Genomic DNA, 144179 nt, shown 5'->3' with positions numbered 1-144179 from the left:
GAGGACATCCTTCAGATCACAGGAGTACCTGCTCTGGGAGAAATTAAAGGCTTTCACACACCACCCATCTTTGAGAAACTGCCGGGTCACAATGCAAATTGTTTTCCTGCTGTTCCAAATGGCATCATTAATATTTTTGATATGTTCTTTGCCAGGCATGAAATCTCTTTATTCAAAACACAAGGTAAATCTGTTGTTATCAAAATACTGTGAGTCCAGGTGCTTTAGGAAAGAATTCTGGACGCATTCAAAGTCGTTTTTGCTGTAGCACAGATATGCATCATATTTGTATTCATTTTTATCTACTGCTCGTAGTTGGTTGTCTCTCAGTCTTTTTGTAGTGGTTTTATACCAGAGGAAACAAATCCCCCGGGTGCGAATAAAAATTGTGATTGCCACCAGAAATACGAGAAGAATGACCAAGAAGAAGATGAAGAGTGAGAATCTGAGTGTCTGCTGGAGTTCATCTTCATCACAGCCATCGTACGTCATATATGGCAGGAGTATCCCTTCAAAGGCAGGGGGTACACACCGTACCTGTCAGACTGGGAGCCAGCCAGGGTTACATTTGTTTCATTTAGCCACAGTAGCAGGCTCTTTAAAGCACAGTCACAGACATAATTATTATGTGTTATATCCAAAACACTCAAAGTCATAAAAACTTCAGGCTCAGGGGAAAACACCTGGTTTCCAGATAAGTTTAGGTTCGTTAGGCTTTGTGGGAAAAGCCTGGGAGAAAGATGAGACAGCAGGTTGGAAGCCAGGTAAAGTCTTTTAAGAGATGGTAGACCTCTAAAAGTCTCCTATGGAAGAGCACTGAGGTAGTTGTTATTCAGATGTAGAACTTGAAGTTTGGGCAATGCCCCAAACACATCCAAACATAAATCTCTCTCCCACACCAGCTATAACATATTTTCACCAAGATCCATATATACTAACTGATTGCTTTCTATAAGATTAGCACTCTTCACACAGTAAGAGAACCAGTTCTGTTTTAAGAAGATTTACTGCAGATCTGGAATTTGGAAAAGAACATACAGGTCACCTAGTTTTGCCAGCCAATTTCTTTCTAATTCGAGGTGTGTTGCAATTATTGCTCTGTTACCTACAGATATTAGCTTATTGTCACCTAAAAAGGCAGAAGTCAGATGTGGAAAGGAAGGGAGTCTTTTAATGGCATTGTCTCAGAGATAAATTATTTTCAGATTTACTAAATGCCTGAATGATTTGTCACCAATCATCCCAATACAATTTTGCTGTAAATCAATATACGTTACACTACATAGACCCGCAAAAGTATAATTGCACAACTCACCCCAAAGGTTACTTGAGAGATTGAGAATTTTTAGGTTGCCCAAGCAAAAAAATGCTTACCTTTGAATTTGATTTATCTTGTTTTTGAAAAAGTTCAGTGATTCCAGATTGCCAAGACTTTGAAAGATTAAAGAATTGAGAAAATGCAACCCTGTGAAATATCAAAGAACCTTAGTTTACTTCTTCCTAGTCCTGCAAAAGTAGAATCACCTGGATTTTTTAAATTATCAAAGGTGAATCCTGAACAAATTATAGGACTGCTAAATATTAAAGAACTTATTTGAGTGCCTTCAATGGTTGTACAGAGATACTGGACTCTGTGCTTCAGCCATTGTTACTAAAGTCTAGTGAGCTAAATGTGGTATTTTTGAAAGGATTGGGGCACTTGGCCCAGGCCACATCTGCTGTCTGGTACAAACGATTAAAACTGAGATTAAAAAATAAAGAGTGTTTTCCTTGGAAGCTGGTAAGATTGGTTTGACAAAAGTTGGATATCTTGTTGAATTTCAGGTTCACACTTTTCAAGGCTGTTAGATTATAAAATAAGGGGTAGTGATGAAGTTTTGTGATTTCATTCGTTGAAAGATGTAATTCTTCCAATAATCTCAAATCTTGAAAGTAACAATCTTCCAGGATGGAATCGCCAAGGGAATTGTGAAACAGATGGAGAACAGTCAGGTTTGATAAGCCCATAAAAGCATCAAGATGCAGTTGAAGAATCTTATTGTCTCCCAAGTTTAAGATACAAAGGTTTGGCAGGTTCCAGAATGCTCTTTTTCCTAGGGTAACGGGATGGACCAACTGGGTTCCGATTTCCAACAGCCACAAGTGCTCCAGCAGTGGGAACAAAATCACTTTTCTGATATAGTTGTTAGTCAGGAAAAGCTTCACTGTATCCTTTGGCACAGGTGGAACATCAGTGAGGCCACAGAAAAAGCATATGGAGACTTGGGCTTCTGAGTAGCACCTTCTAGATGCACACACACCTGGTGACAGCCCAAAGAAGAGGAGGAGCTGATGGTACAACATCATGAACCTACATGAAAAAAGTGACAACAGCAAGAATTAGTTCAGCAGTTGGCTGTCTTTGCAGTGAGTAGTTTCAGAGCACACTTTTAACAGCTGTAGAATGGAGGACTAATGTCACTCTAAAAATGACTTGTGATTTGGGATTTATCCTTTCTCTGAAATCTAACAAGCATCACCTGATGGTCTGTTTGGCCAGAACATGCATCCCCAAAAAATGTGAGGACCTCCTAAAACCTAAAAAGTAACTCTCCTTTATGCTCCTGTCCCAGGGTGATATTATGATCTTTGTATCCCCAGTCAGGTGTTCTGTTTATGCTGGATGCTGTATTCTGTGCCTTCAAAACTGGCTCTGACAGTGAAGGCAAGGAGAAGAAGAAGAAGCAAGGAGCTTCATTATCAGCTTCACTCTCCCCCACAGTCTGCTGGAACACAGAACTCCACTGTTGTTGTCTGGGCATGGACAGGGCAGAACACCACGCTCCTTTTGCTTTTTAGTTAGTTCAGCTAGCTGAGGCAGTCTGAGTTTTCCCTGGACTGCTTTTCTTTCCTTTTCTTGGAACCATTTGAACATGCTCCAGAGTGGGGCCTGGGGAGCACCGAGAGCTTGCAGTCTGTGGCCTATGGGGGCCTACTCTGGGCAGCAGCCTTTGCCAGTGCCGGAGGGATTGATGACAGAGCGAGCACCCACAGGAGAGACTTTCTGAATTTGTCGTCTCTACAGAGCGGGGAATGAGTTTTGTCATCTGGTATTGTTCATTTCTTGTGCTGAGGAGTGCCTTGCCTGTTAAATAAACAGGTTCTTTCCACTTCCCTCAGAGGAATCCTTCCCAAACTGGGGGAGGAGCCACATGGGTTGGCTTTCTGGAGGGGCCTGCTTTGGATGTTTCCTACTTCTTGGAGAAAGTGCAGAACAAAATATCATTGTCTGATGCCCTAGTATCTTTCATATTTTCCTCACTCGTGGCAAAAATTATAATTATCTTTCCCAGAGGCTGGTGATATTCACTGACTGCGAAGGACTACTTGTATTTGGTGCTTGGTGAAATTTCTCAGAAAAAAACCCCACAAAGACCTTCAGAGAGCATCCTTTTTCTTTTAATTTAACAGAAAGCCTACTGACAAGGAGTTTGTAACATTTCTTTAAGTTCATACAAAAGATCTTGAAAGATATATTGCAAAACAGGAAGCCTTTGTTCTTAGACTGGTCAGATAAAGGCCGACTGCTATTGGGAAAATTTGTATTCCTGATGTTATCTGATTAGATAAAATCTACTAACTGAAACAAAAATAAAGCTCCAAGCTTTTGACTGGGCTTTAGGCCATCACAATATATGCTTTTGTGCTCATAAAAAGTTGTGCAGTGTAGACATACTTTTTGTCATGGTCCCCTTCTAACCAATTAAGATCTAAAATAGAAACTGTTTCAACTATTTCATTCATCAGATGATTGATTGATGAATGCGCCCCATCCCATCCCTTCAATTTGTCCCTAAAGTTGCCAGGACGCTTAAATCAAATATAGCAGATTTCCTCTTAAAATGAGGAAGCATCTTACAAGGTAATTGTGCACTGTGACAGTTCCTATCATTGATGGAGAAAAGCATAAGGCAGTAAGGCATTTAATGGCCTGACAGAGCAGAAGGACCACAAAAGCCAGTACTGGTTTGGGTGTAATGATCTACTTTGTTTGTATTTATTTGTTTGTTTTGATATCCCATCAGATTATATGATGAGATACAAACACACAAAGACAAGTGTGATTCCACTAATTATAGTGTAACAGCTATTTCCAGGAGAGCAGTGCCCAAAAGGACAGGAAAATAAACTTGAAAACAGAGACTAAAACAAGCTTGGGCTGCTCTGTGGAGGACAAGAGTAAATGGAATATGCTGAGAGAGAGTCCTAGCCCCAGACCTCTGCTTTTGGCCCTAGCTCAGCTGTTTTTAGCCTCTAGCACAGTTTTGAGTGTGTCCCTGGTGAGCTGGGTCTGCCTGCTCATGTCCCTGCCCAGCAGCCAGCTGGGTTGTTTGTCCCAGTATGGCCCAAGCACTGAGCACTGGTCCATGAGCCAGCCCTGGGGAGCCCAGCTCTGCCCTGTGTGTCACAGGACAGCATGAAGGCAGAAAGAGCCTCAGCTGGGCCTCAAAGAGGACCAACAGCCAGTCTTCCAGCTCCTAAGGAAATACAGCTTTAGTGAGGACAATGAAGATTCGTTTGAAGGTTTGGGGGCTTTTTGTTTGGTGGGGTTTATTTTGTTTTTCCAAATGTTTTGCTACTGTTGTTTGCCAGCAGTGACACTCATTCCAGGCTGCACAAACCACCTGTGGGCAGTCACAGTCACCACTGAGGGATTCTTATCTCACATCTTGAGCCCATGTTTTCCTTATTCTTTGAAACCTGTCATGTGAGAACTGCCTTGTCTACCCCAGAAGCCACCCTGGGGGAAAAAGAGTCTCCTTCCTGTTAGTTTCCCCTCACTCTTTGCTGTAACTTTGGACTGTGTTTTTCAGAAACTGGATGTAGCCCAGAGACACAATGTTCTTTTTTTGCGCTTGCAGGATAATTAGAAGCAGCCAGGATTTAAGCTCTCACCTGGAAAAGATCAAAGTGATAATAGGAAAGGAGTCTTAGGAATGACAAAGACAAACAGAGCTCTGTACAGTCCTTTTTAAAGGTCTCACCTTTTTATAAGTCTCATCAGTGCTGTCATGCCTGTGAAACAGTTTTCAGGCATAAAACAGTGGTAATGGTTTGGTAGCCTGAAGTCAGCAAAAACGAGTAATGGTGATCAGCCACAGGGGGAATGGCATGGTTACCACTCCTGCACTCCTGGGACCAAATCTGGGCACATTATTTATTAGAGATCTATTAAAAAAGTATGGAAACAGATTCCTGAATATGTGGAGCCAAATGGAACAAATTATAAAAGAGATGTTTGCTTTTTCAAGTTTTTTTTTTTGTACATGCACTTTAAAAAAGCAATCAAAAGATAACAAGTTGCAAATGTCCAGTGACAAAAGGACCATAAATATAATACAAAGAGAGATAAAATCTGCCCAGCTTTCAGGTGAAAATAGAAACTGCTCCAGACTTTCCTGGAATGGAGACGTTTGAATTTATTGGAAATAGGATTTAGATCTGAATGAATTTGAATTTGCTCTTGGTGGTGGGGGAGAAAAATGTGAAAATTTCACTCACTAGTATGGCTGACAAAACTCTGGACTGTCAAATCTGTGATGCAATGAAGACCTACCAAGTAAAGAAGGTAGAAAAGGAGCTGGTGGCCTTCCTTAAACCATTCCTGTGGGAGGCTCTTGGTGAGAAACCTGTTCCATCAATTCCCAGCATGGCAGGAGCCATGGCAGGGGCATCCTAGGGCTCACCTGCATATACATCTAGATCAATTGCTTATCCACTGATTATCTTTACACTAGATAGTCCCAACCCAACCAGGAAGAACAGCTGTCACACAAGCTGAGCTGATGAAAGACGTATAGAGTGGAAGCTGGTGACTGAGTGACATACTCCATGCAGTGCATCTAGAAGAACATGCACCTGATTTCTGAATCCATAAAGACCTGCAGTCAGACACCAAGGGACTGCCAAAACAGAAGTCCCCATGCAGGTTGTATTTTAAATTGTCTTCCTACCCAGCTCTTTCCAGAGAGAAAGCCAGCTATGCCTTTATTTAGCACATTATTCTGTCAAGTAAAACAGCTACGGTGAGCTCTGTTTTCTTCGCAATGCAACACCAAACCTTTTTCTTGCACTCATACCCACTATTTGGTTATTTTGGATAGGAGGCACTCTCCTCTTCCGTTATAGCTCTTTCAACTGAGTGAATAATGTTCAAGATTCTCTAAATCATGTTTCAGCCTAATGAGGGGTTGGGGGGATGCTTCGTATGGGACGAAGGGAGGGAAGGGAGAAGATATGTTCTGGGCTGCTTCTGTGTTCTCATTATGCATGTGTTCAATCCAGAAACCATCCTTAGAGAACACTGTGGAGGTCCTTCTAGCCCTGTCCTCTAGATCCTGTCTTTCACCACCTTACTCATCTTCCGAAAGTTCTTGCATAATGACAGCTTCACAAGGAAGCTAGAGACAGCCAAAATTAGCCTATTGCCAGTTAAGAGGAAAACACATCTTATTCATCCTTGGGCAGAGATTTCATGGACTGAACTCTCCCATGACCGGTGTGAGTACTCCCAGTCATGGAATTAAAGCAGCTCACTGCTCCAGTTTACAATGCTGTTGTGCTTTATGCTAGGTCAGAGCTAGAAGCCTGCCTACCTGACAACACCTATGCCACATGTTAGCCAGGTTAGATGATGGCCAGTCAGCCCTGCCAGACTGGGGCACTGCTAGGTGTCTACAAAAGCAAAACACTTTGTGCTCAAGTTCTCAAGTAATGAAATCCAGGGTGGAACCGCTGAAATCCCACAAGCTGGACTCTTCAAAGGCCAGGTGCAGATGCAGTTTTGTCTTATCAAGTCCCACCTCCAACACCTTTGTGCCTCTTAGGGACTCTGTACTCTGCAGATCTACTTTTCCCCCACTAAAAAAAAAAAAAAAAAAAAAAAAAAAAGAATGTATGAGTACTAAGTTACACAGTGCTCTGAAAAATTCGAAGTGAAACCCTGCTGCCAAAACATTCTCCTAGGGCTGGAAAACCTTATTTCTTGACGGCTTAAAGGGACAGTGGAAAGAGGGGCAGTCGAAGGTGGGAAGAGAGGGTGAAGACTGACCCTTGGAGTGCCCTGGGCTGTGACGGACCCGTGTAGGTCTGTCGCTCTCTCCTGCAGCCTGATCCTGGGTCCCAACGCCACCACCAGCGCTCCAGGGCGGAACAGCCTTGCACGGAAACTCGGCTGGGGAGAACCTCCCTGGTCCCCGCCTTGTTCCCTATTCCCTGCGTTACTCCTGCATACACACTGGGCGCCTGGAGCGGGAGAGCGTGCTCCACCTGCCGGGAATGGCTGCGGTGCATGTCCGGCAGGAGAAACACCACCCCAGGGGGAGCAGGAAGAAGTGACGTGGCTGAGCTGCTCACTCACGGAAGGTGAGAGTAAGCAAACAACAGAGCCAGGGAGCGGGGCGGGGGGCGCAGAGGTTAGGACTTTAGGACTAGAGGGAAGTGGTGACTGGTGATGATGTGAATATGGAACGGAAAAAACAAAAAGGGTAGAATCATCAGGGAAGAAGCATTGGAAGGTAAATTCCCCAGCAGAATGGAAACCCTCCCTGGCATTCCAAGATCGGCTGCTGGATACAGAACTCTAGGGCTCCAATAAAAGCAGGAAGGTGTTATGAGTAGAAAATTTGCCAATTTTTTTGAAAGGTTGCAGAGTTCACAGGTTGGGCTAGTTGCTGCCAGGGTGGAGTTCTAACTGTTGTTGAAATCACCTGTCGTTTTCGTTAACTACCTGTTGTTGATGGTTGAGGAATTCCCCTTTTGTCAGTGGCACCCTGCTGCTTCCTGGAGGATGGCACCCGGATGGTGAAGAGGAGGGACATTGGGGTTGGCATGTAAATGACATTGGGGCGGGCATGCAGATGAAGAAACCTCTCACCAAACCTAGCAAAACCCCCTAAAAACAATGAGCCAACACAAATTGACGGATTGAAGTGATGTCTAGATGTGAGGAACAGAATCCAGTGTCCGCTAATTTTTTTACGCCTCACCCTAACCTAAAAGATGTTGGCTGGACAGAGGGCCTCGAATGTCAAAATGAAAACGCGGGAATCTCCTGATGCTCTCTTGAGGACAGAAGCCCCAGCTTTGCCAGCAGACCAGCGGGCAAAGCTGCACTTTTCTTCCTCCTCCCTGCCACTCCTGGAAGCTGCAGCGGTGTGAGCGCGACCTGTCGGTTCTTCCCACCTGAGCTCATTTTTTAACGAAGGCATTAAAAAGGAGAAAGATCTCCTGCCCTATTTATTTCAGAAGGGAAATGTTGGAGCACCTCCAGAGGAGGTTCACAAAGATTCTTAGAGGGCTGGAGCATCTCTCCTATAAAGACAGGCTGAGACAGGTGGAGTTGTTCAGTCTGGAGAAGAAAAGGCTTCAAGGAGACCTCAGAGTGCCTTCCAGTACTTAAAGGGTGCCCACAAGAGGGCAGGAGAAGGACTTTTAACAAAGGTTGTAGTGATAGAACACAGGTGAACTGACAGAATTTAGATTAGGCTTGAATTAGAGGTTGGGAAGAAATTCTTCGCTGTGAAGGTGGTGAGACATTGCAACAGGTTTCCCAGAGAATTTGTGGATACCCCTTCAAGGCCAGGCTGGATGGGGCTTTGAGCATCTTGGTCTTGTGGAAGGTGTCCACGCCCATGGCAGGACTGGATGATCTTTATGGTCCCTTCCAACCCAAACTATTCCATGATTCCATGGGAGAGAGTCAGGCCTGGGAAAACCAGGCCGAAGGGTGCAGCCAGAGCACAGGAAGCTGTAGATTTTCATGTTTCTCTTTGCTAATTTATGACCGGAGATAGCTCAGGGATGCCACTTGCTCGGTTTCTCGGCTGTTTCAAAGACCTGGAAAGGCCCAGAGTGGCCTTGGACAGCCCGGCGCTTCAAAGGACGAGGAGAGACTTCTGATCTTGTTTCGGTCTCGGTGTTTATTAATTGTTTATCTAAAAGATTTTCTTTCAGCCCGACAGAGGTCTGCACAGCAAGTCAGCCATGAGCACACTGCGAGCCCCCGGGGCAGTCACTTATCTTTATACCCGAAGTTACGTGTACAATATTTATAATTTTTCCCCAACACCTTCTACTCTTATTAACCGGTGCACTTCTAGTAAAGACCAATCCCAAAGTGCCACCATCACCACAGAAGATGGAGGCCAAGAAGAAGAAGAAGAAGGACAGGACACACCCCAATTCCTCCATCTTACTTCTTTAGACCCCCCTGTACAGAAATCCTAAACCCTGTGTTCTACACCTTAATTAACTTATCCCTTCACCATTCACCCAGTAAAATCCTCCCAGTCCTCATACAGGTGTCATCTCCTGTGTAGGATCAAAGTCCAGCCACCAGATACTTCTGGCAACATTCCAGGACTCCCGAGACCCCCAAGGGTGGTCTCAGTCACTCTGCACCTTCATCCTGAGGTGCTGAGATCCCACAGGAAGCAGCTTTTATGGACTTTGCTGCATTTTAATCTTTAGGAGATTATCAGACTGACTCATCTCAGTCTAAGAAATGTGAACATTTGTGTTTGCTAGCTGCTTGGTGCTTGAGCTGTTCCTTCTGGTCTTTTTTCAGGTGGAAAGAGCCAGCACATCTCTGTCTCTTACTTCCAGTACAGCTGACTCTCTGATGTGCACTTAATCTGACCCCAGATAACTGTAAGCAGGTGATCCTCCACTCACATGAGTATTCTATTTCTAATGATTCTATTCTACATTCCATTTCCTACATTACCTTATACTAAGTGGAATACTAAAGAAGTTAGGATTGAATGATAGATCAATAACTGAAGTGATTTATTTGCCGGTTACTGTAATTCTTAGAGAGCAATTCATGAAGGAAAAGGGGAGGTAAAAGAGAGGACAGGGTAACGTTTATTTTAAAAAAATTATAGTAATTTAGGTTTTCATGTTACATTTAGATAAAATTTCTGGAAATTGATGCTATTTGAAAAAGCGACCACCTCTGAGTTAACTCTTGAGCTCACTTTTGCATAGCCATATCCACAGGAGAGAGCAGGGGATTCAGTAACATTGCATGGGAGAAATGGGAGCCTAAAGCACTGGATCTACAATACCCAAATATCTTGTTAACCAAAGCAATATCTTGTTAATAATCTTGTTAACCAAATAAATGTCTTGTTAACCAAAGCATCGCCTAATCTGGACAGCTGGAAATGCAGAACTGATGGCCATGTTTTATTATTAAATAAAAGGAGTCTTGACTCTCTTGAGGTTGCCTAAGTCTCAGCCTGTTTTGGAATTAAATGCCTAAGGCAGCTCTTGCTCGCAAGTCACACTAAGTTGTGGACCTTTCTCCTATCCAGATCGCTCCTTCTGGAGCCCTCCTCTTTGTGAACTCTGCTTCTGTCCCTGATGTCCCCTGGTCTCCCACCAGACAATAAGAATATCAAGACAGGAAATTCCTACTCTTTCCTGCTTAAGATGTTCTGCTTTTTATGGAATCAGCTGGGCCAGAGATGACACCAAAGTGCCTATTTTCATACTAATCTGTGTTATGTACCTTTAATTACTTATAACTATGTCAGTCCTATATTAAGTACTTATAAGTGATTGCATAGCATAAAACCTAGGCCTCCAAGGACATTGCAACTACAAAAGGCATGCAAAGGGCAGCACTTCATATAATCTCACTACATTGGATTACAACCACTTAATTCAGAATTTGCTTTTATTTCTTTAAACTGAATTTCACTTCATTATAAGATTACTCCAGTCAGTTTGTTTCACTTTGTTCTCTGACTTGGAAATTTTATTTCCTTTCATATAAAGAAATGCTTCATTTCATGAAAGGAAATGAAATCTTACAACTCCAATGAGGATCCATTCAGCAACATTTGGCCCATCTCCCTGCACTTGAAATCTTGAAATCAAAGAAGAACGTGTAGCAAACACTTGGGAAAGGAGATAGGGTGAAATAAAATGCAATTGAAAAAAAAATAATTCAGAAATGGAATGACTAAAACCAAATGGATTGCAGTGAAATGAGGTACAGTGAAAAGGACCAAAATTTAGCAGAATTATACTTACTGAAATCAGGAAATGAAATCAAACAAAAAGACAAGAGATGAAGTTAATGTAGTAAAATGCTTTAAAAAAAGGAAAATTTTGCAGCAAAGTGAAAACAATAAAAGCCAATAGGATTATATGAGCGATAAACAATGGCCAAAAGTGTGCTTCTGCCTTCTAAAATAGTGAAAATGGTAGGTCTCCCAGATCAAAGCTGCCAATACCTAAATTTCAGGCTGCCACTGAAGCACCAAACACCACCTCTGAGCTGATCCTGAGACACTGGGGGAATGGGTTTTTTCCCCATGGAAAATGGCCATGGTTCACATCCAGTCACGCTGATCGACAGTGGAGTGCTGCCTCCAAAATTCACAAATGACACAGTATTTCTCCCAGAACAAAGCTGCCACCAGCTAGGACTCTGGCTGTCCTTGGAGCCCCAAATGCCACCTTTGAGCTTACCCCAAGACACTGGGGGCTGAGTATTGTTTTCTTCTGAAAAGGGACTGGTTCTCGTCCAGGTATTGAAAATCCAGTGAGATGGACCAAATCTTGCCAAATTAATCCTCATTCAATCTCAAGTATTCATTTCCTCTCATTAAATGAAGAATTTCTTTCAATTAAATTAATAAAATCTTGACTTCAGAAAAGAAAGTGTAACTCTGTTCAAAGGAGATATGGTATTACACGATGCAGTTGAAAGAAAAATAAAATTTGTAAATGGAATAACTACAGCCTAATGCATTGGGATGAAAGTACCTATAGTGAAAATTACCAAAATGTTTTAAAATTATACTTTATGTAATCCCAGAATCACAGAATGAAGTCAAACAAAGAGACGGGAGAAAAAATGAGAAAAAATTGATGAAATTACATTCTAAAAAAAAAAAAAAAAAAAAAAAAAAAAAAAAGATAAAATTGTAAATCAAAGTGAAAACAATACAATTGAATAGGATGACATCAAGACATCAAATGTAGGTAAATACCAAACCTCAATTCTTGCCAGATTTATCCTGATTGAACTCAAAAGATTTTGTGATTTTGTTTACTTTCATGAAATGAAATGTTTCCTTCCATGAAATTAAGAATTTCATTTCATGAATGGAAGTGAAATTTTGAAATCAGAGAAGAAAGTGTAACACTCTGGAATGAGGATATGATAAAATACAAAAATTACATATTTCAATATAATTTAAATTTAATGCAATATAATCAAAATAATCCATGATGGTGGCTATGTCATAGCTTTCCTGCTGAACCATGGCTTCCAGTTCCTCCTGGTTTTTGCCCATGCTGAGTGCATTAGTGTACATACACTTTAAGTGGGCTGCTGATTTCACCTCTGACTCTGGCTTACCCTACTTGGTCTTGTTTCTGGAGAGCCTTGCATCCCCTTCCCCCTTCAAACCTGGTTTAAAGTCCTCTCAATCAGCCCCCACATGGGCTAGAATCTTTTTGCTCTTGTTAGTTAGATGGAGCCCAACTAGCTACAGCAGGCCAGGTGTCATAAATGTTGCCCCATGATCAAAGAACGCAAAGTTCTGCCCATGGCACCAGCCTTTAAGTACTTGTTGGTAATATGTTCCCTTCTGTTCCTTTTATCATTTGTCCCTACTACTGAAAAGACTGAGCAGAACCTGTGCTCCTGTCCCATCGACCAATCAACCCAGAGCCTTGAAGACAATTTTAATTTCCTTCTTTTCAATCTCATCACTGTCAGCCTGGAATATCAGCAGTGGATGATAATCAGAGGGCTGGTCTCTTGATAGCCTACAGCTAGGCCCCAGGGAGGCAGCAGACTTCCCTGTGGGATGGGTTTGGTCAACATTCAGGGCCCTCTGTTCCCCTCAGAAGGGAGTCACCCACTATGACTGCCCTTTTCATTTTAATGCCAGAGGTGCTGATCCATCTGACAGACAAAGTGTAATTGGGAGGCTCTTTGGGCAGGTTATTTTTTTTGATGGCACCTGGCTGACCCTCTGGATCCAAGGCCTCCTAACTACTCTGAAGTGGCACCTGGGTAGGTGATGGGGGTCAGAGGAATTTTTATTAACTCTCCAAGTAGGGACTAATTTCCCCTCCCTTTCATCTACCAGGTATCCTCCTCTGCCTGGTGGTGAGAGACAAGGGAGTCCTCAAAACCACCACAGCCAAAGAGACAGCGTCACCCCTGGGATCGGCACTGGGTGAACCTGGATTCCGATCATTATCGCATCAAAACCCGTCCCGTCCTCCCCCCCCATTCATAGTCCTATATCCATAGCTTCCATCTTGAGACCATGTGGTCGGTCCATAATAATTATTCTTGCTGCTGGCACTCTTCCTCCTTCCAAGTTTGCCTACCACTTATGACAGGTATCATCTTTTTCAGATTACTTTGCTCCCTCCTCAGGGTCTCATACAAAGGAGCCTCTAGTAAGTTACTTTTTGTTTGGGGGAGAGTGAAGAAGACTGGCCGGATCATGCCCAAAGTGCATGATCCATTCCACCTTGGAGGAAACTCACTGTATGCTTTCTTTCCACAGATCCAATAAATTCCATCTGGAGCTTTCCATCTAATGTTCGTTTTCCCTGGCTCTTCCCAGTATTCTCTCAGACCCTCCAAGGTTTGGTAAGGGCTGCCTCCAAGACTTTTGACCCAGTAAAGTCCTATTTGTTTGTTCCATTCACAATTTGTTTTGCTTTTCCTGCTCGAGTACCCCGTAGAAGGTTCCAGCTGCGAGATTTTGCCCTTATTGTTCGAATTTACTGTCACGGTAGTTTATACATGGAGTGTATCCCACCATTTCAGTATTCTTCACGGAATACATTCTCAGACCATGCCGCATACCTCGTCTTAAAGGCGCCCCATCGTGAGACCTTGATGGCATCTGAGCTGCACAGTACTTTGATTGACTTTCGACACTCCACATTCAGAACCTCCGCTTTAGATCTAAGATTTCCACGCACCCCGTTCTGAAAAATGGGAAACCACTCCTGCGAGTCTAATTCAATGATTCCTAAATTTGTGGCTAGGGTTAGAATATGGTCAGTCAGTTCAAGCTCCTCTTCCAGACACTGGGTGCACAATCCCTTTGGCCTCTGCCCCATTCTGCAATGTATAACAAAAGTTCCCTTACAATATTCACACTTAAAGTGTACAAATGGGTAGCATACACAATCAGACAGTATTACAACCTATCTGTTAACTGTTGGTCATTTATGAGGATGCTGGAGTTTGATTTTCAAGTCACCTGGGGAAGAAGTGACCTTCCACTCGGCTGCTTCTTCCTGGTATTTGACTTTCTTCACCCTGGAGGGGTGTGTCCAACCTTTCTCCGCAGTCCGAATGGCCATGTCTGTTGTCAGAAGGACAAGAAAGGGGCCTTCCCAGTGAGGGGAGAGGGGTACATCTTTCCACACTTCGCAAGTGCTCTGTCACCTGGTTGGAATTTGATGGATAGCAAATTCCAGAGGGGCACTCTTAGATATTCTCCCTTCTTTGCTCTGTTCCTGCAAATTTCTGTTTATCGCTACCAAATATGGTTGAATCTGGCTGTCCTCCAATCTGGGGTGTCCCACCGGCATCCCATGCTTATATGGCATCCCATATAGCATCTCAAAGGGTGGGAGCCCCGTCTCTGAATGAGGCATCGTCCTGATATTAAGCAAGGCCAGAGGTAGGCATTTCAGCCAGGACATCCGAGTTTCTAAAATTATTTTAGACAACTGCCCTTTCAAGGTCTGATTCATCCTTTCAACCTGTCCTGAGCTCTGGGGAGGTCATGTAGTGTGGTATTCCCACCGAATGCCTAGCGCCTTTGCCATCTGCTTAATGATTTTCAAAGTAAAATGAGTTCTTTGATCTGAATCAATGTAATTCACCACCCCATTTTGGGGCACAATTTCTTCCAGCAATTTCCTGGACACTGTCTGAGCTGTTGCCCTTGGACTGGGGAAAGCTTCCACCCAGTGGGTCAATTTGTCTACAATGACAAGCACAAATTTGAACCTTCCCACCTTGGGCAATTTCAGTGAAATTGACTTGAATTCTTTCAAATGGTCGGTATGCAATAGGGCAAATCCCCAGGATTGCCTGTCTTGCCTTAGTTTTGTTAACTTTCTGGCAGATCAGGCATCCTTGTACCTCTTGTTTGGCCAATTCGTAAATTCTTCTGCACCTGAAAAATTTCAAAAATTGTTCAGCTAGGGCCTGGGCCCCCCAGTGTGTTCGCTGGTGCAGCTTTCTCAAAGTCCTCCTGGTAAAACCTTTAGAGACTAGTTCTCTCCCATACGGTAGTTTCCCCTTACCTTCCTCCAGTTTTCCTCCAATCTTCTCATAACTTTCAATCTTCTTTGAGGAGGGTCGTCTGAGACCTCAATCCCTTTGATCTCCGGGGTACTTACCATCATCAGTGCTGTGGTCTTGCCCTCTTGGCAGACCAGGAGGGCAAGACCACAGACATGTTTCCCCAGGTTTGGAAGTGCATCCCTGCCTGGCGTCCCTTCACATGGACAACTGAAATTTCTTCTGGCTCCCTTATTGCTTCCAAAATTTGCTGGATCAATTCCCTGTGCATCAGTCCCCATCCCTGTGTGTTGATCAACCCCCTTTCTTCCCAGATTTTCCCAAAAGTTGAACCACCCAAAGGCATACCTAGAGTCTGTAAAAATTGTTCCCTTCTTTCCCTTAAATCCTTTCAAGGCTCTCAGGACTGCATACAGTTTGCAAGCCTGTGCTGACCAACCCACGTTCAGGGGACCTGCTTCTATCACTTTTCCTGTTTGCCCGTCCACGACTTCATATCCTGACATTCTTTTTCCATCAATCACCCTGCTTGAACCATCTACAAACCATTTTTCCCCTTCATCTAATTCCTCTTCTTCCAAATCCTCCCTAATCCTTGTCTGCAATTCAGCCACTTCCACACAATCGTGAACGAGTTCCTCCGAAGCTTCCCCGAACAAGAACTGCGCTGAATTTTGCAAGGTTGTTGTCCGCAATTCCAAATCCTGTGAATGAATCAAAATGGCTTAATACTTCAGCAATCTAGAATATGTGAGCCTCTTATCTGCTTTCTGTTGTAGTATGCCCCGCACATGGCGTAGTGCAAATACTACCAAAGGTGCTCCAAAGGTTACTTTCTTAGCTTCCTCCACCAACAATGCTACAGTGACAATCGCTTGCAAGCATGTGGGCCAGCCCCTGCTGACCGGGTCCAAAAGCCTAGACAAGTAACCCACTGGTTTCCTGACCCCTGCCTAGTCCTGTGTCATCACACCATGTGCCATGTGATTGCTCACATCCACGAACAACTGGAATGGCTCTCTCACATCAGGAAGGCTCAGCACTGGTGCCACCATGAGTGCTCTGTTGACTCTCCTGAATTTGCCCTCGTCTTTTTCTGTCCATTTGATCCTGTCTGTGGTGAGTTTCTCATACAAAAATTTCACCTTCTCACTGTATCCTTCAATCCACTGCCGGCAATATCCCAACAGCCCCAAAAGTTGCCTAACCTCTCTTTTTGTCCGTGGGGGTGGTAAGGCAATAATCCCTGCCACCCTTTCCAGATCCAACTTCTTTTTCCCTCTGGTTAACCAATGTCCTGAGTACCTGACCTCGGGATCTGTGAATTGCAACTTTGACTTCGACACCTTCAATCCTTTTTCCCCTAGAAAGTTCAAAGTTCAATGGTACTTGTCCTCACAACCTCCTCCCTTGGACCTGCAATGAACAAATCTTTTATATATTGTAGCAATTTTGTTCCCTCAGTTGGTACAAAGTGATTCAGCACCTGTTGGAATGCTTGCCCGAAAAGGTTTGGGGAATCAACGAAGCCCTGAGGCAATGATGTCCATCTGAGCTGCTGCTTTCTGTTCGTCTCTGGGTCTTCCCACTGAAACGCAAAGTAATCCCTGCTGTCCTCCGCTAAAGGACAGGTCCAAAAAGCATCCTTCAAATCAATCACACTGTACCACATGTCCTTGGGAGAGATGGTATTCAGCAGGGTGTAAGGATTTGAGACTGTGGGGAACTGTGTCTTAGTTCTTTGATTCACAGCCCTTAAATCTTCCACTAGCCTGTAGCTACCGTCCCTCTTTTTCACTTCCAAAATTAGGGTGTTGTGCCGGGACATGCACGGTTCCAATGTTCCTTACTTTATTAATTCATCAATCACTGGTTTCAGTCCCTTCTTCCCTTCCATGTTTGACCCAAATGGGGTCTCCTGGCCTTTCAATTTCAACGTGGATTGGCACTATGTCCACTGTTCCGGCCTCCCCTTGGACATACCAAACCTTTGGATCAATTTTCTCCTTATCCTGGGTGGTGAGTTGATACAACTGGGAATTCTCCACTGCTAAACTGATTTCCAAAGCCACCATCAAGTCCCGTCCCAGCAAGTTAAAGTCTGCATCTTTTATTAATAACATATTTCCTGTACACTTTTTATTTTCTGTCTCTATTTCGACATCCTTTATGATTGGAACCTTGAAAGGTTCCCCTTTTGCCCCAATTACCATCATTGTATCATCGCTCAGAGAGCACCCTTGTGGTAATTGTTGCACCATGGTTCCTTATGCCCCGGAATCTACTAAAAACCAAATTTCCTGTCTGTGGGTCCCACTCTTAATTTTGTGAAAGGCTCTCTTGGTGTTCCAGACCCCAATCTGAAAAGTCCCTGACACCCCTAATCCTCCTGAAACATCACTTGATCCTTGACCTTGTTGGGACAATTCCTTTGGATGTACCTCTTTTGCTTGCAGTAGTAGCACTCGATATCCTTTTTCTGGTTGTTCAAGACTTTTCCTTGGGAAGGATTTAGCTTCTTTGCCAGCGCTGTTTTCGCCAAGTCTCTGACCTGTTCCTGTTTCTGGGCTTCCCTCACTGCAGCCACCAGTATCTTTGCTTGAATCTTCTGCTTTTCTTCATCTCTCCTCATGCAGACCTTCTGGGCTTCCCGGAGCAAATCCTGCAGTTCCCTGTCCTGCCATCCATCTATCTTTTCTAACTTTTTCCTTATGTCTTCCCATGATTTTGCCACAAACTGAGTTTTCAGCAAAACTGCTCCAACCAGAGAATTGTGGTCCATCCCAGAATACTTCCATAGGCTCTTTCAGAGGAGCCTTTCCAGCCATTCCATGGGGGTTTCATCCTTTCCCTAACATTCCCTGAGTACCTTACTCATTCTGCCCCTTCAGCACTGCCTCCCTGATACCTTGGATTATCATGTTTCCCAAATTTATAATTTTCTGCCTCTCTTTCTGGGCGCTCCAAGATGGCTTTTGGCCACCTCTGGTCTCCCCTCTCCCCCTGGGGATTCCTGTTCTCCCAATCCCTGATCTCAGCTTGTCTGATAATTTCTCTCTCCTCATTGTTGAACAGCGCCCTCAGGATCGCATTGAGACCCTCATAAGTGTAGGTGCTGGTTCCTAGAAATTAATCTAGTCTTTCCGCCACCCGCAAAGGATTGTCCATCAATTTCCCCATTACTTTCTTGAAAGCCCTCACATCTCTGGTGTTGATCGGCGCATGTACGAGGCCATTAATTCCTGGAGCCGTCGTAAGGCACTTCCCGTAAAGGAAAGATACTGGGCTTTTTCTCCTCATCATCACTGTCTCCAGTGGATGCCCTCCTCGTTCCCCACCTCGTTCGATGGGCCAGGGGAGAGCTAACTTTCTTGGGGAAAATTACCTGTTTTTCTTTGGTCTTGGGGAGGGTTGGTGGCTGGGACTGCTTGCACGGGAGCAGGGGTGCCATTGCAAGCCCACGTGGGAGAGAAGGCGCTGCAACCAGCTCTGGTGGGAGTGGAGCCACCGAAATCTGTTCCTGCAGGATCGATGCCTCGGGAGGCAACGTGGGTGCCAGTTGTACCTGGGTTGGTGCGGGCTGGGGTGGAGGGACAAGGTAGGGAGGTGGAAGGTTGTCCAGTGGTTCCCACTCCTTGACCCGGTTTGCCATGTGTCTGAGAGCTTGGATTGGGTATATACCTGTACAAGCATATCTCCACATCTCAGCATATTCAATTTCCTCAAAATCCTGTGGGTGGCGATCGAGTACGTGGTCATACAGGGACTCACACGTCCATGTTTCGAACGTGCCGAACACTGGCCAAACCACATATTTTGTGATCTCCTTCCCTCCACACCTTTCCATGCAAAACTGTATCATCTTTTCCTTAGATTTTCCCATTCTCCTGGGGCTGTCATCCCAATGTTCTAACATCCATCCCAATGGGCTCTCCCTCGGGATTTCAGGCAGAACCTTTCCGGGACCTTGGGGAGACTTCTCTTGGGGCTTATTGTGGAACCTACCTTTTCCCAACCCCATTTTTTCAAAAAACCCGCTTGCGAATTTTCTCACCTTGTCTCCTTTGGTTGGAACGCTCGATGGGAGTCCGAGTCTCTGTACGATGTTGATTTCCTAAGTTTGCGAAATGCCGTCAGTCTTACTCAGCCACACGGAGAACCATTCCATGGGTCTTTCAACTGGTTTCAAGTTTTCTTACCTGTTTCTCCAGATCAGAAGGTAGACTGGCTCCCAAAATATTCCGGGAATGTCTTTTCCCCTTCCTGACCCAACCGCGATTGATTCCCCAAACTACCTACAAGTCCCGAGTTCCATGTGTTTTAAGAAAAAGCACTCACTTCTCCTTTGACCGACCACGTCCCTTGCGGGAGAGTAGAAATGCGATTGTGGGGTCCACACTTGCTTCGTAACAGAATCACGTCTCACACACATGCTTGATCACACCCCACTCAACCACGCAATACTTACGGTTCCTTTCCCGTGTGGATTCTTCGTGCACGTTGATTTCCGAGTGGGAAAAGCACCTTGGTCTTGAGGATCCGTCTTTGGATCATACTGAGTTTCTGAGAGGTGGGCCTATTTTTATCCCTCTTTGGCTGTGGTTCTGGTTTAGGTTCAGTGTTTTGATTGGTTTCGCAAACTCCCGATCATATCAGATCGCTGAAATCAGTGGGGCACCTCCTGACTGGGAAGGAGTCACCAAACCCCAAATTCAAATAATGTTGCGATGTCACCAGAATTGTTATAAATGATCAATTGAAAGCCAAATTATCAAAAATGCGAAAAGATTTATTTATCTTTTTGCGCAACCAAAATACGGTCCTCAAAACCACCACAGCCAAAGAGACAACGTCAAGCCTGGGATCGGTGCTGGGTGAACCTGGATCCTACCTCTATCACATCGAATACCCCTCTTTTCACGCAAGCTGCCTCTAGTGAAGAGGTTTTATACAGTTTATTGTGCCTGAAAGAGTCCCAATTTCTTTTGTAACTCTTCACATTCATAGTTGTTTCTTTCACTGTGCAGAGCTGGACAAAGGCCGTCTCCTGGTTGATAGCCAGTGTTGATTGAGTTTGGGGAAGTCATGTATTCACATGTATGATCCTGGCGTCCCTGGCTATCTTGATTGATGTTACCTGCAGGACGATGATCACTCTTAGGCGGTTTCAGATGACTCGAGATACCGGTGATCATTGTGCTGTGAGTGTCCATTCTTACGCAAAAGTGTCGATCATTATCTAGCTGTGCCTGGGAATCTCAGAATCTGAATAGACATCCGCTCTCAGGCTGTGTGTGGTCAGAGACATGTTCAGATTTCACAATCTTTATAAAATACATTCTTTGATAGCATGAATTATTTCTAACATATATTACAATTGGCATTGAAATTGCTTCTTGCAGAGCCTGTGCACTTTGATAGAAGAATCATGGAAGGCTTTTGGCCTATGCAGTCATGTCCTCAATGAACAACTCGAGTGATATAAATGAACTCAGGCCTGAATTACATCCCCAAAGTTTTAAAAACAATTTAGTGTGTCTGCTGCATAAGCAGAATTGACCAAATTCAGACACTTAAGAAAAGTGCTGGAAAGCCATGGCAACAGCATTTAATATGACCAGACCGAGCCTAACTTGTGACGTTCTAGTGCTCCGAGCCACCTATGAAGACAATGCCTTTTTTTTTCTTTCCAGCAAGGCCCGCAGCAGTAGCAGTGGGTCTTACGACCCAGCGGCAGGGAGCAGGGAAGTGGCTCCGGTCCCGGTGGGGGGCCCAAGTCACCCAAACACAGCTGGCAGGGCAGGGTGTTTTTTCTCACTGCCCGCCCCAACTATGCTGCCGGTGTCTCAGCCAACTCCTCCAGCATTATGCCCTTCCACCTCTCCCCCACCTCGCCTAAATGGGAGGAAGGATTGCAGGAGTGGCCGAACGCCTCCTCCTCCTCCCCTCACTCTCTCCTGGTCCACGTTGACAAATATGAAGGAGAGGTTTTTCCAGGAATATGAAATTCCATTGTGAATTCAGGATTCTTGGCACCACCCATGTCTCCCAGGACAAGCAGGTGATCTGTGCTCCTCGCTGTGCCTCTCTCCCCCACCATACAAGTGATTGTTGCCCAGCTCCCTGATTCGCAGTCCACCCCCATTCCCCCCAGGCATGAGACCAGTGGCAGCATTCTCAGAGACCGCCCCTCCCGCCCCGCAGATGCGAGTGGGAGGGGTGAGGCGTCCCGAGCCCTGGTGGGAACCCCACGGAGTAAGGGCAACCCCTGTCCAAAAGAGAGTTGGTAGATATGTGTGGGTATAAAATATTGTAGAAGTTATGCTTTCTAACCACTCCAGCCAGGAGCAGAGTTCTATTCAAATTGTTACTAATTCCGGGCAGCGTCGAGATAATATCAGACCTGTTAATGTTCGAATTGGACCATCCTGGACAATCAGTGATGATTTCCTTGGCACCTGCACCTGGGAGATAACATTGGGGCCTTCCTGGCCCATGATTAATTGCAGTGTCCCAAGAATTTCACAAGACTCAGACCCGTTCTGATTGCATCTATGGTACTCAGAAACCGATACCAACTTATTACACGTGAAAACAAACACTGCCTGGATGCTCAGACACTTGTCTGAAAACTGGGACCCATCTTTGTCTATTTCAACATATGTATAAAATAGCTTTGAATTCAAAGAAGTGAATAGAAAGATGTGGTCATCTGTGCCTCAGGCAGAATAAACTGTATATAAGCAGGACGCTGGAAACACTTGGTGTGAACCTTTGGGGGAATGCTGCCACTCTGTTGGCCAAACCTATGGTTTCACCCAGTGCCTATTCCCGGGACCTGACACTGTCCTGAATGTGGTGATTGCTCGAAATCCTATTTTTTTTTGTAATTGACCCAATAAATCATTGATACATTTTTATAAATTTGGCTATCGATTTGATCATTTATAACAAAATGGTAAAGGGCAAGGAGACCTTCTGCTTTTGGATGCCTTTATTGAGTGATCAGCTGTGGGTGAGGGCCAGAGAAGTCACACACACCGCTGCTGCTCCCTTTGGCGATGCAGAGGAGGAGATAGTTTTGCTTCACAGCAGAACTGGAGCCTACACCCTTATGGGCGTGCCTAGGAAGACAGTTTTGGGCTCGTCGTCTAGGGTCCTCATTCTGACCCAGTTCTAGTTATGTCACGGTAAACCTTGTAAAACCTTGCTGATGGAGTAGGAGAACGTTTTGCTAGTAGGAGTCATTGCTTAGTTCCTCAAATCTTCAACTGGCTCGTTGTTTTTAGGGTCTTTCATTGGATTTTCTTGACTGTCTCTTAGTTTGCATATTTTCCTGGGGAGGTTACCTGATGCCATGTTGGGGAGCAGAGGAGGCAGTACCCGACAGATGCAACAAAGTTACTGGTAGGGTAAGGGGATTGACAGTGGGGGTAACTTAAAGGTTCACAATTAAGTTGTTAAAATTTCAGATTAACATTAACGGTGGGGGTGACTTAAAGCTTTCACATTTAACAACAATTTAAATAACACTATTAACTCGTTACAGTTTCAGATTAACACTAACAACTCTAATTGTATTAACTTGTGAACTTGTTCATAATAATGTTGTTCTCCATAAAATCACTGAGTTTCAAAGTTCTCAGCCTGGCGGCACCAGCGGTCAATTGTCGAGTGGTGCCTCTGCTGCAGAAGAGGCTGGTGTCTCCTTTCGCCGTCCAAGCCCTCGCCTCAGGGAAGCACGGCTCGAGACAGTCCAAAGAAGGCAGAGGGGAGACTGGCTGGTTGCAGGCTGCGAAGCAGGTTGCAAAGTGGAGGACGGAGCCTCTGAAGGCGGTGGGGGGCAGAGCAAAGCAACTGCAAGAGCAGGTTGTGAAGCGGAGGTTGCAGCGTCCACCAGCACGGCGGCAGCAGACGCCGCAGATTGCAGGGGTTCTTCCCCGGTGGTGTGGTGCACTGCCAGTCTCTGCGAAGTGTGTGGCGGCGGGGGGGGGGGGGGTGGCTGGCTCCCGGCGCTGCCATGGCCGGAGGCCCAGCCGCGGACTGCAGCTGGAGAGGTAGGAGGGTCGATCAGCGCGACGGCCACAGGGGCGCGAGAAAGTGCTGCCGCAGTTTCTTTTGGTCCTGGCGGGGGTGGCGCTGGCAGCATCTCTGCCGCTACGAAACGGGTCGCGGAGCCGGCGGTGGCAGTCGGCTTGGGGCTGGTCGAAACAAAGAAACACCGGCTGCTCCATCTGGAGCGGGGGTGGGTGTTGACAGGCGGCCTGCAGCGGGGGCAAAGCCCGCCAGTGCCTGCCGGGCAGGGAATGCCGGAAATGCCAGTGAGTGCAACTGCACTCCAGTGCCACCGCCCTCGGTGCGGGGAGAGTTGGAGCCGGCGGAAAGGGAGCAGGACGTTCCGCCGCAGCCAATCGGGACATGGTTCCCGGAGCCATCGCAGGCAAAAAACATGTTGGCTTTGTCACTTTCCTGTTCCCCGGTGTCTGCGCTGAAGGGGTTTAGAAATGTGTCTCTAGGGAATGACCGGTGCGGATGCGGGGGCATCCCCTGCGGTGACGGCAGTTAGCAAACAATCACCAAGGGGTTCCCAAGTGTCTGAATCGAATGCAGCGCCCAAATCTGCTGTGAACCCATGATCTCTGGCCCAGGCCAGCAGATCGCAGAGGGCTTCCTCAGAGACAGTGAGTCTCACGCTGTCTCTGAGGAAGAGATAATCGTTTGTTCATCTCTGGAAAGTTGGTTCCCCACTTTTAAGGAAAACCCATCCCTCAGCAGGCATCCACTTCAAGAGACAGTCTGCTGTGCCGGAAAAAGCCGTCCCCCACTCAGTTTTCGGCCTCCTGGGGCCAATGGCCGTGGTCCCAACGGGATCAGTCCTCTCAGGAAGACACGGGGCAGATCACAGTTATCTCTCTAGGATGACAGAAGGTGTCCAATCTGTTTTGCAGGGAACGCTGAAGGTCAGCCTGAGTTCCTCTGATGGAGAGATCCAGACGGTCTCCAGTTTGTGTCAGACACGTGGCTTAGGTCAGTAACAGTCACTCCAATCTGTCTGTACCCTCAGAGGGGTCAGCAATGCCAGGCTGATGTTCAGATACACTTCAGAGAAGTCATCAAAAAATCAAGGCAGAGTGTTCACCCCCACAGAGGGGTCACCAATTATCGTGTGAACTCCCCTGGGTGCACCCAACATTGGAGGTCACCGATTCTCATGTGACCCCACAAAGGGGTGATCAATGCAATGCATTTGGGGTCACCAATTATAACCAAAGGGGTATCAGGGACAGCCACAGGTGATACAGAGACTCCATCATCAGAAGGCATGAAAAGACACTTTATTATTAGAAATCTACAGTTCTTATAGAAACAATGGTGGACCTAAGACCTGATTGGCCTTTAGGAATCTTCTCTCACACTATTGGTGACCTATGAATAGCACACCCTGAAGAACCATATCTATAAACAATGGTTACAGAAAGAGAGATAATAATTGTTTGAATTCTTTTCCTCTGAGTTTCCCACAGCTTCTACACACCTTCCCAGGATTTTCCTGGGAGAACCATCCTCTGTTCAGAGGATATGTAATTACTACAATACTTATGCTCAAAAATATAACTTGTTTTCTTTTTGGTCCTGTGTTGTAGGGTGTTCTGTTAGTTTATTTAATTACTCCCCTATTTTCTGTATCACTCCCCCATTTTCTGTAATGGTTCTGCCCTCACCAGTTCTTCCCGCCATGGTATTGTCTGTCATTTGGTTACCTTGGTTACTCCCGCCACAGTTTATGTCAATCCTCTCTGTTATATAATTTCCCCTCCCCTGTGTTTCCTTATATGTGAATTTGTTCTTCTCCCTGGGCCCAGTCAATCACTCCCCACTCCTCCCAAGCTTCCAATCTTCTCCTACCTGGGAGTTATGATTAGCTGTGGCTCTGGAGCCCTTCCCTTATAATGTAACTATTGGTTTCTCCCCAGGGCCTATTATGTTAAGTCCACTCCCCTACCTACCCCTATTGCTCCTTTGTAAACCCCTCCCTGAGATTCCTCCTCCCCTTTATAACCCTGTTGCACCCTTTGTTCAAGGTCACTCTCTGGCAGACATGTTAGATTCAACACCTGGGTGTCTGTCACTCCCGTATTCTACAATAAATCTGACAAGTCCCCAGTGAGTGTCCGGACTCTTTACTCTCGTCGGCCAGCAGCGATTCCGTCCGCTGTGAGCACAGCCCGAAGCCTTCTGACGCTGAGGGGTGCTCACACATTTGCAGTTGGGTGTTGGCCGCCCTTCTGCCAGCCGGACACCTGACTTTAAGGCCACACCTCGCTGCAGTCCTGTTTCTCCCTTTTATAACTGAATAGAAGATACTGGATATTTTAAGTTCTGAATGTTTTCAGGGTTACCCTTGTCTATAAATAATAGGAAAAGACAGTAAGCCTGTAGTAAATCTCTTTTCTATTGAGTCTACCACCACAGCACCTCTTTTTATGTCATGACATTAAGAACCAGCATCATGATTTAACCATGCTTACCCCCAGTTCACAGGCAACAAACATCTGTCTGATGTAGACTTTTCACTTACAACCCTATTGTTGCAGGTGGGAAGCATCTCAGGTTTTGTAGATCCTGTCACCTTGGGCCTCCAACTGTTTGCCCATATACCTTAAAGGCTGACGTATTTTGTACTGACATTACTAAAACAAGGTCTGAAATGCTGTGAGAGTTTAGGTGCCAGTTAAGCCAGTCTCAGTTTGTGTAAACTTCAGAAGTGGCTGAAGCAGCAGGTAAGCAGGATTGTTATCTTTTCATGGCTATAGTTTTTAAGAACTTTTTTGTTTAATACACAATGTACATTTCAGCATGGAAGAAATGTATCTGCTGCTGCTTGTTGTACAGTCACCTGCTGCTAACAAATGGTCATGAATTTACACAAGTGTTTCTTTGCAAAAGTTCTTACTAAGTTATAGTTGAAAATCCAACCTGGAACTTTTTCTTGGTTGGTGTATTGGCTGATTTGCCACTGAACAATGATTGTACACCATTATTATGACTGTAGACTTGCTTCTGGATTGAATCCTTTTGATCCAGTTTTTAAAAACCTCCAGGCTTCATGTGTGTAAATCACAGGACTCTATAATAAAGATGCCAAAATATTTGGCTACTGTGGTTGTTCTCTCTCTTAGAAAAGAAACAGGCAAGTTGCTTGTTAATGCAGCTGTACTTTCTGTAGCACTGTGCTGACACCTTTCAGTGCCTTCTAGCTCACAAAAAGTAATTCAATTCCAAATGATGCAGATAAGCATGTCCTGCATGTTATATTTTGATGAAAAAAGGCACACCGATACAGTCCTCTCATGCCGTTCTGTCACTTGAAAGAAATGATGGAAACAAAGCCAAAAGTTGTCTTTCTGCAAAGGTGCCTCTGTTAAGCACAGACATGTTTCTTGCTTCTCCCTTGTCTTATGCAAGTCACATACACACAGTGAGCTAGACACCTAGCAGGCACCAGAAGGGATTAGGATGGAAGCGGTAAAGATTTCCTCTCCAATATGCCCAGGAAAAAACCAAAAATTAGGAACAATTGCTTACAGGATTTTACTGTCTCCTAGATTTATCAGCTTCTTGAAATTAAGCACAGAGAGACCTAATTTTAAGCATGTTACTAATTTCAAGAAAATACCATACTTCATTTATAAAAGATCAGTAAATGCTGTAACAGGTTTTACAGTTATCTCACATTTTGATAAAGACTGCAACAGGTTAATGGCTGTTTATTGCCAGGGTTTATCACCAGCTACTGATGTGCTCATAACATTTCCAGTGTATCCCATCCCATTTTAAACATGTTAATAAAATACATGAATAGCATGCAATCTTTATAAAGCCCCCTTAAAATGCAGCCAGGATATAGTCTTTATTATATTGAAATAAGACCTAAACAGGTGCTCTCTCTTGTATTTAATGGGGTAGATTTTAATACAGGGGGGAAAAAAGTGCTTTCAGCTAAAACCAGCCCCTTGTGTGTGCTGGTTGTGCAAATGACATTTGCTAGTTGTAATGTACTCAGCCTATGAAATTCTAATAGCCACAGAAGGTTATCTATGGCGAGTGACTAATACCTTTTAAATTAAGGCCTGTAATTGCATTCCAGTGATTAATGCATTATATTACCCATTTTTTTACATGTAGGACACTTAAAAATGTGTGTCTTACTGTACCTCTGAGCTCACCTGTAATGTACAATAGGCAGGTGAAATACACGAGCATTTCCCCCAGCCTCCTTCTACACCAGGCTTCCACCCACACAAGATCAACGCTGTAATAACATCATTATTTCTAGAGATGCACATTCTCAGATCTTGCATAGGTAATGTCATGAAGTTCCTTTACCTTATGAGTCCCAGTTAAAATTATCATAATAAATGCCAAGAATTATTTGATTTTTTCCCATATGGATTTCACAACTAACATTGGAAAAATCTATTATCTCTTTAATAAATCTCTGACTTAAAAAAAAAGGGACAGGGAAAAAACCAGTATTTTGGGAATAAGTAAAGTGTTCTAGAAAGATTTTTATCAAAGCAGTGAATTCAACAGTTTGTCCATATAATGGAGAGAATAAGAAAAGATTAAATTCTACATGTACAAACCTAATTATTCTTGCTTTATGTACATAAAAGACTCTTAAGATGAACTGCAAATTAATTTTTTCCTGGGCTAGGTAGCATTGATTTTGATCGCAGTCTCCTTCTGTGAGTTTTTTTTCTTAGTGAGACTAAAGACTTTGGAGAGGCAGGTTTTTGCATTTATCTGCCTTTAAGAGCCTTGGCTACCATTGACTTCAGTTACAAAAATGACTGTGTTAATTTCAGCAAAGAAGAGAAAAGCAAATGCAGTAAAGGCTAACTGAGCAAAGCTTGATCAATTGAATAAAGTGCTCTGTTCATCTCAACATAAGGATAATTCAATGTATTACATTTTAGCTTGAAAATGATGATATTTTTATTCTAGCACACACTGAAACCAAAGTTTCTCTGTTGAAATTAGCATGGTCAGGTCTTGTCAAAAAGAAACCCTCAGAGTATCAGTGCAGGATGACCCCCAGACAGAGAATAACATGCAGTGACTCCATGATTCAGAAGGCTAAACAATTGCTTGATTAAGCTATATTATATTACACCATAGTATACTACTACTATACTATACCAAAGAAAAACCCATGACCCTTTCAGACTGTCACAATAGAGCTTTTTCCTAATTGGTCAATCAATCCAAACAACCATCACCAGAGTCCAATTAACAAATCCCTTTCAGTAAACAATCTCCATAACACATTCCACATGTGCCAAACAACAGGAGCAGCAAATAGAGATAAGAATTGTTTTCTCTTCTCTCTCTAAGCTTTCGCACTGCCTTCCTCAGGAAAAATCCTGGGAGAGAGAATTATTTCTCTCTCTCCGTTCAAAGAATATGTGAATACCACATCAGAGCTGTGCTTACCCTGCTTTAGATTCTTAAACCCAAGTAGAAATATGGGAAAGGATAGTGATGGAGGAACTGGTTCAGCTCGCTCTGTTTCTCTCCTGGATCTGAGTAGATTGTAGGAGAAAAATGTACTTCTACAGTTTATTATGGATAAAATACAGCCCTGATTTGGCTGACCTCCACAGCTGTACAGGATAAATCCTTGTTTTGGGTCCTACTGTCAGGCCAGCCAGCCAGGGCAGCAGCAGCAGCAGCAGCAGTTGCCCCTCAAGGCCATTAGAAGTAGAAGGAGACTTGTTCGGGCAATATCCACCAGCCAGCTGTTCCCTGTATCCTGCAAAAAAAGGGCTGACTGGAGCTGAAATCTGGTTTTACTCTAACCTAAATACCTTTCAAACACTGGGGCTGTAGCAAAATGACCTGTGACGGCTTTCATGTTATTCAGTGGTCTTGCCTTGGGATGTGAGTGTACACGTGAAGTATGTGTGCAAGCTCAGGTTCTGCCATGGAAGCATACAGTGCACGTGGGGTTGAGAAAGACAGGACAGAGCCTCAAGAAATGAGTTTCTGCAGTGTTAACAGAAAGAAGAGATGAAGGTAAAACAAAATCCCCTGGTAACACCAGAAGAAATGTCCCATGAAACTGAAAACTGTACATGCTGACAATATGCCAGGGTTGTGCATGCAGCTGGGATTTAAAAGTCAGCACCTCCACAACAGCCTTGTATACTTGTGGCTCCTGTGGCACTCGAGATGTGTCAGTCAATAACAGCATACTCAGCCAGGATGGCTGGATTGGTCCATGCTGGCTACTTCTCCAAATGTAGAAATGACACATGAATTGTGACATATCATGTTTTGCCACTCAAAAACACAGTGGATGAGGAGAGCGTTAAACAGGCACATCACTTCTTGCAGTCCCAGAATGTTATTCTTTTAAAGATCTCCAGAGTGGTTTAGTAGCAGAGCATATGACATCCTAGAGAAAAAATCCTTAACTTTTTTTTTTTCACATGGAAAGATTCCTGCAGGCATTAAAAAAAGAACCTGAAGTCTCAGTACTAGAATACTTAATACCAAGAAGCAGGTAGAAGTAATCTTCTGTTCTAGAGGGAGGACTGCTGGGTGACCACATGAACTCCCAAGCTGGGTGGCAGCCTTTCTGCTGCTGCTGTCTCTGGCTCCTACATCCAGGGCAGGAGGGGCCCCAGAGTGGTGCAGGCAAACAGAACCCACCCACCAGAGAGCTGTGCCGGAGGCCATGCTTCCCAATGGCCACCATAGCCCTCTCTGGAGAGATGCCTTTCCACTCCAGCTCCTGCCCCACAGCAGGGAATCACACTGATGGGGTGAATACAGAATAGAATAATAAAGAATTTGTTCTGCAGTTCCTTCCACCTCGCCTAGTGCTCAGTTTAGCCAAATTCAGCACTAAGTGGTGCTTTGCACTCCTGATCTTATGCCAGCCAGGAGTAACTGGAGAAAATGCTTGGAGCGGCATGCCACATCACTTGTGGCTTCATCCACACTTGAAAGTCCAACCTTTCAGGCATGAAATGTGTTTCATTTTTGTATGGCCTTTTCCTGTATTTTTTTTCTGCCTGTTTTGATGTTTCTGCTCATTTTGTGCTATCAGCACAAGCCCTAAAACACTGCTCTTATCTACACCTGTTCCTGCCATGAAATGTCACTGCCTAAAGAAAAGACAGATGCTGCAGATGCCAAGAAGAAGCTCCTCTGACTCACTGCCAAGCAACCTTTACCTCACAAATCCTATTTTCCTGAAAAGACCATGCTTGCTATTTTCAGTAATGCCACCCATTGCTGATACTGTTTTCTTTTTACATTTGAGAGAATTTGGTGCCTGGTCACCTTTGTTTCTGGCTTTTGTGGCCAGTGCACCAGTACTGATTGAGCTGAAATAGTCTTCAGCAGTGAACAGCTGTTGTTTTTAAGAGAGCAGAATCAATTCTCTATGATCATGCCAAGGGGTAAAGCTCAAGTAGAACATTTGCCACTTATCACAAATTTGTGCTTTTGAGGGTTTCTTGCATTTCCTACCTTTTTATATAGAAACAAGTGTGTTTTGCATGTGCACATGCAAGTCTATCTACATCTGGAATTAAAAATGTATCACAACCTGCTTGGCAGTAGTTTCCTTGCAAGTTTTCAACATATACTTATGGCTCTCCACAATCATTCTTCATTTCTTTTTCTGTGGCTCTTCTAATCAAAGCCTCAGTTCACTTTCCTTTTGAGGTCCAACCTCTCTTCACCCTGTAAAAGAGAAAAATACTCATCAAATGTCAAAGGTCCTTGAACTGTTGTATTGGTATAATCCTGATGATTGCATAGGACTCTTTCTAACCAGCGGCCTGGGATTTGTGCCTTTCTCATTCAGTAAACAAATCTTTTCCACAGCGCTTAAATATGTAATTGCAGGGCAGAGGCTATTGCTTCCTAGGAAAAGCGCTTATGAACACATCTTGCACTAAGTGTGGAGGTTTCAGTGTAATCATGGGCTAATATTTCTCTGGTTTACAGGCTGTATTTCTTCCCAGGGTCCAAATTATGAACATGAGATTTGGCTTCCCTATTGTGAATTTTCCATTCAAGTGCATGACTAATCTGGAGAGAAAAATTAATGCCTGAGGACAACATAACAACCAGGCTACTCCTAAGCTTGATTTTTTTTTTTAAATAATTTGTTTAGTTTTTAATGGTACTCACTTTGGAGCTGATGGGAATTGAAAATATTCACTGCCTCACAGAGCCAGACCTGACAGACATCCTGACAGAAAGATCTGACAGTGCTGAATACTGCTAAGGCAAAAACCTAAGAGGACTTGCAACCATTTCTAATTGGGCCAGCCTTGAGCAGTGCTGTGTCCATCTTTGGAGTCACCAGGAACTAGGTCTGCTAAACACGGAAGAAGCTTCAAGCTTCAAATTCTCACAGAAGCCACTCCAGTAGTCCCACCAGCTACCAAAACCAGGAAATGCCAAACCAATACACTCCATTCCATTCCATTCCATTCCATTCCATTCCATTCCATTCCATTCCATTCCATTCCATTCCATTCCATTCCATTCCATTCTTTCCAATTTGCCAGCAGAGTAAGGAGCTCCATATCCCTTCTCGTCCTGTCTGCTGAGAACTTAAATTTGCAAGGCAAATAAGAGTGACCTCATATATAGGAGGGAAAGTGTCCTGCTGGGTCCTGCTCTGCAGGTAAGCAACTTGTTTTGCTTCCCAGCATGACTGGGGTGGCAGAATGAAACTGGAACTACAGTATTACCAAAAAAAGCTGAGTGAATAGAAGGATAAGCAGCGGAGAAATGAAGGCAAACACAGTAAAATGGAAAAAGTGAATCCAAACCAAATCCAAGGCCCTCATTGTAAGCAGAACCAGTCTGATGGCAGAAATGCAGAGGTGAAAGAAAAGAGATACTGAAGCCCACAAAGCTTGGAAGTTTGTGCTTGCCTCTTGACTTTCTTTTGAACCGGTTGTATTAAACAAACAGCTCCCTCTGTTCTTACTGGAGAACATGGGGAATGTATCCATGTCTCCTTGATCTAATTAAAATTTAGATGTTGTCCTGGTCTAGGGCAAATTTGGGAGAAAACCTCCAAAGGGGGCCCCTCCAGAAAGCAAACCCACACGGCCCCTCCCTGCAACTGGTTTGGGAAGGATTCCTCAGAGAGAAGTGGAAAGAACCTGTTTATTTAATAGGCACAGCAACACCCAGCACACAAAATGAACAGTACCAGATGACACCACACTTTCACCGCTCTGAAAAAGATGACAAATTCAGAAAGTCTCTCTTGGGGGGTGGTCACTCTGTTATCAGTCCCTCTGGTGCTGGGGTAGCTGCTGCAGCCAAAAGGGGCAAACTCTTGGTGTTTCCCAGGTCCCAGTCCGGAGCAGGTTCAAGTAGGTCCAAAAAAAGAGAAAGGAGAATTAGTCCAGGGAAAAATTTGGACTGCTTAGCTAAACTATCTAATGAGCAGAAGCAAAAAGCAAGAGCAAAGCAGAAGCAAAGCAGAAGCAAGAGCAAGAGTAAAGAGAAAAAGCCAAGCAAAAAGCAAAAGCGGCACTATGTCCTGCCCTGTCTCTGTGTCCTGCCAGCTGTGGGGGGGGAAGGGGGGCGGCTGATAGCAAAACCAAAACAAAACATTCACTCTTCAGAGTCAGACATGAAGGCACAGAACATAATATCCAGCATAAACAGAACACACGAGCATCAAGGGGATACAAGCATCATAACGTCACCCTAGGACATTCCACCCCTTATCCCCATATTGTCAACATACTACCACACATCATGCATTTTATTCACATAAAACTTCCATCTGTTCCCTCAAAAATTACAAGCAATGCCTATCATGCCTTCATCACATCCCTACACCAGACCACTGAATCCAGGCCCCACACTACAGAGCTGCAGGATTCCCCACTTTCACTTTACTCACTCAAAACTCCATCTTTTACTTGCTCAGACCTTCTACACTTAGACATTTCCTTCTATCTCATGTCTGTATGGTTTAATGTACAGACAATGGCAGTAACATCCAATGAACAGTGATATTTGCATATCATTCTCACCCCACAATCAGATCTCCCTGAGGTACACACTGTGTCATTCCATCTCTTTGCATTATCCACCATGCACAACCTGGTCCCTGAGCAAAGCCAACCCCACGAATGGATTTGTCTGTACTTGAGGCAGAATTGATCCACACGGTCTTCACTAATAAACCTCTAATATGTACCACTGGGACTTTATCTCCATCTATTATATTCAGGGACTCAGACTGTCAGGACCAGCTTGGTTGGTGGAACCTCAGGTGTTAACTAATCAGGTGTCCTTTGCTAAATGTTGCTCCCAATTTTTGAAAGATCCCCCATACCCAAAGCTTTCAGCTAGAGTATTAGTAGTCCATTGTACCTCTCTACTTTGCCTGCAGCTGGTACATGGTAGGGGACATGGTACACCCACTCAATGACATGTTCACTAGCCCAGGTGTTGATAAGGCTGTTCTTGAAATGAGTCCCATTGTTTGACTCAATCCTCTCAGGGGTATCATGCCTCCAAAGGACCTTTTTTTCAAGACCCAGGATGGTGTTCCGGGCAGTAGCATGAGACACAGGGTACGTTTCCAACCATCCAGTGGTGGCTTCCACCATGGTCAGCACGTAGTGCTTGCCCTGGCCTGTCTGGGGCAGTGTGATGTAGTCAATCTGCCAGGCCTCCCCATACTTGTACTTGGACCACCGCCCACCATATCATAGGGGCTTCACTCGCTTGGCCTGCTTGATGGCAGGACACGTCTCACAGTCCTGGATGACCTGAGAAATACTGTCCATGGTGAGATCCGCCCCTCGGTCTCGTGCCCACTTATAGACGGCATCCCTACCCTGATGGCCTGAGGCATCATGGGCCCATTGAGCTAGAAATAACTTTCCCTTGTTACCAATCTAGGTCTATGTTGGACTACTATCTCTGCAGCCTGGTCTGTGTGCTCATTGTTTTGGTGATCCTCATTAGCTCTACTCTTGGGTACATGGGCATCTACATGGCGAACTTTCACAGGTAGCCTCCCTACCCTGGTAGCAATGTCTTTCCACTCATCAGCAGCCCAAATTGGTTTTCCTCTATGCTGCCAGTTAGCCACTTTCCACCTCTCCAGCGATCTCCACAGAGCGTTGCCTGCCATCCACGAATCAGTATAAAGGTAGAGCTTTGGCCACTTCTCTCTCTCAGCAGTGTCCAGCGCCAATTGAACAGCTTTGAGTTCTGCAAGTTGGCTTGATCCACCTTCTCCTTCAGTGGCCTCTGCGACCTGTCGTGTGGGGCTCCATAGAGCTGCTTTCCACTTCCAGTTCATCCCTACCATGCGACAGGAACTGTCAGTGAAAAGAGCGTAGCGTGTTTTCTCTGGTGGCTGTTGGTTATATGGAGGAGCCTCTTCAGCACGTGTCACTGGTTCCTGTTCTTCATCTGTGACACCAAAATTCTCACCTTCACACCAATTTGTAATTACCTCAAAAATCCCAGGGCGATTCAGTTTACCTATACGGGCACGCTGAGTGATGACAGCAATCCACTTGCTCCATGTAGTACTAGTGGCATGGTGAGTGGAAGGAACCTTGCCTTTGAACATCCACCCCAGCACTGGTAGTTGGGGTGCCAGGAGGAGTTGTGCTTCTGTACCAATCACCTGTGAGGTGGCTTGGACTCCTTCACAGGCAGCCAAGACTTCTTTCTCTGTTGGAGTATAGACAGCTTCAGAGCCTCTGTAGCTTCGACTCCAAAATCCTAGTGATCGATATTACAGCGTCCTGAGTGGGTCGCTGGAGGTGAGAGAGAGACGAGAATCTTGTTTCTTGATCAGAAGGCTGGATTTATTGATATATGATATATAATACATTATGACTATACTAAATAGAATAAAGAGAGAAGTTTGCAGATGCTTGCTAAGCTAAGAATAGAAAGAAAGAGTCTATAACAAAGTTGTGTCCAGGGACTCTGTCCCCAGCTTGTTCCTGTGATTGGCCCTTAATTATAAACATGGGAACATGAACCAATGACAGGTCAAAATAGGTGCATCCTATTGCATTCCACAGCAGCTGATAACAATTGTTTACATTCTCTTTCTGAGGCCCTTGCTTCCCAGAAAATGCAGAAATCTGAAAGAAAGGATTTCTGTGAAAAAATGTCTGCGACAGATCGGCCTCGAGTATCCCCAGGCACCTTCTGCCAAAGGCTCCAGCTGCAGAGTAGAGCATGTTCTTCACATCTGATCCCGTCCTGACCAGGCCAAGGGCTACTGCATGAGCGATCTCCTGCTTGATCTGGGCAAAGGCTTGTTGCTGCTCAGGTCCCCAGTGGAAATTGTTCTTCTTGTGGGTGACCAGGTAAAGAGGGCTCACGATCTGACTGTACTTAGGAATGTGCATTCTCCAAAAGCCTTTGGCACCTAGGAAAGCTTGTGTCTCCTTATTGGCTGGTGGAGACATACCTGTGATCTTGCTGATGACATCTGTAGGAATCTGCCGCTGTCTATCTTGCCACTTTACTCCTAGGAACTGAATCTCATGAGCTGGTCACTTTACTTTGCTCTTTTTAATGGTGAAACCAGCTCCCAGGAGGATTTGGATGATTTTCTTTCCTTTCTCAAACACTTCCATGGCTGTGTTCCCCCACACAATGATGTCATCAATATACTGTAGGTGCTCTGGAGCCTCACCCTTTTCTAGGGCAGTCTGGATCAGTCCATGGCAGATGATAGGACTGTGCTTCGACCCCTAGGGCCGTCGGTTCCAGGCATACTGCACTCCCCTCCACCTGAAAGCAAACTGAGGCCTGCATTCTGCTGCCAGAGGAATGGAGAAAAATGCATTGGCAATATCAGTAGTGGCATACCACTTCGCTACCTTGGACTCAAGCTTGTACTGGAGCTCTAATATGTCTGGCACAGCAGCACTCAGTGGTGGAGTCACTTCATTAAATGCATGGTAGTGAATCTCCACAGTCCATCTCCATTCTCCTTCAGATTTATGCACAGGCCAAATGGTGCTGTTGAAGGGGGAGTGAGTCTTGCTGACCACTGCTTGGCTCTCCACCTCTTGGATTATCTTATGGATGGGAATCTCAGCATCTCAAGGGGTTCTATTCTGTGGACGATGCACTGTGGAAGTGGCAATTGGTACCTGCTGCACTTCTCCCTTCAGAAGTCGTACTGTAGATGGATTCTCGGACAGTCCAGGCAAGGTGTTCAATTGCTGGATGCCCTCTGTCACTACAGCAGCTATTCCAAATGCCCATCTGAGTCCCTTTGGGTCTTTGAAATATCCACTTCGGAGGAAGTCTATGCCCAAAATGTATGGGCCTCTGGGCCAGTCACAATAGGACGTTTCTTCCACTCATTTCCAGTCAGGCTCACATCAGCTTCCACCAAAGTGAAATCCTGTGATCCCCCTGTCACACCAGCAATAGAAACAGATTCCATCCCCAGGTGTCTCGATGGGATTAATGTTCATTGCGCACCAGTGTCAACCAAAGCTTTGTATTCTTGTGGTTGAGATGTGCCAGGCCAACGAATCCACATGGTCCAGAAAACACAATTTTCCCTGACCTCTACCTGGCTAGAGGCAGGGCCCCTCTAAGCCTGGTTATCCTTCTTTCCTTGGACATGTGTCTTGGAGGTTCCTTCAAGGGGATCGGACATGTCATCATCATCATCATCATCATCATCATCATCATCATCATCATACCTGGTAGTTTGGCTGTGGGCAACTCAAGCTGCTTTCCTTTCGATGCAACTTCCTCTCTGAGCCCTGTCTTCCTTCAAATCATGCACCCATTGTGCCAGAGCAGCAGTAGATTTTCCATCCCATCTCCTCATGTTTTCTCCACAATCACGCAGGAAGAACCACAGCTCAGCTTGTGGGGTGTATCTTCTCTTGCCATCTGGGGAACGTCTGCCTTGGATACCAGAACCTCTGATCCGTACTGCCGAGATTTGGAAAAGGTGATTCTCCTCTATCTTGTCCTCTAACTTCTGCAGACATGTTTCCACTGCTGCGATTCTGGCATGTGTTGGGCCATGCACAGTATCTGCATATGCTCGGAGCTTCTTTGCCATATCAAGCACAGTCTCATCCCTCTCATCCTGCTCCATTATGGCCAAAGCAGAAGCATATTCATGTGGCCCAAGTCGTACGAGTTTTTGGCACATCACAGATGTGCATGGTACCAAGTCTGGATTCCTAGCTGTTACGTTATCTGAGAAGATAATCTCTGCCACTGCCATTTCTCTCAGGCATTGGATCCCTTGCTCTATGGTCTTCCACTGTGTTTGCTGCATATAAAGATCATCTGCACACAGGTGTCTTTGTGCAACACTTTCCAAGACCCGTATCCAGAGGCTGTGTGAATTAGCCTCCCTCATAATTCCCTGGTTGATGACAGGATCATGTGGCAGGGATCCTCAATGCCTCGCTTCAGTGCCATCCAGAATTATAGCCTCACCTGCTGCATCCCAGAGACAGACTAACCAACTAATTATGGATACATCAGGTCTTCAAGTGTAATCCTTCCTTAGGCCATGAAGGTCCTTTGGGGAAAAGGACTCAGTATTGGCTTCTGATCTTGCACCTGCTGAGACAGAGTAAAGATCCATTCTGAATTAAGTGAAGTGTCTAAGAAAGGTGAAAAGTCTGTGAGGCCAAAGCTGAAGGAAAAACTCGCATGCTGAGACAGCAAGGAAACAGAGAAAGAAAAACAGAAGAGACCACAAGGTCGATTTGTCCCCGACTTAGAAATTCCTTTGATAAAGAAGAACTGGTGCTAAATGTCACGCGGAATGAATATGTATGAACTTATTGTGAAACTGTATGCATATGCATTTGGGAGGGGGATAAAAGAAGACCCGAGGTCTTCAGAGGCACGCATGCCTTGTTGGGGGACTTGTGTCCAGCGCACGTCGTAAATAAACATACCGGGCTTTACAACTTTTATAAAGTTGTGAGGTTTCTTTTCTCCACAAAACATTATGGCGAGCCAGCCAGGAGTTCTCTGTCCCCGCAGGGGCAGGGGGGATAGACGGACCTCCAAGGCGCGCCCTAGGATTTTTTCCTGGTGGGGCTCCGCTCATCTCAACTTGCCACCTGCGAGGACAGACAATGACCTGCTGGCCTGCGGAGGAAGATACGGTATGTACTGAGGGGCCCCCGGGGGAGGGAAAGGAGAGCAAGGGAGTAAACCACCCAGAGACGTCTGGGTTCAGCTGATAGAGCAGCTGTATTAGAGATGGGGTTCATCGTTCTGATAGAGCAGACCGCAAGCGGTTCTGGGGGTGAGCTGGGTGAACCCGTGTATGTGTGTTGGGGGTTCATAGTTCTGATAGAGCAGAACCGCTAGAGGCTCTAGGGGTGAGCCGGGTGAACCCGTGTATGTGTGTTGGAGGTTCATAGTTCTGATAGAGCAGAACCGCTAGAGGCTCTGGGGGTGAGCCGGGTGAACTCGTGCATGTGTGTTGGGGGTTCATAGTTCTGATAGAGCAGAACCGCTAGTGGCTCTGGGGGTGAGCCGGGTGAACCCGTGTATGTGTGTTGGGGGTTCATAGTTCTGATAGAGCAGAACCGCTAGAGGCTCTAGGGGTGAGCCGGGTGAACCCGTGTATGTGTGGGTTAGGGGTTCATAGTTCTGATAGAGCAGAACTGTTGAGCCCGTGTGTGCTTTGTTTGTGTGTGTGTGATGTCCGGACACTGTGTTGCTGTATGGTTAATGTGTGCATTGTGTGGTCGGTGCACTGTGTTTCTAATCGTGCAAGTGTATAAGTGTATGGTGTATAAAAGGAATAAATCTACAGTGCGAGGGGGTCAGTACTACCCGTGTTTGAAGCAGCTGAGTGAGGCCTGAGGCGCCGGCTGCAGCAGGCTGCGGGGGCAGGGACAGAAGTGCCCCACAGAGAAGCGAGTGGAAGAATGTCAGTGATGGTATTTATCGTGTTAAAATGTAGTGATTTGTGTAGATCTGGTACATTTTAACCGTGAGTATGAGTATGAGCTCAGAGAGTTCCTTTGCCTTGGATGTTTGATTTTGATTGTGTCCAAGAAAATTGATGTGAGTAAATGCTGAATTATGGTATGCTATGTTGTGTTGAGAAAAGCGAGCACTTTGAGAGATATGCCCTTTCCCAGTGGTTTTGTGTGGTGATTTTCTTCCACTGCATTGTGGTAATTTGATTCTCAGATTGTATAGTAGTGTTTTTAGAGATTTTAAGATTTTGTTGCGACAAGAGTGGCATTTTACATAGGAGAACTATAGTACGATGATTTATGCTTAATTACGATAGAGTTAAAGGAATTCCAAGAATTCCCCCCCTCGCAGCAATTCAAGCCTTGGCTCTAGCGAATTTGAGATAAAGGGGGGGGGTGCGGGTGCGAGTGTTTGTGTCTGAGGGCATATCAGAGTTTCAGCTGTGACTAGCACAGCCTTTTTGCAAAGCAGTAAAACAAGTGTAAGTAGACACAGGGCTTAATTAGATTGTGCAAGAAGAGAACTAGAAAAGACTGATATTTTGTTTGATCAGAATATAATGTCTATATCACGTTTTTGATTAGCATGCTGTGTGAGGTGACAGTGGCTGTCCCCTGGGCACAGGGACAGCTCTGGCTGCCCCGTCTCCCCAGGGAACACGGGAATGGCCTGTGAGACAAAGCTGGATGTGCAGTTATTATTGCAGTGCGGTGTTTATGAGAAACACTGGTTTTGCTGTTCTAATAAGTGTCAGGGCACATGTAAATTAGAGGTTTCTGGTCAAGCGGATTCAGAACCTAAGGTCTTAGAACTTGTATGTGGGAACCACATCTGATACCTGCCACCTGGAGCTGTGTGTATAGGAGGAAAGTTGAGAAACTACTGTGAAGGTCTGTAAAAAGGTTTGAGTGGAAGCGAGATAGGGCAAGGAGAAATAAATAATGAGAACTGACCAGAGCAAAGAGGTTCCTAAATTAGCCCCTTTTGGGAGGGGCTCACTGGGAGAAGGCTGCCAGTAGGAGCAGCTCAGAAAATAAAAAGATTTATAATACTTCATTGCTGTTAGTACTGTTTTAAAATAGGAGGATAAATGGGATAGAGTTTTGTATGCTGAAATGTCTTTGTGTTTTAAGAAATCACCCAGATTTCTTGAAAAGGGAAAACAAGGCAAAGAGAAAGCAAATCAAACATGTTGTTCAGCATGCAGCATAAGATAGCAACGTATGAAATCAGGCAAGGATTATCGTGCTGAAATGCAAAGCAATCACGGTTCACAAAATGAGTACATATGATTTGCTAAAGGCTCCTCCCAAGGTAAGGGAGGAAGGGTAAAGATGACCTCCCCAAAAGGGAAGAATTTTTGTTGACACAAGGGCCATATATTCAGTTTTAAATAAAACTTTAGTACCTGTGGAGAATGTTTATGTTGCAGTGTGGGGAACAACTGAACAACTGGCCAGTCTGAGAAGGCATCCTTGTGCAAACCTTTAAAGTAATATGTGTACTATGTGTACCTAAAAGCTTTTGTACAATTTGCTCAATTTGCTAAACATTCTCAAATGAGAAAGGTTACTCTGGAAGCAAATGATATAAAGATGTTAGGCTTAACATTAACAGACGCTGAAATTAAGAAAGACATTAGTAAGGAGATATTAGAATAAGTAAACAAGTGTTTTCAAGGGTATGGGCCTCTGCTGTACCAGGGAGAGTGAAAGGTGCTCCCCCATGAGCATCAAGTTTAAGGAAAGAACACAACTAGTGAGAACTGAGTAGTACCCTCAAAAGGAAAATAAGGAAGGAATCAGCCCAATAACTGATAGTACTGGATTAAGGGCTGTCAATAAGATAACACAGAATTTATACCCTGTGGTAGCAAATCCATGTACCTTACTGACTTGTTTAACACCTGAGCTAACCTGGTTCACTGTTTTAGGCCTAAGAGATGCCTTCTTTTGCCTCCCTATCCACGAAGCCAGCCAGGAAATTTTTGCATTCAAACTCAAGCTCACATAGTCCATGTGCCTGAAGGCTTCAAGATTCCCCACTCCGATTGGAGAACAGCTTGCAAAGACCCAGAGTCCCAGGAAGCTCCACAAGAGGAAAGGAGGCTGTTGTAGTACGTGGACGATCTTCTAGTAGCCACTCGGATGAGGGAAGCGAGAGAAGCCTGGACGGTAAGCCTTTTGAATTTCCTAGGACTCCAAGGACGCAGAGTCTCAAAGAAAAGGCACAGGTAGTGAAACAGAAGGTAATCTACCTGGGGTAAGAAGTGAGTGCGGAGCAGCAGACTTTAAAGCAAAGAAGCCGTATGCCAAACCCTGAAACCCCAGACAATGAAAGAACTCTGAACCCTCTAAAGCATGGTAGGGTAGTGCCAGCTGTAGGTTTATAATTATGGACTGCTCGCCAGACCCCTCTATGCTCTTATTGCCAATGGAAACAGAGATCTCCAGTGGACACAAGACACCACATGGGCCTTTCGCCAGCTAGAGAGAGTGCCCTCATGTCAGCTCCAGCTTTGAAACTTCCAGATGTAAGTAAACCATTCTTTCTATTTTTCCCATGCAAGGAATTGCCCAGGGAATATTGGCTCAGGACTTGGACCCTTACTGAAGGGCAGTTGCTTACTTCTCTAAGCAACTAGATGCAACAGCCAAAGGATGGCCAGGTTGCCTCAGAGCTGTAGCAGCAGTCGTGCTGAATATTCAAGAGGCATGCAAGTTTACCCTGGGACAAAAATGACTGTGCTAGTGTCCCACACAGTGTCCGCAGAACTGGAAGTAAAGGGTGGCCACTGGCTCTCACCACAGAGGTTTCTGAAATGCCAGGCCATCATGGTAGAGCAAGACGATGTAGAGATCGTGGTGACTAATATTGTCAACTCAGCTTCTTTTCTCAGTGGACACCAGAGTTGCCTAGAGACCACCGAAGCTACCTACTCCCGCCGCTCAGACTTAAGGGACGCTCCTCCGGACGATGCAGAGACCTGGTTCACTGACAGGAAAGCGACATTGCAAAGTTCACGGTGACTACCCGCAGAGAGGTAATCGAGTCTGGACCCTTACCAACAGGTACCTCTGCGCAGAAGGCTGAGATAATTGCCCTGACCCGTGCCCTGGAAAGGGCAAAAGGGAGGAGAATAACCATCTACACAGACCCAAGGAATGCATTTGGAGTCATACATGCACATGGAGCCATCTGGAAAGAGAGGGGACTGCTGACCTCACAGGGAAAGAAGAGACAATCCAGCTGCTGGAAGCAGTTCAGCTACCTGAAAAGGCATATTAAGGCACACTAGAGAGTGAGCTTAAAATTGGAGGAAAGAAATGAGCTGGCGGATGGAGAGGCAAAGAAAGCAGGAAAGGGTGAGGTACAGATTTTCCTCGAAGGTAAGCCATAATACAATAATACTAACCAAAAGAGACGTACAACTGCAAGGGGTGGGCTACCATTGAAAGAGAGCTAGTAATCCCTTCCCATTTTCGTGGTTACTAGTGAAGGAAGGGCACTAGAAAACACACTAGGGTCTAACTACTTAGAAGCCTTTTATAGAGTGTGGCTCCTTTTTCAAAATGACCAAGGCTGCGAGTGATACAGAGTGCATTACACAAATCTGATTGAAACAATCGTTGTATCGTTGTCAGGAATTTATATGCCACTATCACTCAGGTAAGCCGACAATGTGATCCTTGCCTCCATACTAACCCCAAAATACGCCCCCGGCCAAAACTCGGTCAGACTGGGAGAGGCCATGGGCCTGTACAGCAGTGGCAAATTAACTTTTCAGAACTCCCAAGGAAAGGGGGGTATCAGTATTTACTGGTATTGGTAGATACATTTTCAGGGTGGCCAGAAACATTCCCCACCAGAACTGTCAAAGCTCAAGAGGTGACCAGATTATTTTTATAAGGAATAATACCACGCTTCAGAGTTCCAGCCACGATATCCTCAGATAAAGAATCACATTTCATTTCCAAAATAGTGCAACAGATTAGTAGCCATCTGGGCATAGATCAGGAACTTCACACCCCATACCACCCCCAATCAAGTGGCCAGGTGGAGAGAATGAATCATTTGATTAAGCAGCAAATCATAAGACTGGGGCAAGAAGTTAATCTACCCTAGCCCAAGCTCTTCCACTAGCACTATTGCAAATTCAAACTAAACCTTGAGCTAAAGGAATGCTGAGTCCTTTTGTAATGCCTTATAGAAGACCATATAGAATACAAAGGGAATGTCCAGAATGTCCACCTACATGGTGGCATTAAGCAAACAGCTCAGAGTAATTGAGAAACATGTGGCTGGAACTCGGAGCAGGGAGTTAGATAGCCTGGGGATGATGTATATGTTAAGTCTCTTACAGAGAAGACTTCGGAACCACAGTGGGAGAGACCACTGCGAGTACTTCTCACCACCTTCACTGCAATCAAAATCAAGGAGCAGAATGCCTGGATCCATCACTCTTGGGTGAAGAAGGCCCAGAAACCCCTTAAGGAGTGACGCCAGGAAACAATGAACTGAGATTAAAACTTACTTGGGCAAAATGAGTATATTGCAGTCGGGAGTAGCTCATATTTTAGTTTGTAGAATTGTATTGTGTGTAATCATAACTGAAGTTACAGAACTCGAGAGTACCTCTGTTCAAAGTAATGCTAAATGGCCTTGGTCCCTGGCATTTAATCAGTATACTGGATCCATAGGAAAACCTTCTGAGATAAAAGATTTAAACATATCTACTGTAGTAATCCACGAGAATCAGGTATGTAAGGAGCAAGAATGGCAAGAACAGGAACTGTGGACTCTTCAAGGAATCAGAGGAGAAGAAATCAAAGTAGGGTGCCAGGTCATCAATAGGGTAGCTTATGAGAGACCAGATGTAATTAGTGTCTGAACCTCCCTTGGTGTATATGAACACCAGGAAGTCTGTGATAACCTAAGTGAATCAGACTGTTGGTGTAATTTCACCTTGATACAGCCTGTAGAAGTGACCTGCCTTTGAGCTCGAATTACTATCAGACTTTCATTTGAATTTAAAGTGGACACTGCACTTTTTACCACAGCAGGGCCTTATGCACCCCATACTAGTTCAGACTCTACCCAAACTCCAAACTTGAACCTAACGTAGTAAATAATGTGACTGAACAACAGCTCCTTAAGTCATTTTCCAAGCCGGTTGGCTGAACACTCAAGCAATGACTGGTAAAGGGTGCTGAACTGCAGGTGGTAAATTAACCCAAGCAAGGAAGATGAGTTTCTTTATTTATATGTTGAAGTGAGGGGAGAACGACCAATCCTTTGATGCATCGAACTCGATTTATTGATCGATCAGCCATCTTAAATAATAGTGTTAACGAACTTCATGCATATTCCAAAATCCAGGTTTATGATAGGCTAACAGAAAAAACTCTAACCACACCTTTTGTTTTACTATACCGTTGATTGTTTACACAAAATAAAACCAGTGTTCCCACTGTGATATGAACAGTTCCCAAAACTTCCACATCTGTTCTCAGGGTGCCATCTTTTCCCAGAGAGGGTGTTACACTTGTTATGGGAAGACTGCCTGAGAACCTTATTGTTTATACAATGATGCCTGAAAGAGTCTAATTGTTTATAGAAGTCAGGCTGGGAAACTTCTTCACAGCTACCTGCTACTTTTCTCTCAATTGCATGGCTTCATGGCCTTTTTCTTTAAGCCATGCTTGAACTAAACTCCCGACATTTCCCCCGCTTTTTTCTTTTTGAGAAAGGAGGTTAGTTTGCTAGGTTTTCTCTATCATCCTATTAACCGTCTTTTGAATACAGCTACAAAAACAAGGTAATATACATAAAAGCAATAAGAGTACACCTAATATCCCTATAGCATATATTACAAGGTTTCTTAGCCATGGTCCCAATCCTAGGCTTTTAAGCCATTCATCAATTCCCAGTCCTTCTTCTTCCTTAAGGCTGTTAACCCCTAGTCGTAGCTTTTTAACTTAGCATGAATAGATACAGAATGATCAGATAAGTTCATGCAACACATCACTTCAAACTCTTCACACCCATGGCCTTGTGCTAATAGTAAGAAATCTACGGCAGTTCTATTTTGCAGAACAGCGTGATGAACACTCTGTACATCTGCAGTTAACATATCTAATATCTGTGAAGTTTTATTCAATTCACCCTTAGCCCAAAACCCTATTTGTTTTGCTAGAGTCAATGCTTTGCTTGCAGCACCCCATGGTAGGAAAGCTGAAACCATCACTTGCTTAAATTTACTCCAGAACCATGGATCTCCTATTTGACTACAGTCTAAATTATGTAAGCTACGCTTTTGCCTGCTTATCTTATGACTTAATTGCATTAGCACAGATATATTAGGGTGGAATAGTGATAACTTGCCTAAATAACAAGGTCCACCCTGAGGCTGGGCAGGTATACCATTCCAGGCTCTATATCCGCAAATTAAAAATATCCCTGTAGGTAATTTCTTAGGTGTCATGATGCTAGAGCCTTTACAATGGCTGTAGAGTTGCTTAGACACTATGTCCGGCCTTAGAGATGAATCCAGAGTAGCCCATGTTTGTTTATGCTGATTCATCTTTTGAGGATTAGAGTAATCAAAGCTGAACCACCCACCATTGGAAGTGCTGGTCATGCTAGCATTTGCACTTCCAAAAAGCTCCAACTCCTCAGGTGGAGAATGCAAAGGAGTATTAAGTGATTGAATTAACAGGCATTGACGGTAGCCGTCACTTTGACTGGCAGTATATCCTTTTTGTACAGGCAATTTAATATTTACCATACTGCGCATACATAAGGCACGGTTATTAATAAGACTGCAGAATTCTTAAGGAGACCACACTGGAAGCCCTACCAAACATGTTCGAAAAGGGTTAGTAACTCCTCCAATGCTGAGACAAAGCGATGACTGATTAATCTGCCTAGCAAGTGTTATCCATACATTATCTCTAGGTTGACTAAAATGTTTTACCTTTAATTCTTCAGCTACCACTACACCAAGTAATATAATAAAAGGAAACCTCATTTTTCTGGTTTTACTTTGACCTTCTTCTTCTTATCAGTTTTTAACCTTACTGTTCCCGAGACCTGAAGACCACACCTTTGTAACCTTCTAATGCAGTTGTCTAATGCCTGATTGGGATCTCCTTTTATAGGCCCTACAACGGAATGTTGTGTTAAAGGCACCAGTTTTTTACACCTTACAGAGGTTATATATGATGCACTTTGACCTTTAATCCTTTTCAAAATACACTGTACCTCCCACCGATAATAAGCCAAGATTTTCTGCTCATGCGATTCATAAAGATCTAAAGCTGAGGCAGTGTTTAGCCCTGTTTCATTCCGTAGTGCCCACTCCCAATTATGTTCCCAGGTATGTCTATGATTACAGGTATTACACCATAAATGAAAAAGTGACAACTGATCCACCCAAAAGGTCCTGTCACAACCCCCACAACACAGTGCAACCCAAGCAGCACAATTTGGGCTGTGACATTCAAGACAGTTCTCTTTTGCCGGTCCTTTTATATGGAAAGATGATAATGATTCAATAATGTCAATCAGTTCCCTGGTCGTCCGGCAACGTCGTGTTATCCTAAAGGGTTAAATGCACCCCCAGCTGAGCCACAATGTCCGGCCTTATCAGGCATTGCAAGGTAGGTGGTAATTGGACTAAGAAAAGACAGCTGTTAGCTGTTTTCATTCATGTGAACCTGGAGAGGAGGTGAACGGCAAGTCTGAAAACAATCCTTTTTGTCCTTGAGATTTTCACATCCACCCCTTCCCTGGGCCTCTCAGAAAAGTTCAAAATCAGTTTTACAGTCTGTAATCCTTTAGTCATTTGGCTGAAATGGCATCAGCTGGGCGATTCTCAGTCCTTTGTTGATTTGGAGTGGTGAGAAAATAGTATATACTTAAAGCACTTAAAATATTTAACTTAGCAGACTTATTTGTAAATTAACAAAACTTAACTGGCTTCAAAATTCTATGGGCTAACTGTGTTACACTCTTTGCAACATAAGAATAGGCAATTCTAATAACTAAACAGTATTTTCAGCTAGCAAGGTTTCTCTGATGTTCACAACAACACCCTGCCCACAAGTCATAAAATAAACGCCTATTGTAAAAGCATAAATCTATCTAACATCACTTAAACTTAATAGCACTTATACTTAAAATACTTAAACTTAAAATATTTAAACTTAATAGAACTTAACATTACTTAAACTTATCTTTACTTAAACTTAACAGATTTTTAAATCAACAGAACTTACATGTAAAATCTCTCAATTCTAACAAAACTTAACTATAACAAAACTTAACTGACTTTAAATTCTATACAACTTAAACCAAATATAATTTAAACTTAACAGTCTTATTTGTAAATCATGTAAGATCACTTAAATCTAATAAAACTTTAATAAAATCAGCTGACTTTAAATTCTATACAACTTAAACCAAATATAAACTTAACAGAATCTAACTTAACTTAAACCTAATATACAATTTAAACTTAACAGACCTCGAACTTAACAGAAAATAAACTTAACAAACTTAACCTTAATAGTATTCAGCATTTAATAAATAATTTAACTTAAACTACTTAATAACAGATACTATAGACATAAAATATAGCATTCACTATCACTCACCCACAGGCCTGACTCTAAAACACTAAATCAAAACCTTTCTCACGTTTTTGCTTGAGCACACTCATACAATCTCACTCATACAATCAGTCCAACACATCTTAACATTTTTAAACTTTTCAAAATATAATTTTAGAGTCTGATGTTCCACTGACTGAACCATCCGGGCTTCTGATGTTAAAGTCTATGTTAATGCAGGTGATTTCAAGACAGCATAACCAATGCCGAGCCAAATCGGCTGAAATTTGACCCATGCATACAGTACGCTGATTCCTGTTTCATAGTCTCTGCCAGGAAGAACAAAAGTGCCTTTAACTTTCCTTGTTTACCATCACTTGTTTCTTAATTTCAACAGGGATCTTTTCCTTTTGCTGACAAAAGTTACATCCATTAGGCAGTTAGGTCCTAGACCGAGGCATCCATTAGGCTGTTAGGTCTTAAACTGAAGCTTTTGCCGGCTGTGGGGGGAGGGAGAAACGCTCCCGCTGCAAAAAGCGCTCCAGTCCTGCGGCGCGTGTGTCGGAGTGGGTGAAAACGCCCCCCTGCACTGGGCTCTTTATTTACTCACCGGCAGGCTGACTCCGCTGCAGGCACCGCTGCACCCGTGGCTCCCCCCCCGGCGGCTTCACTCTCTCCCGGGGTGGCGCGCCTTGGCTCCCGCAGCGGCGGCTCGGCTCTCCCCGCCGCTGCCTCCGCTCCCGCCGCTACAGCGCAGCATTTCAGGCGGTCACTCGCCGCGGCTGCTCACCATGGCAGAGCGCCCGTGCCGAGTTCGGAGTAGCACAGCCCCGCAAGCTCCACGAGCTGCGGCTGCTATCTTGCACTCAGAGAGATAGTAAAACAGTGCACCATACATCACTTGCCATGGCTTGCTTAGCTTCTTGGCAGTTTTACCACTCTCTAAAGCAGCCTCTGACAATAAATCACCGAATTCACGCAATTCCGTTAACTCGTAAACTGTGTGGGAATTCACAAAGATTCCCCGTTCCAAACCATAAGCCAAAAGACCTTGCAATTCCTTCCGTAAGTCTATTCCCTTAATTTGCCTTTTTTGCAAAAACGTAATAAAAAGTTCATATGCGGCTTGCCTTTCCATACCTCTTTTAATTGCGCGCTTTCACCTAGCAGCGTTTTCCAGGCATCGGCCGCACGTATCGGCTGGACCCATCTATATGGTCGCCAGGGCACGGCGTGTATCGGCGGCTTTTTTCCTCCGCTTTGGTTTCGCGCTTATTTGCCGCTCCCGCTGCTTCGGAGCCCGAACCAGTCCTCACTTCTCGTGGTGTTCGCAATCCCCGTGGTGGTCGCGATCATCGTGGTATCTGCTATCACGTCCGGGTGTCACCATTTGTTGAAGTGAGGGGAGAACGACCAATCCATTGATGCATCGAACTCAAATTTATTGATCGATCAGCCAGTTTAAATAATAGTGTTAACGAACTTCATGCATATTCCAAAATCCAGGTTTATGATAGGCTAACAGAGAAAACTCTAACCACACCTTTTGTTTTACTATACCATTGATTGTTTACACAAAATAAAACCAGTGTTCCCACTGTGATATGAACAGTTCCCAAAACTTCCACATCTGTTCTCAGGGTGCCATCTTTTCCCAGAGAGGGTGTTACACTTGTTATGGGAAGACTGCCTGAGAACCTTATTGTTTATACAATGATGCCTGAAAGAGTCTAATTGTTTATAGAAGTCAGGCTGGGAAACTTCTTCACAGCTACCTGCTACTTTTCTTTCAATTGCATGGCTTCATGGCCTTTTTCTTTAAGCCATGCTTGAACTAAACTCCCGACATTTATAGCTATCCCTTTTCCTACTGAGATTTGAATCAATGATTGTCCCAGTCTGAGGCAGTTGGATTCTGCTTAAAAGAGGTAGAGAGAGACCCCGCCTCAGAGCTCAGCAGCAGGCTGTAGGATTTTGAGCATCACTTTTGTGCTGAGTGTTTCAAGTAGCAGAAACCTGATCCCAGTTTCTTCTGAGGCACTGCAATGAATTTAGGCTCTTCTCTCAGACTTCCCCTTCATTATTTACTTGAAGCTTGGACCTGAAGCTAGGGGCAAGGTGGGTGAGGTTTTGTAGACCAGAAGAGACATTCCTGCTTGCCACACATCTGGGAAATCAGGTGCTCTGGAAGGGGAAGGAGATTCCTGAGGTCTCTACATTTCAGAATAAACATCTGCCTCAAATATGACCTAAACCTCTGTCAGATACACTTGTGAAGTGTGTCTGAATTTGCAGTGTGAGCCCACTTGAGAACTGCTTGTGCTGCTGTACAATTTGATAGCAATGATGTTATTCTGTCTAGTAGAAACCATTCTAATCTCTGTATTTGTAATTTTGTTAAGATTATTGGGTGTGATTTTTGGTATTTGGTACCAGTAACATCCCACCAGCTGATTTAAGCCAATTACACAATGTATCACAGACTACCACCTACCCCTAGTGGGATGAACCTTACACTGGTAAAACAATTAATTAAGCACCAAGACCTATTGGAGAGCTTGAAAGGAATCCAAGGAAGCAGAAAGAAAACCTTAATTACTGTCCAACATGATACAAAGGAGATAACCAGAGTTCTACAAAGAATAAAACAAAATATGGATCATTACTGGTGAGATGTGATCTTTGGGTGGTCACCAACAGCAAATGGAATCTTTAATAAGTTGTGCCACCCCATTGTAGTTTTACTAATATTAGTTGGGATAAGCTTAGGATTATCTATTATATTGTTAATTTGGAACTGTAGAATGCTACAACGAATAGCTGTACTAACATCTTTGTCAAACGTACATGGTGAAGCACTAAAAGACACTTACTGTCATGAAGGTTTTCATTAAGTAAAAGAATTTACTTATTTCCTAGGAAAGGGGAGAATGAGACAGAGTAAAGATCCATTCTGAATTAAGTGAAGTGTCTAAGAAAGGTGAAAAGTCTGTGAGGCCAAAGCTGAAGGAAAAACTCGCATGCCGAGACAGCAAGGAGACAGAGAAAGAAAAAGAGAAGACCACAAGGTCGATTTGCCCCCCCGACTTAGAAATTCCTTTGATAAAGAAGAACTGGTGCTAAATGTCACGTGGAATGAATATGTATGAACTTATTGTGAAACTGTATGCATATGCATTTGGAAGGGGGATAAAAGAAGACCTAAGGTCTTCAGAGGCACGCATGCCTTGTTGGGGGACTTGCGTCTGGTGCGCGTCGTAAATAAACATACCGGGCTTTACAACTTTTATAAAGTTGTGAGGTTTCTTCTTTTCTCCACAAAACACTGCCACTTTGACTCTGGCTTTTATGTCAGGAGGTATTGAGGGTCCTTCTCCTGCATCATCATCATCATCATCATCATCCACTGGTCAATTGGTCTTATCCGTGCATTTTCCACTTCTTGTGCTGGTAGCAACAGCCATTGGTTGACGCTTATTGTCTGGTTTAATTGTTGGCTTGGGCTCACTATGTAGTTTGGCTGCTGGCTTCAAGCCTGGGGTGTTGGCTGTAGCCTGAGTGACTGGGAGAGCTCCTAATTTATCTCCCTGCCCCCTCACCTCTGCCTGCTGGCCTAGAGTATCTAGCAATGTGCGAAAAACATATGCCAGGGCCCAGCTCACTGCAATGATCTTTTTCTCCTTATGGTCATCCTGCTACTTCTCTTTCAGGTATTTCCCCACCTCAGCTGGGTTCTGAATTTGTTCATGGGGAAAGTCCCAGACTATAGGGTCAGAGAATTCCTTCAGGACTTGGCCCATGTCCTCCCATTTCCCACACTACTCAGGATTTTCCACACCTGGGTCTACTCCTGGATCAGCGGTCTCATCAGCCCATCTAGAAATCTCAGTCCTCATTCTAGAAAAGCTGCACACTGTATAAAGGAAACTTACCAGATTGAATACCAGAAAGATGGTCTCTTTAACATTCAGGGGAAACTGAACATTTTCCAATAGTGATGTAACAGATTCAGGAGAAGAAGGAAAGCAAAGGCTGAAACACCTCATCACCTGCTCCTCCTCTAACAAACTGGATGCATAACCACAGCCATGAACCATTCATACCTGGAACAGACCCCAGCATGTTTATAAACTTCTTACAAATCATTACCACCAAGCCCAGCAGGATAGCTATTCTGGTCACTGCCCCTCTGCTGTAAATACTATGTATTAGGGACAATACTTGAGCTATTTCTGGATAAGAAAATAAACCTAGGGACCATAGAGGTATTAACATCTCAAAAAAAACCTAGGGACCAGAAATGCATGCAAACCTTCACCCCAAAAGACACTATGAATTCAAAAACCATGGCTATTAACTGCTTTATATGAACACAGAGTAATGGCAACCAACAGGGTTTTTTCCACTCTCTTTCGAGCCCCATGTGTTGAGTGCCAAATTTTGTCCTGGTCTAGGGCAAATTTGGGAGAAAACCTCCAAAAGGGGGCCCCTCCAGAAAGCAAACCCACATGGCCGCTCCTCCCAACCGGTTCGGGAAGGATTCCTCAGAGAGAAGTGGAAAGAACCTGTTTATTTAATAGGCACAGCAACCCCCAGCACACAAAATGAACAGTACAGATTATACCACTCTTTCACCACTCTGAAAACAGATGACAAATTCAGAAATTCTCTCCTGGGGGGTGGTCACTCTGTTATCAGTCCCTCTGGCATGTTTCCCAGGTCCCAGTCTGGAGCAGGTTCAAGTAGGTCCAAAAAAAGGGAAAGAAGAAACAGTCCAGTGTTGTATTGCACTAAATACTTTATTTAGTTGTTGTTTTGCACTGGATGATTGGAAATTTGTAATGAGTATGTTATGTCACATAGATTGTTATTTCTCTTCTCCATCACAAGGTCTTTCCCTCATGTACCCCTCTGCTGTACCCCCTGGTGGTCTTTCCCCTGGTTACCCCTCCCCTCGCCCCTCCTCAATGGTATCCCATTGGCTGCGGTCCTATTCCCCTGCCCCCATCCCCCTCGGGTATAAATATCCACATGCTTTTTTTCACTTGGAAGGTAGCTAGAACCTGAAGTGTCTCCTCCCAAGCCAATAAACAGGACACCCGTCCCCACGTGGAGAAGAGTGCTTCTCATCTTTTACTTCTGTCCATGTAAGACCATGTGGGCTAGAGTCCGAGCTAGCCAGAGTGGATTCATAAAACAGCCTGAGATACATGGATTCTTACAGTCCAGAGAAAAATTTGGACTGCTTAGCTAAACTATCTAATGAGCAGAAGCAAAAAGCAAGAGCAAAGCAGAAGCAAAGCAGAAGCAAGAGCAAGAGCAAAGAGAAAAAGCCAAGCAAAAAGCAAAAGCGGCACTATGTCCTGCCCTGTCTCTGTGTCTTGCCAGCTGGGGTGGGGGGTGGGGGGTGGGGGGGGCGGCTGATAGCAAACCAAAACAAAACATTCACTCTTCAGACCCAGACTTGAAGGCACAGAACATAATATCCAGCATAAACAGAACACACGAATGGGGATACAAGCATCATAACGTCACCCTAGGACAGAAGTCCTTTCTTCTCCTTTCTTCCTTCTTCCTTTCTTTCTTCTCCTTTCTTCCTTCTCCCAGTTTCTGCTTAATATATTTTAGCAGAATGTAATTTTCCTGGGTTTTAAAATGTCCTCACATAGCAGTTGCCCCTGCCCTCCACAGTAGCCCCTTGGCCTTGCTGAGGAAGGGTGCCTCGAATCCCAGTCAGCCTCATCCATCCAATTTCTTTATGGGGTCTTTGTGAATTATTAAAAGTCTGCTCTGACACCTGGACAGAAGATAATTTAATCTCAGCCCTTTCTGTTGCTGTTAAATAACCTATCTTCCTGTCCTGAAAAATGTAGTGGTGTGGAGAGCTTGGTTCAAACATGGCTTAAAGAAAGAGGCCATGAAAATATACAGCTGATGGAAAAGTAAAAAGCAGCAACAAAGCAGCAGTTCCCAAGTCTTTTTCTGTAAATAATTAGGTTCTCAGGCACATTTTTTATAAACAGCAGGAGACTCAGACAGTCTTCTCATAACAGGTAAACATTCTGTCCTTGGCTGCTCTGGAAACAGATATGAAGGTTTTGAGAACTTTTCATATCACGATGAGAACACAAATCTTGGTTTCAATAAACAAACCACAGGTATTGTAAACAAAAGGAGGGGTTAGAGTTTTCTCTGTAGCCTATCGTGAGCTCGGATTTTGCAATATGCATGAACTTAATTAACACTGTTATAAAAAGTGACTGATTGGATCAATAAATCGGAGTCGATGCTCATCAATCGGATGGTCGTCTCCCTTCACTTCAATATAGTGGCTGTGTGCCACTATATAATAATAGTGAGGAGAGAAGTCTGGATGCATGAAGTAAGTTATGTACATTATATAGGGAGGGAAAGATTTGTGGGCCTATTCTGGCTGCACACCTTGGCCTGGGAGAGTGATAGGCAAAGCAGAACCCATCTCCCCTCTGCCACAGGGCTTTCCCGCCAGTATAGTACAATTTCTTTGGGAACCATGTTGAAAGGTCTGGATGTGTCCTTGACTGGGTTTGGGGCACATGTTTACTTGCTTTGTAATTCTTTCTGCCCCCAAGTCATGCATGGACATCCACAGGAGATCAAGAACAGGAACTTGAGATGTGCTTCTTTTATCTGTGCTACTCCCCTTCTGACAGCTAACATGCTAAGCTGTGCTACTATCCACAGCACAGAGCAGGGGGGAACAAACAGCTTTTGGGCATGGGAAGCAAGTTTTGCATAAGCATGACAATAGGGTCTGTGCTCCAGTTGCCTGAGCTGCTATTTCTAATTGAGCTCAATAGGTGTCTTCAGATAATTGCCAAGAGAGGATTTACTTCACCTAATGTGCAGGGAATATTAGCAGGGCTGCATTCATTTAGCTGCCTAAGATAGACATGAAGACCAGAAAGTCTCAAGTTTGGATTTGTCACTATCCTAGGGTGACATTACGATGCTTGTATCCCCAGTAGTCTGTTTTGTTTATGACAAGAAGGAGCACAGAGTTTCATTATCAGCTGCGCTCTCCCCCAGTCTGCTGGAACACAGAACTCCACTGTTGTTATCTGGGCATGGACAGGGCAGAACACCACGCTCCTTTTGCTTTTTAGTTAGTTCAGCTAGCTGAGGCAGTCTGAGTTTTCCCTGGACTGCTTTTCTTTCCTTTTCTTGGAACCATTTGAACATGCTCCAGAGTGGGGCCTGGGGAGCACCGAGAGCTTGCAGTCTGTGGCCTACGGGGGCCTACTCTGGGCAGCAGCCTTTGCCAGTGCCGGAGGGATTGATGACAGAGCGAGCACCCACAGGAGAGACTTTCTGAATTTGTCGTCTCTACAGAGCGGGGAATGAGTTTTGTCATCTGGTATTGTTCATTTCTTGTGCTGAGGAGTGCCTTGCCTGTTAAATAAACAGGTTCTTTCCACTTCCCTCCGAGGAAAGTTTTCTGAACCAGTTGAGGGGAGGGGCTGTGTGGATTGGCTTTCTAGGGGGCCCCTTTTGGCGGTTTTCTCCCAAATTTGCCCTAAACCAGGACAGTTACAGAACAAAATTCTGAAATCAATGTCACTTTAATGCAACAAGTTTTAATTAACAGGATTTTATTGGAGTTCAGCCCATGCTACATGAAAGCTTCAGTTGGTGGAACTGAGATTATTTCTAGCTGTGGTTTTGATGAGCACTGACTAGTGTGCCCAGTACCATGAGTTTGGAATTAGTCTATGGACAAAACTGGGCATCAGCCAAGTTTAGTTCTCACAAGCTGGGAATCATGCAGAGACAGAATGAGAAGGGGCCCAAAACTCACATTGTGCATCTTCCCCAATGTTTTCCTCGCCTCTACTTATTTAAAACAGTCTTAAAAAATCTCTCAGAGGTTTTTACAGCTTCTTCAGACCATCTCTCTCCTAGTAATTATTCCTACAACTAGAATGCTTTTCCTAATATATAACCTAATTCTCTCAAGCCTCGATTAAGTCTATTATTCTTGTCCTACTTACACGGATAAATTCCACCTTCTTTGAAAATATGTTTCTTACAGAAAACTTAATTTCTGTGTTCTCTTTGGTCTCCTAATGTTCACACTGAATACTACATAATCTGTGAGGATGGGACAGGTTCTTCCAATTCTCTCTGCTTGATTCTCTCTGCTTGGCTGCTGTCCAGCTGCACCACATTTCCCTTGAAGAGGAAACAAATTGCTCAACATTTGACACACTGCTCTATCTGAGGCCTTACTAGTGCTGAGGGCAGCTGAATGATTGCTTCATGCACTTTATAAGTTACAGTTCTGTGTAAACACTGTGTTGACATTCAACATTTTCACAACAGCCAGGTTCTGTTGACTCATGCTCAGGTTGTGATTCACTATCTGCAGGGCTCCTGTGAGACCTTGGAACCCCACCCTTCACCCAGCACTCTGCAGGTCAAGTCCCTGTTCGTAAGTCACTGTTCAAGGCTGACACACTGCTCACTTCTGCTCCTCTTTTCTCATTTTTAGATATATTGGCAGGGTGAAGCCAGTTCTTGTTTTTATTTCCTGAAGTTCTCAGTACACAACAACTTTCTCTCTGCTGAAGGCACATGGGTTCCATCTTCACTAACCCCTCACCAATAGGAGGTTTCCTGGATCTGTTTTAATTCACATCCAGTTAGCTCAAGGGAAAACAGCTTATGATCTGCATAAGATGCGCTTATCCTCCCACCTGGTCTCATTTACACAGTGAACATCCTGCCATGGTCATAGCAGGCCTCTTGTCTCTTGAGGTCCTGAAAACATCCTGAGGTCTTAGGCCAGGGAGCTGTGGAGTTCTCCAGGGTGTCCAGGTTGCTGGGAAAGCTGGGGGTACCCCCCAGCCCAGGGTATCACCTTGTGGGTGGGGACACAGGTGTGGATCCAGAGGCAGGTAGTCATCTTGTGAGAATTCAAGCTCTATATGGAAAAAAAATATCATAAGAAAAAAATTCTCTCTTTCCCCCCAGATATTCAAGCATGCAAAACCCCCAAACTCAACCACACAAACAATCCTCTCCCCCCCAAACAGTCTTTAATGAAGTTTTATCCAACATAAGCAAAAAATGGTAAAACTTTCTTTCCTTTAAAAATTGTATTTGGCACAGTCCTATCAAAAGGCTATCCAGCAAAATTAATACATTCTTGTTTTTTGGTGTATTTGCATTTCTGCACTTCTTAAAATAAAAATGTTCTAATAAGTCATAAATTTACATTTCTTCAGTTACCCCGTCTGGCTCCCTTAATAAAATGACTGCAATACAATACACACAGCAGTGTGACTCTGTAAAACCTCAGAGCTCCAAATATTAATCAAGAAGCTTTCATAGAAATTAATAAATGGAAGCAAAAAAATTTAATAAGGGATGAAAATTCAAGAGCTGCTAAAAGACCAGCAAAGAAGGATTTCCTAATAAGGCATTTAAAGTAAATCCAATACTTTTCAATGGCATTATGAAACTGAAATCACATAACTGACTGGAGGCTTGGGGCATGCTTCAGTTCAGGGTTGGTTTTAGAGCACTCTTGTCTTGTTTGCTGGAGTGGTAATTCTGAGTGGTCGTGCAAACATCTCTGGAAAGCTTGAGATCATAAAAGGAAGGGGTAGCCATGAAAGTACAAACATCTGTGGGATAAACCATGCAGCTGCAACTGAGACAATTCAGGAGAAGAAAAATGGAAATATTGTATAAGCAAGGATGGAAGATAAAATGGAATATGTCTCATTTTTTAGTACCAATCACTGTGTTTCCATCAATCTTACTGAAGGATAATTGACAGAATTACTTCTGCTTGCCATAGCTTTTGGTCTGCCTTTGCTTCTTGCTGTCATGAACAGTTGCTGACAGGATGCTAATAAACAGTTTTCTTGAATGGTTGCAGCACATCTATTATTCCACTAGCCTGGCTCATGAGTGGAGCCACTAAATGCTACCACAATACAAATAAATCATTGAATAATCATGAAAAAATAACAGAGCAGATTGTAGTGATCCTCTATTTATGGCAATAGAGATATTATTAATTTACTTTGTACATAAAATCAGAATTCAGTTATATTTTCACCTTTGGTCAGCATTAGCCCACATGATGGCAATCTCTGTCATTAACACACAGTGTTAATTCCTTCAAACACTGCCAATTTAAGGTGTTTCATCTGCACAATACCAAAAATAAGACAAGAAAATTAGCTTGGATTTCAGCGAGTACATGAAACAGCCAGGAATTTTCCTGACAAAAGTACAAATAGCCTGTAACACCACAGAGTGAACCCCTCATACAGGCTTTAGAGCAATGCTCTGGCACAGCCTGCAGAGCAGAGAAAACCCTCAATGAAACCCACATTGCATCTGCAGAAGCTGTGCCCCTGCTGCACCCATTCTGTGTGCCCTGTTTAACCAAAACCACTCTCAATTTCCAGCTGGATAATGGATGTAAAGCTGAAAATGCCACAGGACAGGTGTTCTGCTACCTCCTACCTTCAGGTACGAGCTGGTGAAAGAGGTGAGGAAGGGAAAAAAAAAAGCCAACTACACAGTAGTCAGATAAGTCAAAAGAACTGAAACTCAGCTTTATTTTTTTTTTAAAGTATTCTACAATAACGGCTCAGAATACTACCACAATGTAAAGGGACAAGGCAGTGCTCTGGGCTATGACTGTAGATTACTCTCATATATATTTTTTTTTCTTTTTTTTTTTTTAAGCTTAAGAAAGGTTGAAGCAGAGCACTTCAACATTTCTTAAGCATGTATTTCATAATTTTAACATCTTTTAGATCTCTCATATTACAGCAGGATTTATCAAATGCAATGTAGTCACAGAAGTCTTGCATAAATACAAATATTGATACTTTACTTTGAATATTGTCTATGATATAAATTCTGCCTTACCTTTAAAAAAAATCTCCAGATCGTTATGTGACCTGGGAGTCTTTCCTTTTCTCTCTCTTTAAGAGTTTTTAAATATACATATATATATATATATATATATATATATTTATATATTTGCTATTGTACATCAAAGTATATATGAATCCCATAATTTCTGTCATATTTTCTGCAGACATGGTCTGAAGCAAAATCCCCAGAACTAAATCAAAAACTTCCTGGTTATCATAGGAAAGCCAAAGAGGATCTTTCCTCTTTTTTTGTGTGTGTTTCAGTACTGATATTTTTTAAACTTGAAAGGATTCTTCATAAACTAGAGGTCCATAGATCATTTAAAGTAGTCTTTATAAGCAAATTTACATATTTTGACATGCTTTTGTGAGGCAGTTAGTATCAAAATCCAATAGCATTTCTTACAGAGCCACATGACTTTCTGCGATGCAGATATACGTTTCACTTCTAAAAAGCCACAGTTATTTTTCTACATCTGCTCTCATCAAATCCCCAGGATTCACTCATAAAACTTCTGCTGTTCGGAATGCTGATGCTGTTATCACCACATACACCCAACCTGGTGACATCATTGCGTGGAAGATTGGTAAGTAGGAAAATACCCTCCCCAAATCCACAGAGTCTTTTCTATCTCTGAATCCTCATGATTCATGTCACCCAAAAGTACAATGTGATGAGGACACGACTCAGTGCAGGCTAATGGTCTTCTTCCATCAAAGGAATCTCTAGGAGAAACAAAGAAATAGCATTGACGGCTGATTGCAATTTCCCTTTTTGCTTTTTCAAAGTATAATTGTTACCAATTCTACAAAACCAGAAATGGACATTGTAAATATCTGAACAAATCATGGGATATTGCCAATTCTAGACCCACTTGGACTCTAACACCTCTATGAAAATTAGATAACTAGAACTACACAGATTTTCTCCAATAAGTTAGGACCACAAAAACCTAAATGCAAACATCCTTGCTACTACATTAATCACTGAAGCAGCATTCAGAGGTGGAAAGGACTTTAACTGGCAGCCCTGTAATTTCTTCCTCTCCTCCTGGGTCTCCTATTCCCCTTGCGGTACCACTAAAACTATCCAAACTCCTCTGAAGCAGAAGACTTCCTCCACCCAGATCTTCACCCACACTGCATTTAAGACACTGGGCTACAGCTCAATGACAATGGAGAGTGGGATATGAGCCTCTCCCTCAAAATGCCTCCAAGGAAAGCCATCCTGTTTCCTTAACATGCTGAGCAGCACCAACCAGAACTCCATGAAACTGTGTCAGTACATGCTCTCGTGTTTGATTTAAAGGTGGGCGATAATACATGGCAAGCTCCCTCCTGGCACATGGACCTGTGGCACGTTTTCCTTATGCTCTGATTTCCGTGTCCATAGCTTTAGGGTCATGTGCCTCAGATGGAAGGAGCATTTTGCTGGATGCATAGACGTGATGCATCTAATAAAGGCTGCTAATTTTGGCCCAGTATGAAAATATGATTTATTTCCTTTTTGAGGAGAAAATCCTGTTATTTGCTGTGAAAGCCGTGGTATGTGAGAGAGCTGTGAACGTAGGAGTTGAAGAGCAGATGAACAGATCAGCACAGGCAAGATGAGGGTTGGCTTTGCTGCTGTAAACAGGTGTTCGCTGACATCCCTGTTGATGACACAGGGGTCTGGACAGGAGCCTTCTGGCCTGGCATTCAAACCACATGCACCACAGCTAGCAAGGACATATCGCAGACATGAAATTCTATAACCATGGAGTTTTATGATTTTAAAAAAAGTTTCAAATTAGGGTGTAGACAAAACCATGGAGAAAGTAGGAGTGAGTCAGCTGGGTGAATTCCTAGAATTGTAGAATTCCTACAAAAAAATTATGTCCCCTGTCCATGGACTCACCTATTGCACCTATGCAAGACTCACCATCTGTGATATCGATCCGGGGACTTGTGGATACAGCATCCCCATCAGTGCTGTGGGATACGTCAGTTCGATCTGAGCTGGGAAGTGCTGCCGTTTGGCATGTCAGGGATGGGTACAAACTTTGGAGCAGTTCAGAGGAACCCAACCTACTGTCACAGGTCTCAAATTCACTGGGCTGCATGTCTGGAATCCTGGGACCGGGGTAAGCAGGGGGATTCTGATTTTCTGTCTGCAAAATATGCCCCTGGTCTGCAGCAGCTGAGTATCCGGGTGCCAGGGCATTCAAGCCACTGCTGACAGCTTCATCGTAGGAAGGCAGCATGACAGGAACACCATCCACCACCACAAAGTCGGGGTCGCCCATGAAGCCCTCCTGGTTGCCTCTACGTCAAACACAGAAAGGTTATCGCAGAGAGCAGGAGCATGTCAGCAGCACCTCGGAGCAACTGCTGAACTCCAGTAAGCACAGTACTTTCCAGTCACCCCAAATGAAGCTACAGGGTCATTAACATTCACAAAAATGTTTCCCAAACTATGCTTTGGTTGACAGGTGGAATCTGTTACAATCGGAAAAAATGAAACCAGTAATGGGAAGAACAGTTCCAAGAAGGGAAGGTAAACAGGTATGTGGAAGAGATAAGGAGCACCATTTGCTGTGCTGTGCACAGTAGGTGTCATGGATATAAGATCACAGATGTAGTTCACCAGGCAAAAGTGTCTGAACCCCTGGAAAAATGTATGCTAGAGCACAAAAGTGTTTACAGCACAAGTAAATGGGTGCTGAGATCACCACTTCTGGATGACAAGGGTTTGGTGGCAAGACTTGTGGCCTCCTTCAGGTCTTGCTTTCAAAGGATGGAGGCTTCTTTAACCAGTATTAAGCTGATTTCTTTTTTAAGCAAAGCAATTCTATTAATTGGGAAGGTCCATTAAACCCTAAAGTTTCTGCTTAGTAGCCTATTAAACACAGTATAGTCCAGGCAGGAGGTCCTAGGTACCTTTAACACATGAAAATATCTGAAAAGGAGAGGACTAAAAACCATTTTAGTAAGCAAGACAAGTCCAGGCTATAGGCTTTCCTCATGGAGAACACTATGTCAATCAATGACAAATGCTCCCATCTCCAGGGTATTTTATAGAAATAAAGGAAGATGCAGGAGATGTTTATGAATCATGATGAAAATAACACTAATGAAAGTAAAGCAAATCTTTAATATAAATTTGTCCATAGAGAAAAAATAAATTCTTTCTTAAAACTTAAATTACTAAGTAATGTCTACATAGTTTAAAAAATAATCCCCCCAGCACCTGAAAACGAGTACTTAAAAATATTGTCAGCTATTTTTACAGGCAGAGGCAGCAGCTCTCAATAGAAGAGTAGTAATTACTCCCAGAATGAATCTGGCAAACTTTGCTTTTTATCTTAGCTGCATGAAGGTTTTTGGGGATGCCCTTCCACACTAGTGGTTCACGGACTTCTTGGAGCAGAACAGAGTATCTGCAAGGCTCATGAGCTGCTCCATTTCTCCAGAAAGGAGTGCTGTGTGTGAAAACAGAATCAAGGCCCTCAACCTTCAAAATAAGAAAGAAACCGGTACAAACCGTGGAAGGAAATGTGTCTTAAATTTGGTCTGGAACATCCTGGCTAAAATAATCAGTAGCAGTACTAATAAAACACTTGTAGCAGTAAACGCCACTATTTTCCATGTAGTCAGGAGGGTCTCCTGTGTATTTGGCCATGTTTGTTCTGTAACAGAAAGACAATACAAGAGTTGTGCTTGTATATTCCCATTGTTATTTTTTATTCAACACTACTCAGAAGTGCACATTTTTTATATGTAACTTGTAAAAACACAAATAAACCCTTTGCCATGTACCAAAAGCAGTCTTAACATAAAAGCTGTCACAGAGACTGGATCTTGCTTTTTCCCCTTGACTGGTCATTTATACATGCAATCGTGACCTTAGCTTGCATACATATAAAATATTCAAATGTTAAAAAATACATTTGAAGAGGTAATGATCAAAATGGTTTAGAACCATTCAGAATTTTGAGAATGCATTATATTTACCCTTTTTGAAAATCTCGCAAAGGAGTTCGAAAATAGCAGCATCTTAACATCAGTGCTCATCACTTAACCATGAAACAGACAAAGTTCACCAGGCATTGCCAACCTACAAATTTGCTCTGAAATGAGGGGCTGTAAGAAGCCAGGGCTGTTAGGATAGGATAGTCCTTTACCTGTTTTGACACAGTACACTTGGTAGGAGGGGAACCACTCTCCGTACTGGCAAGTGATGTACTTGTAGTCATTGGCGAGGGTGTAACCAGGGTCACAGTAGAACTCCACCACTGTCCCGTGGTTGTAGCGTTCGCAAGGCCGTGGGTGGCAGATGTAGTCTCCGTGACTCACCACTGGAGGTAGTGGACAAACTTGGGCAAACAAACAAAGGGAAGAGGAGAAAGGCATTAATCCGAGTCTACCACTCGGCAGCTTCAGAGTGTCAAAATGCAGCAGATACACTTTGGGCTCCCTCTCAGCTCCCTGTGGTTCTGGGTATGTCTCAGTGGCACCAAGCCACTGCCCTGGCAGGCCAGGTGGCCATCCACACCAGTGGAGGGATGCACAGGCCAGGGGGTCACTGAAGTGGGATCTGGAAAGCTTCCTACCCGCTGTGGAAAGAGGAGGGTGAGAGGAAGACAAAAGGGGACACATTCCCATCAGGTGACTGCATGGGGATGGAGCAAGGCAGTCAAAATAAGGAGAATCATGCTCTTCACGAAGCATTTATAATTCAGCTGTAACATGCTATTTTTTGTTTCATTAACATAATTAAATGGTTATATGCATTAATTAAATTCCTTTTAAAAATAAGTTTGCAATCAGCAGTGCTGTAAGATATGCAAAGCACCTAGTGTTGCTTACGCATGTGCAGTCTGTATCACTGTAATTTCATTAAGTTGAGCTTAAAGTCTGCCAGTGGTATCTGTGTTTTGTTATTTCTGAACAGCCCAACTGATCTCAGTGGGACCACTGGTGGAGTGAGGTCTTAAATATAGCAGAGGCTGAGCCTGTGTTAATTAAGTAGACTGGTTTACTTAGGGTTAGGTAAATAAGAGGGAATTGCAATATAAACATGTGGGACTTTTCCTGTAGGCCCTGGAATCACAGCCCAGACAGATGAACTCCATGGAGAACTGAGGAAGTATTCTGGAAAACAGCAGTGGGGAAAGCAGTTCACAAGCAGTAATTTTACAAGAGAGAAAACTTTTCCATGGCATAAGTGTTGGTTGATTACTGCATTCTTAAGTGCTTCTAGCACTGGGCAAAAAATCCTGCAAAGTGTAATGATGTTTCAAATGACTGCATACTGATCCAAAAGGGCTTCAGTTACTGGATGACTACTTTTATTTCCCTTCAGAGGCAATTCCTGGCTGGCTCAGTGCCCCATCTACACACCCTTCCCTTCACTTCATGCCTCTCCCATGCAGGCAAGACCTGCTGCATTGATTTAAATAATGAAAATGACATCTCTTGAAAGAAGAATCTCCTCAGAAATTACAATTCAGCTGCTTCTCCCTGTGAAGCTTGTTACATGAATAATGCATTTCATAAAAAAATACAGAAGATATTAAATGAATCTTCAAGAGAGGCTGATTACAATGTGCAGCTATGTCTATTCTCCATCCTCTAGAGACACAGTTTTGTTTGCATTTTCACTGGCAAGGCTTAATGATAACTTGAAATCAGAGTAAGTAATTCACATGAAAATTCACATCCTCAATGCTCTGCACACTTTCTAAAGTCTCTGGGCCCACAAGAAAGATGAATACTTTACTGGGAAGTCAACTCAAGATTGAAAACAATTTTCTTAAGATTAAGGTGAGGTTGTCAGACTGAAATAGCAGGAAAGCACCTATTAATGATTCTTGTACGTAAAAAGAAAATGATCAGTGAAAGCCATGATCCTGGCCTACCATAAAGAAACCTGGTATATTTTTATTACCTATGCTTAGAGCATGAGAACAAAGGAAGAGAACAAATTAAACTCCTCTGCAACTGAATTTTGCCAAGCTTTGGCAGTGTACAAGAGATGTGTAGATGCCCACAACCCTTCTAGCAATGAGCAAGTAGGAAACACCTGACCACAAAGAGCAATACTCAGAAAAACTAATTTTCCCCTCCAGCAATGTAGCTGCTGCATCATCCCTAACCTCTTCATGTCATTGACAGCCAAAGCAGCCTGCTGAATAGAAAAATCCCTCAAAGCTGGCATCCCAGCAATGTGGGTCAGCTCAGGATTGACACATTTCCAGGCAGATTTAAAGCTATGCACTGTGGAAACAACCCAGATATGGAGCTGTCAGTCTGTTTACAAATAGAGGTCTATTTTATAATGCCCAAAACGAGGATCACTCTTTGTGTAGGACATGTCCCCAGTACTAAAAAGGGTGCCACGCCTTCCAGGGACACATCCATCTTTCAAGGGAAATGCTTGTGTATTGGTGCTGCCTGGAAACTCCTACAAACAATTTTTTATTGTCCTGTCAAGCATTAGTCATAAATTAGTTGAGGTTTACGGAATCATACCTGCCAACAGCTCCTGCATGAAACACTGGGAACCAACAGATGCAATGCAACAGGTTTGAAACTGAGGGCTTTTGGCTCAGCTGAAAAAAGTGCTTCATTCTTATGTCAGCTGGACGGCAGGAGTAATGGATTCTAACTCACCTGGAGTGTCACTCACCACCTCCGATGAACTTTATGTTCAACCAGTTTCAGGATCCCTTTAACACTTCCATGGGCAAACTGGCCCCCATGTACAGTCTGTAGCACTCAGGTTCAAAGCCTCTTTTCACAAATCAAGTCAAAGGTATGTTGTGGTAATCACATACCCTCTGAACAGAGAGAGACATAGCTCTCCCTGGCTACAGCACCCCAACCAATGTTTAATTCAAGCAGTCATTTACTCCATGAGAGCACAGCTGTGTATGCCCCAGTAGGTCTGACCTTTCCCATCGAGGATGGCCAGGTCCCCACCTGAAACTTTACTGGCTGCTTCTGGGGCCTAAGGAGGGATCCTGTTCCATATAATGCCTTCATACAAACACATGCTTAGGGATGTGAGATCTGAAAATCGTATTTTTTACAGGAACATAGATGATGAAGATTATGTTTGTTCCTTTTCCTGCTTCTTTATGAACACTGTGCTAATAAACTTGGTTTCTTGGTTCCCTCAGTGTCATCACCCTTCATACCTTCAGAATAAAACAAGTCATCAACTAAGAAGTTTTTCTTTCATATTCAGAAGGATTCCTGTCCAGTTCATCTGACAAACCTGTCCATTTCCACAGATATTACTAGCAAATGAATCACACCTGCACTGCAAAATACAGAGCCTGAGGAAATTAATTCTACATTTTGAATACTAAAAAAGGGATTTTACTATTCTATACTTAGATTTCAATTTACAGAAATATACAAAACAATGTATTTTAATTCTAAAATAGCAAACCAAAAATTTCCATTAAAATGTCCAGTATTCTAATTAAGATGGTAGAAAAAACTACTGGACTTAACCACTTATATCCAATCAAAAGCTAGAAGAAGAAATTTAGAGGCTTGTAAAAGTAAGGAAATAGCAAATCCAGTTGCTTTAAAATAAGCCCTGTCAAAACATCTCCTTCTAAGATCAGCTGCGTAATGAGACTTTTTAAAAATTACACTATTCAGGAATGTAAGCAGAACAGGAAGCATTACTGGTTTACATTTTCATTGATGGTGAACATCAACTTAACATCCTAATGAAGCATTCCTACAACAAATTCTGCTGGCTTTGTGAAGGGAGACTTCCAGGTGTACTGGAACAAACTTGGAGGCCATTGAATTTGTGTTTTGAAAGTGATGCCATGCTTTCAAAAACATTTCTGATTACTTGTTCCCACAGCAAAAAAAAAAAACCAACACCAAGAGTATAACAGAATAGAAAGTTTGGTGGAAACAACTGAGCACTCATATATAAAGTAAAACCTATTTAAGCCTGACTGAAGATGTAAAGTAATGAAGATGCAAGATGTTAACTTTGAACACTCAGGTTGCCAGAGAATTTATTTATTGAAAGCCTAGAGCAAGAATTATTAATAATATTGTATTCTCAGCCAATAGTATCTAAATTCTCAATCTTAACCTTTCTTGATTACTTAACCTTCACAATGCGACTTAGATGTTGTCTACTGAAAAGACAACAGGTAAGCAATTTCTTCTCAACCACTCAGCAAGTCAATGTTCAAGCAGCCAGGAACATAACCCAGGTGTCCTGGCTCCAGACTGCTGGCTGTACCCCTAGAAATTCACCCTGGGATAATTCTAAAGCAGCTTTGACAGTAAGGTAAGCCTTTCAATGTGCACACAGTGAGAAGAACTTCTCACCTTTTACAGAGTATGAAATGAGTTGAATAATCAAGTTTTTTAAAGAAAAGCTGCTTCTCTGGTCTAGCTTTGACAAATACCATCTTAATGAGAATTTCATGAAACAATATAAAACTAATTTCAAACATATTTTAATAATAATTTAATGTTAGCTGATTCCAAAATGGAAACAGATGGTATTTTACAAACACTTATCATACACACTTCCTTCCTGGAACTGCAAATTACACTGCAGGTATTGCAGTACCAGTCAGTTGAGCTCCTACAGGAGCATTATGCCAAATTCACACTCAACCTCAACAACTTGGCCCTTCCCAGAACTGTGCCCCATGAAACACTGATATCAATGCTGAAGTCTTTAGTTTCAAATGCATTTCACAACAAATACATGATGAAGCATACCCTAAGTGATGTTTCCTATAAATTATAATGTAAACAGAGAACGTTTCATTTAAACCACAAAAAATTAATGACAAGTTTGCAGCTAGAGATATAGGACTTCTTTTAGCAAATGGCCCGCAATTATATTTAAGGAAATATTTATATTCATTATTAACATGTGACTACTTGGAGCACTGTGGTCTCATTTACACCAGATAATTTTGTTCCAATTTTGTTTCTTCCTTCCCTCATGACTGGATGCTTTTATGATCAGCAATGGCCTTTTCAGGACTTTGAGAAGCAGATGCTGGGTACTACACAGACACTTCGCAGGAAGGACTTAACTCAAAAATAAATCAAGGCTTGGGTATTTGACAGGCATCCCAGAATAACCTGAGGACTACAAGAGGTCAAAGTGCTTAGAAGTATAATGGAGGTAGAGAGGAAAGAGAGAGCAGTCAGGAAGCTGGCTAAGAAAACCAGGCAGACAAAGGCTCCTGTTAGGAATGTCTGAAAAAGCCAGTGCTCACTGAAAACTGGATGTATCAGAAGGTTTTTGTGTTACTTTAATCCCTCTTTTTTGAACAGCTTTTTCTTCTCTGTTATAAGCGAGAATCCCTTGACTTTGTGTGGGGTTACCTACACCCGTCATCAGGGACTGATGGAGACAAGGAATGCTGGAATAGACAAGCTGTAATCCAGGGCTTAGCTGAAGACTGAGGAAATCAAGCTATACCACATAAGGAAGGAAAAAGAACAAGGTCCCATTCCCAATGGAGAGCTACAAGGAAAAAAAAAAGAGGGACAAGGAAAACCAGCAGATGATCTTAGCACTGTAATTTCACAAATCATCTTACAAGACCAGGAAGGCATGGAGGAGTGTTGGTTTCTGTTATGTTCAGTTCCCAAGTGCCTGCCCACACTGATTGGTGAAAGTGCTACCCTTTAAATACTGGGTTTTATCTCTGGAAATGAACAAGTGAGTAGACTTCCTGCTGCACAGAGTCCGTAGCTACAGTTCCCTCCATTTGTGGAAGATGTTCTGTGAGTGCATCATGTGGCCAAATTTAATGAACATGTCCATAAAGCGCAGAGATGTTTCATTTCAAGGTAGGCAATGTGTTATTTTCCCTTCCAAGCAGCCTTGTCAGTTAAAGATGAATATCATAAAGTAACCCTCAGGAAGAATTTTCGTCTGCTTTCCCCCACCTAATCCACAGTATATTTAAAGCACTATGGATAAAACACTACATGCATCTGGCAGTTAATATGGAACTCAAGGCAGAAATTATGGCTCCATGAACAAATTGGGATGTCTGGCTGATTCTGGAAATGCTAAGAAGTTTCTGAAAGGTGCAGAGGTGATAGAGCAGGTGTGCAACAATGATTTACTGTGGAAGTCCTGTGCAACAAGCAACACCAAAAACATGAAAGAAACAAATTACATGTTATTCTGTTGCTTTCTTGAAAAACTATGAACAGTGGAGAAAGGCCCAGCCCCAGAAATCAAAGATTTCTGCAATACAATAAAGGAGCAGTCACTTAGGAATATAATGCTATTTATGTTCTTTAATGTCTTCGACTTGGAGCCTGTTCTCTAAGCCCTCCATCTCTCACAACAAGAGCTGCAAAAAGCCCATTTTGTTATGTATCCATTCTGTCTTGGGTTTGGACTATTTTTCTTCATGTTTCACTTAGCAATATAGCTGCCGGAGTTACAAAATTGGATGACTATTTAGGAGAATACCTTCTGCTAGACTTCTCTGTCTAGCATTCCATGTCTCTGTGCTCCTTTTGAATTCAATTCTTTTCCACACCTCTTCTCTTCAGCTGGGTAAGCTGAAGAGTAACAGATGAAGTTCAGCATTTTCCAACAGCACAAAAATCCAGATACTCCAGGTTAAAGTGTTCATCTTCCACACTCATACATGAATGCATATAATTTCTGCACTCCTGGGTGATGAATGAATCAACTGATCAATGAATCAATCTAACAGCAAAAATTAATGTCTCACCCAGGCTGGTGGGAGCTCTGTGCTTACCAATATTGAGAGTAAAGCTAAGAATCATTAGAAGATCTGATGTGCAATAGGAGCTGCATGGTCTCTGGTGTGATCTTCTGTTTAAATGGAGCTACAAACCCTTCTTTCAGAATTTATTTGCCTTAACAAAGAGGAAAAAATTCACCACCAGAAATTTCAGTGCAGAAACAAGCAGAATTACTGAATGACTTTTTCTAAAGAAAAATATACCCTAACACCTTCATCACACTTGCTTTTCACAACAGGCACCCCCAGGGTAAGACACTGTCAGCCTATTTAGTCCTTTGGGTATCAGGCTAGAGGTGTTACTGACATAAAGGTGTTGCCCTAGTAAAGGTCCTTAGATATATGGTTGTCTGCCGCTATTTGAGCATTTACTGCTGGTTGTAGTTTCTGAGTCACACATTTTGCTGTAGGCAGTGAAATACCACTGTAGTCAGAGCTATTAAAAACCAGGTTATCAATGTGTCTGTCGTAAGTTAACATTAACTCAGTTAACCTGGATGACCTCTTCGGCAGTTGAGCGCAATTTAATTTATTCTTCCTCCTGCCTGCCAGATGAGTGGTTGCAAACCTAAAACAGAATCCTGGTATCTACCTCACTTAATTGCTCAATACCACAGTATTTCATAGCTTGCTTGTATTGCTGCCCTCTGCTCCCTCCACAGGACTTCTGTCTGTTGGAGATGTGCTGCATCAACATTATCATCCCTGAGGATACATGTCAGTCTGTCAAGTTGGAATTTATCTAAAGCCTTCTCAAAGTCAGCAGAGAAACACAGAGAGAAATCCATTTGTACCAATGTGTAACGTCTGAGGCTTAGGATTGCTTACTTCCCCTGTCTCCTGAACATAACTGATAACAGGCTGACTGCTATCCCTTTTTCTCGGACTGTTGCTCGATGTTCCTTCAAGAATTTAAAAGAGTTTTAAGTGCCTAGTTTATCAGATAGATAGCTCAGTGTCAATCACTGTTCATAGCATTAGGAATTGTTATGGAAGAATGTGGATCTGTGAAGCTTTCCTTCAAAGTGTCCTGCACATAGCTGGTAACAAAGTTTCAACTATTTGGTTTTTAACTACTACAAGGCTATGGCACTTCATCTCTAATACCACCCTCTTCTCTTATACCCTTTACTTTCTAGGTTCTAAGTCAGAACTATCAGCCCCTCTCTATGACTGTCTATCCCCAGGCTTATAAGAAGAAAAATTTTAAAGCTCTGTTCTGCATTCTTACCTGTCTTTCCAGAGTATTTTTTTCCTCTGCAGCGTATTTTATTGGTTTGGATTTTCATCTGGCTAACCCTTTTTTATTCTCCAGAAATCTCCTGGTGCCCAAGTAAGGGGGGGTTGGGTTCCCTTGCACTTCTGGCTTTGTCATAAAATTTTTAAATTCCTTCCTTCTCCTACATTTCTTCCACAGTTTCCATAATTTTCAGAATCCTGTCAGTACCTGTCCTTTATGGCTGCTTAGCTTTGTATCTTTTCATTTACCCTCACAATGAGGTGGTTTTATATTCCAAAATTGAGAAATACCTTCAGGTTTTTTCTGTGTTTTTACTCTCTTCTGTTTAATGAATCTCCCCTTTGAAGACTATTACTCATGTTTGTTGCATTTTAATTTCAAATCTACCTACAAATAATTGAAATTTTCTGTTTTACATTCTTTCAAATTTAACCTCCGCTAGAGAATCTGGTGGTCTCACAAAGAGAATGAAGTTTTGATATTGCAATATATTTGATTTCTTGCAAGACCAGCTTTTCTGTTCAGCTGGGATGATGCTGAAACAAGACATTCTAGGTAACAGGAACATGTCTATTGTTTGCGAATTGAATCAACCTGTTTTCCTTTTTACTCTTAAATACAAAGCTGGAAATTGCCAATGACACTATCCATACAACTGCTTAACTTTCTGGCACTGCAATCAAATTCTCCCAGCCCTGCCTCTCTTTATCTGTAAAGTACTTATAGCCCAGGTTTTGGTGTTTTTTGGTTTTGTTTTTTTTTTTTTTTTTGTTTGGGTTTTTTTGTTTTGTTTTGTTTTTTGGTTTTTTGTTTTTTTGTTGGTTTTTTTTCCCCTCAAAATACTGTGTAGTATCTTAATTCACTTAAAAGTACCATATCATAAAGATTTCCTGGTTTTAAATGTTTCATTTCTCAGAGTTCCATACAGGTATGTTTTCAAGTGTTTGTTCTCCTCTGATGTTTTTGAAAGCTGTTTGATTTATTTTACAATTAATATTTATACCCCATGTGGTATCCTTCACTCATTAATTCTGCACCCATATTTTGCAAACCAGATTTTACAGAAGGGAATCACCAACTTACACCAGTTTCTACAGATGGATAATTAACCCCAAACTAGTAATTAAAAAATCATATTAAAAAACCCAAAGCCCATTTTCCTTCAGTTTTCTTGGAAGTGTCTCTTGAGTTTCAGTATAGAAGAAGGTTTAAAAAGTTTCTGCGTAATTGTGGAATTCTACTAGAAAAAAAGAAAATTAAGAAAGTTAAAGAATAAGAAAGTTCAGTGTGATGATTCATTTGATCCTCTAAATGACTGCAAAATTTTCTAGAACTGCTAAAATAACACCGTTTCCTTCACTGACCTCATCTGATATTGCTCAACCATTTCAACTGAAGCCACCCAAATTATTCAGCTTGAGGCTGACACTCAAAAGTCAATCCAAATGTTTTAAATCTGGCAAAGGTACCAGCATTTAAGAAGAGGATCTCATACCAGTAAGCACTTGGCAATCTGAGCTAGAGGCATCCTTTTTTGCCAGAGCCATAACCACTGCCTTGGCCAGCTGCAAGCGGCTGTTTCTGAGCAGTGGCTGCTCAGCTCTGCACTGTTGGCTGCACTTCAGTGCCAGGTGACACAGTCTCTATGCTCTGCTCTGACTAGAGCAGCACTGAATACACTTATCAGAAACAAAAACTTCCTTCACTAACAGCAAAAATTAATGTCTCACCCAAGCTGGTGGGAGCTCTGTGCTTACCAATATTGAGAGTAAAGCTAAGAATCATTAGAAAGTCTGATGTGCAATAAGAGCTGCATGGTCTCTGGTGTGATCTTCTGTTTAAGTAGAGCTACAAACCCTTCTTTCAGAATTTATTTGCCTTAACAAAGAGGAAAAAAATTCACCAGATTGATGCATAGTATTTTTGTGACTACACACAAATTTAGGAAATCCCTTCTGTGGAGGTTTCAACAAGAACATACATCTAAATGAGGAAGCTGTAAGCAGCATTGTTTATAGGAAAATAAAAGTTCTCAAAAGGTTTGATGTAGCTTCCCAGCAGTCATCTGTTTTTAATCATTACCATATTAAAATACTGAGCAGGAAAGATCATTACAATACCTTTTAAACTGAACATGGAAAGAAAGAAATGGAATAAATTTGTTATTTGCAGATTTCCTCTGTGAAAAGTACTGCTTGGCCAGATTACACTGCACACATAAAAGGAACACTGAAAAATTAGCTTGACACAGGAATGCAAGGTGGAGAATAAAAAAATATGCAGGAAAGGAATTTTGTCCAGAGACAAAATTAAGAGTAGTGGATTGTAACAAGATTCCTGGAGACTGGCACTCCTTGCATAAATCTCTTGAACAAGCACTTTCAAACAAGGGCATCTCGAGTTGATTTACCCTGTCTGGATTCATTTTGGATCACTGCACACCTGCTGAAGCAGCCCTACAGCAGAGTTCACAAGGGGAGCTGTCAGGAGTGACCTTTCAGTGCTGCCGGAAGCTCTCTTCTCCCCCAAAGCTGAGTAGAACCAGCTCTTGCAAGTGTTGTGCTCCCGATTTGTTCTCCTGTGGTTCACTGAATGAATGCACTGATGGGATGCCTACATGAAACCACCATGGGAAGTTTTGGCATTTAAAGAGCGCAGGAAGAAAGTGATTCAAAGGGAGGCTGAATCGAAATCAGAACTCAGGAGGCTTTCCAAATGGCCTTAGCACACACCGATCCCCCCATCACAGATGATCGTAGTTGAGGGGGGATTATAATTTTTGACACAGGGCAGGAGTTCCTACCTCATGTTTTAAATTATCAAGAAAAAGAGCCTCTCTATGATTTCATCATACAAGCAAGAAACAATGAGCACATGAGTTTTCTTGGGTATTTTGATAGCAGCTGGGATGCTCACCTGTGTTAAGTAACAGTAAGACAGTTTTTCCTGCTTCACATACTTGAGTTTCATGCTCTTATCTTTCTAACTGAAGAACCGTAATTTTTCTCAGTTATCAGTTATATTGTTTGGATTAAGCCTAACAGGGCCCTTCTGATTTTTTAATGTGTTTTCCATGCTATAAACAACAACAAACAAACCTTCCAAAAACGGCTTACATACAGCTGATTGAGGATTAATCTTTCATGGTAAGCTAAATAAACAACAAAAAAAATCATCTTGTTTTGTCATTCCAAAATTGCAAAAGCATTTTTGAATTTTAGAACTTGAATTGTCAGCTAAAAATAAGGATAATTAAATTATTTTTGTGCAGTTTGTCACTTTGTTGATGCTTTTGGCAAATTTTTGCACTTCCAGAATACTTAGCATTTAGTTCAATGACGTAAGCATCACATATGAATTCCTATAATTGCTTTTAGCTAATTTCTACATATAGAGAGCTTCCTTACAGGCTTGAAATAGAACAAAATGTGGTTTTTTTAAGGGAATGAAATGCAGAGGATGTATTTGGACTCTCAAGACTTCCTAGGATGCTTCATTCACGATGTGAAGATGGAGGAGGGTAGTTTATGCAGTTTTGGCAATGCATGCAACAATCCATCAAGTATCACTGTTTTAGATGTCTGGGTTGCAAAGATAAATCCACTACAACACCCTCCATCCCAGCTCTAGTCACAGAGCCTTTTGGCTCGGTAGGATCCAGCTGCTTCACAATGAATGGTTTTTATGCTCCTCATCAATAAACTAGCTCAGTTGTTTTTCAGTTGTCAATCCTTCTTTAAGGTAGGGGAGACAGCGAATACCCAAGTGTGCAGCACCATGTGGCGATGAGTAATGACTGCAGCTGGCACAGCCCAAACCAAGGATTTCTGTGGCGTATATTTTAGCTGATCATGGAAATCTATCCATATGTGTAGGAGCTCTGACCATCTGTGTAGGACCTCTGACAGGAAGGTGAGTTATGTAACTTCCTCAGTGTTTTAATCAGAAAGGATGCAGAGAGTTTTCATTTTAAAGGCAAAGCAATCATTAGGAGCTTTCCCTCTTGCATTGGGACACTGTGAGAGCAAACACTACTTGGGAACACCACGAGTTGAGGGTGCAGTGAAGCACAGCAGGAACACATCAGAACCCACAAAGGCTCTGCACACCCAGTGGGAATATCACTGAGAATGGAACCGTGGCTACAGCCCTGAGTTAAAACCACAGAGAGCATGCAGGTCTCGCAAACCAGAAAGAGAAACAAACAGTAAGGCATTTACCTTCCACATCAAGGCACCTAGGTGGGCTATCTGACCAGATAAGGTTATACATGCACTCAAGGATCTCTGCCCCATCTAATTTATATCCAGGAAAGCACTGATAATACACCACTGTTCCTACGGGGAAGGAGGCCCCGAACTCAGAAATGTTAATGTAACTATGAGGAAGAACCAACGGCCTCAGGCAACCTGCAAATTAAGAAGAGGGAGGTTTCTTTTATTATCAAGTGCTTATCTCAGTCATCTTCACACATCTCAGTCACTGTATCTAAATTGAGGAGTGTGATTTTTCATCCTCTCCACTATGAATGGCATGTCTGCATGATCTCCCTCAGATAGATCTGCCTCATTATCCTGTTTCAAACCATTTTGTTGTTTAGCCCACACGCTTTGCTAGCGTGGGCTTCACTCCCAACAAATCCAGGAAAGGTTTTCCGAAACCGACAGTATTTTGTTTAACAAACATTTACCATTTCAGCAGATGGCAATCTCTTTTTGAGGTAGAATCTTTAATAAATAAAGATTTCCATTTATAAAAATGGTGAGTTTTATTCCTCCTCCTAAAAAATGACAGGTATGTAAACCCTCTTACATATTAAAACTGCTTCTGTAACAAAGTGTACGCAACTGTAGAAGATTTGCAGGCAGAATTCATGACTTTGAAATTCTAGTCATGAATTGAGAAAGTCTAAAGGGACATGACTTCCTAGGACCAGTCCAATGATAAATATTGAGCGAGGTCTTAGACTAGGTTATCAAAAATTTAAGGTATCTGTTATCATCATAAATTGTAAATGTAGTCAGAATCAGATACTATGTTCCAGTGCTACTTCTGGAATTACTCCTGAGGGATTTGTACCATGGCTGGTACTGAGCAGCGACAGTTAAATGGTCACCAACCAAAATTTGGGGCAACAAAGAGCAGTGAATTTAACAGATAGCATGTCTTTATAACATGTCATTCCTCATGACCCTAGAAATGACCCTCTGGGTAATGCTTGACACTGTTTGATTTTTTAATTTGCAATAATGTGGAGAAAAGATAACTAGTAATCATGGAATGACAAATAATATTTTAGAATTATGTGACTAATGGAAGCTGCATTATGGCTGTCTATAAATGGGTATCTTGTCACTACTAGGAATTTGTGAAGGATGTTCATAGGACTCTTGTAATTTTAAGCTAGAGGAGGAAACAAAAATCAGTCTGAGAACTGCTTGTAAGGTACTGGAATTTAAAACAAAAAGCCTAAGCAGCATTTCAAGCAGCCATTTCCTTGCAACAGTCTTTTGAGGGAGAGGAACAAAACCAAAAGAAAATAAAAGAAAAAGCTTGAAAGCTTTTTGCAGCATGCTGTACCACCAGAGCAACAATTTCAATAGCTGTTGAAGCAGCTGGTTATGTCCCTCTCAAATAAAGCTTCAAGCATCCTATCTGCTGGCTGCTACTTCTACCCTGATCAAGAATGCCCCCCATACACCACACTCATTCCTGCAAACTGAGCAGCACATCGAGCAGGACGACATAAGCAGCCCCCAGTGGGACAGAAAGAGCACAGACTGCCCAAGCAAGACCAAGCTTACCCTTCTCTGTACTGTATCAAGGAAAATTTGGTCCTGCTGGCTCAGAATTTTAATGCTCATTATGTTCCTGGTCATGCAGGACAGAGATTTATTTGAATTTGTATGACAGCCAAGCATTTGTGAAAATTCCTAGGTCTTCAAACACTGCTTGCAAAACTCCATTTTGACATTATTTTGCTAAGTAACATCATCCAGACCAGTAATTAATATTATTATCTCATGGCAAAAATAGAGGTTAGATTCTTATATACTCCACAATCCTTCCCCGCTGCTCTGGCAAGGAAAAAAGGCATCTTAGTGTCATAAGACTCCCCTGCCTTCTGTAATGAAAGGGCCATAGAAATGTAACTGACAGCCTACCTAGAGCAAGAAGACAAGTTATTTTGATCTTACCAGTGCCTGACATGTCAAAAAGAAAATTCTGGAATTCTGCGCAGTAACTTTATGACATTTGGCAAAATATGGCAGGGTCTTGAATCTGAATTGCCTGTTCTCTGCCTACCCGGTAATCACAGCAGATGGGTCTTGTGAAATTGATTTCTTAACTTTTATTAGCACTGCTTTTGTTTTGAAAAGCAGTTAATATTGACTATTAAGTAGGAGTAATTGATTGTGTTTCACAGTATAAACACAGCAACAGAAGTAACAAGCCAAGGGGTATTTGGGGTACTGCTACTAACTCAGTAAATCTTACCTGTCAAAAAGTTTGCCCCTGGATCTTTGGCAAATACAGCATCTGCAAATCAATCTGTTAAGCATTCATCTCCCCCTGCTGCAAAAATTTTAATCTACTTAAGTTAGATGTGAGGTGCACCCCCACAGAAAGGGGCTGTACACTTCATACTGCCACATGTGATGCTATCGCTGATAAGACACCCCAAAACTGGCGCCTGCTTTGCTACGGTTTTGCAAAATCTCCCCTAAAATGGATCTAAAATGGTGACCTAGCCTGGTAATATGTCTAAGTTTCTGCCCCAATGGAGGGCAGGATCTTGGGCGACAGTCTGATGTGCTACTGCTCCTGAGAAATGTCCCAGCTCACCTGCCTGCCTGCCCTGACTCTGCAAATTGGTGTGACAGTAAAATTAAGCGCCTACAGAGAAGTGTTAGCTCTATGAGAGGACAGATGGCTTTGAAGAAAGTTGGGACTAACCCATTCTGCTCCTCAGTTCAGTGGGCCAAGCTTGTTACCAAGACGTGACTTGCTTAAAACAGAATCAGTGGTACTCAGATATGCTTATTAGAAATAGGAAGGGAAAGGGAGCCCAGAGTTACTGAATAAAGCTGGCTTACCCCCAGCCATTTCTCACAGTCTAAGTTGAGCTGGGATTCCATGCTGTTGATATTTCTAGTTCTACGGCTAATGGCTTTTCTGGTCAAAATCATCCCTGTGCACACGCTGAATTTTCAGTCAATACATAAAGGTTTAATGGACTGTGAATCTAATCAACAGCTCTGCTGAAAACTCTTGACAGGAGAACAGGTACCAGTTTCTCTCCTCTACTCTTGCCTTCTACACAAGGTAAAGGAACATAAAGTGCAGTTAGAAGCTTAAATATTTACACAAATTAATTGGTGAAAAAATGCAAGACACCCATCAGAACTTCTGACTGATTATCTTGATTGTTTTTTACTTTTTGATGCAGTGTATCTGTGTCAGATTTGAGATTTGCAAACAAAAAAGCAGTATTTAAAGTAGTATTATAAGCATGGGAATGGTCAGGGAGCGACATCTTTCCTGCAGAGAGCAAAGGGGAAGAGAAATCAAAAAATCTTAGCAGCAGCACTACTCAAACACTGCACTGTGGAGCTTATCAGATCACTTAAATTCTTACAACTGTAGGAAAAAATATTGGCAAACTATGACAAGATGTATGAGCTATAAAATGGGACATGCTGGAGTACTAAACCTTGACATATGGGTAGATTATCCCATGTTCCATCATCTTGGCATATGGAAACCATGTTGTCTAAGTCAGGGTAACGGATCTGGAATCCTTCATGACAGCTGATTATTAACTTATCGCCAGTCCTGTATGTCTTGTTATGAACATCTGCATCTTCAACATGTGGAACAAGGCAATCTGTGACTTCATGAGAAAAAGAAATAGTAACTTAATTAAAAAACACAACTAGCTGTTTAGTAATCAGGCTCTTAAAAAGAAGTAAGCATTTAATATAAGTGCTCTGCTTAAACGGTTTGGAAAATACATGCATTTCAGTAAAAGTGACTTTTCCCTAGTAAACCATCATTTTACCAAGTCTATAGCACGGTAGGAGAAGCTGAGGTGCTACAATAATGGATCGTTCCCCCAGCCTTTTAAAAACTAACAAAATTAGGAGCTTTTAGGAAGGCTGTGGTTGACTTTGGTCCTCCTTTCATCATGTGTGCAATTACACTCCAAAGTCTGACTATCCCAAGGTTCCATGCAAAGGCAGACTCTAACAGCACTAAGGACAAGACAAAAGAAAAGATAAAATACAGATATGGCATGAGGAACACAGAAAAGCTGCAGTTTTAGCAGACAGATGAAAATCGGGTACATTTACAAGGGTTTATCCATCTTCATTCCAGAGTTCATTATGAGAACGCCTTCACTTTAATTTCCTTGATTATGTTTTAAACCAGATAGTTTTGTGTGGCTGCATTCATATGCCTTTAGAGGACATTTTTAGGGTCCTAAGCAGCATCGTGAGTGCTTGTAGAATACTCTCAAGAAGGGACTGCAAACCTGAAGTGATATACAGGGATGGGCCCTAGTGCCTGTCTGTGATACATGCATCAAACAGTCACAGATTTCACTCTAGGTACTAGTGCTAAAGACATCAAAATACAGAATGAAACTCAGAACACTTTAAAGATGTACAAAGTGGAAAGGGGAACCAGGGGAAAAATCCTCTAGTAATACTGAATAATTGAGAAAAAAGCCAAGAAGGTCTGAGGGAATAATCTGGGTGACTCAAAGTTCATCCTCATCACAAAGGCAAAGTGAGATGAAACGAGATGAAACAGAAGACAGGGAAAGATTAAATATTGGGAGAAAATTTTTGTCTGCCAGCAGTCAATCCATGACAGAGATGGTAATAAAAGTTTCCAGGCATCAAAACCCAAGAAGTATATCAAACACAAAAAAGACAGAAAAATGTTATAAGCCTGTGTTACTCTGTTTTATTCCCCCAGCATCTCTACCATGAGAGACAATTATATTAATTTAGGAATACTGTATTTATTAAGGAAAAAAAGTCCCTTGAGACTTGCATAGAAGAGAAAGTTTCTGCCATTTTCATGGGTATTTCTTGCTAAAGAGGAAGAGGCAAAGCTAAATCTGTATTTAGTACCTAATTGTTAGAATGCACTAAGCAAAGTGATAGTGACAGCTTGTTTGTTTCAAAACACAAGTAGAAGGAAGATAAACTGTCATTTAGCAGAAGACTCACAAACTACTAAGAGCAAATGTATTTGATAATGTTTTTATTTAGTTAGGCAAACTGAGATTCCATCACTGTATTTTACTAACTTGAAGGAGGAGTGTTCCTCTCCCAGTTAAAACATACTTTGCACCTTCGCATCACAAGGATGTTTCTAAAACTCATTGTACTTAGCTAATTTTTTGGTATGCGGCCTGAGCACATTATTAGTTAACAATTCTTCCACTTCTCTTATTACTTTTTAGCAGCTGCTATAGGTGCCTCCTGCTGCTGGTAGCAGGAAGGGTTGGCAGCTTGCCAGGCAGGGTGAGAAACTGCAGCAAGAAGTTTTCTTAGAATTTATTTATTTATAAATGCACAAGTCTGGGAGGATCCATGCCCTAACTAGAGGTTGTAAAATACACTGCTGAGGGTGCACACATTACTTTCAAAGATTGAACAGTTTTCTCTCTCACTATAAAGTTAATCAGCAGAGAAGACAGCAGAGGATGCCTCAGAAGAAATGCCTTGCGCTAAGCCATAAATGCTGTCATGAAGAGGCTGTCCTGGGCACCCCACAAGGATGGGATGAAATAGATGGAGTACCTGCTTGGCAGCCACGCAGTAGGAGACTGGAGATGGATGCCAGAAGATAACGTCAGTGAACAGCTCCCTCTCTTTCTACAATGTCTTTCTGTTGCTATACAAATAAAGATGGTGTGTGTACACACAGCACAGTAAAACATGAGATTTCCCTTTCAAAGTGGAGGAAATGGATTCTGTAACAATGATCTATCATAGCAACTCCATCCCTATTATTCCAAGGAACAGCTGTAGATGAGATCACTTTAACCGGGTAGATGTTGGCAGAGAACAGAGATAAGTTGCTCACTGCACTGTCCTTCACCTTCCACATCCTGGCTGACTTTGATAACAGGCTTATTACAAGCCCCAGCTAAACACCAGACCAATGGACCACAATATTACAGCTCTTTTTCCTGATGCCTTGCAAGCAAATGCTTTCCCACTGGTTGAATTCATATTTAGCACTGAGGCATAAGCTGCAGTAGCCATCTCCCACGAACAACTGGATTAGCTAGCACAAAATCTGCTTGGAAAAGCTAGAAGGAAGTGACTGAATTTTAAAATGTCCTGTCCTAAAAAATAAAGTACTTTATTCTAAGTCCTTCTCAGCAAATCCGTGGAAGATGCTAAACCATTTAAGGGAATATATGGTCTTTAACCAGCATCGAGCAGCAAAGACTATGACTTACACTCTTTTCCGGCAGTTTTACATCATCTGCTTAAATCTACTGTGTGAGTATTTAAATAGGCCAGCCAAAAGGACACATTTCTTATCTTGCAGGAGCAGAAAGAGGTGGGGTAGAGCCAACAGGCCTAACAGCCTGACAGGGACAAGAGCTCACCTTGCCCTAACTTTCATGAAGATTTGTACATTAGGAACTCTTGGCTTTAGCAAACCAAGAGTGTCTCCCATCACAGAAGATTGGTCTGAAGAATAAAATTCATTAAACAATATAGTTAGAGTATTTTGCTCAGGTGCAAACCATGCAGAACTTCTCAGAACTGTTCTTTCCACCCCATGGGGAAGAAAGATCACCCTACCTCCTCCCAAGAGCACTGGGACCACAATTGCAACTGAGAAGGAAGGCATGACCTAGACAGCATGGAGATAGCCACATCATCCATGGGTACCAGCTGGCCTGGGAAGGCTTGTATCTATTGCAGGTGAGCCCTTGCCATCCAAAAATTATCCCTGGTCCATGCTAATCCAAGAAGGTGCATGCAGGATTTACTTGGGAGTACTGCCCTGACGGATGCTGGTCCAAACCACGTCAAGGACCTTTACAACACTGTAAGAGTGTTTACAATTGAAGAACTGCCCAATCCCTGCTCTGGCACTGTTTTGCTTGCTACCCGTATGTAAATTCAAATGCAGAGGTCTGGTGCTCCTGTGTATCTTACTGTTGACAAGTCTCTGAATTAGCCTTGACTACATTGAGTCACACCACTGTCAGGCTGGAACAGAAAGAAACAGGGAGGAAGGATGAAAGGAATATCACGAAGAATTGGTTTGATACAGGAACAGCTCATCTACATTCTGTTCTCTTCAAAGTAAGCATTTAAGAGCAATATTGTCCCTTGGTTTTTTTACTAGTGTTAAATCCATAGTACTGTGTTACTAGGATTGTTCTGTGGATGGCAAACACAGTGTTTTAGTGCATATTAAATAACCATTTCTTTTTATTGTCTTTGCTGGTATTTCAACAATGCAGAGAGATTTCACCTAAGATCTGTGCCCACTGAGCTGTGGCCTGGTTACAAATGTCACAGAGTGCTCAGAATCAGGGTTAAGAATCAGCAAATACTGGGCAAGACAGATAAGAGATGGAAAAATAAAAAAATAAAAATACTTCAGTCATCTCATAGACTCAGGGACAAAGGCAAAGCAAATGGAGGGCTAAATGTCCTACAGGAAAGCTGTAGCCAAGCCATGTACTAGCCTACTGCTTTCACTGCAGCTTTATCATCCTTGTCAGTGGGAGAATGAGGCACCGAGAGCATCTCCAAGGTTTCTGCCTGCAGAAGCACAGGGAGAGGAGGACACAGCTCTTTGCTTCATTGCCATCTTCATGCAGACTGTAAATTTAGATTCAATCTCACAGGAAAGAGCTAGCATTTGTTCCAAGTAGGGCAACAGCCTCAGCAGCCACATTATCACAGTGGGAGAAAATTAGATTAAAGTGTGAACGACATGACATACTGCTCTTAAACAGTAAATACAAAATTCCTACCTCAGAGGTTTGGTATTTATGTGCATAACTGTATTAGAGCTGATGAAAGGTACAGTCACACCATGCTGTAGATCAACATAAGAACGTAACTCTAAGCATACAGATTTTTGACATTTATTGGGCACCAAGTCATGCAACTTCATTCTCGTCCTCACACTTAGAATCTCCTGCCTCTTAACAAGACATGACAGAGCTATAAAATCAAACAGATTGGGTGAAGAACTCTAGGCAAACGTATTAGATCTAAAATCAGTTACATTCTGAAACATGTTGCTTTGCTTCCTTTGGTAAATAGCATCCATTTGTGATTAGAAATTGTGCTACTAAACACAGAACAACAATTAAACATACATAACATATAGATATAAAATTATCCTTCTCTGAATTCAAACTCCTGAGAGTAAATGAACTCCAAAGAACAGTGTTTTCAGTGTTTAAGCTTAGCTGGCACTGCCTGACATTGAAATATGCTGGGATGAGAGGCGTGTAGAGCGTACCATAGCCCATGGAGCAGCCACACCTCGCCATAAATGGTAAGTGCAGCATAAAGTTTATTTCACCTTGTGATAGGTAATGATGAATGGGAAAACATCAACTTCTCCCTTCTCCAGCAGTTGCTAGAAATTTCAAATTTCTTTCTATATATCATTACAGAACTTCTGCAATGAAAACTTTTATGTATGTCATTAGACAGCTGAGAATCACAAACCCTGTGATTCTCTCAACTCATATCCAGATGTGCCATGTTCCTACACTGTCCTCCTCTCTACCACGGCCCTCTCTCAATATTCTGCTCCCAGTGTGCAAAAGGATCAGTCTAAAAATCACTTAAGCCAGTGCCTAGGCCTCATGGACTGCCACTGAGCCTTTGCTTAGTATTTCTTCTGAATCAGTGCTGCTATTGCGCAATGGAAAGAATTAATGCTGTAATCTAATACCTGAGGTATTATAATAATGTTAATCAGGGAAGTACTTAAGCACTTGATTCACTAAATCCTAAATCAGGGTCCTACTCTTTGGTCCAAGTAATAAGAAGCATTTTTGCATCTGCCTATTTTGAGCAAAGAACTTTAACAAGACTAATCGCATAATTACAGTTATGCTCCAGCTTAAGTGTTTTGCTTGATCAGAGCATTGGCTAGCAATTTTTTAAAGTGTTCTATGCTGGAAAGTAATTATTATCTCTAAAGCAACTGTTGCCACATCATCCATCACATTCTCATCTTCCAATTTCTTTCTTTTTTGAAAACACCTGGTTCGAATGTTGATCACACTGACATTAGTGACAGTTTTGTTGCTGATGGCATTGTGATCAGAAACTTCCTCCACAGATTTCCACTGGGATGGAGGGAAAAGGTTTGAATATTTAATAAAGAACATTAATGCTTATTTTAACAACTGCAGTGGATGATACAGGCAACATTTCAAAGATTCACATCAACATTCCTAGCTTCCTGCTGTGCTTAAGGAAACAGAATTTCCAACCATTAAAGCTTTTTCTGGTAGTTCCAATAGCCAATTTAGACACAGGCTGCTGTCACGCTATATTTTTTCTTAAATAACCATGACATGAGACAAACAAGGTCATTTATGAAAAGTGGCTGTCACAGAAGAGGTCACTATTTTCATACATAGTTATTTTTAAAGGCATCAGGTTATTTCTTTAAAGCTGACCCATGCAGCCACATGATGAGGTGCTGTTGGCACCCCTTTGCCTTTATTTCTAGACATCAGCTGTCACCTGATGAAACAGCTCACGACTGTGTCCTTTATGGCTCTGTAGCCCATGGCCTCACACTTGTCCAGGAGAACATACTTAACCAAAATTTCTCCTGCCAACCAGCCAGCTGCCTGAAAGCCCATGCAATCCTTACCAGCTGCCTCTGGCTACTCTCTCCATTATCTCATGCATTACTTTCACACTGGCCGCTGTTTAGAGTTGTTCCCTTCACATGCATCTCCTGAGTGTGGTCTTCCCAGGCCGTGCTTGTCCCTGTCATGTCACATCCCTGTCCTGGCACAGGATTCTCACACCTACCCCCCAGGATCACAAACAAGTACCTGCAGTTTTTATAAAGGCTAAGTGATGCATGATCCTATGCAGTAAGTGTATTTGTGAGTCACATAAGTCTTCAACTACCTCTGAATAAAGTCCATGTATTTATTTTAAACGGTGAAAGGTAACCTGAAGTAGAATTTATCTTGCTCCAGCATGAAGACAATGAGGCAATGACTAATGTCTTCAGTGGAGAACTCACAACACTAAAATGTAAACACTTTATTTAACCAACATTTTTCATGTCTGTTGACTTTAATAGCTCTGTTGACCAAAAATAAATCAACAACAAGGACAGGTTATATCTTTAATATACTTGGGGAAATAAATAATTTGTGCTGCTTGGGTGTACTTTGGCCAAAATTTACAATTATAAAATCAAATCAATCCTGCCTCTAAGACCTAGAAGAAGAAAGCAATGAAACATCCTAAGTATTTAAAACCAAATACAATTTCAAATATACAATAAATGGTTATGCCATAATAGTCTGAATTATCTCAGAGTCAACTTCTACCCTGGCTTTAAACTTTTGCAGCCTCTGTGTATTCGATTTTGCTACTTGACTCATGCATACATCACCCAATACTATTGTTTAAAATTCCTGATTAGCAGGAGCAGTAGCATTGGAAACTGATTGCATTTTTCTAGTAAAATATTGCAGAAAGGAATATTAAGTGGGCAGTTTTAATAAATAGTTACATGTTAACTTACAATGGAGGTTGTTTTTCCTCTCTGCATCAATTTGTAGCTAGTTAAAAAGGGAGGTTAAATTCTATTTTCACATTTCTTTATGTTCCTTTCAATACACACAGCCTCTCGTGGTACAAATTTAACTGACAAAGGAGAATTAGGGATGGAAAATTAAAGTATGTATCCAACAACACACAGTGAAATGGACTCCAGCCTGTTGTGTTTTGTCCAGAGACAGACAGACATGGTACATGGACAAGTGAGAAGAACTGATGTGGTGAACACCTTGAAGAAAACTAACTTACCTTCTTGTAGGCACACAGGTTTATCACTGGGTTTCCAGCTCAGGGAGCCATTAAAGTGTCTCACACAAAGTTTTTTGGAAGTACCATTGAGCCTATATCCTTCTTGGCAATGGAACCGGACCACCACACTTTCAAAGAAAACACCTGCACTGGGCGTCTTGTAGCCATGTTCAGGAGCCCCAGGATCAGCACATGCTTGCAGGTCATCAAACCCTGTGTCAGACAAAGATATAATTCAACTGTGCTCATTTACTTCTCATGCTTTTTCTGTCTTTATCCATTATTTTCACAAGGACCTTGTACCTTCCATATTGACCACTAGCAAACCTGCTTGGGTACCAGGTACTCCAGGGTTGGAGACGACCCACCCCCAGCTGAAACGCTCAGGTGACAGAAGTATTCCAGTCTTTTCATGCAGCAAGTAGCTGCATGAAGCAAAAGTCAACAACACTCCTTGGTAGCTGCCCTGGATAAAAATAAAGCACTTGACCCAGCCTACCAGTGGGGATTGCTCAGTAATGTGTCTGTAATCACTTCTGGGGACTATGGGAATTTGTAGGCCTCATGCAGTCACTAGTAAGAATAATAATGTGTCAGAACCAGAGAGGAAGAAAAAATAAGGGGGCATGAAACTTAACTGCCATCCAAAGACACAGTAATTGAAATAGGAGAATTGCTAAGTACAGTGAGATTTCAAGATGGGAGAGAGATCTGCCACAGGGGAAAGGGACACTGTGTTGTTAGATGAATGCGACCCTCTTATCTCTTTGGCTTGGTGGCCCACCACACTTTCCACACATTGTTATGGGAGTGCTGTATTACTCCATTGACACCAGAAGGGAATTTTAAAGTCCTTTACCTCTACAAAATTAACTGTAAAATAACAAACTAAACCCCAACAGTTGCAATCAATAAATGTGATTGTTTATCACTTTTTAAAACTCATTTCAATGCCATTTGCATAAGTGGAAGCTTTCTTTACTGCAAAGCAGCAAAGGTTTAGTGCAGCAGTGAACAAGGGCTGCGTACAGAAAGAGCAAATAGCTTTGGAACAGGAACAGGAGGGGGGCAATTAATGCTGACGGGAGGGATGCCTGGAAAGTGTTAAAATCATTGGATGGTAATTTTAGTGTTTTGATTTTAAAAGAATTGTATCAGACAGCCTCAGCTACTTCCTGCATAATAAGAATCAGATGCCTCCACAGTGCAGTCAGAGAGAAGGAAGATATTACAGTAAAGGACTTTTTGAAATAAATCTCCATTTCCCGAAGCTAAATCATTCCCTCTGTCAAGGGCTCATTGTGACGCTGTGGCAGCCAAATGGAGAGCACTGAAGGTGATGAAGGGCTCTTGCATTTGAGCACTGAATATCTCTGCTCAGTCACCTGGCTGACAGCTGCTAGTGAAGAAGCAGGAGGCCTACATCAAGCCACTTGTGTCCTATGTCCCATCACCTGTTTCTGTGAGCAGAGGCAGGACACACTGTGGAGTCACCAGGGTGGATTGCACATTCCTGGATTTCCAGGTCCTGTGCTGAACTCCCCAACCAGGCTGTAATTCCCAGGAGGTGATGTGATGGACAGAACCCAGCCCAAATTCCATGACCAACAGCCACCCGGCGCCCCTCTGCAGTGCTCCAACACCTCTCCACTTCCCCAGCATCCCCTCTCCCGGCTGAAACAGCACAAGAGCAGCAAAGCAGCTGCTCTTGCGCAGCTTCACTCCTCCTCCAGTGCAGTTCATCCTGGGAATTGAAGCATCAGTGCAGTGGCCAAGTCAAACACATCCCTGAATTCCACCCACGCCTGGCTCATCTGCCTCAGCTCAAGTCCTCCAGTGTAAATCACCCCAGACTCTGTAATTTGCCAATGGGATGAACAAGGAGAAGCACAGTCATTATGATCATGGGATTACACGCTGTAGGCAATACTTATTAACAGAGAAAGGCTGCCCATTTTTACTGGAGATTAAAAAGAAGCTTCTTATGCTCCAGACAGCAAGCCCACATCCTTTAATAATGTCAGTGAAGATCTTAATTATTTCCCATTAAACCAAGGGATAACATGACATTTAGATCAATTTTGTTACTTCAGTAATCTCGGAATTTGCAGTCAGGTGAGGAATACTGTAACTCGCCTTGAGATATATGTCCTTTCTCACTAGCTGCATCAGGAAAAATTACACTGCTGCCTACTACTTTGCCTCTGCAACAACACAGGAAAAGGAAAGGTGCTGAGGTCAAACACAATTTGCCTGGTAAAAAAACTGAGCCAAGCTCATTTCTCAGTTTTCAAAAAGTCAAATATGCAAAGTTAGAGATTTTTACACTTGTCAGCACAAAACTGAACATGGAAGGCAAAAATGTTTTCTTCCCTAGAGCAGGCTAATTTTGTGACCCTACTGCCACTTTTCTGGTGACCCTCCACAAGCAAAGATTTCCATTCTTCCTTGGAATCCTTTTGCAGTGTGTGGGTCTCTCAGGTTCTTTTTGTTGAGTGCGGTTAGCAAGCAGACAAATCTATCTATCCCCAAGGGGAATTCCCAAGTAGAAACTGGAACATGAATGGGAAAATTGAATTATGCACCCTCTGGTTTCTACAGAGCCAGTAGCCAGCTGTTACTCAGTTATTGCATAATAGATGACACACGGACTCAGCAGAGGATCACCGCTTCCTGGCTTGTTCCTGAAGCAAGGAAGAAGGAAAAAGCCTCAGGGAAGAGCCAATCAGGCAGATGGCACACACAATACAGTAGCATCTCATGGTAAAGCCATGAAGGCAAAGCAAATAAATACCTAACCCCATCTTAGCTCCATAGATAGGAACAGTAGATGCAGCTCAAATCAAAGTCCTGCTGGAAACAATGGAAGGCACCTGGATGTCAAGCTTCTTATGAAAGTGTAGATGATCCAGGCACAAAGCAGAGAAGTCAGGGCTGTGCTGGGGCTGGGAAGAAGGAGGTATAAGGAAGGTATGGGAAGGCTGCCCCTGTGCTGAGGATCTCCCAGTGCACAACAGGCACTGCAGGTGTTCCAAAGGGGCAATTGCCACCAGAGAATTCCAGAGAAGCCAGGAACTGCTCTGATTTTCACCAGGCCTGCTCCTCTCTTGCACAAGAGCTGTGGTGAAGTTTCAACAGCTTATTTAGCAGACAGCTAAGTCCATCAGTCTTTTCCAATTTAAGTATAAACTTTCTGTTACAGTATTCAAGAACAATAATGCTCAAACATCCCTGAGAATTGCCATCTTCCATTTCTTCTTAATAATAGCAGAATTAGACCCTTTACATAATAATCCTATCCATACAATCTCATCTAGTTAAGCTCCACCCTATAAAAAAAATTTAAATATATGTCTTCAGTGACATATATTGGTAAATTTTTTTTCTCACAATCTTTGTTTTCTTTTCTTTTTCCAAACTATGCATTTAAGAGCAGCTACTCCAAGTTGTGACACAGTAATTTTCTAATGGTAGGAGTAATCCTACATAATAGATGAGATGCTATAGCCATCTTATGGTCTAATCCCTTTAGAACCTGATAAAAAAAGCCAAAAATCTGCTCAGCCGGAGCCATCATATAGTTCTTTGGAAGAGAAAGCCAGTCTTTCAGCTATAATAAAAAGCTGCTATCCATTAGGTAAAAGGTATATCAGATAAGATAGAAAGTAACTCAGAACTACAATGGCTTCTGTTTCTTGACAAACCCTTCAATAAGTCTTTGGGGAAAATATTACTGGACTTTTTCTCATGGTTAAAAGGAGGGAAGGGGAAATCATCATCACTATCTACTAGTAAAAATTATACAATACACTTCTTAAATAAAGAAGTAAACTCTCATGTTGCCTATATAGTAAAAATTTAGTAAGGCCAGCAGCCATCATAATCAATACTTTATGGAATGCTATTGCATGGCTTTATATCCCTAAAGTAAACACTACACAATTACTGCTGGAACTGACTATTTCAGTAATCAAAGTAGGTTAATATTTGGTCCAAGTTGCAGACTTTCTGTATCACAGTACATTTAAAGGATATTGTGTAAAATTTCATGGACAATAATGTCTTCTTGGCAAGGTTAATGAGCACATAAGGTCATCATCATCAACAAAGCATGCAGTTGATACAGAATATATTTTGGGGTTGGTATTTACCAATTTACCACTTTTCTACTCTTGGACCAACCAGAAAATAGCAATGCTCTTGATTTGGATAACCCTCAAGCAGATTATATGGTGCTTATTTTACCTAAATTTCTTAGTATTGTCAGTCAGGTAAAATAATGTAAAATTAATGAGAAGACTGAAAAATGAGCAATGTCCTCCTTGGGGTATAAAATGAACCATTGTAAATAACTTGATCAGATTGCTCTGAGAATTCTGCATTGTACATTCTCAAACTTAAAATTATTCATCTCATCCCCAATGAAAAGCCTGAAATGCTGGAATCCAGGGGAACATTACATATGTGTGATGACAAGAAATCGTGACAGCCACAACTGAGCTTCAGACATGCTTAAAAAAAGGCAGGAGGAAGAGCCCCTCAGTTCATCCCATAAATCTATTTTTCTCTGCTTCTTTTTCTCAGTTGCGTGTTTTGTTTTCCTTGTTTCCCCTCTTCTCTCACCTCTGTATCTTACAGCTCCTTGTAAATTCATGGTGCTGGCAAGGTGATTTCTAATCTAGATTTGATGGACTTCTTTGCCTCTAAAGCTGCTATAAAACATTTCAGTGACACACTGCTGATCGATGTGAGCTCAGAACTGGCTTCACTCATTCTTAAACAGAGGCATCACTCTCATTCCATTTTGTTATATACACCCAGTGAATGAAAAGTGGCATATAATGTGCAATAATATTCAAGACAGAGAGTATTTTCAGTCTTTGTCTTCAGCAGGATGGAGAATGGGCTTCTTGTACATCAACATCTGCATTTGGGTTCACTAAATCTGTCTCAACCAGAAGCAGGAGGAAGCAGAGGCTTCACAGACTGGCAGGACCAGACTGCCTGCACACACATTTTAGAAGGAGTCTGTAAACACTGCAGGAGCAGGTTATTTTAGGCCAGCTCTCAATAAAAAGCCATTCTGGGACTAAAACAGAAGGGCCACAAGTGTAAACATGCCAAGGGCTTGCTTGTCTTGTACAAAGGAAAAGTTGTTTTCATCCCTTCAGGAGTTTCTGCCCTGTTTCTGTGAAAGCCATGCAGTCACAGCACTGTGTGCCTCTGGCTGTTTATGCTTCCTTGCTGCTGCTGATGTTAATTGAACTATCCATGTACCCTAGGAACAAGAAAAGGAAGATGTGCTTTGATTAGCATCTAGACTTGGAAGTGAAATTTAATTATAAAGCCATGATTTCATTAGTGAAATGCCTGCTAAAATCTAAACTCTCCTTAATCCCTGAAAGGTCAGTAATGCTTAAGCTTCCCTGAGACTTCAGCAGCTTTGCAAAGCCCTGCCTTGTTCAGGATGTGAATCACAGCCTCCCTTGCTACCCTTGCAGAACACGCTCCCAGCATGGCTGCATATCACTCCTCATTGGGCTAAGCCTTACCCAGGGCAGACTAACAAGCCACTGGAAGAGACAGAGAAGCTCAAATTACTTTGTAGGAGAAACAGAACAGCAAAAAAGACCTCCAAGGACAGGTATTTTGTTCAAGTCACAAACTGATCTATCAAATCAAGAACACCATTAAGCTACTTACAACACAACATCCTTCTTATAACACAAGAGCATCATAGCAGAAAAAAAGAAAATCAGTGTGTAATGCAGCTCCTGAGCACCAAACCAACCCATCTGCAGTAAAAAATGAACACGCAAGCCCTGCATGAAGAGCAGCAGACTCCAAGAGAGGCAATTGGTCATTCAAAAGGCTGAAAGGTTCACTCATTTGCAGTTCCTCATTTTTCTGATCTTGCATCTTCTCCCACAACCCCGGCCTCCCATCTGTGTTCTCCATCCTCCTTCACCACAACCCACTGTCAGCCAACACCCGACCTGGCCTTGCACTCTCCTAGAAGACCACTGTGATCCCAAATATTGCCCACCACTATGCCCACCACCTCTCTCTCTCTCCTCTTCTCAATGGGCCCTTGGAAAGGAGTAGTCACTCAAAGATGTTCGTAAGGGCAATGATCAGCTCAACCTTAAAATCCCTACTCAAGTATGACAAGTCCCTGGGCATTTTTGTGCTAAAACAAACTGACATCTCCCTAGAAAGCCCAAGAATTGCTCCTCCCTCCAGAGAGGGTACAGGGGATGGAATGTGAGGAGCCACAAGCAGGATAAAGTGTCCTCAGAGGACAAAATGGATCTTCTAGGAGCCACCCAGGAACTGCTTCTGCCTGGGAACACCACCAAGGAAAAAGAAGCACAAGCTGCAACGTCAGCAGGGCAGGTTGATAGGCCCTGCATAGATGACTGCAGATGTAGTAACAGCATCTTTCTTTCAGGGGTCACTGCAATTACCATTCAACACTCACAGCTGACAGCACATCCCAGCTGGTGCCTGACCAGTGTCAGGCAGCAGGGAACAAGCTGAATTTCCTACCCATAGAAACCCTCACCATTTTGAATTTTGGATGTGAACCTTGATGCAGGATTCTTTTATTGCCTTGACATTAGGCTAATACACACGGAAAAACCATTTAAAATTGCTGGAAAAAGAAGGTGGTTCAGAATACAATCAGCAAAACACTTCAGTAAACCCACAGCAAACTAAAAAAAACCACTTGTTTCTTTTGGAGAAAGAGTTTCTTCTAATTAATATCTTAAACAGCACAGGCTTATCCCTTTAATCACAACTTCTCACACTTAATATAGCTGTGCCATCTTTGTAAATAAGCCATTTCATTTATAATGCAAGAAGCACTTGTTGGATTACAAAAGCCTGGGAGTAACAAGTCTAACTGCATAATTTATGAACCCGTATGAAATGTCATATGCTGCTCTGTGATCCTCTGAACTTGCCATCACCTAAATGAAAAACAAGACGCAGAAAGCAAATGTACTGCTGGTTCTGCTGACAGAGCTCACATGTTCTGTGTTTTTGTTACAGAAAGTTACCGTGGCTATTGTGGGATATGATTCAGAGTGAATAAAAACCCATTTACCACACAATAAATCCCACAACCTTCTCCCAGCTCCTAAACTCTTAAACTGGATATTTATTTTTCCAACAAAGTAATTGAAAATTATTAAAATGGTACTCTGAGGCCTAGATTGGGGTGAGCTCAAATCAAGTATTAGGCAGAAATAATTAAAAACCTGAAGACAAAGTTTGGTCACCTTTCTGCAAATATAGAGTGAATATTTTCTGAATCTCCATTTATCCAGTTAATTAAGTTTAATGACTAGTTTTATTCAAGCTGCAAACTCCACAAGAAATGAAAAAAGGTATAAAACCAGAGAGGTCTTTTCCTATTCTATAAAAAAGAAGCATGTGAGAATAAATGACTTCTTCAATTTCCAATAATATTTCATGTTTTTAAGTTAATTTAAAATACAAAATTGTGCTTAAATAAGCTTACCTGTGTGCATATTTTTTATCCTTAAGGTAATTTAAACTACTTTAAAGTGGTTCTTCTTGGAAATGGTACTTCCACATTTCTTATCGGAACCTTGAATATCTGTAAATTCTAATTTCTATGTATTTTATTTATTCTATTTTCTATTTTCTTTACTTATTCTAATTTCTATCTACAAAAAATTGCAAACATGGTTTGACAAGGATGACTAATTTTTTAAACAATTCAGTTTTAAAAAATAGTCAAACACCACCTTTTATCATAATAAAAACAAGAATGCAGTAAAATATCTCTATATACTTCAGTAAATGGGCAAATACCTAACACATTCTCCTATTCATTTTGCTGATAAGGAACTGTAATAAAGATGATATTTTCCAAATGTGCTTTTGGATGGTGATCCATAAGCATCATCATAAGGAATTAAATATGTACAAATCCAGACTATAAAATATTAATACATCACTTATGCCAAGATTTTCTTTTTACTGATTTAAATGAAAAAGTGAGCTCATTACTTGGATTTAAACCAACCAACCCCATTTCTGTTTTCATCCTCAGATGTAGCATTTTATATATTAGGTGTCGTAGGATTTCATTAGAGTTGCAATACTGTTTATGTGGGAATCCAGCCTTAGGTCACTAAACTGGATCAATAACAGCATAGAAAGCTACTAATAAAAATGTGACAAATAAAACAATATACCCATAATTTCAAGCATGTTATGGGCCTGCTGAGTTTTTCAAAAAGCAGTATCTAAGTATTGCTGTTTATCTGTCCTATATACTTAGCACTCTGAAAAAAATTAATTACCATGAGTTAGTTTAAACAATCTTAGTCTAGACAGGCAACCCTTAGGAAACAAAAAAACCAAAAAACAAAAAACCCAAAAATGAATCATGAGCTAGTTACTATAGTAATACTTCTTCTAGACCAATAGCATATAATATTATTCATCACAGCAAATCCAAAATGATGAAATGTCACACTGTTCTGCAGAGATCCTTGTTTCTGTAAGATGCAGGAATTAAATACTCAATGGTATGAGTTGGGGTGTTGATATTTATGCTTTCAACAGCTACAGGCTTCCCTAGATAACACTATATTTTTACTTTGTACCACAGTATGGTAATCCAACAATTTTTTTGCTTTTCAGGCTGTTCTGTATAAATCAATTTAATACTTTCCCAAGACCAGGCCCAGCTGGGTATGGGGACAATCACAATTAATGTGTGAATATTGTTAATATTAAACTTTTGAATGAAGTGCACACTAGAGAAGACTGAGAGACGCCATTTAGAAAACTGGTACATACTAAAACAAGAGAGCTGACAGACACTGTTTCCAGCTTTTGCACTGATTCTCTATCACTATCCTCTGATGCTTCTGGGTACTCTGACAGCTCTTGTGTCCTACAGTGATTTTTCTCTATACGTACCTACCCATGAAACCACAGTCTTTGCTCTTAAATGGGGACCTCATGACAGCCATCCATTTTTTATTAATCTTTTCCTCTGTGTATGTTTTACTTGCTGATACTTATTCACTTAGCCTTGCACAATTGGGATATTATTTACCTACAGGTCTAGGAGATGTAAAAGAAGATGAGGTGGCTTAGTGGGTTCACCAGGTATTTCCCACACGAGAACTGGCATTGCACTCCAACATTTGCTTCAGATCACCCTACAAAGCATTTCTATTTTATTCTAAGTAAAGTTTTTAGAAAGTAAGTAGATAATATCCATTGGGAAAAAAAATAATACCCTTATTGATTTTGGTCATAATCTGAACCTAAGCAGAACTGATTTTCTTCTATATTGAGGAGAACTTATTTTCTTCTATATTGAAAAGTTCCTGTATGTCTTCAGTGCTCTGCTAGTACTGTTAGCATAAACCACAGGTTTTACTCTGTTTCTCTTCATGAGAATGCATTTTTTGAAGAAAAATGGAACATAATCATCTTGCTCTTTTCCAAGTATGTGATAAATCCCAAAATTGTACAGAAGGGTAGCAGGAGTCTGGCAGGGCACTAGCAATGAAGTATTGCCATCACATCCAAACACTTTTAACTTAAAATACTCATTTAAAGTGCTCTGTCCTGTGAGTTATTCTGTCCACACTGAGAAGACTGGAAAAATCAGTGGGAGGTTAAGATAATGCAGATGCATTTTTCTTCTTTTTTTTTTTTTTTTTGATTCATAATGGTGTTACACTTAATCCTCATGCACCCATTTTCCTCATGAAGTCTTTCCAAGGAACTCCCAGCTGATAGAAGGTGATGGGAGGCTGCTCACAGAATCCGAACAAGAAACTCAGAGCAAAGTCACAGAAGAGCCAGTGATCAAGATGGAAACATTTATAATTAAAATACTGTGCAGCTCCACAGTCACCATGTTAAACCCCCTAAAAAAAAAATCCAGAAAAATGTCAGTGACAAATTCCACTGGCACACTCAGTTTTTGTGGCATCACCAAAAAATAACAAAGTGTACAAAGTCTCCTCTGATCCAGTACATCCCCTTTCAATGCAATCTGTTTACCCTCTAATCAGTTTTTATTACCGGGCTTTGCAAGGGTTCCTCAGGGGTGAAGAGATAGATGAGAGTCTTGACTTCATGATCAGAAGGCTGGATTTATTATTTTATGATATATAATACATTAAGACTATACTAAAAGAAATAGAGACAAAAGTTCAGAAGCTGCTATGCTAAGAATAGAATAGTAATGAAATCAACAAAGGAGCTCTCCCTGATTCTGTCCCAGAGGGAGCTTGTCTTTGATTGGTCCTTAATAGTAAACATGCAACATGGGCCAATCACAGGTGCAGCTGTTGCATTCCACAGCAGCAAATAAGCATTGTTTACATTCTTCTTCTGGGACCTCAGCTTCCCAGAAGAAGGAAAAATCCTAAAGAAAGAATTTTCCACAAAAGATGTCTGTGACAAGTTTTCTATCAATTCCCCAATTCTATGAACCCAAATCTTCACAAATACTTTCCCTAGTGGCAGTTTACAAAAGTCAAGGTGGACAATATCTGCTAAAGTTTTCATCCTTGGGAAACCAGCTGTTTTCTCAGGAGAGTAACAGATTATTCTGACACAACCTTTCTTTTAATACAGCTATGCTTTATTTTATATCATACCTCCAATATTTTTAACCTCACTGCCTTAAAACAACTCTAAAATCTCAAATTTCTGAAGTGAGAGAACCAAGTCCCTGATTGCCAGGTCCTGTGGTTTTCTTTCTCTTTTTTCCCTTTAACCTGTGAATATTACAGATAGTGTCTTAGGGAGATACTGGAAGTTGCTTCATTTCAGTTCTATGGCAGTGAACTTAAGCAGAAGAGGAGGAAGCTGAGGATAGAAGTGAAACCAAAGGAACTGGATCAGGAACAGCAGGAGATACTTGGCAAAGGTACAAAACTGGGACATAGGGACACACAAAAATAAGGTAGCCTGGAAGGTGACTGACAGCTTTTGGACAGTTTGGATGGTAATACTACTAGCAGGTGAGAGAGGAGGAGATGGGAACACAAGAAGCAGCCCAATAGGGTTCCTAGAAAGTTAAAATATGGAACTGGAGAGGGACAAGAGGGAAGAGAGGGAGAGAGCCTCCGTTACAGGCAAAAGAGATGGGCAGTGCCTCACAGGACAAATTTGGAGGCTGGTGACACATTGTGAGAGCCTCTTCAAAGGTTAATGGCCTATCCTTTTGTATCAGAAAAACCTGAAAAAATTTTTTTTTCTGATGATACCTCTAAAAACTACAGACTCTGTAAGGTAGTCAGCCTTGACAACACTTGACACTGTTGAGTCAGGGACAGAAATACTCCAGTCTTCAGGTGGATCAGAAGGCAAAAGAATAATTTTTTTTTTTATTTAGCAAGAAGTTGCAAACTTTATAGTCTCACTCGCTAAGTGGGACCTGATTGGTCTCAAAGTACAAACATCTCACATTATTAGTGACTATGAATAGCACACTGTGGAGAACCAAAACTATAAACAATGGTTACAGAAAGAGAGATAATAATTGTTTGAATTATTTCATCCAAGATTCCCAGGCTCAGCCTGGCAGAAATTGTCTCTGTTCTTCCATCAACTGAACTGAGAATATCCACAAACACTGAAGTCAAGACAGTCAGATCAAGTCTTGTACAATTGATATAATGTATATACATCCTTATTAGTCAGCTAAAAGATTGAGAGTTAGGGTATTCTTGTGTATGGATAATAGGTATTGCTAAACTTGATGCTTAAAATATTTTCATAAAAGCCAATCTGAAAATCACATATACTAGTTAAATGTAAAGATTATGGGCTTTTGTTCTTCGGAAAGCATTTATGTCCCTACTTTTTATGAAAATAGGTTCTCATCATTTTGAAGAAACAGAGGAAGAATAAGTTGTTATGAAATTGTTATGGTACTGTAAGTTTATTAACTGGGAACTAGGAAAAAATCTAGTGCTAGAGAAGGGATAGTTCTTTGTTCTTATTCAAGGGACAGGAGTTTTAACCATACACAGAAGAAATTTATTTGAGACTTATTTTTCTTAATAGATATTCATTTGAGGATTTCTGCAGCCTCTCTTTTCCCAGACTGTTAGATAGTTCTTTTCAGAACAACAGCTGCAGCAAACCTAGTTAAAATAAAGAGCAGGCAGCATACAGATCCATACATATGCTTTGTGAGAAACAGGCAGCATATCCAGATTTATATGTGTGCCAGTCCCCTAGGACATCATAACTGTGTTTGTTCTTTTAATAACTTTAGGCTCCAGTGATCAGAATAAAAATTCCACGCTGAAGCTAATGCTTCATCCTTAGTTCACCTTACTACCCTAAATTATATAGTAAGCAGACTTAAATAAATGCTGGAGTCTGGCTCCTTCCAACAGACTCCAGCCACACATAATAGGTTGCCTGATTTAATTCAGGGTCTCTCTCTTCAAATCTTACTTTGTTTTTACAAAATATTTGGCTCAGCCATTTCTTTCCATGCACAGCTTTTCTAAGGCCGCCTTCCAGCATGTGGGGAATTGTAGTCTCCCTGACAGGAGCAGCACGTCAAGCTTCCTGACTTGCAAGAGCAGTTGGGTTATTTAGACAATCTTGTTCTTCCTAATTATTATATTTACACTTTACATTTACAACCTCTTCCTACAAACGTACCCCAAATAACTGAGTTAATTGAGCAGCTTATTAAGCAGGCATGGCCTTCCAGCAGCTATTGTGACTACAGCATGCCAGTCATAATCTAATGATTACATATGATTTTTTAATTCCTAGAACCAGATTGTAATGAAAACAGACTTCTAGATTACCAGTATCTATGAAAGGCATTGAGACAAACACAGGTCATAAATAGCTCAGGCTAATGGGACAGTGGTGGGCAGAAAGCCAAACCCCACTCAGTCAGTGCTTAGTCAGTCTGTCATACAACATAATGGCTAAAAGTAAGCTGAACATGCCGAAATATACTTCCACTTTCAGTTTCTGAACACCTTTCAAGATTTTTATTTTACATGATCTGACATTATCTTGAATCTTGTTTGAGACCAGAGATAACTGCTTTAGGAAGGTCAGAATTATAGAATCATGAAATGGCTAGGATTGGAAGGAATTTTAAAAACAATTTAGTTCCACCCCCTGTACTATGGGCAGGAACACCCTTCCACTAGAGCAGGTTGTTTAGAGCCTCCTCCAACCAGGCCTTGAATACTTCCAGAGATGGGGCATCCACAGCTTCTCTGGGAAACCTGTGCCAGTGCCTCACCACCCAATTCTTACAAAATTCTTGGAGGCCTTGCTGGATTAGGCAAGACTACTTGTCTCTGCTACACATGAAATACATAGCTGTTTTTTTGCCGCCAATAACTCAAAACTGGTTTCACAATATAATTATGAGCTTGGTTGTTGATAATGCTGGTGGAAAAAGAATATTGATATGGTCCTTGCACCAATTCCCTGACTACCACCTTATGATGATCCTTTTCTCTTCATCACTACCCATCTTACTGTCCTCCTAAGGACAATAATTCCTCTCTGTTTCTGTATGTCCTCTATCCTTACTTAGCTTTCTTCTGGGGCTCTGCTGAGTGCTACCTTCCAAACACCTCTATTAAAATATTTTCCTTTCTTCCTTTTCATTCTGATTGATGGGAGTCACCCAACATGATTTGATCCAGTGCCAAAACTGCCTTTCTAGAACTGCCTTAATTCCCACGTATCTGATATTCTCAGTAAGGTCTCTGCCATTATTCCCAGTAATAATGGTATTAGCTGTATTAAAATCAGCTGTATTAAAAGAAAGGTTGTGCCCTCCCTGAGGGCACTGACTGGCCCCACCTGGAAGCCCTACTCACATCCTCTGCCCATGGCCAAGAGTTCCAGGTAACTCAGCTTTGGGCTCCCAGATCATGTCTGGTCTATACTGCAGCTATGCCTTTTCCAGTCCCATCTTCTGGGTGAACCTTGAACCAATGCTGGACCCATCAGCACATTCTGCTGCTCTTACTGGGTTCATCCCCTGTCTGCTTCTTGGGCTGTTCCTGGACCCCATTACCAACCCCCAGCTCTGCTGAGGGCCTGTGGGACTGTGCCCTGGTCAGTGAGAACACAGCCCCAGTTCCCTTCACTGTTTTCCTTTCTTTTCCTTCTAAAAATCAAGCCCCTCAGCCTGTTCTCCCTCAACATATGTCCCGATTCTCCATTTTTTCTGCATCCTAATTTTCTTCCACATTCTACCCAGGATAGATTTGGTTGCTTTGTTTTTTCTCAAGCTTGAATTTATCTTTTTATGACACCTTCCTATTTCTCCATTTTTCCCCTTTCAAGTCCAGTTGTCTTTTAAATCCCACCTCAAAAGTCCATTTAATTCATTTATTCTTGCCAGCCCAAGAATAAATGCTTTCCCCTTTGAGGATTGTTATCCATGAGGTCTTTTGAGTTTTGGCAATAAAATCCACAGACAAGAAAGCATCTTTCCACACTTGGTGGTCTCAGACATAGTCTGCCCTAACCTTGGACTGAAAATATTGATCTTTTAACTATTTGCTCCTGGGAAAAGCCACCTTTCTCACATGTCATTAATTTTCTGTGAATATCTTGCTGTACCTATAAACAGAGAGCCTTCCAGTGATCTACCGGGCTTATTGTTAAGAAATACTTGTTTCTGGGATGAAAAGAAGTCTCTGTGCTCCTGATTTCTGACTCAAGCCACTTAGTACCTCCACAGGTACTTGCAAGTTCCTTCACTGAGATATCATGTATGGCTTCACCTAAAGTTCTCTCCCACTCACAAAGCAGCCCTGTCCTCCAAGCATTTATACCTTCTGCTCTCAGAAAATGCAGCATCTTGTGCCTGATCAGCAACCTGCTGAAACTAGGCATGGATATGGGAATGATAACTGTATTGTTTTAATTTTTCATTATCTTAATGGAGAGCCTGTATATATATATGTCCTTGTGCGTTTTAAAACTCAGCGTATTTCTATGACATAGATACAATTTTACACGGTACACCACATACACAAGTCTAACTGGAAACTGAGTGAAGACTGAGGTAAAATAACAGTATCCCATGGAAAAATTGAGGAAACTGCTACTTCTCAAAGTTTCTGTACACAATTCTGGCTGAAACATCTCATCTTTCTCTCAGGAGGCAAGGGATGCTCTCTCAGTGTTATCAGCTGTTCTACATGGTACGGAAAAACTAAAAGAACAGATACTCCAAATTGGGCTGACTTCAGCTTTTTTTTTTTGCAATTCATTTAATCAGTAATCACGTAAACTTGTGGTGCCAAAAACCCACACGGTTACATTTACTTTTGAAACCCAGTGTACCCAAATGAGGGAGGGAATTGCTTTTGTGTGATTTATAATGGCAATAAAGAGTTATATTCTTTTTGGTAATGGCATTGTGTGATGCATTTTCTCTTTGGGGAGAAAGGTTCTGAAGTGTTTTAAGCTGTCTCATCTACCATTACAAACTCCAGCAAAACTGTGAAAGTCTCACAGGAATCATGACTGCATAAAAATCCAGTTATAACTCACAAACTTCTCTGTACTTTAGTTGTAGTTTTTTGTTGTAGATTCTTTTATGGAAAATTTGAGTTTTATAACCCATTGGGCCCTTTAAAGAGCTTTGGTTGTGTATTATGGCTGCTATGTTTGTGGACGGCTTTTAGAGCAAAAGGGGAGAGGCAGAACACCATGAAGAGGGAGTGCAACTTGCTCATGACCTACAGAAAATGAATGAACTGGAAAGCACAAACTCCCAGTGTACAAATGGAAAGGGCACTACTTAAAATCAGCCCTTGCTTTGGCAGCTGGGAGGGTCAGTGCCACTTCTAGGGCTGGCAGAGACTGCCTGGGGCTGTTGTCTGTCCCATCCCCTTTGCACAGGTAACACGTGGCAACTGAGCTGCAGCAACAGCCGCTGCACTCTCTTTGCCCATAAGACAAAATGCTTCGGCTTCAGCTTCCTGCAGCCACACTATTTACCAGACGGATTCCTAACAAACAGCACAACCCAACTGCTGAATTATTTTACATATGCTTGAAAGGCCTGAGAGGAAAATAAACATAAAACAAATTACTAATGAGAATGGAGTGATGCATTTTTGAGAGCAACAGACCCCATCATTATTTCAAAAAAACCTCTGTGCATTACGATTCTATTAAAAATAAGTAAAAAATCTAAGTAGTTTCCCACTCTGAGAAAATGGGTCTAATTTTCACTCAGTAGAAATATGAATCCCATTCCTACCTGAGCACCTGGTCATTAGCAACGGTGTATGAATGTGTTAAAGCTCATATCATGCTGCAAATATGCTTCAGCTTTGCCTGCAAGAAATTCCCTTTTCCCTCTTCACTATGAATCTACATTGCTGCTTCTGTACAACAGCTATTACTATTATTACTACTACTTTTTCTTTTGGTTTGGGCTTTCAATATTAGGAATTGTTCTGCTGCTTTTTTCAGCTTTTTTTAAAAAAAAAAAAACAAAATCCAAATGAAATTAATGCAACCATAGAGGGAGCTTCTGATGTCTTTGTAGAGAAGGAAAAGCTATTGACAGTGACAGAGAAATTAATGAAAATAATTATAGCTGAGAAATTGAATTCCAAGAAGCTGTGACTTTGCCTTAAGACCAAATTCTATTTCAGTGTAAGGTTCTGTGAAAAGATGTAATTTATAGCATAACTGCCTCCTTTCAATATGCAAAGTATTGAGAGGAAGGACAAAAATCTGACTGGGACGAGAACAACCTTGATTAACAGTTGCTTAATGTAAAAATGCAGCAGCTCTTCAGCCATGGTGAGTGGCAGAAGCAATTCAGGCTACTCAAGAGAGCCAGCCCTTTGCAAGCAGATATTAATATATAAATACAGAAGGGTAGTAGAATAGTACCAAATTTTCATTATCTAGACACAAACTTTTAAAATGGATTTTGCAAAAGAAACACGCAGCTTCTTCCCTCTGTGTGAAGTCTGTGTGAATACAGGTTTTATATGGCTACCTTGGCGAGAAGGGGGATGAAACCAGAGCTCTCCAGAAAAGACAGCAGAGCTCTCTCAGACCTCTCAACATCTTGCATAACCCTATCATATTCCCTAGACAGCTGACCTTCAAAATGTCATAAAAATAGCTAATATTAGAAGTACACTTTTACAGAGTAGCACCTGGGCTTTACATCCTATTCTTGCCATGGCTCTTCAGAAGAAATCTGCCTTAAAGCATATTTTGCTTAAAGGATAATAAAAAGGATACAGTATGATTGTAACCAGTATCCTCAACAGTACATTTGGTGAAATATTAATCACTTTTCCTAGTCCCTGAACTACTTATGAATTGCTTATGTCATTTTTTAGAAGATACCACATAAAGATTTTTTATGTTGGTATTTCTTAACTATCATCCTTCTAGCCAAGAAATTTTGCCAGAGGGGATTTACTTCACAATTAGAGAAACTCACGTTTTAGTTTACTTGGTCTGGAACAGTGACACTTCCCTTTCTCTTCCTACTAATGGAGGGAAATACCAGACTGATTTCTCTGAGGTATGGTACTTACCATACCGCCTCAAGATGCTTCTTGTGCATGCTAGGGGACTCAGTACTGGCTTTTTCTTTCCTGTAACTGACACAAATATGCCACTGGAACCCACATCAGTAGCACTCATCAGCTGAAGCTTTCATTCTCATATCCAAAAAAACTCTGCACAGCCAACCCAAGGAGGAACACACTGGGCACAATTAGGTATTTAAAAAATCTAATATTTACCGGAATCTGAAGCTATTAATCCAGAGATAAAACAAAAATGGAATATTTTGTTTAAATGCTTGTAACAAAGTTACAAGGCACCAAAAACAAGGATTCCAACTGAAGCAGCTTTAGCAACAAGCCTCCCTGACAACTCCACCTTCCCCAACAGAGCACCAGAGCACATCCCCTCCCTCTTGAATACACATTTGTTCATCACACCTAATATAATCTGTTATATAAGCAGCTCCAGCACAAGGCACTTGATATAAATGTTGATGTCATGGTGATTTTTAAAAACATTTCTATTAACATTCTGTCTTCAGCCTTCCCAGCTGGCTGATTGCAGGCCATTGTCCAAGATGTTCCAGTTCTTCCCTGCAGAGCTTTCTCATGTATCTTAATAATAATTCATAACATTTCTATTGCACCTTTTACTTTGATTCCCACTGACACATTCAGCTGTGACTTCCAGAGCAGCAGTAATACTGGCGTACCTGTGATTGCCTCCAGGATACATCAAGGCAACATTTGTCAGGAAAAGAAATATATTTTACTAGATCAATTATATCAACTAAGATAATTATAAAAAACAGACGATCTCACAGTCACACAAGGCCTTCCTCACAAAGTTTGCTGTATTGTCTCACCTGCAGTTATGAACTAGAAAATGCCTTCTTAATGGTGTGCTGGCCAGAAGATTGACTTGATTGGGAATATAGCCTAACCTTGTTACAGGAGTTATAAATTTGCAAAGATTTTATAGTTTGTACCAGGACCAAATATAAGCAAACTAGAAACATATTTTCAAAAGCACTTTTCCTCTCCCTTTCATCATTACACTCTTCAGTGACCTCTTTCACCTTTTCATATACATGTGGATCAGTGAGTAACTATTTAAATTTTATGCTGAAAATTAAGAGGCCAAGAAATGCATGCTAGAACAAAGAAGAGAATGTAAATCAATCTAATGCTAAAGCAATCAAGGAAAAAGTGAGGGAAAATCACTTTGCAGATCTGTTCCTAGCATTTTCCCTCCCCAGTTTCAGGAACGAGTACAACAAGCAATCACATGCCACCACAACTTAGCCTACCACTAATAGCATACACACAATGCCAAAACACAGCGAGCAAACATCACTGAATATAATCTAAAAAGCAAAAAAAATATTTTCCTTTTGGCATGGATGTAAGAATCTATGAAATAGAATAACAGAACCCTTAGTAGAAGGTGATTGCAAATTTCTCCCATTGCCCCAGCAGCACGCTCTGATCCCAAGGAGTTAAAGACTACAACCAAGCACAGTTCAACTTCCACAATCTCATCCAAAACTGGCACCACTGGTGAGATCATGAAAGGTCATGAGGAGACCATGAGCGACACAGACATCTGAGCAACCGGAAAATCCATTTTACATGTGTGAGTTCATTTAATTGTCTACTTAGATGGTAGGAATCTCTTGTCACTGTTGAACTAAGGTCACTGAATCATGAGCTTAAAATATTCTTCATCCCTCTGTCCAGATTCAAAGTTTCAAGGCCATTGTGGTTTTATGTAACCAACTATGAGATGCTGCCAACAGATCAGTTATTTCATTGCTAGACAACGAAAATGTTCAGAATCAGACATGGGAAGAAATGCCTCAAAATGCACATCTGGCTGTGAAATCAGTGACTTCACAACTTCTGAAAATCTTTATTTATGTGTGGTATGCACTTGCCATATTTGAGAGACGCTTGATATAATCTGTGCAGTAAAGAATTACATCTAGGCCTGATTTCTAGACAACACCTAACTGTAATAGCTAGCATATTCCAATGAGAGACAGTTCATTTGACCTTCTGCATCTTGTTTTACCCAAGCTGGGAACACTCCTGCTATGCCATCTGTTCCTACCACAGAAGCAGCAACACAAGGACACAGAAGAAAATGAGCTATGCTTTGTCAGTTTGGTCCTGCTTGAGCCAAGGCAGCATATGGTTATGTTGTGTGTTCATCAAGACGTCAGTGCAATGAACTTCCTAATTTCCGTTGAGGATGGTAGCCAGGCTATGCTAAAAACAACTACGTCACTCATAATAGCAATAACAAGGATGGTAACAGTAACAGCAAACTACAATAGCACTGCTGTGCCTAATGTCTTTATAGTTTCAATTTTCTGTCATTTCCTTCACTTACATTGCACTATTGATCTTTAACTCTGTATTGAAAGGGTTGCTAAATTGTTGTACCCTGAGCAAGTGGTCCATTTATCTGGACTAAAGCTAGAAGAGATATGAAAGGGGGGAAAGGGTAGTTACATGCGGTCAAAATTAAGTATTTCTTAGACCACATTTCCAGGCTGGAATTAGCCAGGTTCTGGAACATGAGCAAAAATGTCCTTATCTGTGTACACAATCCTTGCTGGATGCCCTTAAAATTCCAAATAGCAAGTTTGAGATCTTCATCTGCTTCTTTATGTTTTGAGTACACCACAGCCTTGCCACATAAGTCCATGTACTTCGGACACAACCTGGACATTACATCGAGTCATACCATAACTTTACAATGTCTGTATAATGGAGTGAGTCTCCCACACTTTCTGTTTACCTGACAGGACTAATGGACAAGTCTGACAGGGAGGCTTCCTCTGATGTGTGTCGATATGTGGTATATCACAGAACAGTAGAACTGCTGAGGCTGGAAGGGGCCTTTTGATCATCTAGTCCACAGCCCCAGCTCAACCAGAAGCAGTTAGAGCAGGCTTCCCAGGACTGCGTCCAGTGAGGCTTTAAAAATCTCCTCAGCTGGAGACTCCACCACCTCTCTGAGAAACCAGTGCTTGGTCACCCTCACAATGAAAAACTGTTTCCAGATGTTCAGAGGAAACTTCCTGTATTTCAGTTTGTGCCTTCTACCTCCTGTGCTGCCACTGGGCACCACTAAAAGCCTGGCTCTGTCTTCTTTGTCCTCCCCATTTAGGTTAGTTTTACACATCAGTAAGAGTTTCCCTGAGCTTTCTCTCCTCCAGGACAGTCTCAGCTCTCCTGGCCTCTCCTCACAGGAAAAAAGCTCCAGTGCTTCTCTCTTCCCAGTACAGCCCAGGATGCTCTTAGCTGCCTTTGCTGCAAGGGCACACTGCTGGCTCATGGTCACCTTCTTGTCCACCAGGATCCCAAGTTCCCTCTCTACCCAGCTGCTTTCGATCTGGTCAGCCCCAGACTGACTAATAAGATTTGTAAGTGTCGGAAAATGAACTCCCCTTTAAAATGTGTGCCTGCATAACACCAGACTTGGATGTTGATGCACAAATGGCAAAGAAAAAAGAGATCCTTTAGACTAGACCAGGCAGTGGAATTTCTTACAGCCAGCTGTGAAGTGTTGATGAGTCAAACATGAGACTTAAAGTGGAGTGCTCAGCTTGCAGCTACCCTGACTTAAAACATTCCTCTCAGACATTCACACATAGTCATAGTCATAGTCTTCTGCTTTGAAAACATCTCTCTGGTGTAGTTTGATAAGTTTCCACTCTCTCCTGCACAACAAAAGAAGATAAACATGTGTGAACACCAGTCTTATGGCTCCTATGAAATACAACTCATCTTCAACCTTCTACATCTGTCATTTCAAATACAGAGATGAAACTTTCACTGGGCTATCTCAACTCCCAGGTCTTTCCAAGGGAAAAGAGAATCCTTGAAAAAGAAAATATTCTGCAGAATTTGTTACATCGTGAAGATTGCTTCCAATCAAAGGCAAGTGATCAGTAGCCTGTGACAATCTGAAGTGTCTTCTGGATTCCTAATTCAATAACCACATGGCTTCTGTAACTATAAAACCTCTTTCTAAAGTTAAAGGCTTCTTCCATGACCTGAAGACATGGTCAAAGCACACTACATCTTCCTCTGGATCAACTCTGGATCTTCTGGACCAACTATCCTATCCCACTGTACATGGCAGCAGATGGAAGCTACAGAGTTCATAACTAAGGGAGGGAAGAACATATTCCCAATGACCCAGTCAGGAGTCAAAATCAAATTGGTCTTCCAAATCACACAGTGAGAAGGTTGCACCCTCTCCTGGTGCAACCAGGATCAAGATTCCAAATACAAGACCTGCAATACAACAGATGCCGTGATAAAGGGTGGCAGACTTCCACCTCTTCTGCTGAGATCTCACCGATGGAATGTGATTGTGATCTCAAAACTTACTCTTACCAGAATGAAATAAAAGGCTTAGGTCACAATAACTCACAATTCTATAGGATTTTTTTCAATGAGAATAAATGGAAAAAGCATCAATAAAAATTTTGCCACATTGCACTCTTGCTCAATGCACTGCAGAGGAAAGGGGAAGTATATATGGTTAATGTTTCCTTTTCTGACCTTTTTATTTTCACAGAAAGCTTTAGTCTTAGACATCTGAACACATTAGATGCACAAGGGTTAACAGGTTAAAAATGTGAAAGCCAAAGTGCATGGTTCGCAATATTTCTGCAGTTCTCTCTCAAGGCAAAATTCTACTGAATATCAGTCAGTGTTGAAAGCGAAGGGAGCCAACCCATCTTGTTGTTGATCAGCATCGACTCCGATTTATTGATTAAATCAGCCACTTTATATAACAGTGTTAATTAACTTCATGCATATTGCAAAATTCGAGCTTACGATAGGTTACAGAGAAAACTCTAACCCCTCCTTTTGTTTACAATACCCGTGGTTGTTTATTGAAACCAAAATTAGTGTTCTCACTGTGATATGAATACTTCATAGATAGATACTTCATATCTGTTCCCAGAGCAGCCAAGGACTGTTATGAGAAGACTGTCTGAGAACCTAGTTATTTACAAAATCAAGCCTGGGAACTGCTGCTTCACAGCTACCCCTTACCTTCCCATCAGCTGTATACCTTCATGGCCTCTTTCTTTACGCCATGCTTGAACCAGGCTCTCCACACGTTGTTGTGGTGTGCTGTAATGTCCCATTTTGGCATTCCAGGTCATTTCCCCAAGTGTGCCTATATCTCTCTCCCTTCCCCCTTGCCCCCATGCTGAGTGAGTCCTGTCAATCAGGCTTAACATTCCAGCAAGGCGTCGTGTGGTTGGTCAAGTTCAAAGGATGCCCCTATGCCTAGAGGTCATTGGCTTATCTGGGTGTCATCTTTCCCTGAGACCCTGCCCCTCTCACCTGGTTGGTGGCTCACCTGTACCTCCCCTCCCCCTGTCCCTGAGCTTAAAAAGGTGATCAGAGCATGCGGCCATGTTCTGTTGGAGCAGTTGCTCAGGTTCGGACCTCTGTAACCATGGAATAAACCTCTGGACATTAAACCCTCCAGCAGAATCCTCTCCTTTTTCTCTTCACCATCGCCTGAAGCTATCCTCCTGAGGTAACGGGGTTCCTAACAAGCCTGGACTTGTTCAGTGCCCAGCTGCAACCACCAGCAAGCCAAGGTATCTCTGGGGTGATACACCGCAGTTGCTGCCTTTGGCCCAGCAGCGAGGGTCAGACTGGCCCAGGCACAACATAACTGGTAATATTGGGAGCCTTTTTCCAATAACATATCAGATTAATTCTTTTGTTGAAAAATGAATGCAGAATTTGATTACCTATGGCCTCTGCATCTCAAAGGATTGTACCTAGTACAAGAAGGACAAACTGTAAGCTACAAGTGAGCACACCCTCCTTCCAGGAAATTGAGAAGACAGAGATTTAGAAAGCCTTCAAGAAGCATTCAAAACAAGAATCTCGAATCTTCCGTTTTGAGGATGATTCTAAAGAAATATGTTATTTATTTAACATATTTCACTATTTAAATCTTTATAACTCTAGACCCATTATACAAGTCAGAACTTTCCAGCATCTGAAACAGAGAAATCAGAAAGCACATGTGCATGATTGCTTATAAAACCAAAATGTTGTATAAAACACATACAGGGCGTTAAGAAGATGAAACCAGCTCCACTAATTTCTTCAGCCTACACAGACATATGACCAAAGGATAAAACTATCATCTTCTAGATATTATATCTATTCTGCACCATTTTAATTTCTAAGTAGTCAGATCTTTTGCCCAAGGACTCTTCTCACTTGGCACCACTAACACATTCCTAAAAAGAATCATCTATTCATTTCAAAATTGAATAGGAACACAATTTACTAACAATTACTTCAGCTACTTATTCCTCCAGATTTCAAATATGAAGCCACAGCTTTGCACCCCTAAAACAAACTGATCCTGTGGGGCAGGATATGGGTTAGATTCTCACCACTGTGTCCCAGTGCACCACAGTGTACAGAGACATCTCAGCTACTCCTGCATGACAAGTCCCACACACAGTCGGATCGCAGTGGATCAGCCCTTTTGGGGCAGACCAGGGGCAGGCATTGCCTTCCTTTCACACAGCAGCTGTTTGTCCTGGCCATACAAACTTAAGAACAAGACAAATCCAACAGTATGGCAACTGGTTCCAAGGGTACCTGGAGGCACCAGCAGTCCCTGGAGAATCCACATGGTGAGGCCAAAGCAGGGGCAGCATCTCTGAGCAGAAGTGGTGACCACTTCACAATAGAATGAATGTCCTCCTGTGTGGGATCTCAGCACCTCAGGATGAAGGTGCAGAGTGACCGAGACCACCCTTGGGGGGCTCGGGAGTCCTGGAATGTTGCCAGAAGTGTCTGGTGGCTGGACTTTGATCCTACACAGGAGATGACATCTGTATGAGGACTGGGAGGATTTTACTGGGTGAATGGTGAAGGGATAAGTTAGTTAGAGTATAAAACACAGGGTTTAGGATTTCTGTACAGGGGGGTCTAGAGAAGTAAGATGGAGGAATTGGGGCGTGTCCTGTCCTTCTTCTTCTTCTTCTTGGCCTCCATCTTCTGTGGTGATGGTGGCACTTTGGGATTGGTCTTTACTAGAAGTGCACCGGTTAATAAGGGTAGTAGGTATTGGGGAAAAATTATAAATATTGTACACGTAACTTCGGGTATAAAGATAAGTGACCGCCCCGGGGGCTCGCAGTGTGCCCATGGCTGGCTTGCTGTGCAGACCTCTGTCGGGCTGAAAGAAAATCTTTTAGATAAACAATTAATAAACACTGAGACCGAAACAAGATCAGAAGTCTCTCCTCGTCCTTTGAAGCGTGGGCTGCCCAAGGCCACTCTGGGCCTTTCCAGGCCACCTAAACAGCCGAGAAACCGACACTCCTGCACATGCAGAAGACATATTCATGAATAAGGAGAGGTGCTCATTCTGAATAATCAATCTTAGGAACTGTCACCTGTGAGAGTGGAGTGGATAGGAGATTCACACTTAAATAAATATAACCTGTTTGATTTAAAAAAATCACTGCCTCCAGCAAATACTTGAGTATATATTTACATGAAGAACAGAAGAATGAGTAGGCAGAATACAATATTCCACTCCATTCCAGAAGCACGTTGCATAAAAATCCCACAAATGCAAGCCTGGAGCAATGTCAAGATTATTTCACTGCTCACTAAAACCCTGCAATTTTGCTGTTAAGCTTGATGTTTGGAGCAAGATTCATTAATGGTCTAACAAGAGCTAAAACCACTCACAGAACACAATCAGTTTTGGTAGCAAAGGACACATGACCTCATCCAGAGGCCGTAACGGAGGTTCTCAGTGCAGAGTCAGATGTGGATTGAAAAGTAGGGAGACAACACTAAGAGCCACTGCTCTTAACAGGGCAAAACGATGCAGACACTGCCCTTGTTAAGCAGGCCCCAGGTCTGTGAGCAGTTTTGCAGACAGAGTAAAGCAGAACTGAACATAGTGGCTGAAGGAGTCCTTTCGTGGGCTTGGCAAAGGGGATCAGACTGTGTAGTTCCAGTTCTTAACATTTATCCATTTAGAAACCTTTTCAGCTTAGGTCGTTCAAGTCATAGCATGTTCAGCATTATCTGTTGACAAATAACCTTTATAACATTTAAGCACAGGAGCACATCTACTGAAAAATAGTCAGATTTAATATTTTCCTGCTTGCAGCTGACTCGTAATGTAACTTGAATTTGTATTTAAATCCTGTGTGTGTGTGCACAGAGTGTCTCTTGGTATTTGCTTTGGTTTTTCAAATATGTTGTTAAGTGAAAAATGTTCTGCTGTACAAGCCAAAGATGCTGAACATGGTAAGCTACTGTCAGTCTTAAAATACATGCTAACTTTTCAACTGCTACATTGCATAAATAGGTATTTACAGGCTGTTTAATGTGACGGAGTTCACAGGGGTTTTCAGACGAGAGAAGAGACGAAGATTTGATTCTATATTTCAGAAAGCTTGATTTATTATTTTATAATATATATTATATTAAAACTACACTAAAAGAATAGAAGAAAAAGTTTCTCAGAAAGCTAGCTAAACTAAGAATAGAGGAGAATTAATAACAAAAGTTTGTGGCTCAGACAAAGAGCTGAGCTAGCTAAGCTGTGATTGGCCATTAATTACAAACATCTAAGATGGGCCAACCACAGATGCACTTGTTGCATTCTACAACAGCAGATAACCATTGCTTACATTTTTTTCTTGAAGCTTCTCAGCTCCTCAAGAAAAAAAATCCTAAAGAAAAGATTTTCATGAAAAGATGTCTGCGACAGTTTAAAAGCAGATTATTTATGTAACGGTGCATAACAAATCCTGAAGCAACAGTACCATTTTCATGCAAATTTGTACTGAATGCCTTTTAAAAATATACTCCTTTTGTCTAATATACTTATTACAAAGGTAAAGCAGTTCAGAAAACAAAGTGTTACTGAGCTGTGAAGTTTGCAATATACATCAACTTCAGTTTTGTGAACATATGGGGTCAGATTCAGCTGTGTCAAAAGTCCAGAGATGTCAGAACATTCTGTAATTAGTATTTGCTGCCTTTGCACAACATTGGGCAGATGGTTACATTTTAAAGAGATTTCAGTACAGTGGCCATAAGTCCTTCCTCACTAATGGTGCCGTATGATTGAGGTGTCTTAGGTCAGGATCTGCTTTCACAAAATGGTACAAAATCACAACTTCCATGGACTTTTACTAGAAATGTGGGATAAATCACATCTGAAAATAAATCCTTAAATTAAATCAGTGGTCACCAGTGCTTTTTTTTTACATTAATAACATTTGATCTTGAAATGCCACTTCATGTGTCAGGGCTCAGCCCCAGACAAAGATTTTTCATTAAATGGGAAAATAAATGCTTAGAGGATAAACTCAGGAACCTAAAAGAAATTCAAGCCATCAGTTGTGTAAATAAACTGGATTCATAATCTAGCCTTCAGAGAGACCCAGGGTCTCCCCTGCTTGGTTTCATAAGTCACAGAGAGGATCAAGGAGAGCAGAAAAGTTCCGCTGTGTAGGCATTAGCCTGCTACAACTGAGGTCTATAGCACAAAATGTATTAACAATTTCTAAATTGGCACTAGGTTAAAGAAAAATTAAAAGTGAGCTAAATTTTATATTTTCAAATGCTTTCAAATGCTTAGTGCATCACCAAAAGTATGATCCTAAATGGATTATCCATGAGACAATCTGTGCAGAGCCAGGAGTTGGACTTCCATTATCCTTGTGGGCCCCTTCCAACTCAGAATATTCTACAATAAGAAATTGTTTCATGAAAATTTGGGAACTTAATTTCTCTACTTAATTGTGACATTTTACTTCTGATGCAGAACTTCTGTGGTCTTTAATGAACCAGGCAACACTCAGAAAACACACAGGGGAGGCCACAGCAGCTTTGTGTCACAACTGGTGCTAAATGTAAAACTTCCAGGGACAGCAGAACAATTCCCTCTCTTCGCTGACTCAGTACCAGCTTTTCCTTCAACACTGACAGCAATTACTGGGAATTAGTGTCAAGTGGCCTAGGGCTGTGGGACAGACAGGTATCCCACAAGAGTATGGTAAGAGAAGGCCTCCAGGTGAAAGGAGCTTCAGATTTGGAGCCAACAAGTGCTGACCTACTGAAGGAAGATGAATCAAGCACAAATTCCTGTCGTGCTCAGTCCTCTTGAATATACAACCACTCAATATTAATTTTTCAATTTTTTTACAAGCTGACATTTCAACCCCCTGCTCCTATTTCTGGCTGCATAACTTTGCATCCTGCATTCCCCATGTATAAAGAAAAGGATTCTTGTGTACAAGTATATTTTTTCCTCCAGCAATGCATAAAGGAGTGGGTGTTCACATATATGTAAAGCATATGTGTGAGCATTCACCCACATTAACATTTTTGGGTTGTTACTGGGTAGGTCTATGTGCAAGTAATCATAAGACAGATTGAGACACAACAGGTAATTGTTATGAACAAAAACTCGGTTAATATTTTTTTATGAGAAAAAGTTTCAAAAAGGCAGCCAGACCACTGGCTCTGCCCAAGTTCTGTGTGTTTTGTTATTGTAATCACGGGTCGTTGTCGTTAATGGTTGTTTTTGTATTAGTAAAAGCCCTGGCCGGGGCGAGGTAATGGCCCTTCTCCTGAGTGGGGACCTTGCCCGAAGCTAAGTTGTACCTTTCCCAGAATAGTGAAGACACCTGAGAAGGTGGGGGGGGTTATGCAAAGTGACTCGCAAGACCAGAATGCTTTGTGAGACCCCCATCTCCAAACTCATGGAGAAACCCCAAAAACAACGAGCCACCTAAGAGTTGAGAGACTAGAGTGATGTCTGGACGTGAGGAACCGAGTGCTGAGCCTGCAGAGACGCGGAACACCTTCGGACCCTCTCGCCCTGACCATGGGAGTTGACCCCGGAGCTGAGACCAGGCCGACTGAGTGAGAGAAATAACATCTGACACCATCTTATGGGATCAGGAGACCCAAAAAGGCTCCCAAGAGGATCTGATCCCCAGCTCTGCCCCTGGTGGACAGAGCTGCGCATATCCTCCTCCTCTGAGTCGCCCTGGGAACGACGGACGCTGCAGACCCGTCGAGCCGCCCGATCCTGAGCTGATCACTTTTTAATAAAGGCATTACACAGGAGAAGAAGTCTCCTGGCCCTGTTTATTTCAGCTGGGGGCTCTCGTCCGGAATAGCCACGCCGCAAGAGGACTCAGGACTGGCCATCTTGGATCTTCAGAGGACAGCTGGCTACCAGGACCAGAGGGACCGGCTCAGGACAGCGACACAGACGAGCACCGGAGCACCGGACTGGTGAGAAACTCGGTGGCGGGAGCGGGAGACGTGCGCATGTGTGTGTGAGTGAGACGAGGGCCGGCAGCCGGACCTTCGAAGCGAGAGTGGACCCCTCATTACTGCGGTTCCGTCTTTTAGCGAGAAAAGCGGCCAGGAACAGGGGGACGCAAGTGGAATTAGTGTGAGTGAGTCGTCTCCCAAGGGGGAATAAAGGGCCCCCCCACTCCGGGCGTGCGGAGTGAATTACTGTGTATGAGTGGCACGCACCCCAAAGTCCTGACAAAGGGAGGTCAGGCACTTTTGTAAGTCTCGAGAAGGATTCGAGTAAGATTTGTCAGTCCCGAGAAAGATTCGGGTGGTTCACAAGCCCTGCAGGCAAAGTAAGTCCTGACAAAGGGAGGTCAGGCACTTTTGTAAGTCTCGAGAAGGATTCGAGTAAGATTTGTCAGTCCCGAGAAGGATTCGGGTGGTTCACAAGCCCTGCAGGCAAAGTAAGTCCTGACAAAGGAGTCAGGCACAAACCCCAGCGAAGGAGGCTGCGGTTTGCTTTTAAGTCCTGATACGGTGAAGCCTAAAAATTGTCAGGTTAGGCAAACTAAAAATCAGGCAGTTGTTTCTCCTGACTGAGGGTGTCAGACACGACCCGGATTCTTGGCCGTGGCTTCGTGTGTTTAAGTCCCGATAGATGTAAGACCTGACGCTGGGAAGTTGGGCAATCAAGAGATTGGGCAGTTGTTTCAGTATAAAGTCCTGAGCATCAGGCAGTAAATTTGAAGTTCAGTGGAGGAGGCTGGAGCTCCTCAAGGAAGGTTTTTTTTGAAATTCCCGGTCAGTAGAGGCACCTTCGGGATTTTTTTATTGAGACTTGAAAAATGGGAGGTTGTAGTAGTAAAAAGACTGGCAAGAGACTGAGGGATATACCTCCTAGTAGTCCCTTAGGAGAACTGTTAGTAAAATGGGATTCTATAGAGGCCACGAAGGGATTAGATAAAGTGAAAATGATCCATTATTGTATGGAAGCGTGGCCAGAATTAGAGCTGCAAGGAGGATGGCCTTGGTGTGGGACAAAGGATAAGTGGATGTGCCAACAATTAAATAATTATCTGACAGCTCGAGGGGATACTGATCCTGAGCAATTATTGTATGTGGCTTGCTGGTTAAAAAGTGCTGTTGGGGATGAAGGGGTGCGAATTTGTAAGGTACAGAGGAAGAAAGAGGGGAATGAAGGAGGGGATGATAGAACTAGTAAAAGATGGGACCCCCTGGATTATTTGTCTCCTTCTGCCCCTCCACCTTATAATCCTCTTCTTCAAGCACCTCAAATGGCAGGTCCGGTTCCTCCCCCGGCTGCCATCTCATTACCACCTGCTCAAACTCCTCCTTCTACCTCTTCAGCTTCTGCTATGATGAACCCAGTATCTCCTCCAGTTCCTTCTGCACCACCACAAGTGCCTACTCCACCTGCTGCATTCTCCACCCCTTCTCCAGCTCCGCTTAATATCTACTCAGGCTCTTCTCCCCCTCCTATTGCTGTCCCTTTACCTCCTTCTACCTGGGACACAAATGCCTCCTCGCCCGATAGACAGCTATCAGCAAATACACCTGCTGATGGGCAGAACATTCAGGGTAACCCAGAAAACCCACAAAGTAGTTTGGCATCTGAAGATGGGCCATACTGTAGCACCAGATCCAAGACCTCCAAGGCAGAGAGACTCTTTCCCCTCAGAGAGGTTCCTATGGGAGGAGTGGCGGGAGGTGTTGGCTTTGTGAATGCTCCCCTAACTGCTTCTGAGGTGAGGGGATTCAAGAAAGAGTTGGGGCATTTAGTTGAGGACCCAGTGGGCATAGCCAACCAAGTGGATCAATTTCTAGGTCCAAATATCTACACTTGGGGGGAAATGAATTCCATCCTGAGTATATTATTTTCCCCAGAAGAGGTCCAGATGATAAGGGCGGCGGGCATAAAAATTTGGGAGAAAGATAACAGTCCAGGACCCCAGGTGCCATCAGGTGAAGAGAAATTGCCACTAACGGAGCCCAACTGGAACCCTAATCAGGAGGAGGGTAGGAAGGCCATGAGGGAATATAGGTCTTTGATAATACAGGGGATCAAAGAGTCAGTTCCCAAAGGAACTAATACCCAATTGGCATTTGAGGGTGCACAGGAGAAAGATGAAGCTCCTGCTGCCTGGCTTAATCGCCTAAGGCGGAACTTTCAGTTGTACTCTAGAATAGACCCAGACACCCTGGAAGGTCAAATGCTACTAAAAGTCCAATTTGTTACCAAATCTTGGCCTGATATACGGAGAAAACTGGAAAAGATGGAAGATTGGCAAGAGAAGGACATTAATGAGTTATTAAAAGAGGCACTGAAGGTGTATTTAAGGAGGGAGGAAGATAAAGCAAAGGCCAAGGCTAAGATCATGGTTGCTGTAGCTAGAGAAAGTGCAGGGGGGGCGGGTCCACCACCAGGAGGAGGCAAGGATAGGTCAGTACTGTCAGGTGCAAGAGGGATGGAGACACCTCAAAGCCCTTTGAGAGAGCGACATTGCTCTTACTGTGGAAAGGCAGGACACGTCAGGAGGTTTTGTAGAAAACTCAGTCTTGATGAGGCAATAGCCAGGGAACAAGATAATTTAGGGAAGATCCTTAAAGGTGACGATTAGAGGGTCAGGGGCTTTACACTATAGGGGACCTGATGTAACATCTAGAAGAGCCCCTGGTAAACTTTGAAGTGGGACCCTAAATGAAGAAAATTAGAATTTTTGAGTAGATACAGGAGCAGATAAGTCCTGTCTCAACAAAGTACTAAGAAGTATAGTATAGTATAGTATAGTATAGTATAGTATAGTATAGTATAGTATAGTATAGTGAAAAACATCTGAAGTTAGAAAAAAACAGCTAGGTAGAAAGGATATCCAATAGCACCAAAAACTGGCCAGTAATACTTAACTTGTAATAAGTGATGTGAAAGTAAAAGGTACCTTATTGTTGTCTTGTTGTGTGCGTGAGAGTGAGTCACAAGCAAAGTCAGCCTCAACTTCCCGGGCACGTGGGAAGGGGGCAGTGGAAGTGTGTGTATGTGTGACCTGCAAACCAGGCTTGTGTCCCCCAGGTGGGTGGGGGCTGTGGCCAAAGAGTGTGTGTGACCTGCAAACCAGACTAGTGCTCCTCAGGTGTGTGAGGGAGCCGTAGCTGTGAGAGCGTGAGTGACACGCAGACAGCCTCACAGGTGAATATGCACCAGAGGCAACCAGAGCCAGGGCCCTTCCAGGAGGCCCAGAGATGCTGAGACCTGTGGGCCAACCCCAAGGTGAGGGGAGCCACAGTGATTTTCTAGCAATAATGATCCAGTTTGTGTCTTGAGGGTGTGAAGGAATGTGTGAGAATAAATATAGACAAATTAGAATAGAGGTAATGTAGATTGTGCATTATAAGTTTTACCACATCTCCTTAGAGGGAAGTGTATTGTGTAGAAGAATGGCGTAAGAAAAAAAAAAGAGAAAAAAATTCAAGTGTAAGGGGTTGAAAGAAGTATTTAAGCTGTAAGTGAAAGTGAGAAACAGAAGCAAGAGATAAATAGATAAGATCTTGAAAAATAGAACAGAAAAACTAGTGAATTAAATACACAGAAAAATAGGGGAATAAAAATACTTTGGGAGTTAAGTTAGCTGAGAAATACAACTCCTTGCAAAATACGGAGTATGTAGAAGTTGATGAGAGAAACATGCAAGCTATGGAAAATGAGAAATTAACCAATAACATTAAACAGAGAAACTGAGTTTTGATAAAATCATTAAATTGCAGACCATTAATGCCTGTGTTTGAAAGCCCGTTTCAGGTACTCTTCATTACTAATTCGACTGTGCAGACCAAAAGAAAAAGGTTGGACTCACATCACTCTCACCTCCTGGCATTGGACCAGGATTCAACACCAGTTTTTTTTTTCCCTCTGGCATTCTAGCATTGGATCGGACTCCACCCCTTTGTCCTTCTGGCATTGGGCCAGAGTCCCAGTTTTTCCCTCTGGCATTGGACCAGAGTCCACATCACTCTCACCCCCCGGCGCTGGACAAGATTCATCTGCTTCACAAGTTAATTCACCTGAGTATACTGTGATTTAAAGATGACTCTCAGAAGGAAGAGTCAAAAAGACTGAACTGTGTGGAAAAAAAAAATGGTATCACAGTTCTAATATTGCTTAAAATGTTTTAAGACTGTTCTGTGTAAATTATGTTGGAAAAACGTTTAGGACTGTAAATAAGTAATTCTGGTTAAGTTCCCCAATTTATTTCTAAAGACTCCAGGTTAATCCTCGACAGAACACTCCCCTGGGAGGGGAAACCAAAATTGGTAAGGAACAGACCTAGAGAGGTTTAACCAGAGAAACGGGTAGAAGGGACTCTAAAGAGCTTGGAAGCTTTTCCTCAGTAAAGTTCCCCAAGAGGCAAGGCCGGGTGGGCAGGCTGTGTGAGATGACCCATACCGGACTCTTGGGAAGGGTAGTGCTGATGGCTCTGATTGCTGGTGGTGCTCAGGGGAGCCCAGCTGAGCCGTGCAATGAATGCTACCAACCCCTCTGTGAGGAGGAAGTGAGCTCCTTGTCGAGAGTCCACATCAGTTCTAACCCTGATTGTGTTAACTTCTCCCAATTGGTCTTTTATCAAAAAAATAAGAGAGTGTATTGGATAATATACAATACTGCCACTTTTAGGCAGCCACTCCTAGGAGAGTGCCCTATAGGGGAAGCCTGGTTGTGCTTTAAATGGGATGCTGCTGAAACAAGCTCAGCAGATATAGTAAAAAGCAAAGAAATGGTGAAAATGGTAAGAAAAAATTGTTTGTTACAAGTATTTATATGAGTGTACTGGAAAAGAGATAAACCCCTTTAGGAACACATTTCAGGGGAGCCTTAAACCCCTAGATTTGATCTCGTCTGGCAGCTGCACCGCTAGAGTGATAAAACCAATTTTCTTATTACCCAAAGAAACTGGATCAAGTTTGGGAGTTCCTATATATAATTTGGGAGAAATTAAACAGAACAGGCACAGTGAAATAGAAATTGAGAAAATCCAAAATTGTAAAAGCCAAATTCGGATCCCACTATCTATGTTAAACAAAGTTATCCGGCTCCAGGCAGTATTAAAAATTAAGAATTCAATTATTAGGAACATTTCAAACGAAATAAAAAGGTTAGCATGTGTAAATAATGAAGATCAAACTCCTACACTTGATCCCAGTGGGTGGGAGAACCTGGAGATTTTCAAAAAGGATGTGTGGGAAAAGGTAGTTTTTCTCGCTGTGTGTGCACTTGGAGGATTGCTATTTTTACTATGCTTATTTATCTGTTTCAGTAAAATAGTGTTTGCCGTGAAGACAAACCTGAAGAAACCAAGGAAAGTAACAAGGTTAAGTAACCGTGATTACCAAAGTGCACAAGAGATTTATAGTAGATTCAAAACAAAAATCGGGAGTTGATGCGAGCTTAGAGTTTAAGCTCGATCAAAGAAAAAGAGGGGGGACTGTTATGAACAAAAACTCGGTTAATATTTTTTTATGAGAAAAAGTTTCAAAAAGGCAGCCAGACCACTGGCTCTGCCCAAGTTCTGTGTGTTTTGTTATTGTAATCACGGGTCGTTGTCGTTAATGGTTGTTTTTGTATTAGTAAAAGCCCTGGCCGGGGCGAGGTAATGGCCCTTCTCCTGAGTGGGGACCTTGCCCGAAGCTAAGTTGTACCTTTCCCAGAATAGTGAAGACACCTGAGAAGGTGGGGGGGGTTATGCAAAGTGACTCGCAAGACCAGAATGCTTTGTGAGACCCCCATCTCCAAACTCATGGAGAAACCCCAAAAACAACGAGCCACCTAAGAGTTGAGAGACTAGAGTGATGTCTGGACGTGAGGAACCGAGTGCTGAGCCTGCAGAGACGCGGAACACCTTCGGACCCTCTCGCCCTGACCATGGGAGTTGACCCCGGAGCTGAGACCAGGCCGACTGAGTGAGAGAAATAACATCTGACACCATCTTATGGGATCAGGAGACCCAAAAAGGCTCCCAAGAGGATCTGATCCCCAGCTCTGCCCCTGGTGGACAGAGCTGTGCATTTCCTCCTCCTCTGAGTCGCCCTGGGAGACGACGGACGCTGCAGACCCGTCGAGCCGCCCGATCCTGAGCTGATCACTTTTTAATAAAGGCATTACACAGGAGAAGAAGTCTCCTGGCCCTGTTTATTTCAGTAATCATAAGACAGGTTGAGTCTCATCTGCAAAACTGAATCAATCATGTGCTGTCAGCAGAGATTTAGCTCACAAAGAACTTGAGTCTTACAACATATTATTGACTTAAAGGCCATGCTGGTAAAGCAAATGGTATATATTAAGCCATTTCTCATCAGAGCATTATATCCTTTAAATGCCTAACAGAGGACTAAGCAAACAAAAAACATGGCTGTCCAAAAATGTCAGGTCTGTAATTCAGTCACTGCTAAACCAAGGGGACTGGGATTCTTTGGGCAACTCACACACCGCAGGGATACTATTTGGCATTTTTTTACCTGCCAGCTCAGAGTTTTTTGCATCCAAATAGTGTATTGATATAATTTCTTATCTCTGAATTGCAGAGACAAAAGAAGTCTTCTGAGTTGTGCTTCTCTGTCTGCTCAGGAGATCTGAGGAAGCAGGGAGAACAGATGGGCAAAGTAGCATGTGCAAAAGCATTTCTGAATGCAGCAAGTCACTCAGAAGATCTAGAAGAGACCCTTCAGCTGTCACTTTCCCAGAGGTATCACCTAACATTTTTGGGCCAGGGGTTTTATTATGTTGGTGTTTTACTTATAACAGGCATTTTAACATATTAAGCTGAAAATGATAATATCTGTGGGACTTTTGGCATTGACAGCATTCAGTATAGTGCAAGAAACCAACAAGATCTGTCCACTGGGCCACAAATCCAGGAAAGGGCTATGACTTCAGAACAGCCCAATTCTGTTATACAGAAATCACTACCACGAACATGGGGAGGGTACAGCTGAGTTCTGTTCTCACCATGGCATTTTATTTCCTGAATCTGGGTAGCTCCTCACAAGAAAAGGGAATTACACCCTAGCATCATTTACCACCCACAGACCCTGACAGATTTAGCAGGAGGTACGGTGATCAGTATACAGAGGGTGGATTAAAAATAGCGATGTTGTAGCTAAGTTGCGTCCACTGTGTCTCTAAACACTGACAGCCTCAAAGCAGCCACTTACAACACTTGAAAACTAGCTGTGCTATTGGAATAGTGTGTCCACTCACCAAGGTAATGAAATTTCTCATGGACATGAAGGCAATGAGGCCAGAAAAAAGGCAATCTGGCCAAAAATCTGATTGCATGGTTACTGAACAAAACCACTACTTCCTACTCCATGCATTTCAGCTTTAAAAACTGATGAGTCAAGAAAGCGAGTGGAGAAAGCAGCACAGCACAAACTCAGTAGCATTACTAGGCCCCTGGGTAGAGAAAAGCTCAAATATACAGAGACTGTTCTACTTCCACTGTCTGCAATCAGTATGTTTGCTCTGGGATAAAACAAACCTTCATAATCAAATACTGAAGGAATGCTGGACTGCATCTCATATACTCGAGCAACTGATCAAGAAATAATTTATCCCTGTGCAAGTCTTGCCCTTGTAAGTCTGCCAAGGTCAGTGTCACTTTAGGTTATCAGCTGTTGGAAGTGCTGGCTAAGTTAAACTGCCTAGAGCAAGCTTTAAACTTACATACCCGACTTCTTGGACAAAATGCGTGTCTTAATTTATCTGAATTTGCAATCCCCTGATAATGCAAGGCACGTTCTTCCCCTATGCTCCTTATTCTCTGCTCTTATTTCCCTTTTTGGCTCAGGTAAGTCTTCCATATGCAGCAGACCAAGACCTCACTACAGAGAATATACAAGCATCATTCAGCTGGCATTCACCATCATATGTCCCTCTTAAGAGATAATTTAAATTAGATTTAAATCCTAGTAAGGTGAGTTTTTTCCATTAAAAGGTTGCTGCATGTGTAGTCTCCTAAAGTGATTTAAAATTTATTTTTTTCTTCAACTCACCATAAAACCAGTAATCTCCTTATCAAGTATGCTGTATCACCATTATGAGCCACAGACTAGGACCTAAATCCCACTATTCAGTAATCTGAATGCAGGTTTTTGCTTTGGTCACAGTCTTAGCAAGTGTCCCAAAGGCAGTTACACCTCTCTGGTCTGCCCTGCACCTTCACATCAGCTCAGGCCCTTTGTTTCATTGAAAGTTTAGGGACTTTTGGATTATTTCAGTGCTTAAACTAATTCTAAAGGAGTTCTTAAATTCCAAAGTCATGTGACTGCTTTTTAAGATGTAAACTTGTTTTTTTAATTCAAATCTGACAGTATCACCACTCACTTTTACTTAGAAATTCAGTGTTAGAAACTGGAACTGCTTGGATGCAACAGAGGATTTTAATGACCAGTTATTCCCCAGGTAAACCTACATCCTGGTTTGAAAAGGAAGTGAGATTTTTGGGATGCTGTGGTCAAACCAATAGGTGCTCAGATTTGAATACTGGCACCTGGTGTGGCCACTGAGGACATGGATACGCCTCTGAGAACACAGGGGGTTAAAAGCAGAGGACTCCCAGGGGGAAGCTCTCTTGTGGGATGGAAGGTGGAGGAACACTGAGAGGCATCGGGCAGCCACCCTCCCACCCCCCCACGAGAGAGAGAGAGAGAGCTGGTATCTGTGTTGTGCCACCTCGAAATTTGATAGCACAGCCGGCTGAGAAGGAGAAGCGGGGGGTGTGGTGAGAAGGTGCCCAGCAGGGCAGCCATGAGAGTTCTGGACAGGCAGAGCCTGAGATTTTTAACCCTTTTCCTGGATGATGGAAACCTTACAAATGCTGATCCTCCTGGAGTTAAATGAGAAGAGAGATAGAGACGAGATAAGAGGAGATGGGCCACGAGAGAAGTTGAGAAGAATCTTAGGTGAGAGGAGGCGATGGAGTGGCCTTTGGCTGGACTTTTCTTGTACAGCCATGGACAGAATAATTTTTTCTATGACACAGAGACTGCATTTAGGGGGAGGCAATGGCTTGAGCCAAGAGAGTGAAGTGATGTTACGTGAAGGAGTGCATGAACAGAGATGACAAGTGGGGAGAGTGGTGGTGCTCTCGATCTTCAGTGAAGAAGAAGACCTCTGTTCTCGAGACCCCTCAGCCCCAAGGGATGAATTTGGAGGGGGACTGGTGTCTTGAAAGTGAGAGACAGTGCTCTTTTTTGGAACTGGGCAAAGCATCCTTAAAAGAGGAACCCTAGAAGCAGCTCTGGTCCATGCACAGTGGTGAAAGCACTGGGCATGGAAGGAAGATGTCACGATGGCAAAGGATCTCCGGGCGGTGCCACATGTGACATGGAAATACACGAGGTTTCAACTGTGTTTCCAGGGGAAGGCTGTGGTACAAGAGGGACTCCTCTCTCCTTGATGAACTGAGAATTGATTATCTGAGGGGTGGTGATGGACTGAGAGTTGGTGATCTGAGGGGTGAATATATTGGAACTTTGGTGGAAGAGGAGGAATGTTTTTGGAAGGTATTCATTCTGAGTTCTGTGTGTGTTTCTTTTTATATATAGTTGTAGCTTAATAAAGTTTTTCTTCTTTATTCCTAAGTTGGAGCCTGCTTTGCTCTATTCCTGGTCACATCTCACAGCAGACACCAGGGAGCATATATTTTTATGGGGACACTGGCATTCCGCCAGCATCAAACCATGACAACCTGGCAGGAGCAGAGCCCAGGCAGTCTGGTAGACTTTGCAGCACTCCATGAGATTAGGAGCAAAAGCTTTCAGAAATCACTTTTCCAAACTGAATCTGGATCAGTTATTCCACAGGAAAATGTGATTTTTCCTTTATTATTCCATACTACCAAATGTCTAACCTCTGAAAAATCATTCTTTAAATGTAAAATAATTAGCACTCTGAAGGAAAATTGAGAAAATATTTATACTTTAAATAGCACAAACCAAAGCCAAAACAAAACAAACCAACTTCTGTGTTGCTGTTTCAGTTAAATCAGTCACATTTTCTACTTTGGCTGTTTCCAGCAACAATTCAGGTTGCAAAGTCTCTGTCCTGTGCAAGGGCCTGTACAGTACCACAAGAGCATAGAACCATTCTCTCAAGGAATGAGCCTATTATGAATAGAAGCCAAACAGATGCATGGCATCTTACAGAACCTGGTTAAAAAAAAGAAAGATGAACATTAAGCCTCTCAGCAAGATCAGATTGTTCAACAAAAGGCACAGTTGGTACGGAAGATGAACCTTTGTCTCCTCTTCAGAGCTAAAATATAGTGAGTCATGCCAGTAGCAGTTTTGCTATTTAGCTTTACGAATTCAGGTCATTAGGCTTGGATGTACAGAATCATTCCCTTCCTATCACAGATCATATGAACTGATACTAAGGAACACTCAGGACTGGACACTGACCAGCCCTTGCTTTCAAAATTCACTAAGATAGCCCATAACAAACCAAATGAATACAGTCAATTTCAATAAGAGAGGCAAGAGTGAAACTACCATTACAACTAGGAAAAAAAAGGAAGTCTTACATAAAGCTCTCAATAATATATCCCTTGACATTTTTCCCCATCTAGCACATCCCCATCTTGTTTTTCTGACTTTTATTTATATTTCTGATCAAGACAAATGGTTTAAAAGTGTGCATGAAGACATTTTTTAAAAGCTAGTTGATCTAGACAGCAGACAGACCAGATGATCTGGAGAAGGCTGACTGGGAGCCAAATTACAAAAAGAGACATATTAAACATTTTTTAAATGCCTTGTAGCATCCCAGAGAATCTCCCAGAAAAGGCACTAGTCCACCTGCTTATTTTATTTTCAGGTAAGTACTTTTAAAAATAAGCCAGAGGAAGAGATAAGTATAGACTGACAAGGATGTAAGGCAGAAAGAATGAGTGATCTTCAGACACTGAAAGGAGAGAATTGACATCCAACCAGAAGGACCAGCATCATCTTGTGCTGTAGAAAAAAAATCAGATTTTCCTCATCCCTGCATGTACATTGAGGGGGGCATCATTTTAGAACTGTTTCATGAGGTCAAATCTCTTCATCTCATACAAACTCTTCTCATCCCTACCTCCTCCATTCATTATGTCAAGTGTAGGAGGTAATACAGAGGATCCAGATTTGCTCTTGGAAATTTGGCTGTGGTGCTGGTGACCAGAGTCCCCATAGCCTGAGTGACTGCCTTGGAGCAAGATAGGAAATTCACAGGAGAAATGGAAAGCTGATGAACAGGAAAATCCCTACATCATCCAATTTCCAAACACGTTCAGATCAGGGAAAAACTAGCAAATGGACTTCCAAGCTAACAAACAGCAGCCTTGTGTTAACATTCACAGTAAGCTGCCAGTCCCACTGGCTCCTGAAACCCTGCTGCAGCTTCCTGCACTGCCTGGGGTTTGTACTTCAGAGATTTTATGATAACAGAATCACTTGACAGCAAAGAGAGAAAACCTCAGCATATGGAAAATATTTTTTCTAACACTATAAGTATATATGCACTACGAAAGGACTTTTCCCTCTCCAATAAAACAACCAAAGAATTAAACTGAGATTAAGTCTGGCAAAAAGGGATCATAAACAGCAAATGCTAAGATGACTACAGAGCTGCAGCTGGGAACTGCTACATTGTTCCTTTGGAAAAAAATAATTAGCAGATCAGATTTAAAAAATATATTAAAAAAATCAGATCAGATTTATAACTGTTTTCCCTGAAAGTCTGTATTCTTAAATCACAGCTTCAAACAGGCCAGGATGGCAAAAGTCATGAATCATTTACCTGTGATACTAATGCACTGCAGGAAAACCTCCAGTTGACATAATTCTGAGTTGATTCTGAGTCCCCCCTTACATTTATTAATATTCTAATAAATGTTGGCATGCTAAAAAACAGTTCAAAATACTCTTTTTTTCAGTCCTGTAACCTTGGCTTGGCTGACATACGGGCTTCCTGAGTAGCATAGATCTACCTGCTCTAAGTAAAAGGTTTCTCAGACAGCCTCTTGGAAGAACCAAGAAAACTCTTTCACATGTAGAATGCAGGGTTAAAAAATACACCTATTAGTAGCATCCAGGAAACACATCTCCTAGTACATCAAGGCTACTGCAGAAAGGCATCTTTCATCTTTTGATAAAATTCCTCTCCCTCCAGTGGACGCAATTTATCTGATGGATTTCTCTTTAAAATTACGAATTAAGTATGTCTCTGTAACTTTACTGAATATGAAATAAAAATGAAATAGAATCTAAATATACCAAACACTTTCCTGCCCTCCATCCCTCACATGAATCCAGTATCACTCTTGCATCTAAACAGAAGCATTAGAGGCAGCACTCATCCATTTTTCAGTGTAAAAAGCAACCTTGTAAATGCTAAGAACCAGCATAAGAACCTTGAAAAGACTGTCAATGATTGTAGTGTATTTTTTGCTGTTTCATTCCTGGGTTGTGAGTTTTTTTTCCTTAGTTTCTTACTCTTATTCAGCATATATGCATACATCTCACTATTAATCTTCCTCCCTACCCATCCACCTATCCATAAGATTAATAAGGGGCATGCTAAGTGTGTTAGTGCATGGCTGCATACAAAGAGAGATATGTACCACTGCTTTATAACCAGATGCCCCTTCCTGCAATTTCTTCCACTGGCATCTCTTACAGCCACCGTGCAGTGGCATGTCCCATCTTGACCTTATTTCCAAGAGATGGTAGGCATAATGCAGTTGGGCTTCATCTACACACATTGTGCAATCATTCATATATTCTTTACTGGGATTTTCCCCTTGAACTAAAATATCCTAGCCTCTACAGACCAGCCTAGTCTTGACGAAATCAGTCCTAGATTGTACCTTCCTTGTGCTGGTCTCTAAGACAGATGCAATGGATCAGGGCAGCAGTGACAGATGATGCACGGGCTACCAGCAGCAGGGAAGAACTCTGCTAGACTTGAAAGCTGGATTCTTCCATCTGGGCAAGCATTTCTGAAAGAGAAGGGGGCAAGGCCTGAAACAACAGCCTCTCTTGTTGGGACACAAATCCCACAGGACAGAGTGAGGGGGAGTTTTGAAATGTGGGTACTGTGCTGTCACAGCCATGTCACACCCTCCAGCTCAACCATATAACTCCAGATGGTATTAACCTGGAATTATGTCTGAAGGGACTGTGTCCTCCATACTTCTTCCCTGGCCCCACAGAAGAACCCCAGGCCTTGGAGAAGAGAACAAGGAGTGAAGAGAAAAGAGCACGTGATGTCATGAGTCCGCAATGGAAAGAACTGCCCAGGATTATTATCCCTAAATGCAAGGAGAGATAGAGCAGGACCTAGGACTGTGGCTGCTGCAGCTTGGTGCTCCCCCAGAATGGTTGTGACTGCACTTTTGGGAGGAGTCATGGTCCCCCTTCAGAGGAGAGAAGAATGTTCTGTACTTTTACAAGATCAACACAAATGTCTGTGTATTTTCATTTTTACTATTGCTCATGATAATACCATTTTATCTTAATTCCTTCAAGATACTGCAAAGCTGGTAATTGCAATCAAGCTATTTTATAAGTCCAATTTACAGGAGACCGAATTATTTATTATTTATTTTCAGTTATAAGTGGATCATTTGTGTCCTCTCTGAGTAAGAGGATGTGTACAAAATATCCCTAAAAATGTCAACTAAGTGAAGAGACACAGGAAGATGCCTCTCTCTCGTAAGTGCCCATTGCTTTCAGAATACAAATCATTCTCACACAAACACAGCAATAGCATGGTAGGGTTACACAGAGTACTATAAATACATTAAAAAAACCCTCCACTCTATGCCATGAAGTTCTTACAGCTAATAGATTTAACCAAGCAATTAGGGCTGTTGACTTCCATCCCCACACCACTCCAGATCACCTCTTGCTAATTCACCTCTTAGTGCTGCTCTAAATCTAACTTCCAATTTAGTCTCCTCCCCACGCACTCTCAAATATCCCTCGAATATCCCTCACCTCCCCCCCTGCCATTCCTGAATTACACAATCTTTCTGGATACCCACAATTACCAACCATTTCACAGGAAATGGGAATGCAGGCACTAGGGGTGACAGCTGTCAAGCAGCTGCTTATCAAAATTCCAGTTAAAATTGTTTATTTGCAAACACTCATGGAAGTCTTAAGCTATTGACTGGCTTTTTTTGTGTGGATTTAATCTATTACCACAGGGCTGTTCAGTATAAACAACTTCACTCAGTCTGCAGAAGTAAAATGCTAATTCACTTGGGTGCAATTTACTATGGCAATAACCATACTGTTTACATCATGATCAAGTACAAAGAGTAGGTCTAATACCCCCAAGGAGAACAGACTGTGTAAATAAGCATTTTATGGGAGGGCTCTGAGATTTATTCCTGATGCTTTCCAATTGTGACTTTGGAAAATCCTTGCAAGCCCTTCAGAACAAGCAGGGTAAAGCTGACCTTTTTGATAGCTGCTAGTAAAATATCTGATCTTGTGTTAAGGACAAACTTAGCTGTGACCTTCACTAAACCAGAAAAATGGAAGTTCCACAATCAAGAATCACAACAGCTCCTTCTGTGCTGGCAGCAACACATGAACATTGGGGCAGGTCCAGCTAAACTTCAGGTCCCAGGATGTTAAATAATCCATAACTTCTGAAAGACTCTTTGCTGGGGCAGTCTTCATTCTTCCAGCCTGACCCAGGAAAATGACAGCAGCAGTCAGGATGGCCCAAGACATAGCACTGATGGATTTCTACTGACAAGCAGCACAGTGGAGGAAGTAACACTTGGGAATCCCACATTAGAGATGGAAATCCTCAGAGTCGTATGTTACAGCAATAACAATTTGAGTTGGACTAGACAAAAACATTTATAAAGGTTTGAGAATGAAGCATTTGGATAGATGGTAGAGTTTCCAACCTAAAGTCTCAAATGGTAAGATGCCTGAGGTAAATGTGTGACTCCCGTGCTCAGGGCAGGAGGAGAAACTACAGGCACTTCTGAGCTCTTTTCCAGTCCTATTTCTGTGACTCTGCTCTCAAGTGTGTTGTCCCATGTCTTGAAAGATGGAAATGAAATTTCTGTTCCATAGTTTTCTACTGCACACACTCGCTGGTACTAATGACAGAAGTGAGAACAGGACACCATGTTTACAGGCTTCTTTTTCTGAGCATCTTCTCCTCCCTCGCAGCATGTATGACAGCTTTTCTCTTGAATCTGTATGGTTTTCTCCAGCCTCCTGACAGATAAACAGCTATGAGTTTTGCTGCCCTTCTGCAGTACTAAAAAAGATCTGAAGGCTTTGCATTTTCAAAGACAACCTCTTCTTTTTAGTGTTTTCTCTCGGTCTCTGGAATGGGAGCCCAGTGATATAACGATTCCTCTGATTCATGTACATGCCATATCTCATTTTTTCTTTAGCAGTGTACAAGAGAGTGTATTTTTAGTATATTATCTCATGATGCCCTTGATAACCCAACTTCTACATAATCTAACCCCTAGTAACATAACCTATTTTCTTCCTCAGGCTATTGTAAGCTATTTCCTCTTTTCAGTTTGTAAATTTTTCTAGTTAAAGAATTTGGCTCAACACAGAAACTCTGCTGCACCCTTACCTGTGCTTCACCATGTGCAGAAAGGATCAAGGGAGCAGACCTGTTTCATCCTTCTATGTCCTCTGCATTACATCATATGCTTCCATGAGCAAACGTTTTTAAGCTGAATCCATATTTTTATGGGAACACATTACACATCCACTGATTTCCAAAGAGGGACAGGCAGTATAAGGCAATGGCACTCAAGCCACAGCCTGCATGGAGCTGCCTGCCATGCAATGATCTTTTCCTCTCTAACTGTTCAAGTATGTTAGAATTAATTTAAAACACAAGCAGTACTTCTCTAATGTTGCTCTTTTGTGTAAACTGTGATCATGAACCAAATGACTGAGCAAGGCAGAAATACCCTTCTTCTTAATATGGACTTTACAGCATTAGAAACCTGCATAATACCATTTTTCAGGGCTCTACCCTAACTCATTACTTTTTTTTGTTGTTATTCCGAAGATGTTTTTGGTGTCTGGAAAAATGCCATGTGCTATCTCAGACATAAAGGAGTCTCAGAAATAAATCACGCTGGAAAAACTCTCTTTGATTTGCTTAAGTAGCAATTTAAGTGAATAGGAAATCAGTTGCTCATCTCAATTAGAAGACAGTCACAACCAAAAAATCCTATTATAGAGACCATATTATAAAAATGTGGATTAAGAATTCCCCTAAATTCTATTTACAGAAGAAAGTTACAGATGAAGATCCAAAGTATCTCTTCCCTGTATATGGCAACATCTGTTTCTTATGTAAAATGCGTCTTCAAGACATTTAATCTTTCTACAGTCATTTCTCCATCTACAAAGGAGCATAATAAAACTTACATTCCTTTATAAAGTGCTTTAAACTCCATGGATGAGAAGAACTACATGAAAAAAGTCACATTTTTATTACTGTTGTTACTATTAAGCTACCACAGTCAAGAATATTTGTCAAATTATGGGTTTAATGAGATAGGTTTATCAAAAGTAAGCAGGGGTGCTGGCAGAAAAGCCCCTATACTCCTTTCTGAAGTTGGTCATCAGTGACAAAATCAATTAATACAGAAATATTCCTGATAAATTCTAGACTCTCCCTAGCTAAAAAAATGCTTGACAACAAGCAGAAGAGCAACCCAGGATGGACACTATTTAATTTAAAAGAATCAAAGGTCACAAATGTGGAAACACATTTGCCCCACAGGATCTCAGTGAGCACAGATGGCACCACCAACCACTTCCACTGTTTACAGTACAAAGAGAAAGAAACATCCTGACTCAGATGAATCCCATCAACAGTCCAGCTGTTCAGGAAAAGCCATTGGGAGCCCCCTCTGCAAAGCAAAAGGTCAAGCTTGGTGCCACCAAAAGCAATAGGGCAGTGAGATAGATGGTGAGTGTGGACACCAAAAACTGCTGTTATAAACCACTGTGAGAATTAATAAATGTACAGCCCGTAATTGGTTTCATAATGCTCTGCTTGTGCCACCTCGAAGGAAGTAGCTGAGGAGACATAAAACCAAGTGAGGAGATGCCAGTTTCACAGTTAAATTGCTGAATTTGTTAGGATCCTTGTATCTTCAGTCCCTTAATATGTTACCAAAGCAAATTTTTTCACTTAGTGAATCAAACTGTACACACTACATCACTTTATCCCTCGAGCTCATTTTTTGACTAAGCAATGCTCACCAGTAAATGCAGCCCAGCCTTCATTCACATTTGCACCGGCACACAGCAAATATGAATTCAGGCCATATTTTGTGGTCCTTTTCCTGCTGAAAACCTCATGAAAATGCACAGCACAAGTGCAAGGTTTCCTGCTTCTAATACTGTGTATTTTGTTATAAAAGTAAATGAACTGCAATCAGAGTTCAAATAATATTTGAAAAAAAAAGGTTGAGTACATGATCAATCCTGTAGAAAAAAATCTATAAGAATCTGTAAAAGTAAAAAAATAGAGCATTTTCCCAATTCTGGTAAGAATATTTAATTATTAAACCCCACAAATAGTAACAACAAAAATAATGAATAGTAAAGAACCTTCTATTTTGATAAAGCTCAGTTTATGCTTGCTAAAATTTCTATTTCTCATTCTGGTAACATTTTCTTTGGGAGGTTCTCAAACTCCCTCATAACATGCCCACAAAATACATCGCTTATCTACTTTATAGATGAGAAAATCAAGCAAAGCATAATTAATTCTCCTAAAGTTGTAATCATCCCTAATACAGAGATCAAAGATTGCAATCCTGGGAGTAAGGGAGCAAAGCAGCAAAGCAAAAGTTAACCTCAGTCTCCAAATGACACAGCACATCACTGATAAAGCTCCTTCTAGCACAGTGCTAAGAAACTGATTTAAGATTAATCTATCAAATATGCCCACGTCTCTCAAGTCTGTAGGCAGATGGATGTGCCAATAAGACAGATGATGAACTGTCATGCTCTGATGTCACCAGCCTTGCCACTTGCAATCAGAGCAGCACCAAAATAGTGATTAACTGCTGAGAACAGAGGTTGCATGAGGTACATATGGGACTAAGATCCTGTCACTGTGGGAAAAATCTTATCCTTTCAAAACACTGAGCTTCTCCAATAAGCTGGAGGTTAAGAAAATCCTACAAAAGAACTGATGATTCCATCAAATGTACAAGGAACTCAAGGCTGAAACGTCTATTTTGCTTGACAAGAAAAGCAGACGCACTGAGAGGGAGACAGTAAAATACATTACCTGCAGACTTAGTGAGAGGGTATCAGAAAACATTTAGTTTTCAGAAAACCTTCTTTATAATCCCAAAATCACATAGAAGGTACTTATGGCAAATCTCTGGCTGGCTTTTCTTGCCAGAAACAACTGCAGGTTACCAAAAAGTCAACCCTATCAAAGACCTGCATCATCATCATCATCACATATCAAACACTTATATTACCCCAGGGAAACAAGTCCACTACCCTCAAAAACCTGAGGGATGTGATTTTGATGGCCACTACATCCAAAGTCAATGGTTAGTTACCATAACCATGGCATAACCAAAATTTCAATCAAATATAATACAATCACAGAGCAGTAACAATTCAGCCTTAGTGTAGAGAAAGAATTTCACCACTGTTCTTCATGGAATCACTAATATTCAGTTTTTTTGACGGTTTCACAGTATGCCAGATTTCTTTGCAATTGTGCATGATGTGCTTCCCAGCATATCTGCACAAAAGCACTACTGATGTGCAGGGATGTCACCTGCAGAACATGCAACCAGGGAAACACCGCAAATTGATTACTGTAAGTGCAATACAACAGATTACAATGCCAAAAAGAGCGCATTTTTTGCCCTGGGAGCTACAGGGAACCAGAAGCTGAATATAATACAGCATCATCTTATAATGACAACAAAGGAACCCAGGATGTCTGAGCAGGAGGAGAGCTCCAAGGCACAGGATATTCCTCAGTTCTGTTCAATGCCAGTTGAGGCACATTCCACAGAGAAGTGGTTCCATGAGAGCAAGCTCATGGTCTGAATTACCAGTAATCCAGAAAGTACAAGAAAAACTTCGGAAAAGTTCAGAAAAACTGAAGCCATCCAGGCTTTGGAGGAACTGGAGTGTGCATTTCTGCAGCAGAACGTCAAAGAGATGAAACACACCATGAAATACAGCCAGAATGCTAACACTGCTCGAGGCCAGGAGGCAAAATGAGGTCATGGCCCCCTCCAAGCCTGTGGTGATGTGTGCTGCAGGCCTGAGACTCCCCACTGGGCCCTGCAGAAGAACATAGTTCACCCAACTGACCCATGACAACCAAGCAGACACATGCTCAAGTGACATCTGGGTACAAGACAACATAACAAATCTCAAAACCAGAAGCTTATTGAACTTTTTTTCTCCTTCTCCTTTGAGATTTCATCATTCTCCACTATTTTAATATAGTTGCAGGAATTTGAAATATATGTAAAAATTCATCATGACAGCTATTTTCTCCATACTAGTTTCACAGTGAACTCTGTACAATACCTTAAAACTCCAGGGTAAGTTGTCATCTGCTCCATCCATTACACATTTAATTTCTCCTCATACCAGACTTCTCAACCTGCTCCTGCTTTGTCCTTTTTTTGTACCTCCTGATGAGGAGCAGCTGAGGGAGCTGGGGAGGTACAGCCTAGAGAAAATGAGGCTGAAGGGAGGACCTTATCACTCTCTACAACCACTTGAAAGGAGGGTGTAGCCTGAAAGGTGGGGGATGGTCTCCTCTCCCAGGTAACAAGCAACAGGACAGGAGGAAATGGCCTCAAGTTGCACGAGAGGAGGTTAAACTGGATATTAGAAACAATTTCTTCACCAAAAGGGAAATCAAGTATTGGAACAGACTGCCCAGGGAAGTGGTTGAGTCAGCCACCCCTGGGGCATTTAAAAGATGTGTAAATGTGGCACTTGGGGCCAGCTTCAGTGGTGGCCTCAGCCGTGCTGGGTTAACACTTGCCTCGATGATCTTAAAGGTCTTTTCCAACCTAAATGATTCTGTAAAGAGAAATGACTAGATGAAAGCCGCAGGCTAAGTATGAGAGTTACACTTTATCCTCAGTAGCAACAGAGTTTTTAATACATCAGGGATGACTGAGGGATATTGATAGCTGAAAGGTTTGCTCATTTGAGTTCACTTCTACAGCAAATTTTTTCGCTAGATTTACTTTTGCAAAAGTCAAAGTGTAACAAAGTTATTCTCTGTAGGGTTATTGACAAGAAAGAAAGAGTTATAAGTAGTATTGATTTGGGGTGAAATGGTAGAATGTGACAATCAATAGAGCTTAGTCAGATATAAGGTAGACGAAGACACACAAGTCATTACAGGATTTATTACAGGAGACAAATCCTGTATCAGCCAAGGAAGGGAAGAATCTGTAAATGGGATCCAAAATATAAGCTGTAGATTGCTTTTTAGAAAAAATAACCCTAAATTATTCATTTTAATGTTTTAATATGTGAGGCAGTTTTTATTTCAGCATATTGTCAGTGCTGTTTTTCTAAAGCTTTTGAAACTAATTCTTTCCACCTCCATAGTATTTTCATTAAATGTCATCAAAACTCTTTTCTAATCTCTGAGAGAAGTATGATTATCCTCATTTAACAGATAATGAGAGGATAGAAGGAGACTGGAGCTACATTTTCCAAACTAGTCAGTAATGCCACGTGCCTTGTGTCTAAATACAGAGATCCATAAAATGAGTCCTACAGAAATGAAATTTTCAAAGGTACCAGAAAATCACAACTTTGGTCAACAGCTGCATACAGAGTTCCCAAACTCTGGGTCACGGGCTGGGGAGCTGAAAGCTGAGCCCCCACAGCAAACACAGCAAGCTACATAAGTACAGTGAGCCTGCTCACAGATACAAGAGAGCCTAAAATAGGAGGGATGCTAATTGACAGTCCTCTGCTCTAATTACAAAGCTCATTATTTTTACCACTCAAATGACTCAGGGTGAAAGAAACCCAACAACTGCATATTCTACCACATGAAAGGACTATACCTTCACTGGGATTTATACAGTGCCTACCTTCTGAGCACAACCACACTGGAAAATAATAGCAATAAACAGAACAGCAATGAATGTTTTTCACTAGTGATTATGTCCATGAACAATCATTCAGTGCATTGCCTTTTCCTAGACTCTGTCCAAAAATACCCCCAAATTATTGAAAGATACTAAAGTGATTTACAAATGAAATTTGATACAGAATTAGTTACACCACTGAGGTGAAAGGCAGTGGCATTAGTAACAATCAGCACCGCACAACAATTTATTGCAGGCTGGGATGAAAACTATTCAATTTGAGGGAGATATAAACCATATTTTGAAGAACCTTTTGCACTAATTGGCCAAATAAGTGCTGACAATCAAACTGTGGGATATGCAGAGCCTCAGGGGGGAGGGGGCCTTGGAGCAGCTTCATTTTTATGAATGGAGCCATAAGAAGGTTAGAGAAGGAAAGAAGCACGCACAACTCCAATCCCAAGAAAGGCACAGGACAGGCTGTATAGCGCCACGACACTGAAACATGAACTGCCCAGGAAATCAAGGTTGCACAGTTGTAATAAAATAAATCTTAAAAATAAAAAGGCATTGACTTCTAAAGAGGGGTATGTAGTGACTGCAACGGTTTAAAAGCTTTTTTAGCTGGAATCACATTTGCAGTCACAGGATTTCTATTGGAAAATGGCATTATCGTCTCCAGAGAGAAATATAGGGCTGAATCAGGAGGAGGATGGATAAGATGACCTTTTGAAGCTCTCTTCAGCCATACTCCTGTAAGTCCATATTCAGTGACAGAAAACACATCTGGACTAGAGCTGTTGTGGCTTAGGCATTCAAGTTAGAAAATTTTGGCATAAATCTTTGGCACGAGAAGTAGAAGCTCAAGCAATTTTTATATCGGGCTCTGCCTGCCATTAGTGATGTGATGCAATCATAAAAATGGCTTATTCCCCCAACACAAATATATACTACCATGCTGGAGTAGGAATGTGAAGCTGCTCTCATATCACAGCTAAGTTCATTTTGCAGCAAAGCAGTTTACTTTAGGATTTTCCAGTAATCCAAGTCTAATTATGAAATCAATCTAAAACTATTTTGTAATTAAAAGTACCTCCTGAAATGTCTCACAGCCTCAATAATTTAAATTATAGTGTTAAAAAGGTAATTAAAATTAAAAAGGCCAAATAAGGCTGGGTCGCTCCTCCACTAGGAGAGTGCTGAAGGACGTTGCATTTCCAAACCCGAATCGCCACCTTTCTCCCCAAATTCCCGCTTTCCCCAGCTGCACGGGGATTTTGCACCGAGAGACATCCAAGAGATGTCGGAGCGGACCACGGCGGGGCAAGGTTTTGGTTTTGTTTTTTTTTTCCGCTTTAGATTCAAAAAAAATTACGCTGTTTCAAAATGAAGCAGTACTTACAGAGAGCCAGCGCTCCCTCCTGCCGGCGGTCCCCACGCAGGGTGCCAAAAGCTGCGCGTCCCCGCGGCGGGCACGGGAGGGGGTGGGGGGCGCGGGAGGGGGTGGGGGGCGCGGGGGGGGAACTTTCCTGCTCTCCTCGGGTCGGGGCTGCGGGGTCGGCTGGGGATGGGGTGGCGCGGGCCGGGGCCGGGCGGAGGAGGGGACCGGGGACGGGGCCAGGGCACCTCACTCACTCACCGCCCGCCGCCAGCCCCGGGCCGAGGCTCAGCGCCAACTGCAGCCACAGCGCCGCGGCCAGCGCCCGCCGCCGCGCCGCCAGGAGGGCACCGCCGCCGCTCGGCTGCTTCCCATGACACATCTTCTGCCCGCCAAAGGCATCCGGTTCGCCGCCACCTGCAACGAGAGATCCGCTCCGCCTCGCCGCTGCCCGGGGCTCCGCGCCGGCTCCGCGGGTGGCCCCCGAGCCGCCCCCCGCCCCCCCAGGGATGCGTTCCCGCCCGCTCCGCTGCCCTCCCGGCCCCGCGGCTCCGCTGGCCGTGACCCTCGCCGCCGCTACCTGCGGGGCCCCCCCGCCAGAGCCAGCGGTACCTCCGCGGCTGCTGCCGCCGCCTCCGCCGCTGCGGCTCGGCAGCCTGCCGGGGCCGGGCGGAGCGCACACGCACACTCACACACGTTCACACGCCACACAGGCGCACAGGGACTCCTGCGCACCCCGCAGCCGGCCGGCCCTACCTGCCAGCGGGGCAGGCAGCGGCAGCCGCAGCGCGCACCGGCCCGGCCCGGCCGCCGTGGAGCGGAGGCGCGGGGAGCCGCGAGCCGCGGGCAGCCCCGGCGCGCCAAGCACGCATGGCAGCCGCTCGCACGGCCGAGCTGCCGCTCCCGCTGTGCAGCCCGGGCAGCCCGGCCCGCAGGGGCAACCCCTGTCCCGGGCCGGGAGGCGCCCCAACACTGCCAAGGGTAGGGGAAGGGGAAGTTAAGGCTTCGCTCCCGGTGGTTTCTGCTCATTTTCACCTCAAACGGGGTTTCGTGGTGCACAGCACTGACGGAGCATCTTTGGAGTGTCCTGTGCTTTGTCACGTAGACAGAGCGTTAGATACGAGACACGGTTTAGCAGCGCTGGTGCCAGTGCCTCATCTTTCACAGTTTTTGGGAGTGGGAAGGTGTATTCCTGAGCACTCTCGCCCATCAGCTGCCTCTGGGGAAACGCAGGACGCCTGGGCCTGCCGGCTGGAGCAAGTTACTGTTACGAATCATCATCCAGCTATATTTAGTGAATCTGTGAAATTCACAGCCACGAATCACTGAATCAGAGACTCGGTCTCGTGGCTCCAGCAGCTGTGGTAGCTCTGTATTTCCTCGTGCCATTCCACAGCTAAGCATTGCACCTCTTCCCTTGCCCAGAGGTAGCAAAGGGTGTCCTCTAGCTGAAAAGGATTCTGCTAAGCAGATTAAAGTGTTTGGCACACTCCTGAGACACAGCAAGGGGAACAAAGCCAGGGACAAGAGAATACACATTTAAATGAAACATGCCTATGCTTAGTACAAACACAGACCCAAAGGCACGTGGACATAGCACATCCTTGTTGAAATAAACAGGGCCAGGAGACTTCTTCTCTTTTTAATGCCTTTATTAAAAGTGATCAGCTCAGGATTGGGCGGCTCGACGGGTCTGCAGCGTCCCGTCGTTTCTCAGGGCGACTCAGAGGAGGAGGATATGCACAGCTCTGTCCACCAGGGGCAGAGCTAGGGGAATCCGGTCCTCGTGGAAGCCTTTAGAGCATGACGTCCCCGTTAGATGGTACCCCTCCCACTAGGTCGGCCTGGTCTCACCGCCGGGGTCGACTCCCATGGTCAGGGCGAGAGGCTCCGAAGGTGTTCCGCGTCTCTGCAGGCTTAGCACTCGGCTCCTCACGTCCAGACATCACTCCAGTCTCTCAACTCTTAGGTGGCTCGTTGTTTTTGGGGTTTCTCCGTGGGTTTGGAGTCGGGGGTCCCACAAAGCATTCTGGTCTTGGGAGGCACTTTGCATAACCCCCCCCACTCTCTCAAGCGTCTTCACTCTTCTGGGAAAGGTACAACTTAGCCTTGGGAAGGTCCCCACCCGTTACAGTCTCAGGAGAAGGGCCATTAACTCGCCCCAGCCAGGGCTTTTACTAATACAAAAACAACCATTAACGACAACGACCCGTGATTACAATAACAAAACGCGCAGAACTTGGGCAGGGCCAGTGATCTGGCTGCCTCTTTGTAACTTTTTTCTCACAAAAAATTATTAACCGAATTTTTGTACATAACACTTGTGGGATCTCAGCACTCAGGACTGATGTGCAGAGTGACCGAGGGGGGCTCGGAGGTCCTGGAATGTTGCCAGAAGTGTCTGGTGGCTGGACTTTGATCCTGCACGGGAGACGAAACCTGTATGAGGATGGGAGGATTTCACTGGGGTAAATGGTGAAGGGATAAGTTAATTAGAGTGTGAAACACAGGGTTGAAGATCTCTGTACAGGGGGGTCTAGAGAAGTAAGATGGACGAATTGGGGCGTGTCCTGTCCTTCTTCTTCTTCTTGGCCTCCATCTTCTGTGGTGATGTTGGCACTTTGGGATTGGTTATTACTAAAGGTGTACTGGTCAATAAGGGTAAAAGGTATTGGGGGAAATAGGTAAATATTGTATACGTAGTTTTGAGTATAAAGATAAGTGACCGCCCCGGGGGCTCTCAGTGTGCTCGTGGCTGGCTTGCTGTGCAGACCTCTGTTGGGCCAAGAGAAAATCTTTTAGGTAAAAAAAAATAATAAACACTGAAGCCCAAGAAAAAACCTGAAGCCTCTTCTCGTCCTTTGGAGCGCGGGCTGCCCAAGGCCACCCCGAGCCTTCCCGGGTCATTAAAACAGCCGAGAAACCGACACATCCTGATGCTTCAAAGTTAATAATAAATACTGGTAACACTGAAGTTCTTTTCATGTGTCTCAGCTCATTCCTCCAAGTAAAAACTTAAGGCTCTTCAGGATAGATTTTAGTTCAAATCATGTATCAGTTCAAAGGCCACTGTAAGAAGCATAGTATTTTATCTCCCCTGGAGAAAATGGGCATCTCACAGTGAAATGCAGGTATTCTGCTAAGAATAGGGAAGTATAGGCCAATTTTCAGCGACGAGAATTTTGCTGCTCCCTTTAAACAGGAAAATTTGGAAACTATAGAGCATTTTCACCAAGCGTCATTTCCTGATCAGGTCAATTTTTATGCCCTCAGCCAGCCCAAAGAGGGAGTTCAGAGCAGTAATAGCTCTCATATGCCATGCAAACACAGCACAGGCACAGTTACATGATAGAGATGTTCTTCAGAGTCAATAAGCCATTGAGTACTACAAGTGGTAGGACAGAGCAATAATGCAGCAATTCCTGTTATCTGTAATAAGAGGATCTTTATGGTACTGATTTGGTAGCTTTCATTTTTGAAATCAAAATAGCAAAAGATAATGTCCTGAGCAATCTAACACTATTCATGTTCTCCATCAATTGAAATGCAAAGTGCTGGATGCAACGTCTATCTTCAGTGTGGATGGAGCACCCAGACACTTCTCAGGAAGAAGAGGCAACTCATCTGTCAGTGTTGATAGGTATTACTTAACCTTTGTTTCTGCCTTGTTTCTATCCCCACGTGTGCAGCTGCACCTCTGACACCATTCAGCTTGAGGAAGGATGACTGAGTGCTCCAGACACCTGTCAGCCACCCCATGTGAGTGGGAGCACCCCTGCTCCAAACAGCACCAAGAAATCAAGGTTTTCTTGTGCAGCAGCTCTTCTTCAAAATCCTAATGAAAATTCTCCTCTTGCTGAGCAGGGCATGTGTGTGCAAGGTGGTGACAGTGGCTAAAGGGTTTGGCCCCCAGTGGCTGAAGGAGTTTAGCAGGAATCTATGTCAGCCAGGAGCAGGGAAGGACTTCTGCAGCCTGGGAAAGCCTAAACTGAGTGAGGAGCAGCAAAAGGTGGAGGAGGATGAAGCCTGAAGCAACCCCAGCCACAGATAGGCAGAGGGGAAGGAGCTGCTTTGCTTTGGCTTGGACTTTGTTTCTGGAAGGGATGGATGGATTGCCTGAAGGGCTACAACCAGTCTGTGACCAAATCTGACATCTGTAATCAATTTTACTGCATGCTCCTTAGCTGAAGTGGGGCCAGAGCAGTGATCAGTGGGCTGGGCCTGAAGCTCTGAGCTGCTGTTACATAGCACAGACTGTAAAATACAGGAGGATTTGTCCCCTGGTTATCCCACCCAGATGTCATGATTTCTGTGCCTTCATACATTTGGCTGCTCCTCCCCTATTTTTTTTAAGCAAGTTACAGATGAGCCTCAAACCTGTGGGGACTAACTCTGAATTGCCTCTGGTGGGGATAAACCCTCCCTGGTCCTGATACAGACATGCTGCAAACAAGTCCAAGAGATTATGTGACTTTTTTTTTTCCTTGCTTCATATGTACTCACAAAGTTGCTTCCATCTCCCTGCACTGCTTCTGCAGCTAAAAATGCCACCTCTCAGAATGAAGATGAAAAGTGCCAGTGCTCATCTGCACCCTCCAGACTCAGGTTCCTGTTGTTTGAGCCCACGAGCATCAAGGTGGTGGTGGGACCAGGGGGAGATCACATGTTCCTTGTGACAGGTTGTGGGTGCTGCCATGTGGTGAGAGGTGTTCCTGACCAGCTTCACTCTCCTTGGAGGAAGAGGCTTCAGCTCTGCTCCAGCTGGTGCATACAGTCAGCTCCTAGCTGTTTCTAGCAAGTGCAGGGTGAGCATCCCAGCCAGATTATGGCTGGCTGTGGGCTTACAGCTCATCTTCTCCTGGGGTTTTGTAATCACCTTGAGAATAAACAATTGTGCATATAACTCCTGTAGTTGCAGGATTTTAGTTTTGTCTTGCCATACACATTGATCTGCTTCATTCTCTTATTTTTATCTTCTCACATGCCCTCCTTTAGTTGATTATCTTATTCTGAAGTCTGTACTGGATAAAAAGCTAGATTGGAAAATTCAGTTAAATGCATCCAACCCAAAAATTGGCACCTCACTCCAAACCAAGTCACAAGAGCAGCATTACTGACTCTGCGCAGGACTAGGAGTATGAAGACATGCCCACCCTACACAGCATTTGGCCTTGAATCCTGGATACAATATAATAATTTTCGCTCTGTGTCAAGAAGTAGGGACTGTCTTTCAAAGCATCCAAGGCAATGTCTTGGATGTCTGTGGCATCACAAGACCAAGTGGTGCCCTTGTAACGTGAACCTGTGTTGCACAGCTGCTGCCATAGCATGTGAAAGTATTTGAGAATGCTCAAAAAACAGGACCAAAATGGGAACAGGAGCAGCCAAATCTGCTGTAGTCTCATTCACACTCACACTGCTCATTGGGAAGGTATCTGGACTAAACTATTTCCAGAACTGCTGACGGGTATTGTTTCAAAGGGAACAAATTCATAAAAAAAAAAAAAAAAAAAAAAAAAAAAAAAAAAAAAAAAAAAAAGACTAGGGAATAAATGAGCTCACCCAGTCCTCCATCATCCTGACAAGAATGGGAGGAGAACTGGAGAAAAAAGAGAAGAAACTCATGGGTTGAGAAGAGAACATGAGTTCTGAAGTTCTGAGTTTAATAATTGAGATAAGAACAGTTTAATAATTGAAACAAAGTAAAATATAGTAAGGATAACAATGATAGTAATAATTAGACTGAAAAAGATGGATGGACAGAGAGAGAGAGGAATAAGCCCCAAGAGAAACAAGTGATTCACAACACAGTTGCTCACCACCCTCTGAATGATACCCAGCAATGATTGGTCCCTCCTGGCCAATTTCCCCCAGTTTATGTCCTGAGCATGACTCTTTATGGTGTGGAATATCTTTGGCCAGTTCAGGTCAGCTCTCTTGGCTATGCTCCCTCATGGCTTCTTGTGCAGTTCCTTGCTGGCAGAGTATAGGAAACAGAAAAATCTTGATTTAGAATAAGCACCACTCAGCAACAAGTAAAACATCAGTGTGTTGTCAAGACCGTTCTCATACTGAATTCAAAATGCAGCATTTACCACCCACTAAGGAGAAAATCAGCTCTATCCCATCCAAAAGCAGGGCACTGTGGTAAGAGTCAGCTGGAAAGGAGGTTTTGTCCAAATTCTTGGGTACCTAACACTCTGGTTGGCCCCATCGCATGCATGAGTGATCATGGGCGTCTTTAATTTGCTAGCAAAATGTAATTCAAAATATTGGGTATTAGATTAAGTGTTTGGGGGTTTTAATTATCACATTAGGATATTCCTTCTGCATGTTTTACCTGCTCAAAAGCAAGGCCAGAAGGAATAGTCCTGGTGATGTGTGTTGGAATCCATAAGGTTAGAAGATTTTTAAGAAATAGTTAAAAGAAGTATGTAAGCCTTAGATTAGAGTTTTGTTAGCATTGCAAAAAAGTTTCCCATGCAAGCAGAAAAGTTTCCCATACAAGCAGAAAAGTTTCCCAAGCAGTAAACGTGACAAACCACAATAAATCTCTATAGAATTAGCTTTAAGATAGCAACAAAATTATTTAATGTATATCTTTAGAAAGTTAGCATGAATAGAACTTTGTTCTTTGTCTCTTATGAACTAGTCTTTAACTA

General features: G+C 42.6%; 2 protein-coding genes across 5 annotated transcripts in view; both read right to left on the bottom strand.

Annotated features, from left to right (window-relative positions):
- TLR5 (toll like receptor 5) overlaps positions 1-7332 on the bottom strand; it is a 7552-nt gene extending 220 nt beyond the window's left edge. The window contains 3 exon segments of the mRNA XM_058019905.1: positions 1-521; positions 524-1167; positions 7091-7332. The exon segment at positions 1-521 is cut by the window's left edge and continues 90 nt beyond it. Coding sequence (XP_057875888.1) covers positions 1-521; positions 524-1167; positions 7091-7332 — 1407 coding nt within the window.
- Positions 7333-59461: 52129 nt separating this feature from the next.
- On the bottom strand, positions 59462-138302 carry SUSD4 (sushi domain containing 4). Of its 4 annotated transcripts, none has more exons than XM_058019758.1 (9): positions 138274-138302; positions 137779-137934; positions 86033-86245; positions 78667-78846; positions 75173-75361; positions 63095-63286; positions 62455-62599; positions 60829-61235; positions 59462-59657 (listed from the first exon to the last, which is right to left on the bottom strand). In XM_058019758.1, the coding sequence occupies exons 2-9, from the start codon at positions 137897-137899 to the stop codon at positions 59629-59631; spliced, it is 1476 nt and encodes a 491-aa protein (XP_057875741.1). In that variant the 5' UTR covers positions 137900-137934; positions 138274-138302; the 3' UTR covers positions 59462-59628. The 4 variants fall into 4 exon arrangements, with proteins under 4 accessions (XP_057875741.1, XP_057875739.1, XP_057875738.1 ...); XM_058019756.1 differs by lacking the exon at positions 138274-138302 and adding an exon at positions 138130-138180; XM_058019755.1 differs by lacking the exon at positions 138274-138302 and adding an exon at positions 138098-138171.
- Positions 138303-144179: the final 5877 nt, after the last annotated feature.

The sequence above is a fragment of the Melospiza georgiana genome, chromosome 3 (assembly GCF_028018845.1).
Source record: "Melospiza georgiana isolate bMelGeo1 chromosome 3, bMelGeo1.pri, whole genome shotgun sequence".
In the NCBI taxonomy this organism is placed as follows: domain Eukaryota; kingdom Metazoa; phylum Chordata; class Aves; order Passeriformes; family Passerellidae; genus Melospiza; species Melospiza georgiana.
The sequence above is the reverse complement of the archived record's forward strand: the minus strand, read 5'-3'. Positions and strand labels throughout refer to the sequence as shown.

Bases quoted from the DNA above. Each gene is read 5' to 3' on its own strand.
- SUSD4 (XM_058019758.1), bottom strand. From the start codon at position 137,899: ATGTGTCATGGGAAGCAGCCGAGCGGCGGCGGTGCCCTCCTGGCGGCG. The intron at 86,246-137,778 runs GTGAGTGAGTGA...TGTCTGACACAG, and splicing joins CCCGGGGCTGGCGGCGGGCG to GGTTTGATGACCTGCAAGCA. The intron at 63,287-75,172 runs GTAAATGCCTTA...TGTTTGCCCAAG, and splicing joins TAGGTGCCTTGATGTGGAAG to TTTGTCCACTACCTCCAGTG.